Raw genomic sequence first — 139,146 nt, 5'->3', positions numbered from 1 at the left:
CTCTTCTTTGACAAATCTTTCGATCGATCTGCGATCGGTAATCATTGACTTTCATGGCTTTGTTTGTAAATATTGCAAGAATCAATAAATACATTCAATTAAGCGGTGTGTAATGCCCGAATCGGCTAAAACCACTAGTAGACTGGTTGCCTATGTGTAATTGTTAAGCATATTGCTGTTGGTTTTGGCTAAGTGCAACAAATAATGACGCCCCACCGTGAACTCAATAACAAAACCCTGCCAATTTTCAGCTAAAAAAACCATTAAAAACTTGATTTTCGGGTTAAAAAATTTATGGGCCTCTTATATTTAAAGTCAAATAAAGAATTTTCTAGCTTAAAAAGCATATTTATTTTTAATCGTTTGTAGTCGATAAGTAGTGGGAGTCTGGTATGGTATGTTGATCTCTAAAAACATAAGTCCAGTAATAAGTACTTATGCATCGTATGGCGTAAATGCTGGTTCCAAGACAGACGAAATTATCTAGGACTGTGGAACAGCGAAAAGGCGATGACTCTTTGTTTGATAACATTTTACTACATCTTGCCTTTCGTTCACTACCAGTCCCATTTGCACTCGCCTCCTTATCATCCATTCTGGGAGATAGCAGAACTAACGTCGCGGTTCTCGGAGCCAGCCCTGCAGCTCGTATTTATTTTCTTCAGCAGTATATTGAAGAGGTTGCAACAAAGCGGGAGCCGCCTTGTTCGAAACCTCGCTTGGCAGAGAACGGCTCGGCGTGTCCTTTTCCCGATCCTTACGAAGCTTTGCGTATTGCTCAACGTCAGTTGCCACGTTAGCCATATTAGTTTTGCGGGGATACCAAATTCAGACATAAGTGGTATGCCAAAGGCAGCTCCTTTTCGCCCTGCGCAAAAGCAGCCTTCAACCAATGAAGAGGTGGTGTGTAAATACGGTCTTCTCCAAGGTTTGACATACAGTGAATATCTGATGAGCTTTTGATTTTCCAAGTCTAAGACCACACTGATAAGGTCCAGAATTAGTTTGCTAGATGGTGGGCTTTAATCACACAATACACAATTTACGCTCGGATGCAAGACCTTATTTTCGATGTTGAGGAGGCTTATCCCAATGGGTAAGTTAGCGCAGATTGTGGGGTCTCCCTTTTGTGGGATTGTAGAGGATTAATTTAAATTGTAATGATCGAGCATGATTTCGTCCGACTAGTATTCCCTACAAAGAAACTGATGCATGGCTCCCGTATCAGTTCTTTCATATCGCTGTATCTGGAATTTGCTCGGATGGTACTACATCAGTCCTTCAAGCTTGTTTGTTGTTCAGATGGGGTACTGTTATTCGAAATTATTAATCAATTCTGGGTCGCAAGAGTATGTTGTTCCGGTCTTTGAAACCTTTCAGTTAGTCGTCACATATTTTCGTAGAGCTTTCTGAGCAGTACCCTCTTGGTCTCGCCAGCTTGTCAACGCGCTTTTCGTACTCGACGCATTTCGGCTCCTCTTTTGTCTGCGTAAAACCGTGCGTTTCGAGGACAAATGAGTGTGATGGTAAAGAATTCCTTTAACTTAATGTAATTGATTCTCAAAGCCTTTTTCAGAGTCGGTACGGAAGATTTCTCCCAAAATGATTAGACCAGCGACTTGAAATTTCCACACGACCTGGATATATTTATCGGGTTATTTTTCTTAATATACTCTACTCAACCCAACTCGAATGCAAATGTTTTTTTTTTACGAAAAATGAATTTTTTTGGTAAGAATTCATTTTTATAGTAAAAATTTTAGATATTCTCGTTCTTTACCGGGCGCCTCTAATTGTAGCTAATACACTGATTAAGACAAGTTATTCTAAGTTCAGTGTAGATAAGCTAAAGCAAGTAAGGACTCTGAGATCCCTCTACAATTACAAGACAAGTTTCGTGGCTTAGGTGGTGATTAATACAAAATTTGTTGCTCATCTTAAACCACCTAGCTCCACTGTTGCTTTCATTCGCTAGCAACATGTTGCTACTGCTAATCGCATTGTTGGCGGCATAAATATTGTATGAGCTTGTTGCCGACACACAACAACTGACACTTTCCTGACTTGATGCGCTGGCGATAATGTTTCTGTTTGCCGCTGATGCGTTTGCCTTTTTTGTCAGCGACTAGCAAATTATCGCCGACAGACTTGTTGACTACATGCTGCACAGCAAAAACGGTGGTTGGCGATTGCAAACCCATACATGCACACACATATGTATGTAATATGGGTTTTGAGGCAGTTTTGCCATTTAACATTTCTGTGTCAGTTCCAAACATACAAATATGAACACAGCCAGCGGCAGTGGCATCAACAACAACAGCAATACCGTTGGCAAAAAGAGTAGATGTAACGGATGCGAACCATTTGTGGCGAAGCAATTGTTGAAGTGGCAGCGAGTAACAAATGCACCAAAACCATACATTTGCTTAGGTGTGTGTGTGTGTGTGTGTTTGTGAAAAATCCGCTGGCAGAAACAATAAAATGCATTTGTACATAAATTTGTACAACTAAATCCACTATTTCGCTTATCTACGGTCGCCCTGCTGAATTGTCAATGAGCCTAACTTTAATGTGCCACAAATATATTATTTGTTGTTTTCGGAGTTGATACCCTAAACAGGTTTAGTTTGATACGAAATTTGTAACAACAAAAAGAAACATTGGAGACCCTATCAAAAATACAAAAATATTTGAAAATGATCAGCGTGACGTGCAGTGTTGATTTAGCCATATTCGTCTGTCCGTCTGTCTGTCTGTATATAAGGAATATAGTCTCTTAGTTTTTGAGTTAACTATCTGAAATTCTGCTCACGTTCTTTTTACCAAATAGCTGTTTATTTGCGGGAACCGACTACTGTAGCATATAATTGTCATACAAACTGACTGTCCTTCTAAGGAAAACTTTTTTATTTCACAAGATATCATCACGAAATTTGGCAATGATTATTCTCCATGGCAATATTAGAATTACCGAAGAAATTGTTCAGATCGGACCACTATAGCCTATAGCCGCCATACAAACCGAATGCTCAAAATTCTGTCCTTGTAAGAAAAACATTTTTTTTGACTCGATATCTTTACAAAATTTGGCTCGAATCGGCACTTTTGACACTAACGGTTTAATGTCTGAAGAAATTGCTTAAATCGGACCACTATAGCATATAGCTATCATACAAACTGACAGACACATTTTTAATTGTGAAAGGTATCAAAGCATTGGTACAGCAAAATTTAACGTTTTTTCTAGTTTTTTGTTGTTTGTCATTGTTTTTGTTTATATATTCTTTTTCTAGTTTCTTGTTGTTTTTGTTTTTCTAATTTCGTATGAGCCAAACAAAGGTGTAAACGCAATAACCGCCAGCGAGTAAGAGCTACGTCTGATCTTTATCGACAATTACCGAAATTCGGATGTTCTCTATGTACGCACATATACATATATACTGTTATGCGGGCATGCATGTGTGTATGAAATTAGAAAACATCTCGCTTCACCGCAACCGCAACACAATCAAATATTAATTTTGTATACCGATAGATGCTATCAGCATGAAAGGCGATAGACAAAGTCAATGGGACGTGCCTACCATTAAAAGATACCTTTGAGCGACAAACGCACACACATACACACATTTACGAAAACTATGCGCATGCGCGTACTTAAACCGTATTTAGGGGCGCACTCACGCATGGCGCTGACCAGGGCCACAGCAGAGCGCCATGAGGCAGCATTGTCAACACGCACACGCATTAGCCAGCACGTCACATTATACCCGCCGCATTGTAAAAATACCCATTTAGTGTACGCAGTTATAGCACTTTTATTCTTTTCTGGAATAATTCGTAGGCATTATTGTGCTCTAGGCGCATGCGGAAGTGACTAAGAGTGGCGAGTAAGGCAACTGCATAGAAGGTGAAAAGGTGTTAGAGGGGAAATGCAAAGCTGGAAAAGGCAGCGCCGAAATCGACAGCGCGGCAGATAGACGGTCAGTCGGCGTAACCAAGTCGTGAGCCGAGAACCCAGAGCTATGAATTGCCGCTGTCGGCGAGTGAACTCAAGGGTTTTTCGTTGTTGTTGTTGAAGTGAATACAACAAAGTGACATTGAATGTCAAGGAAATGCATAAAAGTGCATACTTACATACATACAAACATATGTCAGTACAAACAAAAATACATGTGAGTGCATGCAAACATGTGTTAGTGTAAGTAATGTTTTAGGCTTCCACTCAGAAACACCCGCAGCCTAAGTCAACATTTTCCAGTGGCACTTCTTAGCACACACACACGCCCATGAATGTCCACACATGCATACATATATGCGCTTTAGAGTTAATGTGTAGTGAAAAATTGCATTTCAATTCGAGTGTGTGTGTGTACGTGCCTTTTGCTTTGGGAAATTGTTGCGCGTCGTCTAAAACGCCTGTCAAACATATGGGCGTGAGTTGTGAATGAATGCACCGAATGCGCATGCGTATGTAAATGCCGCTACCTAGGTGCCTTTAGCGCATGCGCCCTAGCCGATTGTGCTCTCGTACAAGTCGTAAAATTTAATTATGTTTCACTTTTCGGCGCTTGTAGGCGCACACATACATATGTGTGCCTTAATTTCTTAGTGGTTTAGTTCCAACCATTTGACAGGCTGTTCGATTTCAGAGGGAGGCGCACGTGGTGTGCATAGTTAAATGCAATCGTATGCTTAAATAATCCACATGCTAAGTGTGAGTTGCCAGCACAAGGCCGACTTGGAGGCGTTACAGTATTCATTTACTCGCTATATAAGTCAGGCACTCAGTTGACAATGCTAGAGTTTTGCTGATTGCTTACAATCATATGTTCATATGCAAGTGAGTTCATTGTTGTTGTTTTTCTGATTGTTTTTGAAATAATATATACTAATAATACCTCAATGTTTTATACCAATTTTTATTTTAAGTTTAATTTTTTTGGGGAGTACTGTTTACAAAATTTCAATTGGTATATACATTTGGGTTGTTCTTAAATAATCAAATTAATTGTCACAGGCAAATAAAATATACTGTAGTTTCCATAATATGGTAGGAAACCAGTTTTATAATTATACTTTTTTAATTAAGTCTCACCCTAATGTAATTATAATATAAATAATATATATTTAAATGCCAAGAACAATAATTTTCCAGATAGCTCCCATAAAATGGTAAAAACTCTGTTTTATAATTTTAATTTTTTATTTAAGTGCCACCCTAATGTTCACAATATTATAAGAAATGGCAGAAACAATAACTTCCCAGAATAAGAAATATGTATGAGTCTAAAGTATTTTATTGCAGATTTTAAATATTTTAGAAGACACAGAGTTGCCATATTTGAAAAATAAATATTTTTTTTTTGGTTCTATAGAGATTATTCGAAACATTTACTCGTATGAACTAGAAAACATATTTTTTAATTGAAAAAAATTGTGGTTGCCACTTGTACATTTAAGCAAATGCTCGATTTCTTTTGCATGGCGAGCACGGCCTCGCTTGCAGAAGTCCAGACGCTGAACTCACTTTTCGACGGTTTTCAAGCATAAACCGTTTCACGTTCGATATTCGTACGAAGTTCATTAATCGTCACTGGCTTGTTGGCATAGACCATAGACTTAACGTAGCCCCATAGGAAGAGGTCTAACGGCGTCAAATCGCACTACCGAGGGTGCCAACTGACTGGGCCATTTCGTGCAACAACACGTTCACCAAACTTGGTTTTCAATAAATCTATTGTCACATTCGTTGTGTGGTTTGTAGCGCCCTCCTGTTGGAACCACATATTGTCCAAGCCCATATCATCCGATTCCCATTCACAGTAACGTGTTGGTCTTGATCATTATGGAAGAAGTACGACCCAATGACGCCGCCGGCCTATAAACCGCACCATACCGTAATTTTTTCGGGATGCAATGGTGACTCATGGAGTACATGTGGATTGCTGCTTGACCAATAATGCATATTTTGCTTATTGACGAGGTCATTCAGCTAGAATAAGCCTCATCGCTGCAGATGATTTTTCGATGAAAATCCGGATTATTTGCAAGTTGTTGCTCAGCCGAATTCCCGAACATACGACGATTCTAGTGGTCAATCGGCTTCAGTTCCTGCGTCAATTTGATCTTATAAGGAAGTAGGACAAGATATTTTCGCAAAATTCGCCACAACGACGTCACAGAGATGTCCAACGCTTGAGAAACTTATGTTGGTCATCTTCACTTAATGCGCCAGCGGCAGCAATATTCTCGACACTACAGGCACTTCTTTGTCTCACTGGCACGGGAAGATTTTGCACTGTGCTTGTGGCTACTAATGTTTCCACTAGACTCTCAATTGTTGATCTGACAGAACGAATATGACGACCGTAAACTGGACGTATCACTCTTAAAGTTGTAGCCACTGACTACGAATTTCGGTGATAAGTTTTAATAATTTCGACTCACTGTTGGATCGTATATATTTCCATGATGAAATGGAAAACCTACCTTGATAAAAGAGCGGGAAAAATATTGAGTCGTTTACTGTTCCCGTCGGTCTACTTTTGTAGCGTTCCTATTAAAAAACCCGATAGGTCTTCAACCAACTATTTACCAGTTTTTTGATCTGATCAAAAGTTGAATTTTTGCCTGTACTGGTGTAAATTGCGTTTCTATTGTAGCTTTGCTATCACTTCACTAACTTAGCGAGTATTCTTTTGTCACTCGCTTATAAGAAAACAAGTCTTATAGCTCTTATTTTAAATGTTATCGAACATTATACCACTATTTCATTATACATAATTAATATGCGTAGTACAAAGCGATAACTCGACCAAATAAGTGCGGATGTTTAAGAAATGTAGCCAATGAAGCCAAAGAGCCACAAATAAACACTTAAATACGTTTATATACGTTCCTATAATGTAGTTTCTTCCACGCAGATGCTCCTACTTTTATGTCCTTTTCCTCGTAAAATATTCTCAAAATTTAGTCAAAATTTATTCATAGCCATTTCTATTTAGTGACGTTCCTCTTTCTTCTATTAGTTTTTAGTTTTAAAATTTTTTGTTCTTTTTGTTTTTGTATGGTGTTTTCTTTTCGGCGCTGAGCTGTTCCATTCATGGCACATTTATGTACTACGAACGGATGTCGAGCACATGTAAGGGATCACTACACTGGAACAACTTGTGTCTGCCGCTCTAGCTGTCTGTCTGTCTGTCTGTTTGTGTGTGTCAGTCCGTGTCTGAGACCGTTGGGTACATTTAATATTTTAAATGTTCGGAGCGTCCCCCTCGTTCCGCTTGCTGAACAAGCGATATCACGAGAACACCACAATAAAATACCCATAACTACCGGAGCGGTGAGCGGATGGTGGTGCTAGAGTTGACGGTGGCAATGATAGTACTTTTATTCTTACATATGTACCTATGTTTTCATGCATATAGGGGTACATATGTACGTGCATGTGTTGCATGCTAAAGTAGCTATAATGAGAAGATAGCATAAGAATGGATATTGTGTATGGGAAATGACCCTGCAGGAATATTTGAAGGAAGGCGAATTAAATAGTTTGGAATAAACTTAAACAAGTATTGATTATTTAAACTTGAGACTTCCTTTCTATATTTTCCAAATTTTTAACTCCTCGGATTTATTTTCTTACACCGCATCTTTTGCTGAACTGTCACTTGGAATGCCAAAATCGCCTGCAATTCTTTAATACTGCTGTTCAGGCTCGTCTGTGTCTCTAATCTTTGATTTCAATTTGGAATCCACCTTCATAGTATCAACATTTCCTATAGGGTCTGCCAACTATGAGTATCCCAAACAATGCGTGAGCTCTACCTGATCAATTCTACAAATTTGTTTACTATTGTGCATTTTATTGATCGGTTTTGATCAATTCTGAATTGCGTCTGTGCAGGAAAATAATAGCGCCACATTTGTTGCATAATAAAGTAGGTGGTCACCGGTAGGCGTCGAATTTTACAACTTAATTATTTTTAAATCACACAAAGACAACAAAAAAATGTTTTCATTTAGCTGGTATTGATGAAAATAGAGAATAATGAAAATGAAATGAATGGAATACAAAGTGCGCGTGTTCTTTTTAATTATTTTTAGTGGACAGAAGCTAGAATTCATCATAAAAAAATAGAATTGAATGTGTTGAGAACTTAAAAAAAAACGTGTTAATTAAAGGTTTTGGAACATGTGTGGACTTTTTTGTTAATATTTTGAAAACAAAAGTAGCTGACACATTGTTTTTTCAAAAAGACTAAAGAACAACTTTTTATTGTCAGAGCTAAGGCTGTTTACTTAAGATGATTCAAATTTGAAATTTCCGAGAGAGATAAGAGGATTGAGTAATTTGAGTGATTGACAGTAATGTTTTTAGTCAGGGATAGAGAGCGATATGGAGGGAAAGACATAACTAGAACTTAGTCTTCCAATCCAAAAAATTATGTAGAATATTGAAATAGGGTTAAGAGCGAAAAAGGGATAAAGAGAGACACATTTTTTTAGGGTTTTATGACAAAAAAGTATCACAAAACATCTTCGCTTTCGAAACTACCAATTTTACATAGGTTTCTTATATTTTAAGAAAATAATAGCTTAAATTGTTTTTACTTATTAAAGAACAACATTAGAGCCCGATTTGATTAACATGTGGCCCATGGTAAGAAGCGAATTATTTACCTACCAAAAAGGGATATACACAAAAATGCATATAAAAGGTGATCCATTTCAAGGTTCCCTACTTTTTTTCTTAAGAAAAACACCGAAACTTGACATTTAATGGAAAATGTTTTTTTAGCATTCGAAGGCATTTTTTGGCATTTATTTTTTGAAGAGTATCTTTTTCAAATATTTGTCGTGGTTACGTCTCAGATGGTCTATCCGTTGAGCCCAATTTTCGATGACCCGTTTGAGAATTTCGACCGGTAACTGGCGAATGACAAGAGTGATATTTTGCTTCAAGGCCTGAATCGAAGCGGGATGATATCACACGATTTTGGTGGCCAATCGACCGGCATAAAACATGAGGAAGTATGGACTGATGATTCCAACGGCTCACAAACCACACCGAATCGTTGTTTGTTGGATGAAATGGCAGTTCTTGAATCTGTTCAGGTTGCTCTTCGTGCCAAATGCGGCAATTTTGCTGGTTAACATACCTATTGAACCAAAAATGGGAATAATCGCTGAACAAAATTTGGCTTGAAAACGTCGGATCTTCTTCAGAACTTTTCAAGAGCCCATAGAAACGAATAGTTTGTACGCTTTCAACTTAAGATCTCGACGTAAAATGCGCTAAGTCGTTCCATACGTCAGTCCTCTACTTGAATCACCCGTTACAAATATTTTCAAGCATATTAAAATCTCATATTTACTTATAATTTTAACGCATTTTAGTGACAGAGACATAATAAAAATTCCACAGTCGACTATATAACGTTTTCATTATGCTCTGTGAGTATTGACACCTTCAGAGACCGCTCTATGCAAATAATTGTGGTGTTAGTAATTTAAACAAATATTATATTTACTTTTTACCCATTCAAGTAGGGGAGATAATTTTACAAAAAAAGCAAATAATGAGGTGCAAAATATTAATAACTACTCAATAAGTTCATAAAGAAATTTTGACACTGATTTATCAGCAAACTGCAAATATATGACCAAAAAAGGAATTGCTCAAGAGTTCGATGCAAAAAATGACAACAAGAATTTGATTTTTCCATAAAGTGCGTAAACCGATAATGCCTGTTTTGAAATGTTATATTTTGCATAAAAATATTGAATATGCTGAATATTCGTTCAAACTAAATGGGTTTTCAAAGTTGACTCGCTGAAAATCTTAGTAGTGATTTTCACTAAGAGATGATTGATGATGATTTCTTAAACAGCATAAGTCAATTTCGAAAATATTGCACGTGAATTCTGCCAATTTTGTTCTGAATTGATAAACTAATTGTTAATAATGAAAGTAATTAAAGAAAGTTTTCTTCCGTTTTTCAATTTTCGAACAATTGAATAGTGGCAAATCGAACAATCAACTCGCATAAATTATACAGACTAGCAAAATCAAGGAAAAACAGAAAAGTAAGTGGCGTTGTGTTGACCGGTTTCAAATTACTTTCTGGCAAAAATTCTATATGAAATTTGCCTTATTCCCTTTAAAGGATTTTTTTTTTGAAGAGTGCCTAACTCAGATCAAGTGAGTAGTGTGCCTTAGATGTCATGGAGTTACACAGTTACATATATGTGAGAGCACTTGAAAGGTCGTTCAAAATATATGTATGTATATAACTCAAATTATAGCTACTGAAAGCGTGAACTGAAGTTAATTGCTTAAAAACAATTCTCCAAAAATTATTTTGGACAACCATAAATTTGACATACCTTTCATATTATAAAGATTATTGCCATTACAAAAACAAAACATTGTAAGCAATTTGCCGCTGTTAGCTAGCGATTTATAGTTAACACTTCATTTTGACTGATACCACTTTCAACGCTGTTTTTTATAATTTTAATTTTTTTCTGCATATTATTCATTTATTTTGTTTGCTCGTGGGCAGTTGTAATAATGACTTCATATATGCATATGAGATCATAAACAAATCATTGCTGACTACCAAGAAAACCAAATGAGAGTTTCGGGAAATGACGTAAAATTCGATGCACAAATAATTGGCTGATAAATTAAATGATTTTGCTATTCGACACCATCTGGCCATGACTAATATGCAAATTTATGTATATGAAAGTATAATTGTTTAAACAGCTGTTATTATAACATAAAACTACGGTGACTAAATGGCGTTTCAAACTTGTTTGCGATCTATCCATTTAAAGCCCTTAAGCTCCCTTAAGCAGGGCACCATGAATCATAAATAACCAATACTTTGTTTTAGTAAATATAATAAATAAAAAAATATAATGAAAGAAAAAAAAAAACAAATCAAAAAGAAAAAAGTTTTAACCATGAATTTTTACCGCAGAAAAGTAGTCTTCGGAAAAGAAAAACCGAAAAGAAACCATGAAATTGGCACTAAGTCAAAAATTGCGTCAAAGTTTTATTTACGTACATACATATATACTATATACTATATATGTATGTATACTAAAAAGAAGGCAAAGAGATTTAGAATCTCTGTATAATATGCTGTGTAGTATTTCCCAAGCACTTGTTGCCAAATGTCCGAATGATCTATATGTACATTATACGTTAATAAAAAAATAACAATAAAGTCAAAAGCAAAATATTATCGCTGCCAAATAAGTTTTTTGTCTCTTTTTCTTTCACACAAAAAACAGCAATTGATGACTCATTAGATGGCATCATGATGTGTGAACTCATGCTGCGATGATAAACAAACAAAAAATGATCAATCAATTAAATTTTTTATTTAACAAATTTAAAAGAGAAAAAGTTAAATTTTCGGGGAATGGAGATACATACATAGGTAATGTGGAACCACAAGGGAATAAAAATACAATTTATTATAATACAAATTATAACAGACATCAGAAAGTGCTAGGAAGTGTAAACTGACAAAAATATTTTGGAGATGAAAAACGATTTACTCAGCTCTAAAGTTACTAAAATAATATTTTTCTATTGAAAACAGTAAAAATCACACCGCAGCGTCACCTAGTGTAATCCTAAAGTTACAGACTTCACGACAAATGTATTTTCCACTCAGAAAACATTATTTCTAGAATAATACGAGCTTGCAATACTTGTAGTACTTTAACTGTATTGCCGTGGTTCCTGAACAGTATATATATTATATATATGTATATATTCATAGTATGTCTAAGTTGAAAATTAGTACAGAGAAATTATTTTTATAGCTTAAGGGATCGTCTCAGTGTGACCCTCCGAAAAATCACTGATTTTCGCGATTTTTTTGTTCTTGAAATTATCTAATCAGTACGGTTTTTATAAATAAATACATTCATGACGAATACCAAATTATTTTTTTTATTGTTATTTATTGGATGTATAATAGTTAACCATTTTGTACATATGTAAGTACATAAGTTCGTAAAACACTGCCTACATTTAGGGTCAAGTCGACTATTATCATATGTAAAGAGTTTAGGAGTCATATCCTTTTGCAAGTTAGAAAAAGTTGTTTTCGGATTTTTTTTTTTGGAGATGAATTTTATTTAGTTAATAACAAAAATTATGTATTTTTCAGAATATAATATACTATAAAAATCATCGATTGGTTTTGAAAAATTTTGGATTCTTTGATCCCGTAGCAGATTTTCAGAAAGACTACCGAAAAAGTGGTGGTAATGAAGATTTGTGTACTCTTGTAACATGTTGCTTTGGTTCATCTAGCGGTTGTATATATCACCTAAAACTAATCGAGATATAGGGTTATAAAAGTATATGTATATAAATTGTCAGGGTGAGGAGTTGAGATCCGAGTGAGTGTCAGTCCGTCCATGAATGCTGTATTTTGAGTGAAAATTGAGATATCTTGATGAAACTTGGTATGCGCGTTCCAAGGCAAAAAAAAGTTTAACTTCGGATATGGGCGTAATCGGACCACTGCCATGCACACAAATCACCATTAACCGAAAACGTATAAAGAACCACAACTAAGCAACATGGCAAGGGGTATCTGTGGGAAAAAAATTGTGAAAAAGTGGGCGTGGCCCTCCTTCTAATAAGTTTAATCATATTTCCGTATACTCTAAAGCTATATGAACCAAGTTCAACTAGCAAAAATATTATAAGAACTTCTATCAAAAGTGTAAAACTGGAGGATAACCCCGCCTACTTCCCATATACGGGACTGTTAAAAACTATTTAAATCAATAACTAAATACATCAGTGACATTAAATTTTATCCCCGAGATGGTATGGGAAGACTTTGTAGCAGTCAGGGTCAAAATTGGTCGATGTGTCCTTTTTAGGTGAAATCACATATCTCGGTACCCGCCCGACGGAGTTCAACCAATTTTAGTTCGTGCCATTTCATTGATATTCCTATGTTATAGTGTGAAAATGGGCGAATTCGGAAAACAGGCACGCCTACTTTCGATATAACAGAATTTGAAATTCCTTTTGAAACTTTCACTTTTCAGCATACAAATCAAGAATGAAATAATATATCACGAAAAAACTTTGCGCAAATAGTGCTTTTGAGATGTGCCATCTTATGACTAAAAACTGCGTAAATCCAACCAAAACTGTTGAAGCCCCTAGGTAATCAATATGTGGACCCAGTGCTTATAGTTAACTTTTTACCAAAATATCGGTCAATGTGTGAGCTATACTTGTATACTTGAAACTCAGAGAACATTCTTTCCTGATAGTAGAATGTCCGTTTTTCAAAAATGGGTTTAGTCGCGTTAATACTTTCTTTAGAAATCGTAGTGTAAAAATGGATCGAAAACTAAAGTCAAGATCGATGAGCAGTTACTATGAAAGACATTTTTATTTGTACGGAAAAGCAGAAATTACTCTGTCTTATAGCTTGATATGATTTTGTTTTGATAAACCTTTATAGTTTGCATGGAGAAATAGTAATCTAACCGAGAACACATAAAAATTATTGCATATTATTTCAATATAAAATAACATAAACTCCTTAAATAATATTTAATTGCCTGACGATGCAGAATTAGTCAACAAATCGGCAATAACAGCTGTAGCTTTCAACAGCTAAGGGGCATCACACACGTAGTCACTCAACTTTTTGAGGCCGACTGAAGCGAATCACAAAAATAAAAAAGAAAACGAAGCAGCGCTTACGCGTGCGCGCTGCCATAACCAACCAATTCAAAAAACCCCGAATTTTTCGTCTCATTACGAAAAGAGGTGCGGTCATCAGCAGACGCTCGCTTGCCAGCCAACTATACTGCATTTCGATTACATTGCCAGGGGTCAGTTAGTCAATGCCCTTGACATTGCAACTGAGTGCTGCGCTTGCCGGCTGGTTTTCATTTCAAATAATTTTATGCCGGATTAACATTATATTTATATGTGGTATATTGACTTATGGGTAAATAAATACCCAAAAGTCAGTGAAGTCAGCCCTTACGAATTTCGGCGGCACACATACACACATACATACATACACTTGTGTATAAGATTAAGCAATTGTTCATGTTGCCCCTCTGCCTTCCCATGGGATGCTGCAAACCAAACATTTCACATTTTTAATTGAAAGGGATTTATGCTACACTATGCTTTCATTCACATCGCTTAATCAGCCAGTCATTCACTCGCAGCAGTCACTCACTCATCTATTGACAGCGCTCAGGAGCGAAAGAGTGAGTGTGTGCCTGCGCCTGGCAGTCAAGTGAATGCGGAAGTGGATATCGGCAGCGAGCAGCATGCTGTGCTGTGAAAACAATACAATAACATAGTTTTTGTTGCTGTAATAAAGTACCAAGATGAGGGCGTTTGCAACTCTAAATGCGATTTCATGCAACCAGACACTAACATACATATATATGCGTACAAACATACATGCATAAACATGCCCCTTGTGTTAATCTCGGAATTATGCCCTTTTTGGCTTCCGCCGACTTTGTCAGCCCCTGTCATCTTGAGCTTTCTGCCCTGCCCGGGGCTTTTTGTTTGTCGGCGGCAACTGTTTGTGACAGCTGAGGAAGCATTTAAGTGCGTCTGATGAATTACTCCCGTCCAATTGAAAACGTCAACGCCAATTGTTTGTGCGTGGCTGTCCGGGGTGTCCAGTGTGACAATGCAAAAATTGCAAAAACCGCCTAGAACCAACATTGACTGCACTTTAGTGTATTGAAAGCAAAATTTGCCTTCGATCAGAGCTCTATTTTTGCATTATTTGATCGTGTGTGTATGTGTATGTGCATTTTTCACCATTCATACAGTCTGTGCGAAAATTAAGTTGTCATAACTTAATTCTGATAAATGATTTCCAATCGACAATTAATTTTCTGCAATCAAATAGAAATGGAAAGAAAATGTGTGCGTGGAACTAGGGGCTAGAGAATAGAGGCTTCATTGGCGGACACACTAAATTTAAAGAGGAGAGGAGTAGGTGTTGAGAATAAGAGCAGTCAACGATTACTCATTTTATATTGGTTTATGATTTTTTTTAAATTATTAAATCTTTGCTATAAATTTAATTTATTTTAAATGGTATTATGTAACAACACTATAAACAAGTTGAAATAAGTGGCAACTCTTGTAAAAAAAGATTTTCAACGGGAAGTTCGTTTAATCTTCTAAGTTTGAGAGTCATATATGTATGTATATTATAACCATCCAAACTCCATTTAATCCATATAAAAAAAAAAGATGGCAACTCTCAAAAAAATAATTTCAACTGTAAGATTTCGTAAATCCTTTTAGTTTGATATTCATATTTTTTTTCCAAAAACTATATTGAATTTATTTTTGAAGGGGTGGCAACCATACCAAAAAATTGGTCAAGCGAGAGCTTCTTTATTTTGATATACACATTGTAAAAATAATAGATTTATTTTATTAGTATCATTTAATTAAACTGTTTTTAAAGGTGGCAACCCTATTTATTTGAATTTAATTCATAAACTTCTTTAAAAACTTGAAATTAATACATTTATTTCAATAATAGGATTGGATTAATTTTGAATTATTTTAATAAAAAGGTGGTAACCTTTTTCAAAACTTAGTTTTTTAAATTTAGATGGCAGCTCTCAAAAAAATATTTTAAACTGTAAATTTTCATATTTTAATAATTCTTTCGTTTCAAAAAATATATTGAATTTATTTTTTAAGGGTTGGCAACCATACCCAAAAAATAGTTCAACCGAGAGCTACGAGTACTATATTTTGATATCCACATTATAAAAATAATAGATTTATCAAAATATAGTACTCATAGCTCTCGGTTTTTTATTAATATCATTGAACTAAGCTTTTTTAAAGGTGGCAACCCTGCGTTATTTAAATTTAATTGTAAATCTTCTTAAAAAATTTAAGTTTATTACAATTATTTTAATAATACGTTTGTATTAATTTTTTATCTAATTATTTTATTAAAAAGGTGGCAACACTGGATTATTTAAATTTAAATGTTAAGCTTCTTAAAAAATTTTAATTTAATACCTTTACTTTAAAATACGTTTGTACTTCCTTCTTATTTAATTATTTTATTAAAAAGGTGGCAACGCTGCATTATTTAAATTTAATTGTAAACCTTCTTAAAAAATTTAAGTTTATTACAATTATTTTAATAATACGTTTGTATTAATTTTTTATCTAACTTTTTAAAGGTGGCAACACTGATTTGTTTACATTTAACTGTTAACCTTCTTAAAAAATTTGAATTTAATACCTTTACTTTAAAATACGTTTGTATTAACTTTTTATTTAATTATTGTATTAAAAAGGTGGCAACGCTGCATTATTTAAATTTAATTGTTACCTTCTTAAAAACTTGAATTTAGTACTTTTAGTTTAATAATACGTTTGTATTAATTTTTTTTATTTAATTATTTTTTTAAATGTGGCAACCCTCTTCAAAAACAAGCTTCTTAAATTTAATGCATTAAATTTTTAAGTGGTACTTTTAATCAGACTAATTTGTAATTTTTGTAACTTAATACTATTCCGAAAATATATACTACAATATTTTTTCACTGCAAAATAATCAAATATAGTACGTCTTGTGCCATTAGAGACTTTGAAATGCACATTACTGCTTTTTTCAAACCACTGATTATGAATATATATTAATTTCATGCCCCCTCAGCTTTATACCAAGTACGCGCAAAACAATTGCCGAATAAACAACAATAACTATCTAACTATCAATTTATTATTAAGTAAGGTCAATAACTTTGAGGCCACGGCTACGGCTGTAATCAGCTGGAAGTAATGAGTATACTTTAAACTTGGCCAAGCCTAAATGAATGTAGGTGCCGTAATACATATTTGTCTATACACATATGTATAAAATCTCCAAGACTGCTGTACATTTGTATGTTATTTAATTCGACAAAAATTTTAATTTTCTTTTTCTTAATAATTTCTCGTTACAGTTTAATTGTTGGCGCTCCTAAATTCGATACCTCCTCATACCAACAGGGTGTGGTAGAGGCGGGTGCCGTCTTCAAGTGTGGCATGAGTGACGGTGATTGCAATTTGGTGAAATTTGACTCCTCAGGTAAGTGAATGACCGTTGAGAAGAGGCATTTCATTTTAAAACAGTTTGTGGTGAAAAAATAAGAGGGGTGAAGACGAAGACAAAAACAAAAAAAAGAATACTGAGAAGGAGCTACCGACATGAAAAGTGTAGAATTTCGAAAATATGGGAAATATTTATATTTTTTATATAATATTTTAAATTAATTAAGGAATGTGGAATATTATGGGGCATGCAGTAGTAAATTTTACTTCAGCGGAATTCCGGGCAAAAGAAACAGTTTTCTTATTATGAAAGTGTGAGGTGAAACGCAGAGGAAGCATGCAATCTAAATTTATATAAATATATAATACATTAGAAAAAATAAATAATAATGACTCAAGAGGAAGTTATAAACCGTAAACTTCAATAAACTTAAGTAATAATAATAAGTTTTATTTTTAATATATATTTGAAGACTATATATGTCTAAAGATATACATCATCATAGCCGTTCTAAGAGCACGACTAATATTATTGATTAAAAATTTGCGTTTTATAAAGCAAGTCCTATTTTCATTACCAAATTGGTAAAACCAAAACATAAATTTTTTAAAGTTAAATGCTTTCTAGCTTGTTCTTGACGCGAAATATTTCCAATAAGGTTTGTGAATACTTTTTTCAAAAGTATTATTGTAATCATATTTTTTTTATAAAACCAAGCCTCAGTTTCACAACTTCGAAAAGATAGCAATGCCTTCGCGCAGAAATATAGACAACATTTCGCTAAGTGTTCATTTCAGCACGGGATAAAAAAGAGCGTTACTATTTCAACATTTTAATACAACTCTCTCACTTTTAACCTAATATTTCTATGTATCATCTCCGGATAAATAACGTGTTTTTCAATAATAGTGGTTTGGCATATCAATGAAATTCTTTGTTCCTGTGAAAGAAATTCTATGCCATTATGTATGGAACTCGATTTCTTTTGCATGGCCACCACGGGCACCCTTGCAGAAGTCCAGACGATAAAACCCAATTTTCGTTGGTTTTCAAGCATAAATCGGCCGATAATGGTGCAATTTCACTTTCGATATCCGAACGAAGTTCATCAATAGGCGCTAGCTTTTTGGCATACACCATAGCCACACAGGAAATAGTCTAGCGCAAGTCAAATCGCACAACCATTCCATGAAATAACACGTTCACAAAACTTGGCTTTCAATAAATCAAAAATAAAAATAAAAAATTGCGACATTCGCAGTGAGGATTGTCGCCAACTTCTTGGAACCACATATTGTCCAAGTTTATATCATCCAATTCGGCTCAAAAATATTCGGCTATCATTGCATAGTAGCGATTCCTATTCACAGTAACGTGCTGGTCTATCGGGATGCAATGATGACTCATGGAGTACGTGTGAATTGCTGCCTGACCAATAATGCATTTTTTGCTTATTGGCGAAGCCATTCAGGCAGAAATGAGCCTCATCGCAGAAGATGATTTTTCGATGAAAATCCAGATCATTTTCAAATTGTTGTTCAGCCCAATTCACGAACATACGACGATTCAGGTAGTCAAGCGGCTTCAGTTTCAGGGCAAGATCTTTTTGCAAAATTCGCTACAACGACGTCAAAGAGATGCCCAATGCTTGAGGACGACGTGTGAGAGGCTAATTTTGGTCTTCCTCAATTGATGAGCTAGCGGCAGTAATATTCTCGACACAACGGGCACGTCTTTGTCTCACTGGCACGGGAACACTTTGTACTATGCCTGTGGATTCAAATTGTTTAACAAGACTGAATTGTTGAATGACAAGACGATTATGGCGACCATAAATTAGACGTAGCGTTTTTAAAGTTGAGACCACTGACTCCGAATTGCGTTAATAAACTTTAATAATTTCGACTCGTTGCTTGATCGTATATCTTTCCACGATGAAATGACAAACTTTACTGAAGAGAAATGTCAAAAGAGCGGGAAGAAATATGGCGTCGTTGCTGACCCTATCGATCTACTTTTGTACCGTCCCTATTGGTAAACTCGTTACATAACATACATATGAGCTTAGATTTGGTCGTTGTTGACACAAAAACTTTATTACGCTTCTGAAGGTGTTTACAAAACGAACTAAATGAAGAGAAATATAAAGCCAAAAGATAAGATCTTCTAAAATATTTTAACGAAATTTTCCGAATATACAAACGGTAGAGCCGACATTATACCACACGTGTATTTGTTCTTAGTATAATAATCCAACATCCCAGCAGGTATCCGGAAAGAAACAATTTACGCTAAATTAGTTGAGGAGCCATTCCTGGCTTAACACTAGATGAATTGAGAAAATATCGAAGGATCGAAAAAACGTTTTCCACAAAATGTTTCAAGAATTCAAATTTGCAAATAAAATTTAATGAATCTTTTAAAATATTTAAAACTGCTGGTTATAGCTGGTCGAAAAATAAAATTTATTTGATATAAAGAAATAAAAATAAATCAAACAAATTATATGGAATATATAATAAGGAATGTTTATAGTAAAAATAAAAAATTAGGTAGGCAGTTAGATTACGATACAGAACCTCGTGACGGAGACCTCGTGGAACCCACTTGGACTGTTGAAACATCAGTTTACTTTGATGCGAAAACTCCAAGATATGGTTTAAAAGATCATAAATATAAAAAAATTTCACTTCATTAAATCCGTTTAGTGTCGGATTTTCTAAATTAAAATACTAAAACTGAGTTATTTTGACTTACCGAAAAACTGCACAATTCGGCTGTTCTACAAAACAGAAAGTGTTTTTAAATATGTTCTTAATTGACATAACCTAATTACATACAAATGTAGCTATGAAAAATAATCAATTCATCTGCATATATGCAATAAAAATTTAATTTGATGCTAGAGTGGCATATAATCTAACTAATAGACACACTTAGCGCGTTGCTTCTAGGCACACTTGAAGAGCATTAGGTGTTGCCTTTGAAATTCTCCTGCCACCTTAAATATTGTTTTCTTTGCTCATTCTCTTTTGTTGAAGCATATAATTAGCTGGCTGCAACCACAAAGTGACCTGGTTGCATGCCACACACGCAACGGCACGGCAAAGAGCATGGAATTTGGCATAAAAGCGTTTTCTTTGAGCTATAACTTACTAAAACAAAAAATTAAGTTTGAAAAAACACGTAATAGATATCTGCTTACAATCTCTACGTGAATCATTAGCTGCGCGCGGCATAACGTCAGCGTTGGCTAAGAATAAAATCATATAATTTATATTTTCACGCCACCTTACGTGACGGCGACGGCAAAGACATTATCATCAGCGGCAGCAGCATCAACTGTTGCTGTTGTTGCCAGTGGGGCCGCAGCATGTCGAAGTGGCGACTCCATTTGTATCATTTGTAGGCGCGCGTGTGTTGCCGTTGATATATGAACGCTTTTGATTTGCTTTTTGGGCGATCGTAATAAATGCACGGCAACAAAGTAATTGTAACAGTTGGGTAACAAAGTGGGAAATATAAAAAACCCAAAACTAAGAGTTACAAACTGAAATTGAAAGCTTTCATCTTCATTTGACACGGCGCGCATTTGGGGCCACGACCGCTGCACTGGCAATAAGGCGCTTGGTGGTAGGGCGATAGACACACATACATATACATATACTATATGCGCGCATACCATCTGCTGTGGTGGCAAAGATTTATGTTATTTCTACAATCATAAAAAAATAATCAGAGAGCCGTCAAGTGAGACCCATAACAGCCCACACGGCATTAGAGCGGCGCGCACTGGTGCCGCGTGCCGTGTGCAGCAACGTTAGCCGAAGAGCCCACAAGCCCACGTCTCTCGTTGCCCACACAAACAAGCTGCTTACTTATCGACTTACACATTTCTTTCCGATATCCGAAAGGTAAAATGCCAATAAAACGTATCGCGGCAATCGCAACGCGTATCGACACATTTCACACATTTCATGGCTGCTGACGGCTGGTGGCCGGCGACCCTCATGCCTGGGCGTAGCGCGACTGGTTGCGGCTGCGTTGTGAGTAAACAGCTTCCACACGCCATTTGCAGCGGCCAGTGCGCAAAATGCTTGCATGCAGATAACTGTAAATGTAGAGGCACAAGCGTGCGCGCGTATGTGTGTGAGTGCATATAAATTATTCACTTGCAAATAACTTGCAAATCATAAATAAATTCGCGACGGAGTAGTCGGTGAAATGGCCATGTGCGCGCGCGCTGATTTGTTGCACATTACCATTAATGGCCTGCTGGTGGCACAGCACGGCAACAGTAACAGCCGCCGACAGGCCGCGCCGCAATAACAAATGGCTGCAAATGTTTGCTACTTGATTTCGGTCTGCTGGAGTAGCTACTTAACGCCCGCTTCGCCTGCGCCGCTGTTGCTACACGCGCTACATCCCTATAAATGCAGGCACTGTCGCCCGCCTTCTTTCACCGCCACTAACCGCAGCGCTACCGCAAATTTGCGGCTGCGGTCGAAGCGCGGTTGCTGCCGTCGCGCGAACAGCCGTCAAAATTGCACAGCGGATGCGCAAATAAAATTATACGCTTTGTGGCAATGCGGCAATTGTTGGTTGCCGCCACGAACGATCGAAAATAAGTGCAACAACAAAAACTAAAACTGAACATAAATAGAAACTGGTAAAAATAAAAATTGCACTCGCGCGCTTAAGTTACTGGCCGCGTTGAGTGGAGCGTGTGCACGCATTTGCATAGTTTTCGCATAAAGTGCGTGGAAAATTTATGCAGAACATCTTGTCGATACACGTCCGCGGCACGTCGCGATGCTTGCCATATTTTATTATGGGCGTTGGGGATGCGCGCTGCGGTGCGGTGCTGCAAGCATCGGCGCACCACAATGCTGACACAATGCCAACGGAAGAGGCAAAATAGAATTTAATTTCAACACTTTGTAGTCGTGCGGACGGACACGCGAGGCAGACGCGCAAATATACAGACGGAAGCTTCGGCTGCAGTGGAACGTGCGCGTTGGGAAGATGTCTGGCTGCATTGCAAATCACGGCATTACATACGGAGGAAGCGACAGTTATTGGGAGCGTATGTGTGTTATACAGTGTACTGCTATCGGATTTATTGAAGATGTTTTAAAAATGATTTCGGAAATATGTAAGGCGTTTAATAGTGGGCGAAAGCACGAATTTCATTCCATCCAATGGCACATTACTCAACGCATACACGAAAATTACAGTCACTTGCTGGTGTCGTGAGTTTAAGATTTAGTCTAAACTTTCCAATTTGTTTATGGCTAAAGAAAATTTAAGAAATTAAATTTCAATGATTTCTGAGCGGAGTTCGAAATAAGGTGTAATGGAAATTTTATCGATTATCGGAATTATGTTAGTATGTTTATCAATCCTTCGTTATCGATGATATTTAAATATTCTAGTTGTTGTGTGAGGACGAAGAGCCTGACAAACTGGGGGAATGCTCGAAATTCCTAAGAAAAGATGCGATGACTAACAGAAGGTTTCAAGACCGGAACATACATACTCTTGTATAACCCCCAGAGGTGATCTAGTGACCGATGCCCAGAGCAAACTGAAATTATGGAGGGAACACTTCTCCAGCTTGATAAATGGCAGTGAAAGCTTAAGACCAGGAGATGGTGAATCCGATTCCCCCATCGATGACGATGGAGCAGACGTTCCATTGCCCGACCATGAAGAGATTTGAATAGTAATTACCCGCATAAAGAATAACAAAGCGGCGGGGGTCGATGGATAGACGGCCAAGCTATTCAATTGCGGCGGTGAAGAACTGATAAGAAGCATGCATCAGCTTCATTGTAGATAATGGTCGGACGAAAGTTTGCCCGACGATTGCAATTTAAGTGTGCTCTGACCAAACCACAAAAATGGAGGCCCCACAATCGACGCCAACTACCGTTGGATAAGCCTCCTCAATATCGCATATAAGATTCAATCGAGCGTATTGTGTGAAATATTAAAGTCCACCGTCAACAAACTGATTGGACCTTATCAGTGTGGCTTTAGACCTAGCAAATCAACTGACCAGATGTTTACCACGCGTCAAAGTCTTGGAAAAGACTCGTGAAAAGAGGATCGACACACACCACCTCTTCATCGATTTCAGAGCTGCTTTTGACAGCACGAAAAGGAGCTGCCTGTATGTACGACGCTATGTCTGATAGCGGCCCAAAACTAATAAGGCTGTGTAAACTGAACCTTGTGAACGAGGGTAAGACGAAATATCTCCTGTCATCAAACAAAAAGTCCTTGTACTCGCGACTTGGCTGCCACGTCACAGTTGACAGTCATAACTTCGAATATCTTGTACCCAGTGTACCTTTCGCCTATCTTTTAACCAGTGTAACCACCGACAACAATGTCAGCCTAGAAATCCAATGCAGAATAACTCTTGCCAACTGGTGCTACTTCGGACTGAGTAGGCAATTGAGAAGTAAAGGCCTTTCTCGACGAACAAAAACCAAACTCTATAAGTCACTCGTTATTCATGGAGAAGATCTGATAAGTTGACGCTATGAGTTTTCGAGAGAAAGGTTCTGCGGAAGATTTATGTCCATCTGCGTATTGGCAAACAGCGAATATCGCAATCGATGGGACGATGAACTGTACCAGATATACGATGACATTGACATACATAGTTCAGCGTATTAAGGGACGGCAGCTAGGACATGTAGTCCGAATGGAAGAACATGCTCCTGCTCTGAAAGTATTACACGCAATACTCACCGGGGGAAGCATAGGAAGAGGAAGATCTCCAATCCATTGGAAATATCAGCTGAAGAAAAACCTGAATCCACTTGGAATCTCCAATTGTCTACACCAATTAAGAAGAAAAACCCGATCTGATCAGCAGATGAATTAAGCTACGTTGACGAGCATCTTTTTTGCGACCTTTGTTCGAAGTTGTTTTTGCAAAGGATTCGGGGCTTTTGGTAAGACTGACTGTGTTGAGATTATTAACAATTTTTTTTTGCAATTTGAAAGAGAAAAGAATTCAATTTGAAGTTTGAGGCAGTGAGCTTCATATAAAAAGTTATTCTTGAGTGCTGAGTATAATTTTATCACGGTGTTGAGTACAAGCTCTCAAGCTATAATATTTGAGAAGATCAAATCCACTTATGAGGTCTATTACTTGATACGAAACTTAAATTTCCAGTGAGGCACCCAATTAAAATTTCTTTTTTCTTCAGCTCATATTCAAATCTAATTGTCGGCTATAAATCTTGATCTGTATATAACACATTAATGATTCAATATTCTATGACAACCCTGGTTGTTAACTGTAAGTACGAACGATATTTCTCAATTTAGCGAATATAAAAGGGCACTCTGGTAGAATAACACAACTAAATCCATTTCTGAATACGACATACCGAGGCCGCTTCATATAAACTAAAACTAGAAAAATGACATTTCAACACTACAAGTAGCGGAATCACACCACTGTGCAGCGTGTGCATGCAAATGTGGACGCTGTCGTTTGCAAATGTCTCGCATATTTACAATGTTCGTTCCCATCGTTAATCGCCATCGAATGGCGTGCAGTGCATTCATCTGCGGATTGCAGCGCGTCTCCTCACAGGCGAACGCCAAGCAGTTGTTACTATTTCGCTGCTTTCTTTTATTATTGGCTATTTTTATTTGTGGCGGATATTTGTATTTGTTGTTGTTGTTTTGTTCAAAGTTTGCGGTTCATTACTATAACTTTGTGCCGCAATCAGCGTATAATCGGCGCGAGGCAGCAAGTCAATTCGCCAAAGTACAACTAAAAGCGCCATAAAAATGCAAATTCATGTTTATTACCCGCAGCGGCGCACTCAGCGCGCAAGCAACTAACATGTGCGGGACGACCCCTACAAGCGCACCTTCAGCCGCCACAGCTTCCAGACGGAGAGTCAGCAGGAGAACTGCCTTCAAGTGCAATGCGTAGCGCAAGCAAGTGAAGTGTGGAGTGCGCGGCTGGTGCATGAGCCCGCGGCAAATGGTGAACGCGGCAGGCGAACGAAGACGCGGATAAGTATATGTGAGTTAGCGTCTCGACAGATGTTCACAACTAGCGCGTTTGATGCCGCGTTCATATATACAGTATATATATTCACCAGTAGTTGACTGTTGAGCTGACGAAGTGTTAATGAAATTCTTGAGTGCGCAACGGCTTTGGCGGTCTGCCGCGCGTCCGCCGATTACTTGCGGCTTTCGACTTAAGTAGCGGCTGTTGTTGCATTGGCACTTAATGTTGTGCGCTAATTCACTTTCAGTTGCATCTGCATTAGCGGCACAGTATAGAGTGCTTGGGTTGTTGATGTTGTTGCACTTAAGTGCTTAATATGCAATATGCGGCCGCGCAATGTCAGCACTTGTGTATATATAGCGAGAATTAATGCATAATTACATACGTACGAGCATAAATATTTACCGTAACTTATAAATATTATGCAAATGTGCCACAACATCAATATTTGCCACATTGCGAACACACACACACACCTACAAACGTGCTTTAAAGACAAGATCGGGCGACACGCCAAGGTTGGGCGTTTGGTCGTTGCAGCGCTTCGCTTGATGAATGGGCGAGCGCCTGCGTTAACGTCATTTGATCGGGCGTCGCATTGCCGCCGCCAAGCGGTCATTGGCGGACAGACCGGTATGAGCGCTGCCGGCACCCAAATATAAAACACTGTGATATAGTGCTACTTGGGATGCATTTGAGCGCTAGGTGTGCGCACCGTGTTGACAGCGGTGACGTAAACTACGTGCTACGCATCGCAAATCGTCTGCGTCAATTGGCGGATTGTTGATCGCGAGGCAAGAATAACGCAAAGCGTGGCGACGCGCAGCCCCAGCAGCGATGACTATGACAGTTGGCAGCACTTGCAACTGTTTTATTTTGCAGCAAAATTTTTTCTTTGTTTTTCTCAATTTAATTTTCGCAGTGTCACCAAATTGGAAAGGAAATGCGCAAGCGCATGCGCACAGTCATATTCCCTAAGTGTTAAAAAATGATCAAAAACATCAAATGAAGCGTAAATAACTTTATTACATGCATATTTTTTCTTTGTTTCATTGTGCATATTGACGGCTGATAAATTTTTCTCTTCCTTCCTGTCTACACATACACATTTACATATATATATTAATTGATTGCAATTTGTATAGAAGGATTAAGTAAATGCTTCATACGCTTGAAAGGTAATATTGCTAGTGATAGCTTGTGGCTTCTTGTGAAATTGCGTAGTTATTTATATGCACTACTGCACCTGAAACGCATTTGCACCGATTTATTAGCAAACTATGTGTTCGTATGCACCATATAATATTTTAATTCTGAATGTATCCGAGTTGTGATATATTGCCATATAAATTCTATTTATCTATTTATTACTTTTTTCCATTTGTGAAGGTCTCTGTTTATGTGTATGAGTTAGCAAACCAAGGTTAAGCATTTTCTAGACAAAACCACTTAAGTTGACTTAAGACTTGACGCAGTGATTGTTGCAGATATTATTAAACCACTTGGTTTCACTACCTGTACAATAATTAATAAATAATAAACTAATATTAGGTAGTCGAAGAAGTATTTTCGTATTTTGGAAAAGATTGATGGTCACATAAGCAGTCATGACATCGCTAAGGAACTTAACATTAATCACCAAACGGTTTGAAACATTTAAAAAAGGCTGATTATAAAAAGAAGCTCGATGTTTGGGTTCCAAATGAATTGTCTGTGAAAAATTTTATGGACCGAATGAACATCTGCGATTCTTTGCTGAAACGAAATGATACCAAACAATTTCTGAAGCGAATGGTAACAGGAGACGAAAAGTGGATCAAATACGACAGTAATGTGCGAAAAAGATCGTGGTTCAACCGTGGTGAAGCTCAACAAATGGTAGCAAAGCCAGGATTGACGCCTCGAAAGGTTATGCTGAGTGTTTGGTGGGATTGGAAAGGAATCATCAACTATCAGCTGCCCCAGCCTAATCGAACGATTGATTCTACATTTTACTGCCAACAACTGATGAGATTGAAGCAAACAATCGAAAAAACGGCCAGAACTGATCAACAGAAAGGGCTTCGTATTCCATCAGGACAACGCTAGAACACACATATCTTTGATGACTCGGCAATAACTGTGAGAGCTTGTCTGGGAAGTTTTGATGCATCCACCATATAGCCTTGACATTGCATCATCGGACTACCATCAGTTTCGAACAATACAGAACTCCCTAAACGGAGTAAAGTTGGTTTCAAGAGAAGCCCGTGAAAATTACGTGTCGCAGTTTTTCGGAAAAGAAATACGAAAATACTCTTTCGACTACCCCTATTCGCATTTGATGCGTCGAAATCTCTACTCGAAGCCTTTTTTTAGATTTTTGATAAAAGGAGTAATTAATAGTTTTTTTGTTAAAAAAAGTGAAATATTTTCTGAAACAAGAGGCAATTAGGATTGATTTCCTGAGTTTTCAGTATAGTTTGAGTATGTATTTTGTGTTAGAAGCTATAAACATGTGAGCAAAATATATAAAAATAACTCACGAAAAAAATTCAGCGAAATATGTTCCATATTATACAAAAAATATAAAACCTCAATTGTTAGTTTTTTTTATTATCGAATAAATATTCTCAAATCATAACCAAATGTACCTATTACTGAGGTTTCAATATCAAGGCTTGTAACTACAATGATTTGACTGTATCCACGTTTGATTCTTATTACAATCTGAATAGGGTATCCTAAGTCTGTCACGAAGCTTGTAACATCCAGAAAGAAACAACACTCGTTGTGATTTACTTGAGTACCTGATGTCGACCCCCTAACCTCATGGTGTTTAAAAGCACATACAAGAAGATCAAGACAATGCGTTGATCAGCACCTAAAATAATACGTGCTTTTTGCAAGCACTATTTGATTCCAATTAATCGGGTGGAAGGGAAACCTTTTCCACCTTGATCGGGTTCAAAGCCGATCTAAGACATCTGGCGTGCTGTGGGTCCGCCTGCAGTGCGACTACAAACTGAATAGAAATTTCGATTATACAAGTACATGCTTTTAGGTTTAACCCATAGCCATCACGAAACTGCCCAAAGGACCAAACCCAATAAGCAGATTGGAGCGAATTCCAAGGGCTAACTGCTCCCCTGGTACCAGATTTAAGTCTTCGCTCAGAACTTGGAGCTCTTGCTACTACCAGTAGAACTTAATGTTCAAACTCAATGACTGGTGACATTTGTCGCATTGTTCAAATGTCTTTTTATTAGAAGGAATCTTATTCAAAGTCTATAATATCAGTTCAATCTGAGTATTAAAGCACTATTTCTGACAAGAATGTGCTGAAATTTCATGGCAAGCCAACAGACATAGTGCATATCCAAAAGGAAACGCCAGATATCTTATAAAGTATGTTTTTACGTGATAATCGTGATAAGTTGAGTAGATTGTGCGATTGTCTGCAAATACATGAACTAGTCACTCAGTTTTTGAGATACCGATCTAACCACTATTCCAACCACTATAGTATATAGCTGCCAAACAAACTGATCTTTCAAAATCAAACCCTCGTATGAAGAGCTTTTTAATTGGACGAGATATCTTCACAGTATTTGCCATGGATTATTCTTGGCAGGAACCTTTTATAAAGGTAATAGGACTGATTTTCTTCCGCCGCGAAAATGCAGCGTGCGTGTTGAAGTATGCCATGAAAATTTAAACATTTGTGAAATTGTCATGGATCTTTGAGTATGATGCAGAAACAAAGAGGCAATCTTCCGAGTGGCACACGCCCAGAAAAGGGAAAAATGAGCGAATCCAAAGCGAATTTGCGCTTTGTCTTTTTTGCCATCAAAGGCATTGCCACCATGAATTTGCATCTCCTGGACAAACCGTTAACGACAAGTTTTACGTGGAATTCCTCAAGAGACTCAACCGAAGGATCAATTGGGTCCGACAAGACATCGTAGCCGATTGGAAGTTGCACCACGTCTTTCTTGTGAACAACTACTTAACTAAGGCCGACATCCCAATGCTTCCCCAGTCGCCTTAAAGCCCAGATGTGGCCCCCCGACCTTTTTTTTTTGCCTCCTTGCATGAAAAGACCGATGAAAAGTAAACATTTTAAGGCGAAATAGGGGATGCAAGCAGCACGCACCTCGGCTCTCAACTCTATTTTGGAGAATGGCTTCCGTGACGCCTTCAAAGCTTGGAAATCGCGCTGGCAGCGCTGCATCGACGCAGAAGGAGCCAATATTGAAAGTTTTTAAAGAATTGTCACGATTAGTTCAATACATTTTTTTAAATCAACTCAGTGTATTATTTTCCGGACAAACCCTGCATTAGCTGCGGCCAAAGTTGACGTTTTTTCTTGTTAGTATATATTTTTAAAATAATTTTAAGGATTCATTTAATTTTAATATTTAAGTATATATATTTGAAGGAGAAAACATTGATCGGGTTAACTATATTTTTGCTACTTTTATTTTACTTTCGCTTTTTTTATTATATTAATGTTTTCGATGCTGCAAACCTTTGGGTGTGGCGAATCGAACAAGCAACTGGCATAACCAAATTAAGAAGAAAGAAAAGTGAACTGTTATGCCACTTAAGTGAGAAATCTAACTGGATTCTTATATAAAATTGAACTATATAACTTTACAGTTACTTTCTCAAACTATTTTTGGACATGAGAGCCTAGCTCAAACCTCCCGAGCAATAAAACACGCATAATATACACCGTTTGAAAGATTTATATTATTTGCGCTCACCATGCAAATTACAATATTTTAAGTTTAATTGTGCTTATGCTTTCAATGTAAACTGGAGTGTAATTAAGCAAAATATGTTAAAATTTTATCTCTAACGGCATTTGCATATCTTGCAGGAAATCATCGCAACACTTACGGCGACGTTATCGAACGAAAATCCTATCAGTGGCTCGGCGCCACGGTCTCCACCAGTCGAGACAACGATTTGATTGTGGTAAGTAGTGAAAATAGTGGAAATCGAAAGGCAACTATATATAGTATATATAAATAAAAGTGTATTACAAAAGTGAATTATTTGTGAAATTAAAATGCGAAGCGTGAAAGTACCGTTTAGTGCGTCTAAATTGTGGGCAGTTTAGAGCTCAAGCGCCATTGCACGATTTAACTTTAATTTAAATGATTTTGTTTTTGTTGGTCATTCGCATGCGACGCTTCATGAAAACCTTGTACGCAAGCGAAAATTGGGTTTACGACATTGACAAATAAAGGCGACGACGACGAAGATTTAACAACGCCGCAATGTTTACTTTATTTTACCTGCAATGAGCACTTTCATTTTCAATACAACAACAATGTGGCTAAAACGCGGGAGCATTGCTTAACACGAGCAGCAGCGTAAGCGTTTTGGGGCAGACAAAAGCGCTGACAGATACGCTCTTTGTGTGTGTGTGTGTGAGTTTGTGTATGGGCGAAGATTAGTCATGCCGACGTACTTTTTTATGCCATAAACGAGCTAAGCCGAATTCATATATGCTATTGAGTGTGTGTGTGTGCGTGTGTCTCCGACCGCAGTCTACCGGGCCGACAAAAAACTGCTGAACTAGTTTCGACAAATTGTGGTCGCGGTGTGACATGTGTGCTAATGCAGTTATTTACCGTTCCTCACTCTATGGCTATATAGTAGATCGATTGTGACTGGCGTAAATGTTGGCCATTATCAGCGCTGTCAATAAACCCCGAAAACACTGTTATGTCTGCATCGGTGACAGCTTGAGCGAAATCTATGAAACTGAAGCACGAAAATCACGTCGTGTACGAAGTTGGCCAACGTAGGGGCACAAGTGGGCGACGCAAAGCCAATCAACCTGTAACAAGTGGGTGGGCGGCTAATAAACATACATACATACAAACATGCATATGAAAGTATTTTTATGTATATTCGTTTTTGTGTTGTAAGTGAGCGTGAGTAGACCGCGGAAGCCACTTAGCGCGGGCGGGCGACATGATATGTCTGTGTGTTTGTATGAATGTATGTTTCTTGGTATTACTTCTGCATTTACATATCTATAGATTGCTTTTCATGTTTGTTTACAGGTAGTATTAGTAAGCTTCGCGGGTGGGCGGATGTTGGAATAAAATGTGAGTTTTCGAAAATTCAGCAGAAATCGGTAGAACAAGCAAAGGTGGGCCATAAATAGAATATTGACATAAAAAATATGTGTAATTATGATATTATTAACAAAATAAGAAAAAAAAACAAAATAAAATTTAATATAATATGGACGAATAAAATCAAGACAAATAAATTTAAAAAAAAATATATAGTAATTAAAAAAAATGTATTAAAACAAGTAAAAACTTAAATTCGACAGCGCCGAAGCAATAATACCCTTCATAGGTGCATTTCTAATAGTATAAAAGGATATATAAATAATTTTATCTTTCTGATCGGCTACTTTGTATAGCAGCTATAAGCTATAGTATTTCGGTACGATTAATTTCTTCGAAGATTCTTCTCTTACCTTTCCTAATAATCTATGTCAATTTTCGTAAAGATATCTTGTCCAGTAAAAAGTTTTCATACAAGGACTGGATTTCGAGCGATTTCTTTGTATGGAAACTATTTGCTATAGTGGTCCGATCTGAACAATTCCTTCAGAGAATGTAGAACAATCCGTTCGTTAAGTTTTGTGAAGATATTCCGTCAAAAAGAAATGTTTTCTATATAAGGACAAAATTTTAGATCGTTATCTCAAAAACTGAGTGTCTAGTTTGTGTATACACAGACAGAAGGACGGAGGGACAGACAGACGGACATGGCTAAATCGACTCAACTTGTCAAAATAAAATACTATCATAGGCTTTATGCGCTTTGTCGATTTGTGAATGTCTTATGATCTAAGGTATAGGAGTTTATAGGACGGATGCTATCCAAATAAGATCTCAGTTAGAATCGACTTCGTAACCTAACCTTAACAATAATACCTCTATAAGTTTCAATATATGGATCTGTATGTTTACCTCTGTCCTGATCTATTTATTTGCCTTTATATATTTCTATTTCCAGCTATAGTTCTATCTTTATACCGATTTTAATTTTTATTCCTTTACTATTTCAATTATATGTAATTTATTTCAATTTCTTCCTCTATTTTCATCACTGTCTCTAATTCTATGTTTATATTTACTTCCATATCTGCGCCCTATACGGATATAGATATAGACATACCTTCATTAAAATTTCTTCTATCTTTATCTCTAACTCCGCCTCCATCTCCGCCTTCTCCTTCATATCTATCTTTATTTCCATAGCTTTTTTTCTCTCGTCATTGACCTCAACTGAATAAGGAAGCGAAGCAAATGGTTCTGGTTGTGAACCAGGACAAGACGAAATACCTCCTGTTATCAAACAAACACTTATCGCATTCGCGACTTGGCTCCCACGTCACTGTTGATTATCATAACTTCGAAGTCGTATATAATTTCGTCTATCTTCGAACCTGCATTAACACCAACAACAACGTCAGCCTCGAAATCCAGCGCAGAATAACTATTGGCTACAAGTGCTACTTCGGACTGAGTAGGTAATTGATTGGGAAGTAAAGTTCTCTCTCGACGAATACAGACCAGACTGCACTCTCATCACTTCTATCCTGTCATATGGTGAAAAGGCCTGGCCAATCACATCATCTGATGAGTCGGTCTTAGGAGTTTTCGAGAGAAAAGTTTTGTGGAAGATGTATGGGTCTTTCCGCATGGATAACGGCGAACACCGCAGTCGCTGTACGAGATTTATGGCGATAAACAAGAGACAGTAGCTGCGCTGGCTAGGTCAAGTTGTCCGGATGGAAGAGAACACTCCAGCTTTAAAGGTTTTCGATTCAGTACCCGCCGGTGGAAGCAGAGGAAGAGGAACACTTCTATTTCGTTGGAGAGATCAGGTGGAGAGCACCTGGCTGTATTTGGTATCTCGAATTGACACCAAATCGCGAAAAAATGAACGACTGGCGCGCTGTTGTTAACTGGGCTATAACCTCTACGCGAGTAAAGAAGAAGAAAACTTCTCTCCCTCTATGCCTCTATTTTTCTATCTGTGCCTCTATCTCTACCACGAAATCAGCCTATATTTTTTCTTATTTTCCTTTCTTGATCCATATTTCCCCTGTATCCTTTTAACCATCTCCAATTATCTCATCTCTCTTGCATCTATGTATGTATATACTGATCTCTCAATAGTGTCAAAATTTGCTTTTGAAAATTGAAAACAAAAATGTTCGGTGTAATCCATTGCCACAGCAAGACACTGATTGCCCAATCAACGCTTACCTACCACAGTTGCAACATTCACCTTGTTGCAACTTCTCACTGTGTAGATATTCGATTTCAATATTCTCAATGCGGTTCGCTGCGTTGCATTATAAATTCTATAGTACAGTTTTCCACATGCCACACAGTTGATTATGTTTTTGTTGGTTTTTCTACTTTTATTGTTGTTGGGCTTTTTGTTTGGCTTGGCGTAATCTTAATGCCCGCCTCGGTCGGAAAAGCCACAAATTAAGGCACACAATTGACGTTTAGTAGATGCCTCGTGTCAGATTAAGGTGTGCCAACTGCCGCATTGATTTCTTGATTACTTGATTTCTCAACTACTTACACACACACTCACACTTGCAACATTTTTGCCCTCAACTCAATTTACAGTATGGTAGAGAGCTTAAACGCTTTTTAATTGTACAGTCATCAACGAGGGAGTAGTTTATGTGCGAGCCGAAAATTTATTGGCGCCTTGTAGTGAGTTGACCTGCTTTGACCGAAGACAGTGTGTGTGTGTGTGCTTGTCTATTGAAATTCTGTTTTTATTTGTGCTCTGTGTAATCACCAATTAACTTTGATTTTTGTGGCATTTTTTTTTATCCGTTGGCCGAGTTGATCGCCTCCGCACTAACGGTATGGCGAGAACTTGCAACGCGTGTTTATGCTTCCGCCTCACGCTATGTGGCCGGAGGAAGCACCTTGCTGTGTCAGGTGATGATGATGACCTACCGCGTTGCATGCTTTTATTGCCACCGATGCTTAACCATTAATGGTGGCTTTAAATGGCCAAAGGTGTGTTCCGAGATGCGTGGCCTTCAAAATTTTATTGACAGCGCGAAATCGATTCAATTTCGTTAAGGTTTATAGGTTGGCAGTCAATTTCAATATACGTACGGTAAATGTATGTATGAGAGGGTGGTGGTTAGCGCCTTCACACACACTCACTTTACGGGAACGCCTAATAATATTTGCTCATTTAGTCATTTGATGGCTCTAGGTCAGTTTCGCTGAGTTGCAACATTTTTGAAGCAGGGTCACTAGTGCAATTCTATAGCCTGAAAGTCAATGTGGATGTCTTATTTGGGTCAGGCGCACCATATTCTACTTTTATGTACCTCTGTGTTTGTTACTATGGTTGAAGGTAAATAGATAGTCAGGTGGTGCATCGTAAACAGCTTTGATGTGGTTCAATTAAATATTAATTAGAAAATTTAAAGGCATTGGTTTTAAGATTTGAGACGACTGTATTTCGCAAGTGTTATTTAATACTAGAAGAATGTTATTTTTGGTAATTTTAATATTTTTAGTGAACACATTTAAGATGTGCGCTAAGTTGTTAAACATCATGAAGAAAATTTTATCTGAGTTGATCGGGCCTTTGCCAAGTGGTTTAAGAAACATGAAAAAGACGTTAGCTTCGGTGGTCATTATATATAATACCCTTCACAAATAAACAAGTTCTCCGTATAAGAGCTTGCTTTTGACCGTTCAGTTTGTATTGCAGCTATAAGTAATCTGATCTGAACACTTTTTTTCGGAGATAATATCGTTGTTTAAGGCAATAATCCTGGCCAAATTTCGTGAACATATCTCGAAATTTAAAAACTCCTGAAGAACTTTGATATTTATGTACAGTTGAAAATGATTAAGTCTGTTTAAATAGATAGGTAGATAGGAAAATTGAGGCTTTGCACTGCGGTCTATGATCTATTGTCCCCACCCATATAACACATTTGGTCACAAAGGTTTAGCATCCTGAACAATTCCAGAAGCCTGCTGAGAGCGACTGAGGTGATGTGATCCCTGTTCACGTAGGGATTTGAGCCTGCTTCTGCAAATTGCTGGGCAATACAGAATCAGGTCTTCAGGAGTTTCCTGTTCCATGGCGCCGAACCGGTAATTTGCGCCAGAGACTATGCCTATGTTGGACAAGTGCTTCCTGAGCCTGAAGAGCCCTTTATAGAGCGCGACAGGGGGTGAAATTTGTTTCGAGGAAGGTTGATAATTTCCTTAAACCTTGCAAGGTTGTCCCTCCTAGAAGTAGCTTAGCATGGCACATTCTTGTTACCTGTTGCCAATGCTGTTCTCTCCCCACTCCCTCCTCAGTGCGGATCACTGGGACCCCACTGCAATCCGTGATACTGGCTCCAACATCCTGGATCTCTGCTCACTGACTTATAGCGAAGACGTCTGCTTGAAAGATGCTCGGAAAATGTCCCATTGGTATGGATATGTTGGCATGTGGTCCTGCAATGCCTGCTCCAATGACTTCCGTTGTTTCCAAGCCGTCAGTGTACCACTGGATAGTGCTGCCCCTCAGTAGTAGGTCGACCGTGAATCGTTCCATTCCGCCGGGAGTAACTCTGAACTTCTTTGTAAAGTTAAGCCTCTTCGTAATGCCGTCTCTTGGAAGAAGGGCTAGTGGTATGTCTACCCCTAGGGCCTTAATTTGTTGAGATGATGTTATCTTGCATTTGCCGAAATCCTCTGCTGCCAAGAGCAGCATGTTTGATTACTAGATACAGCAGTGTGAGTTAGAGCATGACTTCAAGTGCTGCGATTGGGCAAGTGCGCATTGCCACTGACGCGCAGACACAGGCGAGCCTGTGCAGCTTCGGTAGTTGAAAGCCTCCCGAAGACTTAGATGTTTAAGCAGCCGCTGAATAAGTGACAATAGGTCTTACGATCAAGGTATACAGCCACCTAATGATACCTGGCTTGCAGCCCTAGGCGTCTGCATATCATGAATGCCTGGGTGGTTTTGTACACATAAAATTAGAAATCTATATTATTCTAACTGAGTGGATTTTTTATGATACATAGTAAGAGAAGTTCATTCTTTGAAAGTTCTAATAAAAAATATGTAATTTTCCACAGTTCAATAGACCATGAAATCTTTATCAGATGATCTACATAGATTCTTTATCCCGAAAGGTTTATTTTGCCTTTTTGGTAACCGGTGTAGGTAAACACATTTTTTTGAAAGCAGAATTCAGGCCATAATTTTTAGCTCAGTCGTTTATGAGAAATCATATTTTTTGGTTGGCAGAAAGCTTTTCCTTAGACATCAATATATGATGGATCGTTTTTGTTTAAGTATTCATGCAAAAATATCTTCGTTAAAGTTGAAAGAAATCGCAACCATTATTGAAGATCCGGCTATGCATTTGGTGGGATTAGAAGGAAATCTTCTAAATCTAATCCCTCCTCCAAAACTTATAATTCGGACCTATACTGTTAACAATTGGATCATTTGAAGAAGCAATCGCACGAAAGTGATCAGCTTTGGCCAATATGAGAGACCCGAAGCTTTGGTTAGAAGCTTATTAGGTATCCGATATCGATATTAATGCTAACAGCGGTCTGCATTTTGCTCAAGTTACCAATTAAAATAGTGATTTTGGAATCAACGGCGTGGTAAAACAAAACTATAAAATAATTATTGCGTTGCAAGAAAACCTTTTTATTTATTTTAATTCCAAACAATGGAAATTTGTACGATTTTGTGAGTTGATATTTTTTTCAATGAAAACCAAGGCATATGATATCATTTTAATCTTCATAATCCTTACTAAAAATACCATTTTCAACACCTAAGACAACACATATTACTATCCCCCCGTGTATAAAGACAAATCTTCAACTAAATGTAATACAACAACTAAAAGTGTATTTTATGCGCTCCAACTATTTTTAATACGCTCAATATTGTCCATTGTTCCCTTGAATAGTCAGAAAATCACGATTTCCACTGTTGACGTTTCATAGTATTTAATATCGTTTAGCAAAGCATAAAAGGAAGAAGAAGCACAATACGAGCAAACTAAATAAATAAATAATTCAGAACGAAATCAAAAACGATCGCACAACAACAGCAACACAATCGCTGACATCGCCAACGAATTATGCTGATTTTTTATTGCGATTGTCTCCACTGTTATTATTATTATTGCTGTTATTATTTTATTGTTTTATTTGCTTTCGCAGTATTTTGATTTATCTGCGACATACATACATACATACATATTTAATCCATTGGTCAAATCGGTACAATATATCTTCCACTCGACTTGCCTTGCCATGCCTTTTCTGGGGACTGTGCAGTTGATGGCCGCCTGCGCTGTTGTGCTATTATGCGCGCATGCGCACATTTAAAAGGTACATATTATACCCATGCTCGTGTTCTTTTACGGCTGCGCGGCTGTCCACATTGTTATGGACTCGTAAGTCTTCATCTTTAGCACTGCGGACGTTTTTTTGCACGCTGACAATAGCCTTAGCTGCCAAGCGACAACTGCACAGATATAATATATAAATATATATGTATATATCACGGTGCATAAAGTTTGCGGCATTTATGCAACAGCACATGTAAGTGTGTGTGCTTGTATGTGTGTACAATTATGCCCTACTGCCTTAACCTTTTCATGCCGCAAATGGTCAATATGACTTAAGCTTCTTGGTTATAAAAAAGATGTCGAAAGGACAGAAGACGGTTTAGCAAAGCGCAAATAACTTTAGCTATCTTTTGTGCTCTTAAATACGTTTTTGTTGTTTTTGTTTTATTTTCATATGCATTTTTGTTCATAGCGCGTGTGTGTGGTGGTGTCTTGCAAACAACTTATTCTCATAGTTTGGCGATCTACTATAAAAAGCGCATAAACACATACATACATGTGTCCATGCGTATATAAGCTCATATTTGAGGGTCAAGAGCACAGTGTTTTAATTTGCAAATAGTATACACAAAATTGTTGCAATAGTAGAAGTATCTAAAGAACTCACAATTTGCTATCTTTAGCTCACTGCATACTTTTAGGCAAAATTTCAAGCCTTAGTTTAATACAAGCTCTAGTATGAAAATGTATAATAGAAGTTTTAGATAAACCTTTAAGCTATTCAAATACCATTTTGATTATATTAGCTTAACAATTTGCTAATTTACAAAATGAAGGAGCTGTATGAATACATAGCCCTCACAATTAAATCTCGTTAACCGGACCAAGCTCGCATTCACAAGAGTTAATTGCATCGTTGGGTTTACGGGTTTCAAAAAATCGAACTCTTTTATTGCCTTTTTAAATTCTACAACACCTCTAGAATATTTTCCTATATTTTCAGGTTGATCCGAGTATTAGTTTTGGAGACACAGCCTTGAGAACTTGTGCGCTCGCTCCTCTTTAAACGCGTTTTTCTCGAAATCGTATTTTTGATTTCTCGAGAACTATCTAACCGATCTTCATGAAATTTTACACAGGTTTTTGGGATACAATTCTTAAAGACGTGGACACAGGATTTATTTTTTCGTTACAACTATTTGCAAAATAAAATTCGCGAAATTTTCATCGAAATTGTAATTTTTTTTTTTCAAAAAATGTCTGCCAAAAGTGCAGTTTTCATTTTTTTCCTTCATCCATGTTCTAAGTTAAGGTTTTAACTAAAACACGCATTATTTCACTTAATTTCAGAATTTCTTTGTTAATAGTGTATGTTTGTAACAATAAAAATTATTATAAAATATTTCAATTTTTACAAGAAAAAAAAATGTTTGAAAAAGATTGTTTCTACCCAAGGAAGCCAATGTAATCCCTTTATGAAATGTCAAAAATTGCTAAAATATACTAGAAAACAAGTAAGGAAGGGCTAAGTTCGGGTGTCACCGAACATTTTATACTCTCGCATGATAAGGTGATCGAGATTTCATTATCCGTCATTTACATATTTTTCAAATACCGTATTTGTGTAAAGTTTTATTCCGCTATCATCATTGGTTCCTAATGTATTTAGACAGAGAAGGCATCAGATGGAATTCAAAATAGCGTTATATTGGAAGAAGGCGTGGTTGTGAACCGATTTCACCCATATTTCGTACATGTCATCAGGGTGTTAAGAAAATATTATATACCGAATTTCATTGAAATCGGTATAGTAGTCCCTGAGATATGGTTTTTGGTCCATAAGTGGGCAACGCCACGCCCATTTTCTATTAAAAAAAAGCCTGGGTGCAGCTTCCTTCTGCAGTTCGTTCCGTAAAATTTAGGGTTTCTGACGTATTCTGTTAGTCGGTTAACGCAATTTTAGTGATTTTCAACATAACCTTTGTATGGGAGGTGGGCGTGGTTATTATCCGATTTCTTCCATTTTTTAACTGTATATGAAAATGCCTGAAGAAAACGACTCTGTAGAGTTTGGTTAACATAGCTGTGGTAGTTTCCGAGATACGTACAAAAAACTTAGTAGGGGGCGGGGCCACGCCCATTTTTCCAAAAAAATTACGTCCAAAAATGCCCCTCCCTAATGCGATCCCTTGTGCCAAATTTCATTTTAATATCTTTATTTATGGCTTAGTTATGACACTTTATAGTTTTTCGGTTTCGCCATTTTGTGGGCGTGGCAGTGGGCCGATTTTGGCCATCTTCGAACTTAACCTTCTTATGGAGCCAAGAAATACGTGTACCAAGTTTCATAATGATATCTCAATTTTTACTCAAGTTACAGCTTGCACGGACGGACGGACGGACAGACAGACATCCGGATTTCAACTCTATTTGTCACCCTAAACACTTTGGTATATATGTTTAACTCTATATCTGACTCTTTTAGTTTTAGGACTTACAAATAACCGTTATGTGAACAAAACTATAATACTCTCCTTAGCAACTTTGTTAAATAGTTCGTTTTTTCACTTCGAAAGTTTCTATGAGATAGCTCCCCAATTACCCCGATTTATGAAATTATAATATACATATGAACGAAGAAAGATGGTTATAGTGAGAAAATTTAAGAAGATAGTGAAAATGATGTACTCACCTCATAAATACACAAATTTGAAGATATTTTGCAGAGTCTTTAATTTACAGTAACACACTTCATTTTGATAACACTTTTCTAGAAAAGAAAGAAAATAAAAATATTTATTAATGGGAATAAATTTGTGATTTTTCAATAAAAATTTATAAAAATAAAAACACGTTTGTGCTTATATACTTAATATAATAATATATACATTAAGAGTTTTTGATGTTGGATTGAATTGAACAAAACGGACACACCAAGTGTGATAAAGGCGATTTTTTGAAGTTAGAAAACAAACTACTGCATCAATTCTTTCAAAATTTTTAGAGAACATTTTGAAAATGCACATTAAAATTTTTGCAGAAAAAAGTCAAATTTTTTCCAGTTAGACAAGATCTTCGATGAAATCTAAAAACATCTCTTCTAAAAGATACTGTTCAAAGGCCTAAAGTCTCTAAAAAAAAAAAAAAACAAAACAAAAAAATTAAAAGTTATTATTTTTAACAAAAAAAAACTTCAATTTTAAGCAAAATATTCGTAAAGTTTATAACCCTTATTCGTTGATCCAGAAGTGGGTCAAACATCTTATAAAACAAACTGGTTAATACTGAGTAGAAAATAAATGCAGGAAGAAATATTGATGAACGAATAAGAGAACGATGTAATAACTAACGCTGCTGTCTTAGTAACACCAAACAATAACTATAAGCTTGGTCAGTAATAGAGAAATAGAAAAGCTTGTAAATCAAAAAAGGCGTTCAAGACGAGAATGGCAGACAAATGGCCTCCCTTCCACTTAGAAAAGAAAAACTTTAAGCTGCAAATCTTACCCAACACAAGTTGTTCGACTCATAAAAGAACTCAATCCAAAAAGTCGCCAAGACATGATAATATTACCCCAAAAATGCTAATGGAATTACCAAATATTGCTGTAGAGGTGTTCTCTTTGTTCTTCAATGCAATTCTTAGTTTTGGATACTATCCATGGATCAATGGATCCACTATCGATTTCATGGAAAAAGCCGCAGATTGTTCTGATAGATAAACCTCGGAAAGACCTAACGCAGACCAATCAGTCTTTCTAAAATATTTGAAAAATGGTTACTGTCAAAGATGTCACATTTCCTCAGACTTAGCTCAGCTTTGATAAGGTGTGGCACGAAGGCTTTTTATTAAAAATTTAAAAAATTATACCTTTCGAATTGTATAAAACATTGGAGTCTTATTTAAATAGTAAACAATTTATGGTTAAATTAGGAGTTTTCATTTCTGATGAACGAAAGATGAGAGATGGTGTACCACAGGGCAGTGTATATATACAGCAGATTTTCCACGAGCTTATAATGTATTGACTTCAACCTTTGCGGAGGACATAGCTTTAATGGGCCGTAGCAAATGCGATATTATAGCTTCAAGAATATTAGCGGAGCATTTAAGTTCTTTCGAAGAGTGGCTAGCCAACTGGCGTATAAATGTGAATGAACAAAAGTGTGGGCATGTTACCATTTCGCTAAGACCAAAAATATGACCGAAGAAACTTATCTTGGTATTCACCTAGATAGAGGACTCAAAAAGTAGAGGACAGCAGAATGAAACATATAGTATATCTAAACTTCGAAATCAGCCAAACCCATTGGCTAATGCTTTAGTACATTTCTGGGTGTATGTTCTCATTATATAACTTCGTGGGAAAGAGTATGTTATGTTACAAGCTATGTATAGGTTGAGATTCGCCGGTGGTTTATTTTGACGGTTTGAAATGACTTTCTGCTCTCTACTTTATATTATCTCTATATAATCGAATTGACAGGCAAAACTTTTGAACCCTCTCTAGGCGTTTAAACTGCCCCACAAAATCTGCAGTCCGCAATCAATCTTCGTCGCAAAACCTCCACCACAGCACCACCGTGCACTGCCCATCAACGCTTTTGTCCAGCGATCAAAGTCTTTTCAATGCACTGAACGGACTGTTCTATTTCAGTTATTGTTGTTGTTCTTTTGTTTTTTTTTCGCAAATAAAAAATTCTGTTTGCGCTTTAATGCATTCAACGTGTGCGCGCAACACGACGGCGATGTCCACCAACACTTTAGCGTCTAACAAACAACAGGAGCAGCAAAAAGGAAAAAAATGTTAAGCTACAAAATTTCAGACGGACAACTGTAAGGCATAGCACAGCATGGAATATATGCATATATGCTTTGCCAAATATTTTCAGACATGAAGTGCTTAAAATTCAGCTACAAGCCAGCACAAAGCCGGCGGTGAAATGCAGCGGATAGACACCACTCAACCGCCAGCCGCCAGCCGCCAAGGTAATAGTCAGGAGACAAGCTCACCGGCAGCTCGAGCTAGCATGCCGCGCCGCGCACATAAGTGAGCAGTGTGGGCAAACAATAAAAGCGCAAATGCTTCTCACGTGTGTGCCGCGACCGTGAGGCCGAAAACCCTGCTCCACTCGAGTATGCGCGCCGCAGCAGATGAGGCGCATAGGTAATCCCCCGCCACTGGTCACATATCCACGTTCATATATGTATGTATGTGGCTATGTTTGCATGCTTAAATGTGCGCATGTGTGCACGCATAAGTGCTTAAGCTTTGCCTCGGGCCTTTTGTGCAAATATGCTGCAGCGTTTTGCTTTTATATGCGCCCATTTTTTCGCCTGTGGCCCATATAAGGCGCGGATGCGTACGCCGCGTAAGCCAAGCATTTGTGCATTTCAACTCTTTTTGGTATAAGTACTCCGACGCGTATTGTATAAATTTGTAAAAGTAATTGCATTCACCCAATATGCACATAAGTAAACAAATGCGCAAACAATTTAATGCGCAGACGCAAACAAATAGTGACGTTTTAGTGGGAATCTCTCAAAAAATAAAAAAAATCATTTCAATGCGGACCAGCAGCGCCTTGAGTGCGTTAGATGTTGGTGTTGAGGTTGCTGTCTGGGCTAAAGTGAGGTTTCCCACTTTTCCTCTAATATTTTCACCGTTATTTATTTGAATTGCATCGACGTTTATTTATGTATGGAAATTAAATTTAACTCGCGCATTCATTTTTTACTTTTTATTTTATTTATATCATATCCCCTTGCATATTTTTTAACTGCTCGTTATTTTTTACTTTTTTCTTTTAAGGCCTGTGCTCCACGCTACGTCTTCCATACAATGACACCGAATAAGTCACTGCGTTATGACCCAGTCGGTACGTGCTTTACATCCAGGAATTTGACGCATTTCAACGAAGTCTCACCCTGTCGCACAAGTGAGTATGAGAAATATTATTATTATATGGGCATAAATATTGGATGGAAGTTTATTTCAGCCCGACTTACATATACAAATATAGGCATATATGTACTACATATAGTATACTTCATAATTTAATTTTATTTGTTACGCTGAATAAGAATTGAATTATGTGCACACAGTTGATAGAATTTGGCAGCCGAAATCGAGAGCTAAAACTGTGACGCATTCCAATAATTGAGGAGTGTTCAGAAGAAAATTTTAAAAATTTTAATTGCGCAGGTTTAGTAGGTTCAATTGTGACATTCGTTACTCCTTTATGAATGCTTGACCAAAAACAAAACTTTGACGATGTCCCAGCCCCCACATTTGTCAGCCATGCCACGGTGCTACTTTCTCCTATTTTCAAAAATAAGTCGTATTTTTACAAGATAGATGAAACTCGCTCAAGGAGCTAAAGGCTATCCCAAAAATCGAGTCTGAAAAGTTTTTCCACGATTGGAACAAGCTTTGGCATAGGTGCACAATATCGAACGGTGTAAAAAAAGGCGAATTCCGGTGCTTTCTGCACACTTCGCATAAGCCAATTTGAAACGTGGTATTAGAAAAGTGGTCTCGAGTTATCTTCGCGTCTATTGATATTTTGCTTCTTTGTTTCATATATTTGAAAATTGAAAGAAATGTTATGAAGACTGAAAAGTAGTCCATTAGCCATGCACATTGTTGATGTTTAGTAAGTACAATCTACTAAGCTGACAATTCTATTAACTGGACAGAAAGGCTGGTAAACAGATATTGAGAAAGCAGCCTTAAATTCGTTATTTTTGCCAATGACATTTATTTGTATGAACATATTCAAAATTAGTCGTTTGGATTCTTATACCGACAAAAACGTTTTCACCTTTATTCGTTAAAAATGGTCACTGTATTGAATAATTTATTATATGATTAACAGTATAAAGTGGACCCACTAGTAATTTAATAAAACTAAGTAATCAAAGCATAAGTGAATGTAAGCTTGATTTTCAACAGCAATAACGACTATTGCCTAAAGCCTATTTCCTCTTTAGATTTTCATAAACCTCAGGCATTTAATATATACTATCTTACTTCTTATTAAAAAATGGATGAAAGCAAAAATTTGTAACATTGACTCTAGTTATTATGAAAAAAAAGCCCCAAACCCCTAACATGGGTCTCCTCGGTTAAAAAACAGCCTTTTTTCAACAATTTTTTTCTCACATATAAAATTAAACATTTTATTAGAATTTTTATGGTTTTAAACATACACTATTAACAAAGGAATTCTGAATTTTTTTTTAAACAAATTAGTTTGAACTCGGCCTTTGCAATGCGATTGTCGGTGACCCCTCGGAAAAAGGATCGTCCCCCGTTGGCAGAATAACTACTTATAGTTCCATAATGATGCAAATCATCTAAAGTGAAAAAAATACATGTTTTAGTTAAAACTTTAACTTAGAACTTGGAAGAAAGAAAAATAACTGAAAATTGGGTTTTTGGCAGAAATTTTTACAAAAAAGGTTCGTTGAGTAGTTCTCGAGAAATCTTGCCAACCGACTTCAAAAACAAAGTTTTCAAGGCTGTATCTCCAAAAATATTACTCGGATAAACTTGAAAATTCAGGACAATATTCTAGCGGTGTTGTGCTATTTAACAAGACAATAAAAAATCGATTTTTGGAAACCCGTAAACCCCTGTAACCCCTTAATAACTACTTGAGATAAGTGACTGCGTTTCCTGGCGAAACTTGAAGGTACCTTTACTCTTAGTCTGAGTTCTGAATAGAAAACTATGAACAGATGATTGTAGTCTGAGGAAGAATAGTTCAGTTAAACCCAAGAGCTATTATAATACTGCCCAATTTAATGTTAAACTTATGAAATATTGATTATTAACCACACGTTACTTAAAGCTCTGCAAAAATTCAACACACTTGATTATCGTGAGTATGACATTGACTACTTATTATAAAATGCAAAAAAAGGATTGTATTTCAATAAACTATAGCAACGAGTTTTTAGAGTATTTCATATAATTCTTGGTATTTCGTGACTTCTAGATATCTAAGACGAGTTCTAGATAAGTCTGAAGAGAAGCAGAGGAGGTGTTACGGCCTTTCTCTCATGTCTATTTCCTAGAAGTTTCAATTCAGCCAGAAATGAGCCTCATCGTTGAAGATAATTTTTCGATGAAAACACTTTTTCAAGTTTTAATGATATAGGCCAAGATCTTTTCGCAAAAATCGTCAAAAGCACGTCACAGAGATGCCAGACGCTTGAGAACGACGTGTGAGAGACTGATATTTGTCTTCCTCAATTAATGCGCTAGCGGCAGCAGTACTCTCGACGCTATGGACATCTCCTTGTCTCATTGGCCCGGGAACATTTTGTACTGTGCATGTGAAATCAAATTTTTCCCCGAGACGCTCAATTGTTGAACTGACAGGACGGTTATGACGACCATAAATTGGCTGTAGCGCTCTTAAAGTTGAGGCCACTGACTGCGAATTTTGGTAGTAAATTTTAATAATTTCGACTCGTTGTTGGATAGTATATCTTTCCATGATGAAATGGCAAACCTTATTGAAAAGAAATGTCAAAAAAGCGGGAAAAATATGGCGTCGTTTGCTGTCACTATCGGCCTGCTTTTGCAGCATCCCTATGAAAATACCCGTTATATGCAGCCGCTTTCCGTGAACCGCCACATCTATTGCCTCCCTGCTTAAGAGCATTTAAAAGCAAATCTTTAATTTCATAAACTCAGCTTTTATGAGTAGTGTTTAAGCTAAACACCGAATTTTTCATTAAATTCGAGTTTGTTTCATTAAGTTGATTTTAAAGCACATTTTTATGTGGTAAATTCGTATTAGTGAGTAGTATGGTTTTAGGGTAAACACCGCAATGATCGCTAAACTTGAGTCTTGTAGGGCATGTTAAAGGTGCTGTAAGTATTTAGTATATAAAAAATATGTGGCAAGTGCAAATTTATATACAAATATGTACTTATATGTACTGCAGCATAATATTTTCCAGCTTAAAACATACATTTACTTTCTAATGACTTTTCGTAAATTTCTTCATTTTAAGAAGACCATAAAAGTGCAGGCAATTACCATTAGCATTTCGTTGTGGTTTGTCAACGGCAATTTTGTGGAAATTTCATTTAGCAAATAAGCCAAAGTCAAACAGTCCGCATGCCACTCTTCAAACCAAGTGCCCGAACAAATTATTTTTCTTAGAAAGGAGCATTCAAAAGATGTATGTACATATTTATATTGAGATCTTTGCATTTACTAAATCATATGCCAGCTAATGCTTTTTTAGTGAAATTTTAGACAAGTATTCGAGGAAATCAATTAGGAGCGAAAAAGAGAAAGGCTGTTTTTTTACAAATATTAAATATTAGAACTATTTAATTACTACTGCAGTAAAGGGATCTTATGCATTGATACATATTCCTATCTAACTTTTACTTGCTTCTCTCGGGGAAACCGAGATTTTCAAATAGTTTAAAAATTTTTTTCGATTTTTGGAAGATGAATCCTGTATAGAGAAAGTATATGGTAGTATTAATATTATTATAATGCTACAATATCATTCATGTTAGCCTTGGACTACCAACAAAAAAATATATACTATTTTATAATATTTATAATAGGACTCAATATTTTGACTAATATACACATATGGTTATCCTCAGCTCGCATACTTCTATACTCTACATGAGTGCAAGGCATGTAAATCTACATCTATTTTTAAAATAATCCCACAAGCCCTCACGCGCTAGACGTTCCACAGCTGTCAAGTGCAATGTCGTTGTCTGCAACAACCAAAAACAACAACTTTTTGTAATTTCCGTTTCACGCACGTCTCAGTAATTTAGTCTTTTATTTATGAGCACTGCCTAGATTTCTAAAAATATGCGCTTAAATCCGAAAAGTATTTTTTTTATCAATGACACGCGGCTTTCCGCGGCACTTATAGGGTTAAATACACATACACTCTTAGTATAACCCTGTGATTTGAGTATTTCGGTAGCAGTCGATTTGTTAAATATTTTTAGAATGCCGTTACTTGACACTTACAAGGTATTTGATTACACAGTTTTTATAGCATTTAATTGTGGTAATATTCACCCTGAATGCAGCGGCAATTTGAAGGGATTCCCAAACAATTTGTGTCTTCATGGGTATATGGAAGGGTATGTACACATATGTCCATATGTATGGTATATACAAAACAATATGTACAAAGTGGCAAAAGTGTACACATTATCATCAGTACTACTCAACAAGGTACGTTAAACAAATGTGGTGAATTCGGCGAGAAGAAGCCTGCAAGTGTATCGAATTTACTTTCTCAAGTATTTTTTACAGCAATTTGACTTTTTTGAGCTGGTTGCGAGGATTTCCTTTTTGCTGTCACTTTTTGACGGGTTAAATGTGTGGCTTTCGCTGGTTAAACATATTTTAAATCGATTTTTATTTTGTGGTTAAGGGAGTAATTTGATATCGAATAACTGAGAGGAGTTGGCATGATATAGTTTTCTCTATATATTTATCAATATAAATATAATTACGAATACAAATGTAAATTGTTCTTCAAAATTCTATGTCAAAGAAATTTCAAGTTAAGCATAAGAATAAAAACACATAGAACTCCTTATTGACCTACTGTCCCTTCGCAATAAATTCATGATATACCCAACTACGACTATCGAAAAAAAAAACAATGAGCATCACCTTGACTTTTGAGCGGCTTTGTCGTGGTTTTTTTGGTTTCGTCACGTTGTTTTCCCTCCCTTCCGATGATTGTTGACTTGTTTGCAAACTCATGTCTCATCGGAAGTTATAACGCCCTCCATGAATCTAGGATCGGAATTCGCACGCTCAAGCACAGAGACCTGTTCACGATTCTCCTTTTTGAAAAACATGCAGCTTTATCGGAACGAGTCGAACAAGAACGCTTTTCGTACTTAAAATATCCACCAAAATCATTCGAGCGGACTAGCTAGAGATGCCGAGCTCTCTTGGCATCTCCCTAACAATTGTCTAACAATTTTCAAGCACCATATCCTTCCCTTCAACATTTAATATTTTTCAAATGGTTAGAACTACGATGAACTCGTAAGGATAATAAGAAACAAATAGTAAACCGGAAGGCGGATGACCTTCCCATTACCTTGAGACCTCATATGTACTTGGAAAGACCTTCTTAGAGGTGTCTATGAATCTATTTTTCAGAGTACAATGATATGTAATATGTAATATATACAATTCATGATAAAACAAGAAAAAACGTTAACTTCCTTTGCACCGAAGCTAAATACCCTTCACAGGTGCATTTCTGTTAGTAACTATGTGTTCAGTTTGTATGGAAGCTATATGCTATAGCTAACCGATCTGAACAATTTCTTCGGAGATTACATTGTTGCCTTAGAAAATAATATATACCAAATTTCGTGAATATATCTTGTCAAATGTAACAGTTGTCCATACAAGCATTTGATTCCGATCGTTCAGTTTGTATGGCAGCTATATGTTATAGTGGTCCGACATCGGCCGTTCCGACAAATGAGCAGCTTCTTGAAAAGAAAATGATGTTTTCAATTTAAAAACGATATCTTAAAAACTGAGGGACTAGTTCGTATAAATACTGACAGACAGACGGACGGACAGACAGACGGACATGGCTAAATCGACTCAGCTCGACATACTGATCATTTATATATATACTCTATAGGGTCTCCGACGATTCCTTCTGGGTGTTACAAACTTCGTGACAAACTTAATATACCCTGTTCAGGGTATAAAAGTGAAACCCATTAAATTACGAGTAGACTTTCAGCAGACCTAAAAGAGACGTTAAAGTACTAGACTTACATTTAAATAAGCCTCTCTTTAAGAAAATTGCATAGAATTTAACACATTTAAAACTAAATTACTTCAATGGTAATAAGAAGTCAATTCAAACAGCATTACGCATATCTGATACACTGCGAAAAATATGGTGACTGTCTGAAATTTTAGGTCGCAAGATCTTTTAATCGTGAGCTAGAAGTTTAATACTGTCAAATCGTATATATCTTGGTGTAAGCAGAAAAAAATATATATTTTGTACAATTTGATTAGACAATTCAAGCTTCCAGCAGTTCATACCACTTCAAAACGCGTGATAAATTTCATGAAAAGCTTTTTCCATAAGAAAACATGCTGTAAATAATTGTTTTATCAAAATGTTACCAAGGGCCGACGTTTATAGCCGAACTTTAATTTTATATTTTCATACCTACTAGAATTTGAAACTATGAGCCTCTAGGTATTAGGCACAAACTTCAAACATTAAGCTTACAGTGGTCAATAAAATTTGATAAAAAAAAGAAATATCCGTTGGTATTTGTTTTATGCTTTCAGTCTAAGGTTTCAACAAAGTCTTCTAGTGTTAGGTGCTTTCGATTCACCACTTTCACTCGTTAAAATATATTTCAGTTGTGGTCTCTACTAAAAAAATATTTTTGAAGCATATTATGCAGTTCAATCAAATAGGGAAAAGTACGCGGCTATTCCATTAAGTAGTTTGTTATGTTATCCGATCAATTATGCCAGTTTTCCTTACTTATACTGGTTCTTTGTTCGATTCGCTATCCAAAGCGTGTCGAATTCAGACAACTATTGTGACTGATAAATTTAAGAGAACAATCTTTAGCTTTTTCATGCCAATGGAAAAGGTAAGATACTCACATATTTTTGAAATGAAATGCTGAAAATCTATTAGAGATCTAATGGTGGACTGAGAAATTTTACAAGGCGTGCCCAAAAATAATATATAAGGAGTTACCTATTGAAAATTTCCAGCATTAAAAATATAATTTTTTTTCGTACAAAATAAAAATGAAAAACACTAAAAATTATAGTTAACAGAGGTCATTTGAAAGTATCAACCCTTGTAAAAATCGGATCGATGGAAAGTTTTTTGCCAGATTTAGTACAAAAAACAAAAAACACCAGAATATGTTCCCATAAATGAAGAAGTTTTACGAAAATTTTGACGAGAAAGATTTGTTGTTATTTTAAGACGTAAAATTTTAGAGTTGAAAATTTCTCCGTGATCTTCTAATACATACGAGTAATACTGAAATGTATTGTCACAATTACATGCATCAAGAGCCAAGAGCATCCACTAACTGCCGCAATGGACCTGGTGAACATTCCGAAGTTTCTCAGAGCAATAAATACCAACTTAACGCACCAAATGCCATACTAATAGTTACAAAGAATCTTTGAAGGCAAGGCTAGCGAAAAAAGTTAGCACGAAAAAAAAAATCACAAAAACAACAGCAATGGCAACAATCAACAAAGTACTACAACACAGTGACAACAACTTGGTGACTTGAAATGTTGCCACGATGTGGAGGAAAAAAGTGAAACAAAATGCTCGACAACAAAGCTAATTGAAATTCTACACGGGGGCGATTTTATTATGAGAATTACTTGAATTACCTTCTTGAATGGTGGAAAGTTATATGCGACTGCAGCACAAGGTACGGCAATAAGAACAACAAACAACAGTAAAACTATAATAACACAAATAATGTGTGAGCGCACTGAACGCACACAACCATACATACATACATACGTATACGCCAAGCAGTGTAGCATTGCCTGGAAGACAGGGAATGAGAATGCTTACGCGTCCAGGTTACGCTAGTTCGCAACGTGTACCACGTGCACAAACGTCCGACCGCGTTGCATGCACACAAAGCGCGCTACACAAAGCTAAAACAGCAACAACAATAACAATAAACACTTAAAAGCAGTAGCCACAAGCCACCATAGCGGTCGCTCAACACAAAGCTTCAAGGCGGCGAGGAAAGCCAGCAAAGTCAAGCACAAACAACACGAGGCGAGAGTGAGGCATGAAAGTTGGTGGAGTGCGGGGCGGAGCACAGAAGGTCTGCTCCTTAAATAGGCACTCCTTCGCATTCAAACAAAAACTTGTGATTTTTTATTACACACACCGTCTTCGGTGCCGCTCTGTGCCTTTGGTTCTGGCTGGCGAACGTTTAAATTGAAACACTTCGGCGACAAATTGTTATCGTTTAATTTGATCTTTCGCGCAGGCGCGCGCACGCGGTGTGGCACAATAGCGCGCACAATGTTGTGCAAACATTCTGACGGGCCAAACACAACGCGTGCAACAATAGCAACAAAGCGCACTGTGAAATCGCGTAAATAAAAGGCGACGCACGATCATTGCCACTGCCGCCGCGACTGCAAATGCTGTGCCAATACCGCTATTGTTGCTGCTTGCCGCATTTTGTCAACTTTGTTGTGTTGTTGCTTTTGCCACTGTTTTACTTGTTCGGTTTTTCTCTGTTTGAGTCTCTTACTTAGAATGTTGCTGCAATCGGCGCAAAGGTGTTGGCAAACTTTTGCAATCGCAATCGTTGCATTCACCTTCACCTCAAGCGCCTCGCTCACTTTCGCGTAGATTTGTGCCCTGTAGGGTAGTTGAGGCATTAAAATTACCCGAAACTAGCCAAACTAAAACGTGACAGCCTAAATGTATGCTACGAATGCTTTAAATCGCTTACATTTCTCTTTAAATTTCCCACAAGTCTGATAATTTTTATTATCGCTACTTTTATTATCGCAGTATGTTAGGTTAGATTAGATGGCTGATCAAAGATCGCACGTGAACTATATGTAGTCCTTTGTGATGCCATAGAAAGAATAACTACTGTTCGTTTTGGAACGCCAGCTCGGTGGCATGTCTGAAAGTATGCGCTCCCAAGTGTTTAAGTCTTGACTTCTTAAACGCGAGACAGTCAAGAAAGAAATGTTGTGTAGTTTCCATCTCTATTTCTTCCATGCAGCTTCTGCAGTTAACGTCTGGTAGGATCCTCAGCCTTACTGCGTGGTCACCAATAGGGCAATGGTCCGTTAAATGCTTCAAAACTAAGTAGAGGCTAGCCTTACTGAGGGCAAAGAGATCACTAAATCTATTCAGCTATTTAGTAGTAGAATACAAGAGGATACGGGAGCACCGATTCGCTCTCATTCTACCGATAGCGGTTCTAAGGAACCTCGAAGTAACTCGTTATGCTTTTTGAATGTTTCATATTAGTCTTCTTCGAGGTTTCGATTGAAATTACCTCTACAAATGAAGAGAGTCGTTTTATAATCGCTGCGATTTTACGTATTTTGGCTTTTGGTACGTCCTCTTGTTTTGCTTTGTGATATTTCTGTTAAAACTATTTGATTCTCTCCTTATCCAATTGATTTAAATATGATTTCGGAAATTTTATTACCAAACGCGGATTTTTCGCATTATTGTTTTACTAAATACAGATTCATTTAATCTCATACCGCTGGTGTATTTTCGGATAAAAACGAAAATGGTTGTCTCGAAAAGTGAAAATTTTTGAGGATCGAAAAATATCATCTTTTTGCAAGTATTTTTTTTTTTGGTTTCGGTTTGTTACTTAAATTTTTTCTACCCCTGATTCGACTTAAATTCGCTTTTCTGATTTGATAATAACTGTTTTATTTTAAAAGTTACGGTAGGTTAATCTGGTAGGCCAATAGGCCATGCTTAGACCAGTTTCGGTCGGTTGCAATAACAGATGGAGTTCAGTTGCTTGGTTCAAGAGGAGTAGTCATCCTTTAGGATGCCTGCACTTGACTCGAATTTCAACGGACTCTGCGGCCTCGCTATCGATACCTTCTCTAGTGTATCATACCGTGGGGATGCCAGTTGCTTACAGCGTGATGCCAATGCCGCACAAGTGTACAAGAGATGCTCTATTGTTTCCCTGGTGCTCTGTTTTAGACATTTCCTGCAGTCTTCTCGGTTTGTCATCTGTCTGTTTATTTTAAAACCATAACAGCAACTATTTTTGGGCTTTGAAAATTGTAGTCCCAAGAACTCGAGACCTATTGGGAATATGTCTTAACTTCGTAAAACAAACTTTTTGTATTAAGCACCATTTTATACAAAATTTACCATACTGGCACGGTCTTAAGATAATACTTTTGTGTAAATAAAGTTCCTTAGTATTTGTTTGCCCAGTCTGAGCTAAAAAATCATGAATATCTTCTTCATGTTATTCGAAAAAGTTTTAGTTTCCCAACAGGGCGTTTTCTACATAAGCTTCTCAATATAAACTGAGTCCTTATATATAAATATATATAGTTATATGTCTGTATGTGGGCACATATGTATATCTGTGCAAAAACATTTTATTGCAACGCAGTCGGTCTTCCTATTGCCTGTGTCAGCTTGTCAGCTTTCAATTCCGTCAGGAATAATTATCCTTATTTGGTTATTTGGCATTTCAAGCAACTCTTTTATGCATTTCCTGCGCTTTTGGTTCATGACAAATATTTTCGTTATTTCTCGGACATACAAAAGTACAAGTGTACATACGACTACATCTCAAGTCCATTTAACAGCGTGTAAGAAGATATGTGCAAGAATGTCATTGCTTTGCATTGGGTTAGGATGAGAAATTGCCATTGGATTGACCGCTTGAAACTCTAAAGAAGATTAGTATTAGAATTATTATTTACTACCTATGTCTTAATTTTAAGATTCAAATTAATAATATAATATTAACATCAGCGTATACTGTGCATATAAAAATTATTGCATTGTCATTTTTTTACAGACAACTGGGGTTACCATCGTCAAGGCTCCTGTCAGGCTGGCTTTAGTGCGGCAGCAAGCACTGTGAGTATTCAACTGCTTCTCAATAAATATTTATATCCATTTTATGATTATAAGTTTTATAAGTTGCAGTAAGAAAATGTTTCAAGAATCAAAAATTGATCTTTGCAGAGTAAATGCAGTGTCCATCCGTAGTAGTAAGACCTTTTACGTTCCTCTTGATGAGATATATTTTCGTTTTAACTATTGTAAAGTAATTTAGTAGGAGCGATCAGAGGAGCTAGAGATTATTTTCATACTGTGAATCTCTAAAATGGTAACTTTTTTAGTCTTAAAAATTATTTTTATGCCTTGCGTTTTTTTCGGGAAATTTTGCAATGCATGTAGGAAACTTTCGCCTCTCTCGATTGGTGTAAACCAGAGGCGGATCTAGGGGGAAAACTGCGGTAGAGTTTCCCCCAACCAAAAGTTAGTTACACAATATTGATCAAAAATAAAATAATAGTCTACAGTTACACACTTCTCATATTAAGTACAAAATTATATAGTTCCCCCTACAATTTTAGGGGTTATATGGGTTTCCTTGGGTAAAAACAGCCTTTTTCAACAGTTTTTTTCTCATATAAAAAATTAAATATTTTATTAGAGTTTTTTATTGTTACAAACATAAGCTATTGACAAAGAAATTCTGAAATTTTTGGAAAAAATATTTTAAGCTCGCCCAATGCGACGCCATTCCCGGTGATCCCTCGAAAAAGGACGCGCCCGCCTTGGCAGGATAAGTGAAATTTTTAGTGAAAACTTCGCGACATTTTTTTTTTCAAAAAATGGTAATCGAAAAAATACTTTGCCAAGTTTTTAAGAATTGAATCTCAAAGACCCGTCTAAAATTTCATTAAGATCGGTTGAGTAGTTCTCGTAAAATCTTGTCAACCGACTTCAAAAACACAGTTTTGAGAAAAACATGTTTAAAGACCGAGCGCATAAGTTCTTAAGGCTGCATCTCAAAAACTATTACTCGGATCAACTTGAAAATGTAGGACAATATTCTAGAGGTATTGTAGAATTTAATACGAGTCAGTCATTAACAAGAATAGAATTTTTTAAACCCGTAAACCTAAATAACGCCTAATAATGCTTTCATTAAAAAAAAACAAATGAAGTGTATATGGGACATAAAAAGACAGGTCTGCACCGAATTTCGTGGATTTTTTTCGTCATGATATTTATGTGTAAATATAAGAATTGTTTACATAAATTTTGAGGTTATGTGAAAAAGATGTTTATACAAAGTTTATAGATCTTTTCATTACCTACAACTTTGTCATACAATTTCTTTCTCATAGTTTTGCCGCGAATTGACTTAAACCATTTTTAAAACTTAAAAATTCGATCACACTCCTACTGTTTGTTTTCCAGACCACAGATCGCCTGTAAATTATTTTTGCTTTACTTTTTGATATTTTATCATTAATTTTTCTATGATGTTTTTTACTTTTTACCATTTTCACAGGCTTGTGCACTGGTATAAATCCTATGTTTTGAAAAATGTTTTCGAGAAATTACTATTTTTTCATAAAAAATATTGATCAATCTTTTACATTTTCATTTAAATAATAATAAGCGCATTTTATTGACAATTCTAGCGCGGTGATCGTTTGTACATTGGTGCGCCCGGCAGTTGGTACTGGCAAGGTAAGAAGTTTGTTAAAAATAGCTGCTGAAGTATTTTATTAATATGTTTTTCAAGTAGTTAATTTGAATACTTAAAGCTATTGAATATTATTTATGTATGACTAGTAAGTAAATATCAAGTGGAATGCGCAAAATTGTTCTATAAGAAAATTTATTTTACAAAAAAAAAAAAATCGTTACATAAAAAAGTTGTTTAGCTTATCGAATAATTTAGAAACCATATATTTCGTATCAGCTTAATATTTTACCTTAGAAAACCAACTCCAACAAAATTATACCTAAATACAAATCCAAAACTGCAGACCCACACAAAATTAAACTGACAAACAAATAGAAATATTTAGTAGATGAGTACATATACACCAAACGTAAAAACGTAGTCTAAGTCATATAACGGGTTATTCTAAACATACCATATAGAAACTCATAAATATTCTATAATATTACTGTTAAAACTAAATGTTCGGTAGTTGTTACTTAAATATTCGTAAAATATTTTGTGGTTAGAATTGATTTTAAGTATTTCTTGTGATTGCTTGTGACAACTAAACGCAACCAGGTATTGCCTACGTATCTACGTATCTGTTGGTGTAAACTTTGTAAATGTATGCATTTATGTATGTATTTGTATGCCTCAAAGCGGTCTTAGAAGCTAAGCGCGCATGCGTCCGCTGGGGGAAATAAATAGCAACAAACGAAAATATCCAACACTGGAAATTGAATTTATTTTTGTTGTAGTTCGATTTTTCCTTCTGCCCATATTTGTACGAGCATTTATACGAATATGTTATATGCGGCATCGCATCACGTGAGCGCATAATTTGTGGCATAAAACGCGATTATCGTGATCCTGCTGTTTTAGTAATGCATGTGTATTTATTGCTGTTATTGTTGTTTTCTTCTTATAATCGTCGTACTGTCGTGCAACAACAGGGACAAAATATCGACAAGTAAAACATAGTTTCAAAAATCCATGTAACTAAGTATAAGTAAAAATATACACTGAGAAAAACGATTTTATAAATATATGAGTTTTCTAAAAATCAAAAAAAAAACTTGCATGCATAAGTGATTTTATGGCCTCATTTTATGGTCTAATTTTAATTTTAAACTAATTATATGTTACAAATAAGTTTAAAACTAAGCATAAATATTAAAATGAAAGTTTCGTGGCGCGAGCTTTCACGAAAAATAAGCACTTTTAGAATTACAACGTAATAATATTTAAATGAAAGCAGGGAATTGAGTCATGTATATTGTGCATTAAGAGCATATAATTTAAAACACATTTATCGCGTAATTAGGTACTAAAAAGCTATGTGAAAGCTTTGACTGCATAATGCCAGCTGACATGTGAAATTTTTATCTAAAACATGCCAAAGCCTCTGGCAAAGCAAAATGTAGAAATAAAAATATTTTACCGTGCTTGAACTGGTTATGCACGAGTATGAGCTTTCACATTTAAAAGCTTCGAAGAAACTGTAAAAATTAGCGAATTGAGCCATGTACTGTGCATTAAAAGCATATAATTGTATTCACGTTTATCGCGCGAGCAGGTGTTAAAAAGCTACGTGAAACTTTGACAGCATAATGCCAGGAAACATGTGAAATTTGTATTTAAATCATGCCAGAGTCTCAGGAAAAGCAAAATATTGAAAAAAATAATTTTTTTGGGAAGTGATTATGCACGAGTATGAGCTTTCATATTTAAAAGCTTCGAAGAAACTGAAAACAATTTAGTTTTTCGCACATTGATTTAAATATTTTGTTGCATAAAACTTACTATTTCACCAATAAAAAATCAATTATATGAACTCAAATCGAAAATTAAATTTCACATGAAATGGTGTAAAAGACGTGAAAAACTATTTTATTAACTTTCTCGAATTCACTCATAACAAAATAAGGGCATCCAAAGAATATTCATGACAAATTTTTAGTAAATCGACTGATTGGAACTAGAGATATTGTGACGACTACGTCGAAGAAAGTAGTGTCGAGAAAATCGCGTTGAAAATTTAGGTTTAGTCTAAGCCAGCTAAATTTTCACGACACTAAAAGGAATAAATCTTTGAAAATATTTAAAGTGTACAAAAATATGTAATTTTTTAGGGAGATATTTTGTAGTGTTTAATCTATTTTTTTTGTTTTGTATATTTCTGGACTAGAATACACTTTTGAAGTAGAGCAATAAAAAAATCATTGCACCAAAGAGCATAGAACTTAATCAAGCTTTAATATAAGTGTGTTTCTACAGAACTAGAAATAATAGAAAACGCTTTCACTTTACATTAAAGCTGATGGGAATAGGATAGCTTTCACAGAACTTGAAACAATAGAAAAGCTTTCACTTTACATTAAAGCTGATAGGAATAGGATAGCTTTCACAGAACTTGAAACAATAGAAAAAGCTTTCACTTTACATAATAGCTGATAGGAATAGGATAGCTTTCACAGGACTTGAAACAATAGAAAAAGCTTTCACTTTACATAAAAGCTGATAGAAAATTGTATGTTTTTGTCAAATTCTATGAAAGTTTTTAACAGCTTTTATGAAAAGTGCAAGCTTTTTGAAACGAGATATATTAATGTGTAATTTTTAGTATAAATTATTTAAATAATTTTATGAAACTTACGTCTAATTTGTATTTATCGAAAAGTAGGGTTTATTCGAATATGGATTCTTATCACTACAAAGCTCTAATAATTATAATTATGTTGTATATTTTTAAAAATATATATATTTAGATGTATGTATATAATTTCTATGATTAACGACTGAAAATTTTTTTAACAACACAAATTTTAAAAATATTCTCAATGTTATATTGGCTTCACTCTAAATAATTTATGTGTATTTAAACTAAAATTAAAAATATTTTGCCACAAATATTTGCAAAGGATAAAATTAAGGCAAAAACTGCTATAAAATCTTTTAGCATATCTTTCCAATAATTTCATCCAAAGTAAATAGTGAATAAGTTGCTTAGCTTCAACATTTAAAAAATAAAATTTCAACTCCCTAGTATCGTCAAATTTGCTTTGCCAAAATATTCCTTGCAAATATTTGCTACTAAATTATTTGCTGTTAAATGTATCTACCTTTTTATCAAATTTTGTACACTATTAATTAATTTATTTTATTGCCGTTATTTATTTTCTTCTCGTTTACCGCCCGATTCTGCACCCTTTCCTACAAAAATATGAAATAAAAAACACAAAACTATGCAAAAAAAAAAACAAAAAAAAATCAACAAACCCAACTTAAATCTGTAACTCTATAACAATCTTGTGTTGCGAATTGTTGTTGTTTCGTTGTTGTGCTATTCTCAACCAACCAATCGACCAAATAAAACAACCAACTAAAAAAAATTTTTAATAAAAAATTAATTAAAAAAAATAATAATATTACCAAATATGTATAAAACGAAAACTAACACAAAAAAAAATATAAAACGAAACCATAAAAAATATAAAATAAATAAACAAAAACAATTCAAAAACAGGACAAGCCTACTCAATATCACCAGATGCAACCTTTCCATATAAGCCGCCATTTTATCAGCCCTTCGGCACCGGAGGTAAAGAAACTATGCATAAAGCAAGCGCTAAAACTCAGAATAAATCCTATAAGGAAAACCATAATCGAAACACTAAAATAAATTAAATGCAAAAAAGAACAAAAAAACTCATAATCTTACTTAACAACAAAAATAATATTTGGTTAATTAAGTGGCCTTTGCTTCTTCTAAATTCTGTTTATCGCTTTTCTTATAAACAAATGAGTTTTTCATCATTTAACTTCATACATAGTATGTAAAGACTTCAGAGTATATTATATAAAGAGACACCCTGTATAAAGGCGGTAAAAGTGTAACTGTATATGTAAATGGGCTTATGTAATTGCAATAAAAAACGCTGCGTAATATTGCTCACTGCTTTTTTGTTGTTGTCATTGCTGTTGCTGTTGCTGTAATTGTCTTCTCGTCTGCCTTGTAACCACACATACATACAAATGTATATCTCTAATACATAGAACAAACCACCCTGTATACATATTAATGACTTGAACGCAAGGGTTCTGTGGCTCCATATTAGCATTGTTGTTGGTTGTCGGTATCGATACTAACTCAAAATTCTAAATTTCATACCTTCCCTTCACATATAATTTTGGTTTAAGTGCTTTAGAAAAAATATTTAAAAAAATAATTTAAATTTTTTAAGCTAAATTTTTAACTTCAATTTTACATATTTACTGGTTTGGCATTTGGTGTTTTTAATTTAAGAGTTGGCAGAACTTTTGTGTAAGACTCAGGGTTGCAATTATGCACGCTGCGCCAAAAAGCTTGCAATAAATCATTAATCACTTCATTTTTGCGTCGTTTCTTGTTTGAGAACACCTACATATATCACGTCCTAGTGGATCATCATCGTCGTGTGCACCGTTTTCTTTCATTTGAGGTTTACTGATTATTATAGGGAAAACCCATAAAGTTATGTTTAAAAAAATTTTTTTTTTTTTCATATTATACAGTTTAAAAGTGTTCCGAATTTATTTAATACATTGATTATATTTCACATTAATTTTCTCAGAACTTTTGTCTTGATCTTGGACATACTCGCTGTGCTAAATTATAAATACATACAGTTTGTTAAAGTGCTATTGAGTTCTTATATATACATGGGACTTCAAAAAATCGTGAATATATGTACATATATACATATACATATATGCATATATATTTAATGCATATAGTGGGAAACATTCTCCGCAAATTTGAAATTGATCCGGTAACTATTTTCTGAGTTATGACCGTATTAATCGAAGTTTTTAACTTAGTTGAGCCGATTATCCAAAATCTTAGAAGCGTTTTGCTCTGTACGCTATTTTCAGAGTCGGTGAAGAAATTTTCTTCGAAACATCTGGATCGACCGACATTTAACACGACCCTTTTGGCTATATTTTTCAGGTATCGTTTGTAAGAATAAGATTTTTATTATAATAATTTCGATTCAGCCGCTCTGAAAGGTACATTTTTTCACAAAACAAATATTTTGTTGGAAGCCGCCGGTTTGTCAAATATTAAAATTTTGACTTCGAACATAACCTGTATTCATCTATATGAACACGATCTCTTAAAACTCAATCGCAATATTTATAATAGCACTTTTGAGTTATGGTCCTTCCGAAATACCCAAGTTGATTGTATTTTAAGAATAAATCTAACTACAAATATGACTTAGGATACGATTTTAAGAAGTCCGATCAATACTAAGAAGTTAAACATATACTCTGAACACTGTTGGAATCAAAGGAGGAATATTTCTCAGTATATTTCAGAAGCAACACAGTTAGATTGCTGAGAAATATCAATAAAATATCATATTACAAAAATTCAGAGAAGAGAGAAATTGAAATTCAGATTCCTTACTCCCATTTAAATTGAAAGCCAATTTTTGAGCGATCCTCAAATTTAGCGAAGATCTGATTTACTTTAAAAGATAGTTTCGAACGGGTTTTTCAATAAGAGCGCTACAAAATTTATTTTTTTTTTCAATAAAAGGAAAACGGTTTGGGATATCAAAGAAAATCTTTATTCCCGTGAAATTCGATGCTATTATAATGTATGTATATGATGCTCAATTTCTTTCGCATGGCCACCACGGCCACGCTTGCAGAAGTCTAGGCTTAACACAATTTTCCGACGGTTTTCAAGCTTAAATCGGCCGATACTGCTGCAATTTCACTTTCGATATTAGTACGTAGTTCATCAATCGTCGCTGTCTTGTTGAAATAGATCATAGACTTCACGTAACCCCACAGGAAATAGTCTAACGGTGTCAAATCACACGAAAGAGGCGGCCAATTTACTGGACCATTTCGTGAGATAACACGTTCACCAAACTTCGTTTTAAATAAATCCATTGTGACATTCGCTGTGTGGCTTGTAGTGCCGTCCTGTTGGAATCACATATTGTCTGAGTCCACATCAATCATCATCATTCAATTCGGGTCAAAATTATTCGGTTATCATTGAGCGGTAGCGACTGTCATTCACACTAACGTGTTGGTCTTCATCATCACGGAAGAAGCACGGCCCAATGACGTCGCCGGCCCATAAACCGCAACAAACGGTAATATTTTTGGGATGCAATGGTGACTCATGGAGTATGTGTGGATTGCTGCCTGATCAACATCGCATATTTTGCGTATTGACGAAGCCATTCAGCCAGAAATGACCCGCATGGCTGAAGACGATTTTTCGATGAAAATTCGGATCATTTTCAATTTGTTGGTCAGCCCAATTCACGATCATACGACGATTTTGGTGATCAAGCGGCTTCAGTTCTTGCGTAAATTTGATCTTTGATATATAGGCTAAGATCTTATCGGAAAGTTCCACACATCGACGTCACAGAGATGCCCAACGCTTGAGAGAGATTGATTTGGGTCTTCCTCAATTGATGCGCTAGCGCCAACAATATTCTCAACACTACAGAGACTTCTTTGTCTCACTGGTACGGAAAAATTTTGTACTGTGCCTGTGGATTCAAGTTTTTCCACTAGAGGCTCAATTGTGGATATGACAGGAAGATTGTGACGACCATAAATTGGCTGTAGCGCTCTTAAAGTTGAGGACACTGACTCGGAATTTCGGTAGTAAATTTAATAATTTCGACACGTTGTTGGATCGTATATCTTTCCATGATGAAATGCCCAACCTTACTGAAAAGAATTGTCACGCTTTTGTTGCGTTTCTATGGAAAACACTTTATTTTTCAATTAAACTACAATGATGTTGAGTTGTTGAGGGAACAAGGAAACAATCTTCCACTTTCTCTGCGAATGCCCAGCTCTAGCACAGATCCGACACAAAACACTTGGAATCCATCAAGCACCGAACCTTAAATGGATTTCCACTAAAAGCATATCGGACGTAAGTAGTTTCATCGAAACCTCAAAATGGTTTGAGAGAAATGGTGAAAAGTAATAGCAGATACAGGAGGTTCTACGAATAGTGTATCAAAATGGCACATCAAGTGCTAATTGAGCCCGATAGGGCTGCACTCCTACCTACCTATCTACAACGATGTTCAGAAATTATTTAAGAACACATCAAATCGTCATTATCAGAAACATTTTTCGGAGCCGAGAGAACTACTATGAATTGAGATGAACCATTTGAAAAAAACAGACGAAATAAACTCGTTTCCTTATTTTGGATCGAGTCTTAATATTACCCGTTCTTTCTCCTATGCGACCAATTGTTCAACATATTCAAATATTAATTTATGATTATAAAAATTAATATATTCGACGGCTTTGAAACGCTCATAATTATTTATAATATTTAAAGGAAGAGAAAGTGAAAAAAATATATTTTTTATTTTATAAAAGAATCACAAATGAAATTAAATTAATCATTTTTATACTTTTTACGTAGAAATATAATATAATATACCATAAATACTAGTCTATTTCATTCATAACATATCTAGCGAATAAAAACTCATCTAAGCATAGTTAAAATCAACATTTGTGGACACATAAACTAAAACTCATCAAATAATTTATAACCAAGTACATTATCATAATTAAAATAAATTAGTAACTTCATAATTTATACGTAAATACTGTTAGTTTGGTGACTATGACCTAACTTTTCTACTTAACTACCAATTTCGGCCGACTAACCAAAGTAGCAGAGCTACAAACACACACATCGAAGCACATCATAACGGTATATTTAATCTACACAAATTTCACCAGCAACTGAACGCTTTTACTAAACGCTTTGAGAACTTACAAAGAAATATATGATACTTTGTAAATAAATTAGTTAATTATATAAAACGAAGAACACAAGAAAAAAAATGTACTAAATAACCGTTATTTAATAGGTCAAACATATTCGTATGACGTAACACGTCCGGAAAATCAAGTGTACTCAACGGCCGAGAGTAGCTCACAAGACGATGACTCCTACTTGGGCTACTCAATGACCACTGGCAATTTCAATGACGATCGGTTTGAGGACATAGCGATCGGTATGCCACGTGGTGCCGGTTTGCTCGGCAAAGTTGTGGTGAATCATTGGAATATGACGAATATATTCAATTTCACTGGACATCAGATTGGCGAATACTTCGGTTATGCGCTTGCTGCGTGCGATGTTGATGGCAATGGTTTGGACGATTTGATTATCGGTGCGCCGATGTATAGCGAACCGGGAAATGTGGAGGGTAAATACGATGTGGGACGCGTGTACGTCTTCTTGCAGATGGAGAGTGTGAGTATTGATAGTTGAAAGAGCAAGTGATGAAGTGGAAGCAGAAACTAACTGTATGTATAAATTTGCCTACTCTTCCAGGGTCCACGTTGGCCAATCGAGCATATACGCGAAGGTTACAATACGAAAGGGCGTTTCGGCTTGTCGCTCACCACGCTTGGTGATATCAATCGTGATGGTTATGGTGATTTTGCTGTGGGTGCACCCTATGATGGCCCCGAAGGTCGTGGCGTCGTTTACATCTTCCATGGTTCACCGAATGGTCCATTGTTGAAACCATCGCAGATTATCAAATCGGAGGATATTGTTGAGGGCGCACCATATCCACACACATTTGGTTTTTCACTTTCCGGTGGACTTGATATGGATGGCAATACATATCCCGATTTGGCGGTGGGTGCTTACGCCTCCGACAAAGTGTTCATTTTCAAGTCACGTCCTGTGGCGGCGGTCAATGCGATGACCTCATTTGTCAACCAATCGAAATTGATCAGTTTGGATGATCGTAAATGTCAGACGGTGCGTGATGGTAAACGTGTGCCATGTACGGAAATTATGACCTGTTGGAGTTATACGGGCGAATATTTGCCGCGTAACTTAGACTTTGATGTGTCCTGGGTGTTGGACGCCAAGAAACCGAAGAAGCCGCGTATGTTCTTCCTGCTCGATGAAGGCAAGAATATACGTAACTTGTCGATTAGTTTACAATATGGCAGAACTTATTGTCGGAATGAGACTGTTTATCTAGTGGATAATGTGCAGGACAAGCTAACACCCCTCGAAGTTGAGATGCGCTATGATCTGCGTAGCCGACGTCCTTTGGCTCCCGTAATTAGGCGTAAACGTGATTTGCTCGAACCCGTTATTGATCAGAATCGCGAGATCATTTTGCGTGATGCCATCAATATACAAAAGAATTGCGGTTTGGATAATATCTGTATACCCGATCTACAGTTGGATATTGTGTAAGTATTTCCATGCGTATCTTCGAAAATACAGAGTATGTCTTAAGTCTGTGTTCCGTAATGAAGGGGAAAACACTTTGAAAAGATGTAATTATCGGCAGACATCGTGAAACACAATTTGAAAACATCATACATCGGCTTTACCACTTTTAATAACAATATCTCTTTTACTATAGGACCGTCGACAAATACCTACATGGCTCACACAAGCCTCTAATTGTCGAAGTAACAGTCACGAATCGTAATGAAGATGCTTTCGAGGCTGCTTTCTACATGGTCATGCCAAAGGATTTGGACTTTATCAAGATTGAAAATTTGGTCGAGAAGGGTGATACGCCCATTACGTGTTCGGCACCTTCCGAAACGAACAACTACACGCTAAAATGTGATCTTGGCAATCCATTGCAGGAGAAGAAATTTGTGAGTAAACCTTTAGGACCGTCAACCAAATATTCAGTTTCTAACTACATTATTGTCCTCACTATAGGCGAAATTCAATGTGATCATGTTGCCATCGCAGACTTTCGGCATGTCTCCCAGCTATCACTTCTACATGGAAGCCAATTCGACCAATGCCGAAATCGATGGAAATCAACGCGACAATGTTGTAATTAAAAATATTGACATTTGGGTGGAAACCGATTTGGATATTGAAGGGTAAGTCATAGATATTATTATCGCTGATCAGTGCATAAGGATAAGTTTAAATTCATTGCTATTGCTGACTTTAGCGCCTCACTGCCCGATTTTCAACTCTACAAAGCGTCCGACTATTTGGCCATTGAAAATGCTACCAAAGAGGAGGATTTGGGTCCACAAGTTGTACATCTGTATAATATACGCAATAATGGACCCTCTTACATCGAGGAAGCTGTTATACTCATACATTATCCCAATGAAACTGTGGGCGGTGATCTCTTGATGTACATGTTGAATCAACCGGAAACACACGGCAATATTGTATGTGACCCACATTTGGGTGTCAATCCGCTTCGCTTGAAATTGGATAATAACTTGATGTACAAATCGTATCTGCGAGAGCGTGGCGTTATTTTCTCCACAGAGACGAGCAGCAGTAGCGCATCCAGCTCTGCGTCTGGTTCTGGCTCAACAATTTACAGTGGTGTCGAGACGGCTGAAGGTGCAAGCGCTGCTGGTACAGCTGTAACTATAGGGCGCGGCACCAAGGTACTAACCGCAGAGGAGAGAAGACGTCTTGAGAAGGAGGACGAACAGGAGGGTACTGGCGATGCTTCAGCTACACATATACAACGTGCGCACGAAGCCGCGGTGTCGAGCTCGCAATCGAGTTTCGGTGGTGCAGGCGCTGGTTATGGTGGCGGTGCTGGTACTGGCACCGGTAGCTCATACCAATGGTCCACATCGTCATCATCCTCTGGTGGTGGCAGTGGTGCTGGTGCGCATGGTCCCACTGTTATTGTACGCACAAAGAACACGACAACAAGTTATGATGCTAGCGGACGTCCGTATGTTGTGGAGAGTAGCACCGAATACTCAACTAGTTTGGATCGTGCTGGGCAATACTATGCGCAACCTTTGAATCAGGGACAACAACAGCATTCAGCAAACTACCAGCAAGCGGGCGGTTTTGCTGCTGACAATATCCATGGCAGTTATGGGGGTGCGCAGAGCACACAAGGTCACATACAAATGGCTGGACCGGGTGGTAGTAGTCAACCAGAGCAATCAATGTACGCCAACTACCAAGGCTCATCGGGTGGCGCTTACCGACCAAATCAGCTGAGACAGCAACAACAACAGCAGCAGTATCAACAAAAAGCATATCAGCCTTATGATGCGCGCCGCGGCTCAGTCTCATCATCCGCCACATACAATAGCAACAACAACAATTATAACAACTTTGGAGGCGCCGTTGGTGGCGGCAACTACGACAAAGTCAACACAAACGGTCAGGGCTTCCAAGCGGGTGTTTTGGATTTGGGCACAATGCATCGTGACAATGTGGACAACGAACTGCGTCAACACGATGGACAATTCGGTGATAACGGCGGCACCTCTTACGGCTATCAACAAACCTACACACGTCGCGTACGTTCACCAGCTGGCAATAAACCTTACTATGGCATGGAGAATGAAGACTATTATGATGAAGAAGCTATCCAGCAATCAGCGGGCCAACACCAAATAAATGCGCGAAATTCTCCTGCAACGCAGGGGCAACAACAACAACAGCGTAGTGCCGCCTATCAACAGTCGCAGTCGTCGAGCTCATACTCCTCCACCGGTGGTAGCCACAAGGAATCATCTTCGTCGTCATCGTCATCGTCCTCGTCGTCGTCATCTTCATCAGCTTCGCAGTCATCTTTCTCATCGGGTTCACAACTACGTCAAGACGCAGCCGCCGAGGCCGACGAATTGACGCAAATCGATTGGGTATCACCTTGCAAGGCGGCAAAATGTCAGACGCTACGTTGCGTAGCCAAGAATCTGGCCAAGGATGAGGGCGTATGGGTGTCTATACGCATGCGTACGGTGGCAAAGACAATGGAGAAATTAGCCGGTAATTTGCCGTTGAATGTTTCCACTATGGCCGCGGCGAATGTGACACGTTTGCCATACATTGGCGAGCCAAAGGTGCCGATCATAAAGACGCATGAAATATTTTACAAAGCCGAGCCGGAACCCATACCAGTGCCGGATGTGGTGCCACTGTGGGTAGTGGTGTTGGCGGCGTGCGCCGGTGCGCTCATTCTGTTATTGTTGATCTATTTACTGTATAAGGTTAGTAGTGCTGTCATGATTAGTTTGTTGTTAGTTTACAGAAACCTCTTTTTACGATTTTTATTTAATTTTAATTTCTTTGAATTTTTTGTGCAGTGCGGCTTCTTCAATCGCAATCGGCCACGTGATCACTCTATGGAGCGACAGCCACTACGTAACGGTTACCATGGTGACGAACATCTGTGAGCGCTACCGAGTCCATAAAATGGGCCGAATCCCCAACAAATTTAAACACCTAAAATTGCATATCACTCTTGACCTTTATCCGACATTTCAGGGCGGTTTTGCATTGAGATTAATTGTTGTTGTGCGCGTGAACTCTTACGCGTTTGTTTGCGGCGAAAACGACGGTGCTTGCTCAGCCGCATTGTGTGCGTTGTGTGCGATCTTTCGCAGTAACTAACCAAAACGAAGCCAAACGAAAGCGAAACATGTGGCTTCCACTTCTACTCGGCTCCGTGTAAAATTATTTGCTATTTAACCCTTTTTTATAATTAATTTTTAAATATATTTTTTTTTAAAAAGCTACCATACTATCTTTGCTAGTCACGAAATTTATTGTTGCATTTTCTACTCGTCGGCGCGTAAGCGAAAGCTAATAACTAAGCTTGCGGCCAGGCGAGTTGAAGAGAGCGCAAGCGCGACAAAAATGTGCTTTTAACATTTTTATCGGAGATTTTAATATTTAAATTGTAAAAATATACATACATTTAATATTAATTAAACAAAAGAAATTGAAAATACTGTTAATACATAAGTAATACTCTAATGTTGCCTTGTATATGATAAAAAACAGAGAGCGTACTAAACGAAAACTAGTTATTTCATGTTGTTGTAAAGCGAAAAGTGCTAATATTAATTTTAATAAGGGCCAAGGCCAATAATTAAAACAAAAACAAGAAAAAAACTATTAATCATAATTAAATGTGTGTTTGAGTGTGCGTGTGTGTGGAACTATAAGTGTGTTAGTGTGCGTATGGTACTGTTAAAAGCTAAGGCAAAAAGAAATATGAAAAACGAAAACACGAAATGCGAACTTGAAGCAAATAATTTAACTAAGTATGTTAAAAATTAATTATTTTTTTAATATTTAATTAATTTTTTTTAATGTCTACTAACCATAAATGTTATTTGTAAATACAATGTGAAACTGTAAGCATAATTTTATTGGGCTTAAATTGAAAGCACTGCCTTTTCTACAAGAAAATCACAACAACAATATAAATTTATGTACAATACAAGCTGAAAAAGTGTATAAAATAAATGTATTTATAATAAAAAAGTTTAAATATTGTTAGTTCTACTGAATCTCTTGCTCTATTTAGCATTACCGACAACCAATAGGCCTATCAAGTAATGCTTCGGCTTCGGCTGAAGAGCGCAGGTTTACTATTAGGCAGCATTAAGAAATTTAATGAAAAAGCTGATTTTGATACTAAGCATTATTATTTATATAATTTAAAACTAATATATTTGCTTACATTTTATTTTAAGTTTTCTGTTTATTAGCTGGCTTAATTAATTTATTAACTGTACTTATCAATTGCAGATTTATATTTTTTTAAGTTTATAAATAAACGCAACGTAAGAATAATTTAAATTAATAATAAAAAAAATATTTTTGTGTAAAAAACTGCATTTTAGTTTGAAATATTTTATATTCAAATATTCACAGAAAAAAGTTAGATATTCAGTTGAATTTATACTAGGTGTTGCAGCTGACTAAGAACGCGCTTGTCAGCTGTAATCTTGCTACTTCAGTGAAACATCCTTTGCTTAATGTGTCCAATTATCTATTTATTGCAAATAATTGGAGTGGTTAATAACACTGGGAACACTGTTTTTGTCACACGAAAATTTTCATGATTTTAGCTTATGTCGATGCAACCTCATTAACAATATATATTGTGACCAAAAAGCAATTGTAATTGAATTACCCGGGTAAATGCTATTTCAAAAAAATGTATGTTGCTGTGTTGGCAGCTCTGCCCTTAATAATCACGCCAAATATTAGCGTGATCTGTCAACCAGTTTATTTACAGCAGCTGCTTTGGTCAGTACACCTTAGTTGTGCGTTGCGACTTTTACAATGGATGAAAATATCGAACAAATTTTGTATTTCTAATCAAATTTCGTGTGAGGAATCGCTGCGAATATTGGAAGAGGCTAACGGTGATTAAGTTTTATCAAAAAACATAAACTTTCGAGTAGTACGAAACTTTCACAAACGACCGAGAGGTCGTTGAAGACATACCTCGTTCTGAACGACTTTCGACCTCTTCAATTTAAGGAAATGTTAAAAAAGTGAAGGATAAGGTGCTTGAAAATCGTTTTAGAGAGTTGGCGACAGAACTCAACATCACTCGCGAGTCCACTCGAATAATTTTTTTTATTGAATATTTTGGGTATGCAAAGCGTTATAACTGCCGACGAGACATGGGTTTATGGGTTTGACAAACAAACAAGTCAACAATCATCGGAATGGAGGCAAAAAACGAGCTGAAACCAAAAGAACAACGCCAAAGCCGCTCAAAAATCAAGCTGATGCTCATTGCTTTCTTTGATATTCATGGTTTGGTGCATCATGACTTTGTTCCGGAAGGACAATAGGGAGTTTTATTTGGCTGTATTGAGGCGTTTGTGTGAGAACATCCGTCGAAAACGGCCAGAATTGTGGAAAAACAATTAATGGATTTAACAAGATGATATGCACCATAGTATCGAGCCACGATTGTGTTCGAATTTAAAGCCAAAAGCGCAATGAGTACCATCGGTCAACATTTGTATTCACCAGATTTGGCTCCGTGTGATTTTTTCTTATTCCCCAAACTGAAATTGACGCCCCGTGGAACCAGTTTTCAGTAGTACGAAACTTTCACAAACGACCGAGAGGTCGTTGAAGACATACCTCGTTCTGAACGACTTTCGACCTCTTCAATTTAAGGTAATTTCCCGTCATTAAGAGAATAATGTTATTTAGACCATTCAATCAAGATTAGTCCTGGGTTTAACAAAAATGTTGTGTAACGGGTGTGAGACTGCTTTTAGGTTAAGCTAAACAAGGACCAAGACATTCGCCATATGCTATAACAATGATTTGGACCGAACCAAAGGATCATGTAAGTGATTGGTATTTTTGTTTGACTTAAACTAAAGACATTACAACCAAATCCAAACACACTACCGAGTATACAGACATGTCTTCAGCCATCAGACTCATCCTTTATAGAGCCAAACTGCCTGCACCAAAGCCTCAGAAAGTAAGGATTATACTCTGGAACTTGTTCTACTATAGAAAGTCAGCACGATGAAGTATTTGAAGATAGTAACCCAAATTATGAACCGTCAACTTCGGAAGGAAAATTAATGACACAAAATGATTTAAACGATTTAATAGTTTGTCGATTAGATTAAAGACTGGAATTTACTTACTACTCATATAAATATGTATATCTTATAACGACATCGTGACGATAGAATAAAACCTTAAATTTCTAAAGCTGATGTTTTAGTCTATTGTAAAAAGTTCCTGTTTCGATATTTGAATATGATCATTGGCGATTGTTCAAAAACTAGTTTGAAAAGAGTGGCGCTGCGTAAAGGAAATAAGCTTCCTTCAATGCCGGTTCAGGACTGAAAGACTTTCAAAAATATTCGATTTCTTCTTCAAAAAGTTGAATACAATAAACACGCTTGGAAAATTTGTGGTGATTTTAAAGGCATTGCACTTTTGCTTGGACCACAACTTGGTTACACAAAATTTTTCTGTTTCATATGCGAATATATAAAGAAAGTGTAGCCCAAGCATAAAACCCTACTACAGGCCACACAAATTAAAAAAAAAATATCTTTTAGTGGGCCCTGATGACATTAATTTACCACCATTGCACATTAAGTGCGGCCTGCTAAAAAATGTTTAAAAGCTATGCCTAAAGATGACAGTGGCTTTGTATATCTAAAAGAGAAATTCCTCAAACTCAGCTGGAAAAAATTGAAGAGGGACTTTTTGTACATAGGTCCACAAATACGACAAATGATAAAAGTTAAAAGGTAAAAAAAAGTCCAAATGATCGGGAAAACTCGCCTAGAAATGTTTTGTGAACGCTGTAGGTTTAAAAAAGAAGCTTGATGCATGGATGTAGAATGAATTGAGATAAAAAAAATCGATATATTTCTGAAAAGGATGTGTGCCGATGATAGTGTCAAGAGTAAATTGACGTCGTCGACCGTGTGAAGACTGCAATCTTTGGTCATTAAGGGGTTAGGTGGGTTTGAAAATTTCAAAAAATCTTTTCTTTTGTCTTATTACATAATACAATATGTTTAAAATATTCTCCCAAAATTTTTAATCGAGTAAAATTCTAAAAGAGACACCCATCGGAATTTCCTCCCATCAGGCCATGCCAGTGTTGCGCAAAACTTTAAATGTGTTTTTTCTCAAAATTCCATTTTTGAAGTCGGTGGACACGATTTTCCGAAAAGCTATGGACCGATTTGGTTCGAATTGTAGACACATCTTTAAAATAACATTATCTAGTTATTGAACGAAGAGTTTTTTTCATTACAACTTATTGTTTTAAGCCAATAAATGGCGAAAATTTTACCAACAAATGAGATTTTTTGTTCAAATTTTATTCTTCGTTCAAACACGAGATTCATATACATATGTTTTAACGGAATATGTTTGGTTTTTTTAATTTTAGATGAACCAATAATAAATTATGCTGGCCACGGCGAAAGCATTTTTTTGTGAGAGCCCCAGGGATATGAGGTCTCAGCGGCTCAATTTTCAACAATTTTATAGCAAAATTTCAGGAGACATTGTGCAAATATATACCATTGGTATGTCATATTATATGTTAAAACTATATGATTTTTTCATATCAAAAAAAATTGTAAAAATAACTTTTTTTGTACCTTTGAAACACTCCTAACCCCTTAAGATAATATTCGAATTCCACGAAGACAATGCCACATACACATATTCATAGTAATTAAGCTTTGTTTAGAAAGATTTAATGCATTCACCTTCTAGTCAGGACCTTGCGCCTAATGGTTGTTACCATTTCCTGTCTATGCCGCAAAGAGAAACTTGTGAAAATCGACTGTTCCAGTTTTTGCGAATACGGATGAGAGTTTTTATCGAATGCCATTCTGAAATTGGCTTCGAAATATCAAGAAGATAATATAGAAAAGCTGCATATTAGGTCCAAATCATCCAATTCGGGCCAAACGTACACGGTTATCATTGAGCGGTAAAGATTCCCATTCACAGTAAAATGCCTGTCTTGATCATCGCGGAAGTAAGGTCCAATGACCCCGCCGGCCCATAAACCGCATCAAACCGTAATTTTTTCGGAATGCAATTATGACAAAAGTACTTTCAGGGGAATAAAAAATTACATGAACATCCCAAACCGACCCTATTGGAAACCCCTTTATTATAAATCATACTAAAAAGTCAAATTTCGCGATTTTTTCAGCTAATTTGGTTTTAAAGAGTAGTACGAATTATTTCAGGGTATATAGGCCTCTCAAAACTAGAATGATAATACTCCCCAAAGGATATCATAAGAAATGCATTCAACAGGTTAACAAGACATCGAATTCTTCCCACTGAGCTCAAGTCAATATTTAAATTAAAAACAAAAGAATATAAAGAATTTGTACATACATATGTATATGCATACCATATAAAAGTATGTACTATATATATTTATGCTTCCTAAAAGCCAACAATATACATGCAAGTATATACATATGTATGTACATATTTGTATTTGTTGTAAATAGCAACATGTTTCCTGCAATCATTTGTTTACAAATGCCCCACACCACCTTGCCAACCGAGAGCCCTACCAACGTACAGTCCAACGCTAACCGGCACATTGTGCAAATCCACACAGCTTGTCACTCTCCGGTCTCACGAGCGCTCACACTATTATTGCTGAGTACTTGTGCTCCCCATTGGCGTTTGTTTAGAGAAGTGACCAAATTGGTTGTCTATTTACATTTGTGATGAGATCCAATCGGTCCAAATGGGTTCCACCCGAATTCGTGTGGCTCTATCACCAACGAATACGAATGTTCCCGGCAAGAGATGCGAAATGAGCTGAACGTGCGCCACTGGAGCGCCAGCCGAGCGTTTGCTTTTTGTTGCAGCGCCGAGCAAACACAGTTTGCGTGCGGAGCTCGCCAAGGGCGGTTGAAAAAGAAATTGTGTGCAGAAACGCTTCCCAAGTGCGCGACGCTTAATTATTGCAAAAGCGGGAGCGCTGGAAATATACTATAAAATACATACTTACACACAAGTGTATGTCAAATAAATAGAATTAAATTGTTCGTTGCGTGTGGTTGGTGTAATCGCAACTTTGTTGCATTTAGTTTTGCAGTTGCAGCAACAACGGTAATAACTAGCAGTCAAGGCGCTTAAATCTAATTAAGTCTGTGCGAAGGTCTGCGTGTGCCCTGCGTTATTCAATGCAAATTTTCGCTTTTGTAATATTATTTATTAGTCTCTCACTCTTTGCACTGCAAAGTCAAAGCGTTTGACTACCGTTATGTGATTATGTCGAGCTAATATTTATCTTTTAAGTGGACGTTTTATTAGTGAAGAAAATTTTCCGACGTGTGCGCCTACTTGTCCCTGCAAATTTGGCCTGGGCATACCGAGTTGGTAGCAGCTGCTGTTGTTGCCATTGTGTCGGTGACTGTGTATCTGTTGCTGCCATTTGTGTGTGTGTGTATGAAGCTGCTGTGAATCGATTATTCGCACGATGTAAACGGTGTACTGCATTATTTTGCGCTCAAGTGTGAAACAACTGAGATGATTTATTAAAGAAAGTTTCATGTTTTCACTATAAAATGGTCTGAAATCAGAGTTGTGTGTAAAAGTTTGTGAAAAAAGTGAGAAATACGAAAAAAGAAAATGATAAAAAATTTACGCTCCGCCAACTCGCAGATATGTTTTATGGTCGGAATTTTTTTGTTGTTTGGAGAGCAGTGTCTCAGCTGTGCGTAAGTGCTAAATTAAGGTGACCAGATGTGTGCGTTGCCGTTGAAAGTGCAGAAAGGTTCTAAAAGTGTAGTTTTTGTGCATAAAAATTAAAAAAAAATCGAAACAATGTTTTCTTAATATTGGTTAAAGAAAATTCACGTAAGTTTTTCTATGCTCAAGCAAAAAAAAAAAAAATTAAATAAAGCCGAGCTTTAATTTAATGTTTAGTTGGTGGTTAAGAAAGAAAAAACTCTATAAAGCTTTGCGTAAGTTAAAAAAAGTGTTAATAATTTATAAGAGATTAAACTATATAAAACAAGAACAAAAAGTGAACTTCGACTGCACATAACCTATAAGAGGTTTATGTTGTTTGACATAACCAATCTTTAAGTCAAGTTAATGTTACTTAACAAAGCAAAAAAATCTTTATCTTGATTTTGGCCGGTAATTTTGTGTGCCAGCTAGATTGTGGGTTGGCCATCGATAATAATCTTTGCCAAATTTCCAGTTTCGGTTGGCAGCTTTATTTTATAGTGATTCTATCCAAAGACTTTGTTCAGAGTTACCTGCGCTTCTTTAGAAAATAATCTGTACGAAGTACCAAGAAAAAAATGTGTGAAATATAAAGAATGGTCAGTTGGTATATCCGCTATATGAAATAGTGGTTCGATATTAGCGGATCCGATAAATGAGCAGCTTCTTAGAAAGAAAAAGTTGTGTGCAGAATATCAGATCGACTTCTCAAAAATTTAGGAACAATATACCAGACATACAGACATATTTTTATAGGGTCTTCCACGTCTAAGTATTATAAACTTTGAGGCAAACTTCATATATCCTGTAAAGGGTATAAACAGATATGCAAATAACTATTTTTTCAGACAAATTCGTTTCAGAAAAAAAAAATATCATTTAAAAATAACTCATGTGAATTTAACACTGTCCAAAGCCACCAAGGCAGTCATGATATGCACACGCCTAGCCAGCAGATCCTGTGGCTGCAAGCCAGTTATCACAAGATGGCTGTATACCATGATCGTAAGGTCTTTGTATTGTCACTTATGAAGCGGTCGCTTGGGCATCTAAGGTAACGCAGTCTTTGGTAGGCCTTCAACTATCAAAGCCGCAACGGCTCGCCTGTGTCTGTGCTTCAGGGGCAATGCGCACTTATCCAACCGCAGCGCTTGAAGTCATTTTAGAGCTCACACCGCTACATTTAGTGATCAAACAAGTAGCGAAGCATACCATGCTGCTAATGGCAGCAGAGTATTTCGGCAAAGGGAAGATGTGGTTTCAACAAATGAAGGCTCTAAGAGAAGACACACCACTGGCGGTATCCAAGCGACGGCGTTACGATGAGGGTTGACTTTACAAAGAAGTAGGAGATTTGCTCTCGTCAGTAAGGCGGAATGGAGCGATTCCACGCTCGACATACTACTGAGGGGCAGCACTATCCAGTGGTACACTGACGGCTTGAAAACACCAGAAGTCTTTGGAGCAGTCATTGCGGGACCGCATGCCAAACTATCCATACCAATGGGACGTTTTTCGAGCATCTTTCATGCAGAAGTCTTTGCTATAAGTCGGTGTGCCGAAATCAATCTCCACCAAAACTGTCGAAAACAGCCTATCACTTTACTTAGCAATAGTCAAGCGGCACTAAAGGCGATCTCAGCATATGTGGTTGAATCCCTTTTAATGGAGGCGTATGTAGGAAAGCTGAATCGCACAGCAGGCTCCTGGAATGGTTCAGGATGCTGAACCTTTGTGACCATATGTGATATTTGGAAGGGCATAATAGACCATAGGTCGCAGTGCAAAGCCTCAATTATACTATTTATCTATGTATGGAATAGAATAGCTAAGTATTGCTAACTTTAAGGATCTTAAAAAAGAATTTTTATTGTTAAAAATTCAATGAAATCTATATTTTTCATTACATTTCCCTACTTTTCACCATTTTCGCTGAATTTCCATATATGCTATTATATGTTAGCATTGTTTTCCAGACAGATCTATAACCTAGCAAACTATCAGCAGGTATTAGGAAACAATACCAATTAGTTATGGTATTGTCAATTACATATCAGTACATAACAATGTTCGGAAAAAAATCATAAGCTTTTTAATAGTTTATCAGAACTTATCGGCTATTTACCGCTTCTTATCACAAAACCATAATCTTTGATAAACATCAATAATTTACAATGCGAAACAATTTGAGCAATTTCTTTTGTAGACGCTCGGTATGTTTGTAATTATTTTGGAAACGTAAAAAGCACAATGAACTTTTTCACGGGAACCATAATTTGCGATAGTAAAATCAATTTAATAAACAAAAAAAACATATACTTGTATTTGTGGACAAAGGAAGGCAAGGGGTGATAAGCGCGAGCTAGGCAAACTCTTCGCCATGCTATCTCGCAGATTTTTTATTGGCCACATGCCTGAGATATCATTAAGTGAATGTGCTATATATGTATGTATTTTTAGAAGCGCATAAACAAAGAAAACACAAAAGTTATAAATAATTGCAAACATGAATAGCTTTTAACAAATTGTGTGCGGTAAACAAAGGATTGCAAAAATTAAATGAATTAAGAAGAGGAACAAATAACTTATTAGCATATATTTATGTGCATATTGATAAATACTTGTATGTATGTAAATACACTCACACATGTGTTATTATTTATATTTGCGTTAAAAATTTACGACTTTCGTTTTGTTTGCTTATAATTGAAATTTATTTTGTTTGCTGACGTCTGGTTACCTGTGGCGCACAATTAAGTCAAATTCTTCAATGTAAGAGAGAAAGAGAGGGAGAGTCTCGCAAGCGCTCAACAGCTGGCGCGTGGCGCACTATTAAAGCGGCGCTCTCTTATGTTCCAAATTTTTTGCATTTATGGCTTACATCAAATAAAGTGGAGCAGTAGTGGAGCTGATAAATAAATACATATACATACATACATATGAACATATATAAAAATGTATGTACATACATATGTATATAGGGAGAAACGCACAAAATATACACACACCATCTGCAAATCGCACTGTTGAATTGCGCGTGGAGCGCAAGGTCATTTCGATGTTGCAACCGTGATCTTCGACCAACTCAACAACTACCAGAAAAGCAACTCGTTAACAAGACCGCACTCAGCTTGTAAAAATTAAAATGTTTACTTTACAAATAAAAAATATTCGATTAAGTAACTGTTTGCTGTGTGAGAACACGGCAAATAAAAATTTAATTCTCACACACACACATACATACATATACATATGTATGTATGTAAATAATCATATTTGCATACATATTTATTTATACCCTGAACAGAGTACATTGAGTTTGTCCCGAGGAAATCGTTGGACACGCTATAAAAATATATACATACATACTATGTACATTAGGGTGCTTCAAACAACATTTTGAATTTTTTTTTTGAACTTTCTGAATATGTGATGGTTATTTTTGAGAAACGAAAATTAGTTGGTGAAGTTTTAGTTTGAATGAAAAAACGAAAGTTCGTATGTAAAATGTATGGGAACCTAAAAAAAATAGCGACCCCTTAAAGTTAAGCTACAGCGCCTGGCTTGAGGAAGGATTTTTTGTTTGTCATTTGGGGTAAGAGTTGAAAAAAAAAATTCAAAATTTTTTTTTGAAGCACCCTAATGTACATATGTATATAAATACATGTATAAATGATCAGCGCGACGAGCTGACTCAATTTAGCCATGTCCGTGTGTCTGCCTAAACATACAATAATTAGTCCGCCAGTTTTTGAGATATCGATGTGAAATTTCACACACATCCACTTCTCTTCACGGAGCTGCTTTTTAGTTGTCAACGCCTATATGGAACTCCTATAGCATATATGTATGTATGTATGTACATACAAAGCTCTCATATGAACTGGTCGATTAAAACCAAGTTCTTATATAGGAAACTTTTTTATTCAGCAAGATATTTTCACTAAATTTGGTATAGATAAAATCCCCGTAAAAAATTGGTCAGATTGGATCACTACGTCATAAAGCTGTCATACAAAATGAAAAATATTAAGCTAAAATATAAGAAATGCCTCTGTGAAGGGTATTGTAGCTGGAAGGCAGTCGCACTTGATGTTTCTTTGTTATCATGCGGTTCCCTATAATTCTGCTTAGATAATCCACTTGTTTGCAATTCTCAAACGTCAGCTGAGTTGACGCTTTTTTGTCGTCAGCGCAAATATGTTTCACATCATTTTTGAGTTTCACACAAAGCACTAAAGTGTCGTTGACATGCTTATGTAAAGAGTTCATCATTACGGAAGAAGTACGGCCCAATGACGCCGCCGGTCCATAATTCGCGCCAAACCGTAATTTCTTCAGAAAGCAATGGTGACTTATGGAGTAGCGGGGAAAAATATGGCGTCCTTTGCTGTCCCTATCGGTCTACTTTTGTAGCGTCCCTATTGAAAACCCCGTTATATCTGCAAAATCTCGCGATTCCACTGATCAAGCAGTTCACTGAAAAAATTTGAATTTGAAAAAAAGAATTTGCCTTGCTCTTATAATTATGATACCCATAAAATAATTCACACTTTGGCTATGAACGCCAATGGTTTCAGAAAAGACCAGGTTTAACTATTAGGCGGCTGTACATACATACGTATGTACATATATCCACTTGCAAGTCAGTTAAAACGCGCTTTTCGTGATGTTTTATTTTTTGAAGAGGCATTTTGAAATTTTTCATTGCATTTAATCAATACAGTTAATGATCGAAGGACTAGTCAAATTTTTGAAAAAGTCGTTTTTGTGAAAAAATTTACAGCTATATTTAGAACAGCTTGAAAAAACATGGTTCTTCTCTTCACTAAATCCTATACATTTGATAATTAAAGTCACCAAACAGTACAAAATTACTTCCATCGCTCACTAAAATTAACTTCTTAATGAAAAGGCTATATTCAATGTAAAAAGTTAGTATTTCGGGCTATTATTCTGCTGTGCACCGACTTCTTGTTAGTGTCGTACTAAATTGATGTTTCCACGGTTAACCAACTAAATTGATTGGTTATTGTCAAAACAGGCATATAAAAAATATTGTAACCCACTACTCTCTCAGTTAGAAAGTCTATGACTACCCAAGGTTAGTTGTTCCCGGGAGGATATTGTTACGGCGACAAATACTCATTGTGACTGATGTTGACTACTGGTGCTGGAATTTTAGTACTTCCATGTAGATTTTCAGTCGCTTATCAATGGTGTATAACATTTTGTTTTACTAAGTGGGGCAAATTTCTGCGTTTGAGGGAAAACTTATGGTGGTTTTGCTTATGAGAATATTTCAGCTTTAGTTGTTGTAATCGCCTTTGCTTTCATTAAAATCAGTGCCTCAGATTAAGTGAAGCGTACCATACATTATAACCTTGTTCGAGCTTTATTTTGATTTAGAGTGTTGTTTTGTTGAACAAGACTTCTTGAGTTCTGCGTAGTCTTTCCATTGGGGAAATTTAGAATACTTACTGTTGCTCTCTTATTTAAACATTTTGACAAATTTTATTACAAATTAAAATACACAACAGAACCGACGGGTCTCTGGAAAATGTTTGTAACAATAAAAAATTCTAAAAATATATTTAATTTTTTATATGAGAAAAATTTGAAAAAAACTGTTGGGTTTTACCCGAGAAAACCCATCTTCCCAACTTCTTAACGCTTGATATCTATTTTATGTTATTTTGTTCTCCTTCACTAGATGGTAACTGTATTAGAATTTTTGCATCCTGAACAGGGTATATAATATTAAGTTTGCCACCAAGTTTGTAACACCCAGAAGAAAGCGTCGGAGACCCTCTAAAGTATATAGTAGTATGTTGAGCTGAGTCGAATTAGCCGTGTCCGTCTGCCTGTCTGTCTATATATATACGAACTAGTCCCTCAGTTTTTAAGATATGGTTTTGAAGTTTTGCAAACGTCATTTTCTCTTCAAGGAGCTGCTATCGGACCACTTTAACATATAGCTGCCATACAAACTGAACGATCGGAATCAAGTTCTTGTATGGAAAACTTTCACATTTGACAATGTATCTTCACAAAAGTTGGCACAGGTTATTTTCTAAGAGAATAATGTAATCTCCGAAAAAATTGTTCAGATCGGATTACTATAGCATATAGCTTCCATACAAACTAAATGATCGAAATCAAATGCTTGCATGGAAAACTTTCTCTTTTGACGATATATCTTCACGAAATTTGGTATATGTTAACATAAAGTTACTAAAGGAAATTCTCCTGTGAAGGGTATATTAGCTTCGGTGTAGCCGAAGTTAACGTCTTTTCTTGTTTTGTTTTAATTAAGCAGTTTTTAAATATTTTCCTGAAGAAATAATCAACACCTTTGTCTTGTCTCAAAGTAAGCTTAAGTCCTTACTAAATTTCGTAAATGTGTACAATGAAGACTGCGAGTTCAGTGAAGGTTTTAAAGATGTTGCTAGGCGCTAAAATATCAAAAATCCACTTGCTGGAAAGAAAAGGAAAAAATCGCCACTTCTGAGTAATTTTTCCAGGCGCAGGGCACAAGACATTCTGCTGTAAAGTTTTCAACAATCCCTGCGATGGCGACTATAGTGAATCATAAAATTCAATTTTACAAAAAAAAAATTGTATTTCTTTAAAGAAAATTAAGTTTTAAGCCTGTCTACACATTTATTTTATTAGTTTTGTGTGGCAGCACACTTGATATCCTTGAGAGTGCTTCAGAAGTTATTTTAGTGGATAACATTATACTTCCTGTCGCACCGATAAACTTTAAAAACTATCCTTCAACAGATTAAATTAAAACCCAAGGCACAAACAATTTTTTTATATGTATTCAGGGATGCTAATTGCATAGTGCATTTTTCTAATTAATAAGAAAACTTTAAATTTAAAATTTAAATTCTTGCAATTTCATTTGACTTTAACACTTTGCTCTAACTTTAATCGCACGACAAACGCTTTGATTGCAGCAATATTGTTTTTGTATCGTAAAGATAGATAAAGTAAAACTTGCGCACTGCAAATGCTAAAGTTCAAATCCATTTCCTCGCTGAACAAAGTTCGCGTGCACTTTATATCCATTGAATGGAACTGTAAAATGATTGTCTCTGCCAGCTAAGCTCTTTTGTTTTGGCGTTTTTTTTTCCTTGGATTTTCCCATTGGCGCCTTTCATACTGGCACGGAAAATGAAAATGACTTTTTTTGTCTTTATGTTTGTATGTGTGCACATTTCCTGTTGCATTAAATCGATTGCGATTGACCAAGGTCTCAGCTTAGTACAGTATTAAATGTTTTGTTTTTCCTTGCAGATAATAATAATATGTACAATACGAATAAAAAACAAAAACTAAAACTACAACAAATAAAATAATAATAGTAAAGTGGAGTATTCGCTTTGCGATCAAAATTTGAGATAGTGTGTAGAAAACATTACCTATAGCAAGAGGGTATATAAGAGCGAGTGTCACTTAACGCTATTTACAGTTCGAACGGTAGCCAACAATTCGAAAATGTTTACCGATAAATAATGATTACTATTTAATTGCTCGTTCATAATGATATTGAATGGACTTCGTTCATTGTTTTACAACTATAACAAATCAAAAGCGCTTTCTTTAGTTACTCAGCTGTAAATTAGATTGGAATTTCTTATGACATTTATATTTGAATTGTGCTGGGTCAAGACCAATTCTTCAGTATACACAAAAATTAACTGATTTTCTTTTAAGTCAATACGAGTATGTTTTACCGGTCCAAAAAATGCTAACATTTATTTCATTCTGTTCTCTAAGGGCATAAACAAAGTAAGGGATTTCTAACGACTTGCTGAATGTAACTGCATATTTTGAACAAATTGTTCATAAATTAGAAAACAAAGCACCCGTAAATTGTAATTGAATTCCACAGGTGTGAGATGATGACAAAAAATGCTAAGTTGGTAGGATTGTCCTTAGTTACTATACCAAATATGAGCGCGATCTGTTAACCAGTTTTTTAACCAGCAGTTGCTGAAGTCGATACATTTCAGTAGTGTCTTTCGATTTTTACAATGGATAAAAATATCGAACAAAAAATTTCTCTCAAATTTTGTACTTCTAAACAAATTACGTGTACGGAATAGTTGTGTATGTTGGAAAAAGCTTAGGAGACGATCGAGAGATGGTTGAGAACATGCCTCGTTCTGGACGACCTTCGACCTCTTCAACTGATGAAAATATTAAAGAAGTTAAGAATATGGTGCTCAAAAATCGTCAGGAAAGTGTTAGAGAGATGGCAAAAGAGCTTGACTTCTCTCGCGAGTCCGTTCGAATAATTTTGATGGATATTTTGGGTATGAAACGCGTTCTTGCTCGACTCGTCCCATCAAAGCTGCATTTTTTTTCAAAAAGAGTTCCGTAAACAGATCTTTATGAGATTTATAAGTTTGAAAAAAATCAAGGTGATGCTCATTGTTTTTTCGAAATTCTTCGTTTGGTGCATCATGAATTTGTTTCGGAGTGACACCATCGCATTAAGCCACTATTGTGACGAATTTAATCACCTAAACGCAGAATATAGCGAATTGTCGAAAAAGAGCGTTCAGAGCTCGTATTCGTCACAGGAAGGTGTGCAAAATATGCGAAGAAAACTATGAATTATATAGGTTTACATCGTAATTCCCCAACGGTTCCAAAGCAGTAGTCGGTAATTCGTTGTCTTTTGACTTTTGCCTTTGCCACCAATGGCACTGCCAATGATCAAGTTCGCCTTTGAGCTTCAAACATAGTACGACGTTGTCATTATCCAAAAGGCCTTTGTATCTATCAAGCAGTCAATAAGTTTGAAATGCCCCCCACTTCCCCTTCTGAATGCGCCACTGGTAAAACTCTACTCAGAGAGAAAAATAAGCTGTAAAATCTTATTAAAGATATCAAAATAATTTTTTTAAATCACACCAAATTATGCATATCTGAATGCGCTCAAGCACCCGTGACTCTTAACAAAATCCTCAACTTCGGCATTTACAAGAATTTTTTCCATAATTAACCATTATTAGCGGCCTTCCCTATTCCAAACTAAGCGCTAAAAATGACTCCAAAAAATTCCAATTTTGAGTGTAAATTACGTTTCAAAAATGTTGGCTTATCATTTCTAAAGACTATTGAACTTTAAATCAGATAAACATATTTCATACCACGAACAGGTTTGCTGCAAAGTTTATGTAACAGGTCAATTGAAAAGTCACCAATCTGACACATACATAGATGACGCTATCATATGATTTTTAGTTAGTCAAAACCTTTAAAATGCGAGTATAAATTTGACAAGTGTCAGATCACTAGCTTGGGAATTACATCATTTTGAGTGAAGCAAATTTTTCTATTGTGAAAAAATCAATAAAAAGTAATCTCGCGTGTTGATAAATATTTCTTTTTAAAAGAAAAAACACAGTTGGAGCATAAACTTGGTTTGTTGACGAGTTTTCGGACACTGCTCCAGGAAAGGCAACCATTAAGGATTGGTATGCTAAGCTTAGACGTGGTGAAATAAACACCGAAGACGAAATAATTATTTTTAATGACCGTAAATTAAAGTTGTTCGAGATAGTGGGCACTCTAGAGATGTCAACTCAACGTGTCACGAATATGTAGGTATGAGAAAGCTCTTTGTAAAGTAGTTGTCGCGCTCACTTTTGACCAAAAAACAACGAGCAGTATATGGATAAGTTCAAACGCAATAAGCCGTAATGACATTGTATGAAACATGGCTTTACCATTTCACTCGGAAGTCCAATCGACGAACATGCGAATGGGCTGCACACGATGAACCGCACCAAAAAACGGAAAAACGCAACAGTCTGCTGGCAAGATTATATGGTAGCGTCTGTATTTTGGAATGTGAAAGGAATAATTTTTATTGACTATTTAAACAAGGAAGAACTATCAACACTGAGTATTATTGGATCGTTTGAAGGACGAAATTGCCGAAAAACGGCCGCATTTGAAGAAAAAGAATGTGCCGCTTTACCAAGAACAATGCAGTCTGTTTTTTCGAATTGGACTTTGAAATGTTTCCGCATCTACCGTATTCTCCAGATGTGGCCAACAGCGACTATTTCCTGTCCTCAGATCTTAAAACAATGCTTGTTGGCTAGAAATTCTCGTCAAATGTAGAAGTTATAGCCGAAATTGAGACCTACTTTGAAGCAAAGGAGAAACCGTGCTACAAAATGATATTGAAAAGTTGAAGTGTCGCTGTAATCAGTGTATCACCCTAGAAGAGAACTATGTACATACATATGTTGAATAGAAAAAAAATAATTTTCCTAAAAAAATGTGTTTTACAATGGTAGACCGGGAACTTTTCAATTGACCTAGCGAACTAATCCTTCTGTTTTCGTTTTGAACACACTTTTCCTCGGACGCTGTTCATTTTTCGAAAGGGCCGATATTGAACCACTATAGCTATGTATATAGTTACTAAGCTGTTATATAAACTGATCGATCAAAAACATGTCCTTATATGGAACATTTTTTAGTGGAAGAGATATATTTTCGAAAATTGACTTATTATTTAGTAATATTGGAAGAAAAGTTTCGAAAATTGATTATTTAGTAATATTGGAAGAAAAGTTTCCAATCGGACCACTATAAAATATAGCTATCAATTTGACCGCACAAAATCAATGTCTTCTAAAGAATCTTGGAATTTGTGAATAACCGAAGTTGTTTTAATGAACTTTCTATATAAAGCTATGTTATTTCATCTCAAATTTCATAACTGAGCTTACTTTCACTAACAAAGGAGTGTCTTAAAACTGCAAAATTCATTTCACCATTTCAGTTTTTGTAATTAAACGCAAATCTTTCTCCCTTACTCACTTTCTCCCAAGCTGGAATGCAATTAGCGGAATTACAATTTCGAAATTACTTTTCTACGCGCCGCCGAGGGGCTTAAAATTGAATAAAAATTTAAAAACACATATCCACATACATATGTATATTTATCACGTAGGTTGTCCACACATTTGGTTCACAGTTGACGTTTCCGTGCTGCCTGTCATCATTTTCTGCTGACTTTTTCTTTCAACACTTGCTTGCGATTCTTGAAAGCGTAAATTGGCGCACATTTTGTTGAGTTTTTCATTTCACGGCCAAACGAGTGCAAACGGCTAAAGTGCTGCACAGCTTCCCCTCCTACCGCCATATTCCTACATACATATGTATGTACATATGTATGTACATATGTATGTATATACTAAAATTGTTAAACAGCATCATCTCCAACAAAAAACACCAGCTAACACAATTACAGCAAGAGCGCACGTAGGTACTCGAATGCCGTGACGTCATTGATTAAGTCTAAGGACGTTCGTTAGTTCATTCGTGTTCGTGACGTCATAGCTGTGCTCAGTTCTCGCCTTTGTTATTTAGCAAACGAGTGCAAGCAGTGTAAACGACAATCAGTGACGTAGCCGCCAATTATGTTTACTATCAGTGAAACGGAAAGCGTGGAAACTACAAAGAACGCCAACAATGAGAGTGGAAATGAGAAAAAACGTAAAGTTTTGTAGAGGAGGTGTGAGAGAGCTGACACAGCTGTGAAAGAAAAAATATGAAAAGCTTTCCTGAATACGCTTATATGCATGAGTTTAGGACGCTCTCTGCTAATTGTTTGCTCCTGCGCAGGTGACGCGCTTGTGGATAGGGTTGCCTCACTTGTAAGCATTTTCGTGTTTATGTAGCTTTGATAGGATATTTGTATTATTCACCATTTTTTTTAATGCGCGTACTTTTACTTAAATTAGCGCTGTTTATTTTCCAGTGAAAAATTTACTCAAAGGCTTTCGAATTAATATATTTTGATTTCATGGATCAGCATATATGTATATGTACTTTACGGTTGCCAGATAGTTACGTAATCATATAACTTTTTAGTAGATGTAAAAAGTCTTTAGTTTCGGGATTGCAATAAATTTTATCTCAAATTCAATGTCTCGTTGAGTCGATTCAGACTGGGTTAGTCTGTTTGTATATACGCGAACTATATTCTCAGTTTTTGGGATTTCAGTCTGAACTTTTGCACATAATCTATTTTTCCCAAAAGGTCGCTTATTTGTCGAAACTGCCTCTATCGTACTATAATATCACAAATCTATCGTACAAACTGAAAAATCAAACTCAAGTCCTTGTTTGAAAAAATTTCTTATTTGAAAAGATATCTTCACGAAATTTGGCATGGACTATTATACAAGGCACCATTACAATCTTCGAACAAACTGTTCAATTCGGACTACTGTACCATATAGTTGCCATACAGACTGAACGATCAGAATAAAGTGTTTGTATAGAAAACTTTTTTTATTTTAAAATATATTTTCAAGAAGTTTTTTATTGATTATTATACAAGCCAACACCATAATTTTCGAAGAAATTGTTTAAATCGGACCACTATTGCACATAGCTGCCCTACAAACTGACCTATCAGACTCAAGTCTTGAAAAATATTCTTATTTTCCAAGATATCTTTACGAAATTTGGCATGAATTATAATTCAAGAAAACGGTAAAATCGCATGAATTATAATTCAAGAAAACGGTAAATTGTTCACATCGGAACATTATAGCATATACATAGCTGCCTTACAAGCTGACTGATCATGCTCAAGTCCTTTCTGAGAAAACTTTTTTATAGGCCACATTACTTTCTTCAAATTTGGAATGTGTTATTATCCAAGGCATTGGTTCAATCTTCGAACAAATAGTTCAGATCGGACCAAAATATTTTGTAAGTCGTTTTTTTATCATTTTACATTAGGAATATCAAAAAATATCAAATAATATAAAAAAATATAAATTAGAAATATCAAAAAATATACAAATATCCTTCGCCCACAACACTGTGCCGCTAACGCTTGGCAACCCTTGCCACATTGCCTGCGAAAAGCTTTTACCGCCAATGTCGTGAAGATTAAAAGCAAACAACACTCGGCCAGAAGCAAGCAGTCGCCAGCAGAAACGGTCCGTGCCCAGTCGTTGAAAGTAACAGTTACAAGCAGATCAACAGCAGCAGCCATAGAAGAACAGTTATTGTGGCTAATAGAACGGTTGCTGCCGAGACGCGTTTGCAAAGTACGCACACGCATACAAACAAATGTTGCGTACGTGCGTTTGAAGGAGTGTGTGTGTTTGTGACTTACACTGTGTGTGTAGAGGTGCGTGCGTGCTGCATATATGAATCCAGTGAAATGCCAAGCTGTTAGACAACGCTTTGGGTCATTTGTGTCACTTTTGTGAAACGGAATAGAGACGAAAATTGCAGTAGAAGTGGCAGTGAAATATGAAAAAATAGCAAATTATATTAAAAAGTAAAAAAAAAATAAGGAAAAATAAAATTTGGTGAAGAAAAGCGGAAAAACTGCCGCCAGTGGTTATAAAGAGTTTATATAGTATATGAAAAGTTAGAAATATTACAATTATACACATTTGCAAGCGCACGCAATTGTTATTGGTGGAAAAAAGTACGTGTTTTCCATAAAAAGTGTATATGAAATTATTTGAAAAAATTAATACAATAAAGAACATAAATAAAGTGTAATAAAAGTGTTTGAAGCTGATTAATATAAAGTGAGTGCTGCCACATTATTTAAATACAAATTGTCAATAAACAAACTGAAAGTGTATACGCAAAATGTCCTTCAGATTTCTGCAGCCGAGCAGGAGCTGAAGAAAGGTGCCTGCGCCCACGCACAACAGCAAAAAAGGCATCAGCAACAGCAACAGCAGCAGTGGCTGTCGAGAAAGTCAAGGAATTCAAAGACGTAATTCGAGAGCAATTTTACTGTTAAGAATGTTTGTGGGTTGGAATTTGAGCAATTTGTATTTTTGGTTGTAAATTGCAGCCATTATTTTACTAGCAATATTTTGTGAAAGCGCGCTGGTGCTCATAAATCGTTTTTTTCTTATTTAAATATTTTGAAATTTTCTCAAAAATATTTTTTTAATTTAAATATTGTCCAATATTTCTCAAGAGCCAAAACAAATCGAAAAACGCCAATAAATTTACTTTTCATTTAAAACACAAAAAGCAGCAATAAAGCTGAGTGTTGACATATGTTTGCAAAATGAGAATGAGCAAAAACACTGGTGCATATGTACCTACGCACACATACATATACGCACATACACGCTCTTAACAGCCGAAAATTTCAGATTTACTACGCGCCTATCGGGAATACCGATACAAAGTTATGTTGAGCAGCAATTCATACCTGTCACACTCACACACACATACACACTCATACAGAAATTCAGCAATAGACGTGTATTCCCTTAAGTTCCGTTAGCGTTTGTGTTGTGACAATTTTATTTTTAGTTGTTGCGTGTGTAGAAATATCCTGCAGCGCAGCAAAATATGAAAATAAATTTATTAAACAAACAAAAACAAGTACAACAGCAATAACATCGAGGCAAATATTTGCGGTGGCATTGCCATGGCGAACCAGAGAGGGCGCCTTTGTAGGTGTATATCCTGCAAATAACGGAGGTGTATTCATAAGTCCACGGCATGTGTTTACATACTTAGATACTCTTACAGTTATTTTAGTTGCTGTGTTGCCATAAATGAGTCTGTGTGTGTAGGCATTTCATTTACTAGTTGGAATTTGGCAAGCCAACTTTGCTGAATGAATTTAATTTTAATTTTTTTTTTATTTTTACGATTAGCAAAAAACCTGCCGACATTTAAATAATAAAAACGCAATTTACAGTACATGCTAATAATATTCAAGTGAGAACTTGAATGCAAAAGTAGAACAAAATGCACGTAAAGTACAATTTCTGTCATAAAAAATATAAATGAAGCAGCGTATAAGCGACTATTAACGCAAGAGCCAACAAATTATGTCGTCGCATTAGGGTTGTTTGAAAATATGAAATATTACTCCACGCAGTTTTCGATAGAGTTAACTTTTCAGTAGTTGCTGATCTTAGATTGATATATCTGTCTTCTCTTCGAATTCTTGAAAAACATTGAACACAACTAGGGGGTCCCATATGTGCGTTAGAACCCGTATTGCTGCTCACAAATGTAATATGTAAGGTCAGGCACTTAACCAGATTATATATAATGATTCTAAATGGAAATTGTCCGCTGAACACCTAAAGGTCACGATAGATTCGTCAAATGCTATTGCTGGAATTGTCTAGTTGACAGGGTCCTACCACTTCACTACTTTTCCCAGTTTTTTTAGAGATTAAGGTTAAGTGAACTTGACTCTAGGGAAATTATCTGGTATCGAAATTAAGCGCCTTCAAAGAGAATGATATCAGAACTTTCCTCACCATGTGACTATTTATTTCGCTTCTTTGAATGTTTTAATATCACAAAGAATATCACTATAATTGTCCAAGTGCGATATTTCGATTGCAACAAATATGCCACAAAAGCTAACGTTAACTTTAAGTTTAATATGTATATCTTTCTACTAAAACACTAATATTAATATGTTTAATAATAATGGGTGATCCATTTCCAGGTTCTCAAAAAACACAGAAACTTCAAATTTAATGGCGAATATTTTTTAGCATTCGAAAGAACATTCTCCGACATTTATTTTTTTTAAGATTATATCCTTCAAATGTTGGCCGCGGCTACGTCTCAGATGATCCATTCGTTGAGTACAATTTTCGATTTCTCGTTCGAAGATTTCGACTGGTTACTGGCAAACGATACACGGAATGTTTTGCTCCAAGGCCTGAATCGAAGCAGGATTGTCCCTATATTTAAACTTTACCTTCTCTCTGGAAAAAGTCTAACATTGCGATAATATCCAATATTGATTGTCAATTGGCCGGCTCAAAATATGAAATTATCTGCTCACAGAAGTGTTCTCTCAATAAATCTATTAATTGATGCGAAGTTCGGGAAGTGGGGCCGTCTTGTTGAAACCAAATATCTCCGAGATCACGTGCTTCAGGTATCAATTAGTCGGTTATCATGGCGCGATAATGGTCGCCATTGACGGTTACGTTCTCACCACACAAAACTGTTATTTTTACTAGATAAAAGGGCAGCTTTTGAATCTCTTCAGTTTGTTCTTCATCCCAAATGCGGAACTTCTGCTTGTTTACATACCCTCGTCGCTGTACAAAATTTAGCTTGAAAACGTCGGATCTTTTTGGAACTTTTCAAGAGCTGCTATATTTTCTTCACTGCGTTCTGGGTGTGATCTATTCGGTAGAATATTCTATAATAATGAAGGTAGGGTCTTAAGATTGGTGATGGTGTTGGGAATAGTACACTCAGTAAGCCGATTATGTTGACCATAAATTTTCGTAATAATGTTGTACGATTTGTAAACTTTGTTCAAGCCTAAGTTTTTCCACAATGAAATGCCAAGCATTACTGAGCGAAAAAACATGACACCTTGACACGACTCACGCGTGATATGTCAAAAAAAGGCTACTGAAAAAAGTACCTCTAATTAGATCATCCGTTAGTTCTATCATATAAACATATATAAATGTACAGCTATTTGTACAATAGTATTAAGTATTCACAGAATCTCTAAATGCAAAAAGAGTCAGATTAGAATCCCGGTGGAAGAGATTTTTAGACATTTTTTTGAGTAGCTCGAGAGGCATTGTAAAACCTTTGAGTGATTTTTTTTACCTAAAACTGCTCTACAGAAAATACTCTATTCTTTCGAAGGCAATCATTAACTTTTAGAACAATTTATTTGTCGTATAAAATTATTAGGCAACCGTAGTACATTTTTCAACGTGAAACATAGCAATCCAATATTTTGAACTTAAATCTCTTTTCTTATTTTTATTTGTTTGCTCAATAAACGTTCACTCTCTCGTTGATCACGTATTACAGGGTTGCATGAAGACTTCATTATGAATTTGGAAATTAACTAAAAACTATAATGTTAAAAAACTGAACAGTTGGAGGTTAAATTCCTACAACTTGAGGTAAATTATGCTGTAAATTTCCGTTTTTAAAAAGGGTAGGACCACAATTCTCTGCGCTCTTCCATTAAGGGGGTATTCTCATGTAATCACTTCGAGAAATCGATTTTTTTTTGTATTTTGACAGTAAAACCTATAGAAAACATGCTGTGAAAAATTCAGACCGAAATTCATAGTATTTGATAAGTTACAGCTCATAGTCGCCGACGTGTCGTAAGCGACTGTCTACCAGGCGCCATGACAAGTCTCGTATTTTTCTCGAATCATCATTTTCTGAAACTGTCATGGTCCTAAAAAAAAAGTATTCAACCGATTGCTTTAAAATTTACATATGTTTTTCTACTCATTATAGTTATCGTCCCTACCAAGAATTGTTTATTTTCGAAAATATTTTCATATTTTTTTATACGATTTTTAACGAAAAAAACACGCGACTTTTTTTGAAGTTCGACATTTTTTTTAATGAAATTGATTATAATTTGTTGTCAAAAAAGTCTTGCGGTATTTTCATTGAATTTTTTTTTATTGAAATTTAAATGAATTTTTGATGACTCATACCCAGCTCTTAACCGATGCTACGGCTGCTACTATGCCGGTCTCTTTCGACCAATTCAGCGATTTTATCGCAATTTTCGACGACAGGCCTTCCGGAGCGTGGCGCCTCTTCGACCACCTCTACACCAGAACGAAAACGTTGAAACCATCGTTGTGCGGTGGAAATGGAAACTGTATCGGGTCCATAAACTGCAGAAATTTTATTGTCTGCTTGAGATGCATTTTTGCCTTTATCGTAGTAGTACTGTAAAATATGCCGTATTTTCACTTTATTTAGCTCCATGTTTGCGACGCTATAACTCACGAACGACTTAAAAAAAACAATCAATCAAACATGTATTAGCGCGTGAAATGAGCTTTCCAAAAAGGTAAAGCATGACCCGATGCGACGAATAAAACTAGAACTTCGCGCTTTCAGCTCCAACTAGCGAAAATACCGCAAAACTTTTTTGACAACCTATATTTGGTAGGGACGATAGCCGCATACTGAATAATAATCCATTCGATTTTTTTATTTCAGACAACATGAACAGCCGCTATCCCCATGATCAGTGAACTACTTTTTTTTGTTGGGGACTACTTTGATTTAAAAAATATACATACATATATTAAAAATGTAAAAAGCGAAATTTTTTTTTTGTACATTTCAAAATCCAAATTAAAAGATATTAAAAAATTAAAATGACTGAATTTTGTTGTCGCATAAAAAAAAATTTCCTAAAACGTGGTAAAATGTATGCGTTCTCATTAGAGTACCCCCTTAACTTTGAGAACGTTGAAATTAATTTTGCTCTCAATATTGCCACTACTCTTATATTGTTATATTATTGTGCCTAAATGTAGGCTACAATAATAACACTTACTTGTATATTACTTAACAGTACGCCGAAATGTAGGCAACATTTTTTAATTATTTTAGATTGATATGTGCTTAGGCTCTACTGAAATTATCTGAAACTATATACATACAATTATTTAAATCAGTGAGACGACCTGAGCTAATTTAGCCATTTCCATACTCGAAATAGTCTCCCGGTTTGTGAATTATTGATCTGAAATTCCATTTCTCCCAAAGGAGCTGCTTATTTGTGCCGCTATTGATATCGAACGACTTTAGTATTTAGCAGCCATACAAAATGATCGATCAAAATCAAGTTAATGTATATACAACTTTTTTATTATACAAGATATCTTCACGGAAACAGTAGGCAGAAACAACTCTTTATCGTAAATGTAATATCCATTTATGTTTCAATACTTTTATTATGCATGTAACATGTCCAAAACAATATCTCTATAAATTTGCTCATATATTTCAGTTATTAAACTGTGAGCAGCATAGTGCCACCCTAATGCACTTACATTTCATAACAATACTCATTAAGCTTTACGTTCACACATATTTATAAACGCAAAAACCGTAGAATACGACAAGTTAGTGGCAGCAGGTGGCAGCCACATTGTTATAGTTCTTGCCGACGAGTGCGCTTAGATGTTCATGAACTCAAAAGTTACATACGCGTATACACACATATGTACAAGCATACGAACATAGATAATGTGCACTTGTGAATGAGTATTAATGAAGGGATGTTACTAAATATGAAACAATGCGCCACCGTCTCATGTCCACGCCTACTTGCGCTTATTGTTCTAAAACAAAAGGCAGTAGAGCAGAGCAACGACAGCACCGCCATGGCCCGCAATGCACCGCGCCGCTCCCCGGAAAGTTCATGCTGCAAAAGTGAGCAATTGTCTGCAGGCGTTCATTTAATGCTGAGCATTGTGTGTGTTGGCGCCTCACTAGCGCACAGGAAAATAAGCACTGAAGGCACACTAGCACACTGACACACACACACACATGCGCAGAGACAGTGAAGCAAGCAGCAGCTCACACCTTTTCTGTCCGTCAGGCAACAGCCTGTTAAGCACTTATTGCATTTAATTTGTTTATGGTCTTGCGACCTCATTAAATATTGATTTCCCCACAAGAGGCACACCAACATGCATACATATATATTTGTATGTATATGAATGCGTATATATAGAGTAATGCTGTCAGTGGCTGACACACAATGTGCATGGCAGAAATGCACGAACTTCCGAAAAAACGGCATAAACCTGCAACGCAGCCCTTGGTGGCACTCACCTCTTTCGCCCTTAAATGGAAAACAAAGCAACAACAATAAGAAAGTGATACGTGTGGTTTTTGCGGTTGACATTTTGTAGCATATTTGACACACTTGTGCATTATAACTAACAACAACAACGACAACTTGTCACATAAGCTCACGCTACTAACTACCTTCTTGCCACTGCCGCATATATTCGTATATTTCTTGCTGAACTTATGTAATTGTGCACTCGCATGTCGGCCAAAATGGATAGTGCCATGAAAGTAACACAAACTTACATCCAAACATATACATACGTATACATATGCAGACACATGCGTATCTATGCGCACACATGCAGGTTGTACACTGAGAGCCAATATAAGTGGATTAAAACAATGCCTCAAAAGTTGTGGCATATTCTTAGTCAATAGCAGGGCACATGCCAATTTGCTTATTTCAAAATTTACGCACACACATATGTACGCACACATTCCAACGCATGTATGTGTTGGTAAACGCGCGTGTCAACCAGCATACTAGTTATCTTGCTGATCCTGTGATGAGTGACTAATATCTGCAGGCGCACTCAAGCTTATACATACACATTGATCCATAAATTTTATATTATATGTACGTATGTATGTAAATAGGCTTAGCCTTCTCCTGCTGCATGTATGTTAGCTAAATCTCATATAAATTTTTGGCACAGCATTTAGAATTTAGCTCTTATTTTTATTGCAAATATTTATTCATTTATTTTATATAGTCTAGCTGAGAGAAATTTAGTAAAATAGTTAGAATCTGTGTTGGCTACAAAGGTTGTCCAAAAATTACTTAACCTATCAAAGACAAATATTAATACCTTTACATATTTGAAATTAAAGGAGCAAGTTGAATATATGATTGAATTAATGAAGCAAAGGCAAATCAAGCCTATATGAACTCTTCATAAAATTACTTATTGTTAACTCAAAAAAAAAAATCAACAATTTGTTTAGGAATCCTTCGCAAAAACTAGCTGAGTTAAGGGGGGGAGTAAGGTTTGACAACTTTTTTTTTTCATTTTATTTAATTTTTTTTTCTGAACCATCAACATCTCAAGAATATTGTGTGAAAGTTTTAGGTCATTCGGAGGTTCGCAGGTTGAACAACGGTACCTCCAGCTACCTGCGCTGAGTGTACAAAATTTTAAATCGATTTTCCCAAATATGTCATTTTTAAAGTCGGTAACCAGCCTACAGAAAAAACTACTGCATTCCAAAAATTTTAATTTCTAAGAATTTTACAATAACAAATAAGTCGATTTTTTCGTCTAAAATCGTCATTTTGGCTTGAAAAGGGTATAAAAAATTGAAAAATTGAAAAATTAAAAAAAAAAAACTCGACGTCAGTTGAAAGATAAACTATTAAACTAAAGAAAGCATTTTGATTTTTTGGTTTCGGATGATCCAGTGATGCTGTAGGCTGGTCACCGCACAACAATTTTTTTTCGAGGTGCCTGCAGAGATCGACTATAAATCCGTTATTCCTCGCTGTTTTTCGATAAAACTTTTTTAAATATCCTTCAAATGTTGTACTTTCATATAATAATAAGTAAAATAAACCTACAGCAATAATTTTTTCTAAAAAAATTCACGAAAAAAGGTCTCTCAAAGACCTTACTGGTACACTTTTGACACAGTTCTAATCCCTTTTTCACAGAAGTGAAGTGGTGTAACGTCTTTATAGCAGACTATCCACAAACCATTGCAGCAGCTGGTTAGTGATCCCATTGAACGCTTTGAATAACATTTATTGCGTCTTTAGAAGTTTTTGCGTAGATTTTATCATTTTGTTTAAAAACTTCTGCCGCAGCAAACAGTTTTGTCACTGTCAACAGGATACTTTCATTGTCATTGACCGAAACTTTAGATGCTGACAGCGTCTGTTAAGTCTAATTTACTTCAAGCTCGTTATTAGATGAATACGAATTGATCGACTGTAGGCTTTCATGTCGATATCAACTGGTATAAGTTTTAACATTTATCTTTTCGATATAACCATTTCCCTCGACATAATTTTCTGTTGTCTTAGAAGACTTCTGCGAACGCGTTCGCAAACAATTTTTAAGGCTGAATTGGTTCCCTTTATAGGCATTTGGGAATAAGAAGGAACTAATATATTTCACTTAAGCTTTTTTACACCAATGAAAAGCAGTCAGCGCAATTCGATGGTCTTTAGTTTCCTATTTAATTGTCAGTTAGTGTAAGCTAACAATGAACAGATCATAATATGAGGATAGACACTGCATACAAATTAGAAAAAAACAAGTAAGGAAGGGATAAGTTTGGGTGCAATCGAACTTTTATACTCTTGCAACTTGCCAGAATCAAAGCCAGGCCAATACCCTAAGGTGCAAAACGTCAACCAATTGATCGGAAACGAATTAACTCTCTATATATATTTTACACCTTAAGGCAACTCATACTCTGACCGGCATATTCGACATAAAGTTTGTTAGAAAAACGAGACTCATCATCAACATACCAAGTCATAAGGTACCAGGTATGAATGCTCAGCATATTATATGTAATATACGATTATAATCAATACTGTAGTTTTAACAATGCAAAAGAACAGAAAATTCCATGTTAAATACAGAGGAAAAGTAACGATTTAAGTTGTAAATAAATAGCTCGTTTACGTTGGATAATTTTTATTTTGGGGACGAACTCAATTTAAGAGGCATTTGCAAACACAAAAAAGATAGAAATTAATTTTGGAAACAAAGAACACCCCAATGTTTAAAAATGTATCCAATTGCATTTTTGAGAGTCAGTTGAACAGGTTCATTAGACGACTGCATGTTGTGGCCTCAGAAGAGCTTATATATTACTAGTAATTTGCTAGATCCTGTGTACTAATTATTACCAGTAATGTGACTATGAGAATAAAATGTGATAACTGAATTTCAAGGCTGGTAATATGAGAAGTATGTACATATATCGTTGTGGTTATTCGGTGATTTCGGTGGAATTTCAATGGTTCGCAATGAGGAAGATATTCATTATACAAATTGTAGTTTTAAATTATGAATATATTCGGATGAAATGCAAATAGTTGCAATTTATAGAAAATGTGTTAATTTTGACTCACAATTCCTTGAAAGTCTGTATTTGAAATTTTACACACGGTATTTTCAAACTCGAGCAAGAGTTATTAAAATAATAGTTTTTAATAAATTTTTAAGATCCGATTTGTCCTCTTAAAGCATACGACAGATGAACTCTCTTTTTATTTTTTTTTTTTTCGAAAATCCGATTTGTCCTCTTAAAGCATATGACAGATGAACTTAGTAAGATATTAGAAAAATATTTCAAAGTTCGAAGTTAACTTCGAAAAACTGAAATATTGCTTTTTACTTATGACTCAATCTCTCTTATTATTTTTTTTTCGAAGATCCGATTTGACTTCTTAGAGCATTTTGCCAATGAACTTAGTAATATATTTTATAACTATGTTATTAATAGGCTCAATTTCGAAATTCGAAGCAAAATATTTCGAATTTCGAATTTAACTTCGAAAAACTGAAAGATTACTTTTTACTTATGCCTGGCAAAATGCTTTGGTTAATAAATAGGCTCAATTTCGAAATTCGAAGTAAAATATTTCGACTTTCGAATTTAACTTCGAAAAACTGAAAGATTACTTTTTACTTATGCCTGGCAAAATGCTTTGGCTTAATATCCTGGAAAAAAAATTGACTTTATAGATGTGTATTATTATTAAGTGCTGTTAAAGTGAACTATGGACAGTACGGAATTTGTAATATTTATTTGTTAATCGAGAAAAGTTCATATTTACCCTCTCCACTTTAATTTCTAAAACAATATTCAAAACAAATAATATTAATTTTAATGATATACACACATAGGTGTGTGTACGTTTTACAGCTATTAGCAAACACAAATGAATTGTGAATATTACTCATACGCAGCGTGGCACACACTGACGAAGTTATAGTGAGCGAACACTTATGCAAACAACTATTTTAATTTTATTAGAGGTGAAGTTAATTTTCTGTAATTTCAATTAAATTCTAAGTGATGTTAAAATAAATATGTTAATAAAAAATAAATTTTATATTTATAAGCAAGTTGGCTTGAGGGACATACATAAAAAAGTTTCTGCTAAGAAATAAAATTTTTTCACTGATTTTCTGATAAAATGTAAGAAAAAAAAAATAAAATTAATTTAAATCTCATTCGCATGACGTAACATATGAATAAAACACTGTCTCTAAAATATTACTTTTTACTAATCCTGCACAGAGACCAGCAGCGCTCAGTTACCTAAATAATACTATTATTTGGAACTAAAGTCGGTTATTATCTGCGATTATCAGTGGCATTTTTTCTTACATTTTATACTTATAACGTTCAGATTTGCCATGACACAAAAATAAATATTTGTACCCACAATGCATTAGAATTAAGTGGACTTTATCCCTGCAGTATTACCTTAACCAAGTGTGGCATTATATGCCTAATACATACATACATTAATGCAACAACTAGGCCGAGCAATTATCCCATAAAGCGCTTGATGGTCAAAGCGAGTGCTAAAGTGGATAAGCTCATTGCCGAGTGGGCCCCCACTGAAATGTGATATTGAGTTTAAAACAAAGCACTACACAAGATTGCCTACATACACGTGTGTAATTCGGTCTATGTAAATATGCTGGTATATAAATATTAAATGGGCGACATGTATAGGAAGACATTCCAAGTGGCAATGTCTTAATAGGCAATAGTCAATAGCGGTTGCTTGGAATATACATAGGTATAGTTTTATACGGGCGTTGGGCAAATACATGCTCTGTTATGTGTTTGAAACATATGTGTGGGGGGTACATATAAATTCTTGTGTGTAAATAAATGTCGTGTCATGTCAACACCCACTTATTTGCTTCCGTCTTTGCTGATTTTCCACTTTCTTGCTGCTTTGCTGCAACGCACACTGTGAAAAATGTAATTGTCGCGAAACTAGTGTAGAACTAATATCATTAGGTACAGTACTAGTTAGCTTGAGTGCAAAATATGAAATCATATAAAGAATGTATATTTTTCGATATTCGAAAAGTAAAATTAAATCAATATTTTCATGAAACTAGTGTAGAACTAGTTCACTTTGGTACAGTACTAGTTAGCGTGAATGCAATATTTGAAATTATATAAAAAAATGATATTCTTCGATATGCGAAAGGTTACTAGTTCACTTTGGTACAGTACTTGTTAGCGTGAGTGCAAAATATGCAATTATATAAAGAATTTATATTTTTGGATATTCGAAAAGTTAAATGAAATTAATATTTCGCGAAACTAGTGTAGAACTAGTTCACTTTGGTATAGTACTAGTTAGCGTGAGTGCAAAATATGAAAATATATGTATAATAAATTCATATTTTTCGATATTCGAAAAGTAAAATTAAATCAATATTTTCATGAAACTAGTGTAGAACTAGTTCACTTTGGTACAGTACTAGTTATCTTGAGTGCAAAATATGAAATTATATAAAGAATGTACATTTTTCGATATTCGAAAAGTTAAATGAAAGCAATATTTACGCGAAACTAGTGTAGAACTAGTTCACTTTGGTACAGTACTAGTTATCTTGAGTGCAAAATATGAAATTATATAAAGAATGTATATTTTTCCATATTCGAAAACTTAAATGAAAGCAATATTTTCGCGAAACTAGTATAGAACTAGTTCACTTTGGTACAGTACTAGTTACCGTGAGTGCAAAATATGAAAATATATAATAAATTCATATTTTTTGATATTCGAAAAGTTAAATGAAATTAATATTTTCGCGAAACTAGTATAGAACTAGTTCACTTTGGTACAGTACTAGTTAGCGTGAGTGCAAAATATGCAATTATATAAAGAATTTATATATTTCGGTATTTGAAAAGTTAAATGAAATCAACTGTTCGCAGAGAAGGTTTCTGGTACGAAATTTCCGTACTTTTTATACAATTTGGCGACAATTGGCTGAAAAAAGTACCAGTCTTCTCTATTGTGTTATACCTTTTAGGTATGTATACTCGTAAAAAAATATTTAGATATACATATGTATATATATATTACATCACACTTTGTCATTGTTATTACGATTTGTAGCCTCTAGCTTGTAGCGTGTGATTTTATAATATCGTAAAGGTATTCTCTTTACACACTAATCTAATTAATTAATTATTCAAGTGCTAACCACAAGCGATTTCTTGTGAATTGCATGGCACTGAATTTTTATAGACGCACTTATGTATCTATGTATGCAAATGTGAAAATCAGATATCCCACCCGATGAAATCAAATGAAGAAAAAAAGCGAATTTTCAAGGAAGGAAAAAGCAGTTTAAATTAACAAAAAATTTCCTATGTTTAATTTTATAAACACCAGTTTTTTTTTAGATTGAGAAAAATTTAATAGTTTTTCTTCAATGAAAAGCAGAAGCGTTCGAGCAGAAAGCAATTAAAATGTGGAAAAAAAATATCTGCACAGAAGGTATGTTAATGGATGTTGTTGCTGTTTATGTTTTTTGTCGAAAAAATTTGTATTAATTTATAAGGCGTGTTTTACAGTCTTATATAGATTACAATTGCTTTTATATACAAATACTCATAAATGTATTTTCCTCCATATATATAGTACATATCGTGACTTAAAATTCAAAACAACGTAACATCACTTTTCTAAGTTTATAGGCGAAGGAAAGCCGATAAAATGAAACCACTCATATTGAATGAAAATTTGGCTTTTGGTTATAAAATGGTTATATATTGGATAGATATTGGTTATAACTGAGAATTCAAACTTGAAAGTTTACGATATTACATATGTATATAATATGATATAGTGAATCGTAAGCGATAAAAAACTCAATTTCTACTTTTTGCATGATAAGTTGTTTTGCATTTAAGGCCTAAACTAGAAAACATAAACAAACACATCATAGAAAAATTCAAAATTGAGTGCTTTGTTTGATTACGGTTCACCACATCATATTTTATATATGTAGATACAAAATTATAGCTTTTGCTATCATATGCAACAAGTTATAACCGAAAAACAAATTTCGTTTCTATACGAACAGTTTTTTTAATCGTTTTTTTAATTTTTTGCAAACTTATAAAAACTGATGTTACATTATTTTGTATTTCAGTTGACGATGTGTATGTTTTTATCTGTGCTTATTTTGTATTATTTGCTCCATTGAGTGCGAAATTATAAAAACAGTAATAATCTTTCTCGTTTTGCCGTTTTTTCTGTGTTCGCCGTTGATTAATTGACAGTTTTGCCAACAAATTTTGGCAACACAATACTGCTCTTAAGCAAGAGTAATATTTCATACAAATATCTTTTTTTTTTTGCTTTTTACTTGATGTGCGCTATTACTACTACTTAAATGTTTGTTTATTAATATTGTTTTGTTGTGCAAATGCTTTTAGTGTAATGTGTGTGAGGTTATAGGAATAAACTCTTTAAAAAAGCAATGCATATCAATTTATAGACAAAAAGTGAATAGTGTTCCAGCACGCGTTCGATGACTTTTTTATATGTTTGAATTATTTAATTGTTTAAGTTTTTTGCCCGTTTTTTGGCAAAGATCAAAATTTTTTAATAATCCTAGTTCCAACCATAGAGAGGATAAAGAAGGTCCACACCAAATTTCAAGTTAATCGCTTTATTAGAACTTTCGAGAAAAACGCGATTGAAGATTTGAGTCTAACTGCAGGCAGTCTATACGCTGCGTCACTAAAATAGCTATAAGTCGGTAAATAATAGGAATTTTAAAAATTCCTTTGGGGAATATATTCTTAAAGGTCCAGTCTTTAAGAATATGCAAAAAAATTGATTTTTTTCAAAATTCTAGAATACCCCCTTAAGAAAATAATATTTACATTATTTTGAAATTACCATTGGTTCGAAAAAAATCGGTATACTACTATGAGAAAAAAATAGTAAGACTTAGTTCATAATTTTAAAATGCTTAATTTATTCTTCATAATCTATGCCCCCTCAAACTAATCCCCCTTGTTCTTAATACACTTTGTGCCAACGTTTTTTAAAATCATCGAAACAGTTTCCGGAATAGCTTTCAATGCGCGTAGCGATTCACGTCTAATGGCTTCAATTTACTCAAAAAAGTTTCCCCGAAGCGATTGTTTGAGTTTGATGAATAGCCAGAAGTCACACGGAGCTAAATCAGGTGAATACGGTGGTTGCGGCACGATATTCCTTAAAAATTTGGTGAAAAGCTCACGAACAATCAATGCAGTATGCGACGGTGTATTATCATAGTGCAAAAACCAAGAGTTGTCGGCCCATAATTCCGGTCTCTTTACACGAATAGCTTCGCGCAAACGACGCATAATACACAAATAGTGTTTCTTGTTTACAGTTTGGTCAGACGGAAGGAATCCGGAATGCACCACTCTTCAGTAATCGAAGAGATCTGTCAACATAATTATATAAACAACATAAATTTTTAACCTGCATTGACGTGGCTTCGGCTGATCTTTGCGACGATATTCGGCCGATTGATCGTTTGTTTCCAGTTAATAAGCATAGATTCTTGATTCATGGCCAGTAATAAAACGTTTTACTATATTTTGCTAGTTGGGAAAGCATTGTTTCACAGATTTTAAAGCGACGCTGCTTTTCGAAAATATCTAACGATTTTATAACCAATCGTGCTTTCACTTAATTAGGCTCAAGATCTATAGATCTTTCAAAATGGTTTTTACTGATCCTTCCCATATTCCAACGCTGCCAGTAAGATCTCTGACTGTTAATCGTCGATTATCAAGAACTAATTTCTTTATTTTATTGAAGAAAATTGATGTTGATCATCAGTTGATGTTGATGGCCGTTCTGGACGTTGTTCATCGTCAACGCGTTTTCGACCCTTTCTGAATAATTTTAAAAACACTTGCTCGTGACAAACAGTTATCACAGAAGAATATTTCTGAATATTTCGGCCTCAGAATTGCGATTCCGCACAGAAAATTTATTGGAGATACTTGTTGAATGTTTCACTCATCGTAAAAATCGTCGAATGAACCTTATATACTTCAGAAAGACAAGCGTATACTAAACACGAATGGTTATTTCGATGTGACATTTGGCACAGATGTCACTGACAGTCATACCAAGGAAAAAAAATGGCTTTTCGCGCGCAATTTACATTAAAAAGTCTTACCATTTTTTGCCCATAGAAGTAAGTGTTGTTTCTAAGCATCTAAAATGGCAAATACAAAAATTCCTAAGATGAACTTGATTTTGATCAGTTTGTATAATAGCTATATGCTATAATAGCTAGATTTAAAAGTTTTCTGAGGAGATTGTTTCATTGCTTTAAGCAAGAAACCATGCTAAATTTCGTGAAGATATTATACAAGCACTTGTTTACGACCGTTCCGTATAGCACCTACATATATGCCATAGTGATCTGATCTGACCAATTTCTTCAGAGTTTGTACCGTTTACTACGGTAATATTCCATGCAAAATTTTTTGAAAATATTTTGTCAGATTAAATTCCATACAAGCAGTTAATTCCGGTAGTTCAGTTTGTAAGGCAGCTACATGCTATTATGGTTCGATGTTGGCGGTTCCAACAGATGAGCAGATTCTAGGATTGAAAAGGTGTGTGCTAAATTTTAGATCGATAGTTGGCGTATATACAGACAGACAGACAGGCAAACCGACAGAGAGACGGGCATGACCAAGTCGACTCAGCTCGTCACGCTGATTATTTATATATAGACTGGACCCAAGGTACACATTCAGTTAAGGAAGAATTTACTTTTAATTTTTTTGCTTATGATGAAGGCAATGAGTGCTTCATAAAACATTTATAAGACAAAAGTTGTCTGTGAAACTCTTAAGAGAGCTTTCCTAAATTAAAAATAATTTTTTCAGGATCTTAAAAATGTTTTCAAATCACAAAATATAGAACTCACTATGCGCCAAAACTGATTTGCGTCACAAATATATATGGCTTCAACACATAATATATAATTAAAAATAATATTTATTTTTAAGCCATCAAAAAATTCTGTTTTTCTTGTTTATGTGCATCCTCAAATTTGTATATATTTGCCATAAATTGCTATAAAATTTGTAGTCTGCCATTAAATGGATACATATGTACTTCCTCAAATAAAAGTGATGTGAATCCAAACAAATATTTCACTTTGAGTTACGTACATACACACACACATACATACATACGTATACATAATACTAAATATGAAATAGTCATTACTCAGAAACGTTTCTGTTTTAATTCACCGAATATTTACTTCACACCATTGCAGCAAATAATGCAAATTTATAGACAAACTGAAAATGTGCTCGTAAATGCTCGTCAAACTGATTGGTTGTTTTTCGCCTTGCGCTCCGAACATGCACCGTTGACCTTCACTTTGGTCTATGATGCGTAAACTTTTTTTTTTTATGGGAAAACTGCCTGCTTAGTTAATGTCTATATGGCAAATATTTCTTGAGTCTATTGGCTTGTTGAATAAACTTTGATTGGTTCGCCAGTGTACACTTGTTATAATTCGACACTTGCCCGTCTTCTCCAAAATTCAGTCCCTTCAAAATAGATAACACGTTTAAGATCTCATAGACTTCAGCTTCCATATGTCTTACAGAGAAAAATCATGAGTTCAGTTTTGAAAGCAAAAGAATAAACTAGAGTTAATCAAAATTTAGAGAGCTAATTCTTTCCTTTATTATCACTATTTTTATTTTTCTTTATTTCTGGAAATAAAGACTTCCGGAAACGACATTTGTATTGGCATCAGTACTGAATTGTATTTCATTTTGCTTTTCAGTGATTTTTCTTTGTGATTGCTTACATTAAAGTTGTTTATATTTTCTATGTTAATGTGTGGCATTTGTGCAACAAACAAATTTCTTGGAAAATGGAAATTTTGACACATGCATATGTAAATGTTTTCCCGAAATTAATAATGTTTAAAAGTTTATTTACTCTGAAACAAATCTTAGAACTACATACATATGTATGTATCTTTTACAAGATTTTGAAATGTTTGAAAATTTGTATTTTGAAATCGCAGTGCGAATATTAATTTCCGTAATAATATCAATACCCAACGACGATTACCCGCCAACCGACGCGAGGGGCCCAACCCGCAAACGAGCATAATTAGCCGAGACATAAAAAAAGAGAGTTTTTAAGCGTTGCGATCTTAAGCTGCTTAGCTATAGAAAGAAAAATTTTAACAGTCAAAATTAAGAATTAGGTTAAAGTAAGCTTTGTATTTTTAAAAGTTACTTGTTAAGAGTAGATAAAAAACCTTTTTAATCGTAAAGAGTGAATATTATGTTAGATCAAATGTGTTGGAATGAGATTTGAAATCGTCACATATACGGCGGAACGGCTCTAAAAAGTAAAGGTCTAAACAGTCTGGTTGAGCGAACGGGAACGTTAAAATTAATATCGACAGAGATGGACTCTAGACTGACCAAATCAAAAGTTTTACTAGAAATATACGAGGGCTGCTATATATATTTTGGCCTAGGGCAACACTAAGTGTTGCCAGGTGCAATCTGACATTTCCTTTGGAAAGTTTGACGTTTTTAGCATAACATCACTCAGAACGTTTTGTCATTTAATCGTGAATTGTTTTATTTACAGGGAATTAAAAAATTCATCTCGGCCAAAAAATGGAATTAACTCGTGAACATTTTCGTGCGATCATTTTTCACAACTTTCGACGTGGATTATCACGACAAGAGTGCATCGATGAACTAAAATCTTTGTATGGCTATAAAGCACCATCCTATAGCACTGTGATAAACTGGTACAACGAATTCAATCGTGGCCGACGCTCGCTCAAAGACGAATTCCATGAAGGTCGTCCAAAAACTGCCGTTGTGCCAGAAAACATCGATGCCGTACGTGAACTGATAATGCAAGACCGTCATGTAACATACCTTCAGATAGAGGCATGCCTATGCATTTCTACCACCAGCATACATTCGATATTGCATGAGCACCTGGCCGTAAAAAAGGTTTGTTCTCGTTGGATCCCGCACAATTTGGCAATCGTTCAAAAAAAGGCTCGTATGGATTGGTGTAAAGAAATGCTGAAAAAATACGATCGCGGTGCTTCAAAAGACGTTTATAAGATCGTCACAGGTAACGAATCATGGATCTATGCGTATGAGCCCGAAACAAAACAGCAATCGACAAAAAAAAAATAAAAATAAAAAAAACATTTTCGTTGATAAATATGTAATATTACACCAAGCATTTTCCCACTGACTAGCAAGAGTATGTAGATTTATAAGTTGCAAAGAATAGTATATGGGGGTGGACTTAACCTGTAATCTCACTGTAAATGATTTAAGGCAAAAAGTAATAAAGTCTTTTTACTAACATATCTCCTGTTTGAACGGGCTTTAACTTTTCCGAATGGACTTGATAACTAGGGGTTCCACATCACAGAAGCATACTCCTGTATAGGCCTCACCAAAGATGTAAAAATAATTTTCGTAATAAGCGGATATCCAATCATAATACCTTAGAAATCTATTTTATGAATAAGAAATATTAGATTAGGGTGGATATTTTCTGAAAGACCAACAAATCATGGAATGGCAAAACCCATAGAAAAGTTAAGATGAAATAACAAAAATGAAGGAAAACTAATTTAAAGGCGTTCTGAATTTGAAAGACTAAAATGAATTCACTCGAGTTTCGGCAAAGCTACGAGACGTTCAGAAAAATGTTATATGACATTGTTGTAGATAATAAAAAATTTTTAAACTTTTGTGTTCACACCCTTTTCACATAACCACAAAATTTATGAGTAAAATAACCAAGTTTTATTTCGTAAAAAAAATTAACTTTCTCGGAATTCTTTTTAATTTCGTTCTTATGTCCAAATGCACTTAAGTTTTTGTATTTAAGATATGAAGGAAAAAACTCTCACGTCAAAATATAATATTTTTTGAAATATCTTTTTAACGTTATAAAAAATATATACATACATTACTATCGCAGAAAACGCAAAAAAAAACCACAATAGTAATTCATAAATATCCAAAATAATTCCATGCTTTGATCCCAAAAATCAGCTTTTGCCTAACAACTGATAACTCTTTAGAAGGAAAGTTATAAAAACATAGATTTATTATCTTTATCTCCTTAATGAAGTAAATACAGGCGAATAAAGATTAATTTGCATCCAAACCAGCCCTTTATCTATATATCTAGCTGATAAGCACAAACTATCTGTACATTTATCTACATATCTGACTGATTTACAAGGTAATAACTAACCTAACGAAATAATAATCAAACTTTCTTCCATTTTTTACAGAGGTCTACGTCAGCCCCTTGAAAAGCAACAAATAGAAAGCGGAAAGCATGGCTCTACTTTTAGGCGCAACAGCTCGCAAATAATGTCTGCAAACACATTGCGTTGGCAATAAAACCCAACCAAGTCAATTAAAAGCTATATTTAGACCGACATCCAAAAGGACGTCCCAAAATATTGCCTGTTATATGAGTTCACCCTTTGAGGCGCGTCGAGCCGAAGCAGCAAAACAAAATGTTAATAAAAGAATACCGCATACCCTTGCCGTTAACGGTGGAGGAATATCGCATCGCACAGCTGTATATGATAGCGGTAAGTGAGCGAGCGGTGTGCGCGTGTTGTGCGGCTGTAACGACCGCTAACAGCGGTGAAGCCAATCAAAACACTAAAGCAGCGATTATAAATCATTTTATCTCATTCAATTATACATTCTGCCATGGCATATTTCTTATTGCACACTTTGCTTTGTACCTATAGAAAAAAAGTCGTGAGGAGAGTCATGGTGAGGGCAGCGGTGTTGAAATTATCATTAATGAACCCTACAAAGACGGTCCCGGCGGCAATGGACAGTATACGAAGAAAATCTATCATGTTGGCAGTCATCTACCCGGTTGGATAAAAAGTGAGTTAAATGGCAATTAAGTGAACTATTCAATTAAATGTAATGAGTGCCAACACTAATTACCCATTTACTCGGGCGCTTTTCTTGTATGCATGGTGAATAATGGAACGATTGCTTTCGTCGTACAGGTTTATTGCCGAAGAGCGCTTTGACGGTGGAGGAGGAGGCGTGGAATGCCTATCCATATACTCGCACGCGCTACACCTGCCCGTTTGTGGAGAAATTCTCGCTCGATATTGAAACTTATTATTTTCCGGATAACGGTTATCAGGATAATGTGTTCAAATTGAGCGGCAGTGATTTGCGAAATCGTATTGTGGGTAAGTGATGATAAAATTAAATATCGAAATACTATATATGAATTTGCACCTAATTAAGAATGGGGTTCAAGATTTGTGGGGTTAGGGTTAGGGGAAGTGTTGTAAAGCCTACAAACGATTATGAATAGTTAGTCAGCTTCAAACATAAATCAGCATTTAATTTTTAACTTTTGTCAAAAGAAGTGAATTAATTCGAATGGAGACACTAGTGAACTTGAAAAATAGATGAATGATTGGGTTCTGCGATAGGTGCAGACAGGCGTTTCTCATTATTTATACGTATGTATGTAGGTTGCCTTTTATATTTCGGGATTTATCAACTCTAATGTTGCAATCTAGCACCTCAGAACCTTATCGTAAAGTTTGACATGTTTGATGTTATATATACTCATAACGTTTTGACATATGAGCGCTACTTGTGTTGTTAACAGTAACTTTAAATATTCATCTCAGTCAAAATATGGAATTAATTTTCTGCAAACGTGCATCAGGGAGCTTAATTAAATGTTTGGCGGTGAAGCTTCATCAAAGGCAGGTTCAATTGACACTATCGTATCCCGAGAAGACGAGCAATACAAAGCAGAAAAAAGGATTTGAATTACACCATCGATGATAGCAAAAAGAAAAAATGGGAGGAATTACGCGAGGATATTAGTAAAAACCCCTAAGGAAACACGGTGCTCGAGCAAAGCACCTGACTTAACCGCTGCCAAAGTAAACCACATCGTAAACACACTCTTCACCACACACGGAAAATGGGCTAGTGATCCAGAACACACTCTAAGATCTCCGTAAATTCCTCAGTTTACCCTGGAAGAGCTGCAAGCAGCCCTAGTTGCAGCTCTTCCTAAACTCAAGCTCATGACACACAAATCATATGGACTGAACAGGATCCCAGCAGAAATCCTGAAAATAAGCGATGCAGAGCGAAGGAAAATTCCCTGAGCCCTGGAAAAAGCAACGGTAATCAGTAGGGGAAAAGGAGATCCCAACTAGCCATCAGCATACCGTCCACGATGCATGCTTGACACATCGGGAAAGCTCTATGAACGGCTACCTATACACGAAAGGGCTATTAAGGAAGCTATTAAGGAGCTATAAAATGCGACATTGAAAGTGGAGAAGCATAGCGAAGATGGCATAAATACAAAATAATAGTGTTGCTGGCGAGTTTAGATGTCCGAAACGTCAACAGCGCTAAATAAGTGGATATGATTCGAAGCTCTCGGAAAAAGCTTTAAAATACCCGACTACCTCAGAGCTGTGATGCGATGGCAACGAGAAAGCACCGCCATAGAAGGCCTGATTGGCCTAATAAACGCGGATAATTTAATCAGCATCATGCTGGAAAGTGAAGCAAACTGGAGGATTATCCAGAATTTCGCAACAATCTTGCTGCGCAGCAAAAATTGGGACCTGGACGCTGGTGCACAGATGTAAATGTCTCAACGCCACCCTGAAATAATGAAAATGTGGTCCCCGGGGTGGGCGTCGGGTCATCGGGTTTTTAGTGTGTGGCACATACCGTTGCTGTGACGCAGCACTGGTGATGCGGAAGACATTTTCCACCTCATCACACACAAAACAAAAAAAAAAAACTTGTGAATCCAATCGTTATCGTAGATCACCTCGAGATGGATTTCGTGAAGGTCATCCGAAATCAGTTGTTTTTCCAGAAACTATTGATACTGTTTGCGCACATAACAACATAGCGAGATCATGTGACCTATCGTAAGATAGAAGCAACTATGGGCATAAGTGGGACATAAAAACAGTTGTTCACTTCGAACCCCACAAAATTTGTCGATCGCTTAAAAGAATACGAAAGTAGTGCTTCGAAATACGTCTTTGAAATCATAGGAGATGATGAAACGTGAATTACTCAATCAACAGCACTGTCAAGAAATTAGAAAAACCAGCTGCCGAAGACGGAACACTCTTCACCTCATTGGGAGCTCTCCAACATCGATTGAATCCACTGCATTTTTGAGCACTCAAAATATCGATTTGCGAGTCATTATCCATATAGTTCAGACTTGGCACCGAATGTCTTTTACGTTTTTAAAACAAGACACTAAGAGATCAACGTGTTTCGACACCAAGAGGTGTTTGATGCGTTCAGAACGCATGTTTTGGAGATACCTTATGGTAATGATGAATGTATAGATCTTAATGGAGAATATTTTGAAAAACAATAAAGCGATTTTCGATGATTTCAATTTAGTTTAGTTGAAGGCAATTTACGTAAGACGAAAGCAGCTTTGTAGTAGTAGCGCTTAATGAAAGAATAGATTATTTCTTAATAAATGTAAATGATCTTTTAGTAAGAATAGTTTTGAAAATTTGGAGAAGTCTATAATGGTCCTATATATCAAAAAATTTGATACCTATAGACGATTCTAAACATATTTTTCATGATATATAGATTCCAACCCAATGAACTATAATATTCGGAATGAGTTAGAATTATGATTAACACCTGTCAGTTGAAGAAATAAGTCAAATAACTTAAGTGCAGTTTAAGATTCCTGAGTACCGCCGAAGTACTTGGAATTGATAATGTTTGTATTCAAGGTTAACTAGGGAGCGATTCAAACCTGGTGGCAGAACAAAGATACCGAATCTTAAAAAAATAAATTTTATGGTATTTATAGAGCCTTTTCGTAAATTCTTTGACTCAAGTTATTCAATACCAAGAGAAATGTTCGGAACATTATTCTCATCAATAAAACATCGACTTTAATTCTGAATGAAACGTATTATGATTATGTTTTATTGCTTCATATGACTCGAAAGTCTCCTAATTTAGACAAAGTACATCTGGATAATACCGAATATTTTGTAATACTTTATATCGAATTAAGAAAAATGGTTAGAAAAAATATAAAAAGGCATTTTTTTTATTCGGATATATTCTAAGAGAATTGGATATAATAAGATCAAAATCAAAGCAATGGATGGATCTTCGGAGCTCAGTAACCAATCAGCAAAATAATAGACTTTTTTCTCATGATATCATTGAGTTCAGCTACTAATAACACTAACCATATTCTGTACCTCCCAAACCTTTTTGGTAAAAGCTCGATTACTTCCATAAGATGTTATTAATAATCATCAATAGTTATATTGCGCTACACAAATCTTTCTTTGAGATAGCTCCACTATATAACCTCTACCACAGTACTGACACAACTGACCACAAACAATTTAACTTGCTTTCAGATCTCTACATATGTACTATATATATTCTTCTTTCTACCTCCACAGACGTAATCGATATAGTGAAGGATCAACTATATGGCGGTGATTATGTAAAGGAGGAGGATCCTAAGCTCTTTGTATCTGATAAGACAGGACGTGGTCCGTTGAGCGAGGAATGGCTAGAGGAGTATTGGCGCGAAGTCAAGGGCAAAAAGCAACCCACCGCACGCAATATGTCGCTTATGTGCGCCTACAAAATTTGCCGCGTGGAATTTCGTTATTGGGGTATGCAAACCAAGTTAGAGAAATTCATACACGATGTGGCATTGCGAAAAACAATGCTGCGTGCACATCGCCAAGCGTGGGCCTGGCAAGATGAATGGTACGGCCTGACAATTGAGGATATACGTGAGATCGAGCGCCAAACACAATTGGCGCTGGCGAAGAAAATGGGTGGTGGCGAAGATAGCGAAAGTGATGTGGAAGATGGTAAGCGCGTGAAGAAGTTGAATAAGTTTTTAATATAAGTAAGAGTACTAAACTTTGTCTCGTTTACTTTTAGCTGACAGCGTGGCGGACTTGCATGGCCGACCGATTACTGGCAGTACGGGCAGTGAGCGTCGAAAGTCTAGTGGCGCGCCACCACCAATTGTTACCCAAGAGCCGCCAAGCGCTGAAGGGACCTCGGATGAGGATGAAGAGGAGGCGGCTCAGGAAGTCAGCGCGCGCTCACGCTCGCAGAGTATACAAATGACAAAATCGAAATTCGGTTCGAAGGGCGCGCTACACTCACCGGTTGGTTCTGCACATAGCTTTGATTTGCAGGTGTGTTGTCTTTCTTTCAGGAAATTTCCGTTTCTTCCTGTGCTTTCTGTGCTCTTCAATATTTGCAATGCGTATGTCTAAATGTCTAAATGTGCTTTATGTCATCAAGTTTTTATATCGTGCTTTCAACTGTGCGCATGGTGATTTGAAAATCTTGAAAGTTGCGGAAAATTTTCCAAAAATTAAAAATTCTTCGAGGTTGCAAGATAGATATTTTTTTCTTTTTGTAGATTAACGAAATATTTAGTCGTGTTAATAAATAGTCTCCAAAATCTATACTATAGCCCCATAAAACTTCGCAGTTGGTACAGTCGAGCCCAGAAAGTTCATATTTTTAGTTAAATAGTTAATCGTTTTTTCTAAGGGCTTATGAGAATGTCTGTTCACTGTTCACCCTCTAAAGACCTCCTATAGTACAACTACCATAGAAATTCAATGGATTTGGATACTCTCCATTGTCCGTTGCCATAAACACGATGCACTAGGTAGCCAGTATCTTTTAACTCCCTGCAATCACCTGCTTTTAGCGGAACAGCCTCATAGGAACATCAAAAGGTCCTTCCTCAACTGCGTTGACGATATGAAAAATACACAGACCAAACTTTCATTTCATTCACAGTGGAGCCATTAACGGCTTCAACAACTCTCTCTCAGTGAACGGCGCACTTGGAGTTAAACCACCACCCATTGCAGACGAAATCCTCGAGTTGCCACGAGAATCGGGAGTCACACTTGCTCAGCTTCGTTCTGGATATTGTAGCCGGTTAAGCTCCTACTTATCCAGAATCAACCCGGACATATCAAACATATGTCCAACGTACAATGAGTCCCCGCTTGACTCTAACTATCTCATTGTATGCCCTGCTAACCCTACACATCTGACACTCCTCTCTATATGATCCGTCGAAACAGCAAGTTTTCTGGGCCTACCGTTGTATGACCTCAATGACAACTTTTCTAATCCTTCCTATCCTAACGAAGATAAGGTAACCGTTACATTAATAACAACACTTATAGTAGCTTAAATGAGATATCTGTTAGTTTGATACACAGCGATCAATACTCGTATATATAGTACAATAAGTTCAAAATAATAGTTACAGTAAATCAAGCAAGACATAATTCTCCAGGAAAGTCTTCGCTTTCTCTCTTCTTTAGTAATGAACAAAGTTTTTGGCTCTCCCAACTCCTAGAACGCTTTGATATATTAAGCTAACTGGACCGATTCTATGAATACAGAGACAATGATAATGGAATAACTCAAATATCTAGAACACTCGATTTTATTGCGCCGACCAAGCCATTTTCAAGATCTTCAAACACCAAATCGCGCTTGCTTTAATTTTGAAATTTTTTCTTACTATTTACTTTACAGTTATTTATTTAAATTGTTTTATTTAATATTTTACAAAAATCAAATCTTCTTAAAGCCGCATGCTAAGAATGTTCTACACAAAAACGTAAGTTTCGTATGACAATTTATTTGATTAGGGTGTTCACTAAAAGTTTATTTTGAAATTGCTAGTTCCAAATAAAACTAAGTCATGATTTGAAAAAAACTGTAAATGTATATTTATTCATCAATAAACACCACTTACAGGTTGCAAATTGGCGTATGGAACGACTGGAAGTGGACACCAAGTCCAATTCTGATGAAGAGTTCTTTGATTGTGTTGGTATGTATTACGAAAAGCTCCACAAACTCGTTCCCAATCTAAGTGCTGCTTCCGTTTTCCTTTTTTCAGATACCAACGAGACCAACTCGCTCGCCAAGTGGAGCTCACTTGAATTGCTCGGTGAGGGTGACGACAGCCCGCCGCCAAGTAGTGGCATTGTATATAAAGACAGTCAAGAAGACAGTATTTTCAATCAAGACTTCCTAATGCGCGTCGCCTCGGAGCGTGGCAATAAGCGACAGCTGCGCTCCTCGGCTAGCATAGATCGTAGTCATGACGCATCGCCGCCAGGTTCGCCAGGCACACCTTCCTGTTCCACCACCATACTAATACTTGTAGTGCACGCGGGCAGCGTTTTGGGTGAGTAAATTTATTTTTGCAAATGATCACACTTTTAAATTAATTTGTTGTTGTCCTTAATGGTTTTAGACGCCACCAGCGAGCTGACCGGCAAGAAGTCAGACATTACCACATTTCGTGGCGCATTCGAGGGCGTTATGCGTCAACATTATCCTAGTCTGCTGAGTCATGTTACCATCAAAATGGTACCATGCCCTTCCATCTGCACCGATGCATTGGGCATACTTTCTAGTCTTAGTCCATACTCGTTCGATGCCTCACCGTCGGCTGTTGATATACCAAATATAGCTGATGTACCGATTGGCGCCATACCATTGCTTTCTGTGGCCTCGCCAGAATTCCAAGATACCGTTAATAAGACAGTGACTGCAGCCAATATAGTCTATCATGAATTCATCAAGTCTGAGGAGGGTCACGGTTTCGCCGGTCAAGTGGTAATGCTGGGTGATTCGATGGGTTCGCTGTTGGCGTATGAGGCGCTTTGCCGCAGCAATGGTTCGGATGGTGGTGGTAGCCGCTCATCGCGTACCGATGACGATGAACGTTTCAACGATTCCGATTTGGATGCCAAGCGGCTGCTGGTTGCACCTTCACCGCGACGTCGTCGCTCCTCTTCGAGCGATTCGCGTGGCAACAAATTGGATTTCGAAGTTGGTGATTTCTTTATGTTCGGTTCACCGCTCTCCATTGTATTGGCCGCGCGTAAGCTGCATGATGCCAAGGCAGGTATGTGACGTAAAGTCTTACAAAATTAAACTCTCTTGTGAGCGTCCTATTTTCCACAGCACTGGCACGGCCGAACTGTAATCAAGTGTACAATCTATTCCATCCTACCGATCCGATTGCTTCCCGTTTGGAACCATTGCTCAGCGCTAGGTTTTCCATGTTGGCGCCAGTGAATGTGCCGCGTTATGCCAAGTATCCCCTGGGAAATGGGCAGCCGTACCATTTATGTGAGTTTCAAATAAATTATAAGTCATTTCAAGTTTAACTTTTCGAACTTTTCTTACAATCAGTGGAGGTCATCCAATCCCATCCACAACATTTCAGTGAAGCCAATAATATTTTGGGCAATAGACGTCTGTCGGATGCCTCAATGCAAAGTACTATTTCTGGTCTCATTGAAAATGTATCGCTAAGTACAATCCACTCACGTAAGTTGCTTGCGTAAACCAGTAAAGAAACCTCGTAAACATCTTTAAAAACTTGTTTTTGTAATATTAGTATAATTCCTTATCTTATTTATTGCTCTACTGAAAGGCTTATTTGGTATCTTCACATCAAAAATGTGTCATAATTGTTTCGCATTCAGCCATAATTATCAATTTTATTTGCAGTTCAAATGAAATGGTGGGGAACAAAACGTTTAGACTACGCCTTGTATTGCCCAGAAGGTTTGAGTAATTTCCCCGCTCATGCCTTGCCACATCTATTTCACGCGAGTTATTGGGAGAGCGCAGATGTAATTGCGTTCGTTTTACGTCAGGTGAGTTTGAATTTTTTTCTCACAATTTTACAAGTAATCATCGTTGAGCGAAAGATAAATTGCTTCATCTAACTCCGAGCACCTCTACCTTTTGTTGAGCAAGAAATGTTGTAATGATCGTTGACCTAGTCTAAGTCAATGATACCGATCTAGTCTCTCTATGACGACGATATCCGTCATATCATAATCCACTATTATCCTTTCCAGATTGGTAAATTTGATGGCATTCCATTTGTCGGCTCTGCAGACGACAAAGACACAGTCACCTTCCATCCCAGTCAGCCACGAGAGAAATGGATGAAGAAACGCACTTCGGTCAAACTGAAAAATGTAGCGGCCAATCATCGTGCTAACGATGTTATTGTATTGGAGGGACGCGAACAACGTCTCAATGCACGTTTCATGTATGGACCGCTGGATATGATCACACTGCATGGCGAAAAAGTCGATATTCATTTAATGAAAGATCCACCAGCCGGCGAATGGACATTCCTTGCCACCGAGTTGACCGATAAGAATGGTCGCATCTCATATACCATACCCGAACAAGTATCGCTAGGCTATGGCATATATCCGGTGAAAATGATCGTACGTGGCGATCATACATCGGTGGACTGTTATGTCGCCATAGTGCCACCAATGACCGAATGTGTGGTCTTTAGTATTGATGGTTCCTTTACGGCGTCCATGTCGGTGACGGGGCGTGATCCGAAGGTACGCGCTGGCGCGGTTGATGTCTGTCGTCATTGGCAAGAGTTGGGCTATTTGTTGATCTACATTACGGGCCGCCCAGACATGCAACAACAACGTGTAGTATCCTGGTTGAGCCAGCATAATTTCCCGCATGGTCTGATCTCCTTCGCCGACGGTTTACTCACCGATCCGCTGGGTCACAAGACAACTTACTTGAATAATTTAGTGCAAAATCACGGAATCTCAATTGTGGCTGCGTACGGTAGCAGCAAAGACATAACAGTGTATGCGAATGTGGGCTTGCGTTCCGAGCAGATTTTCATTGTGGGCAAAGTATGTGTAAATTACGAGCATTTTGTGTGGAACATAATTTTATTTGTTGGGTATTTGCAGGTTAGCAAAAAATTGCAATCGAATGCCACGGTCTTGAGCGATGGTTACGCAGCTCATTTAGCCGGTCTGCAAGTGGTGGGCGGCTCGCGTCCCGCCAAAGGTAATGCACGCATGGTAATTCCACGCGGTTGCTTCAATTTGCCCGGACAGGCCTCAAATCCACGGCGTAGAAGGTATGTTTATGTGAATGTATATCGGTTTATGTTATGTGTCGTATTGTCATAGTGAATATTCGTATTGTGACACAAAATAGTTGTATATATGTACGTATATTCATAAAGATATCGGTAGATTAATTATTGTGAATCAGTTCAGCTTTCATTAATGGTGGGCATTCGCGTGGTCACAACGAACTTGCTTTTGATTTTTAAAAGTTGAAGTTCCGGTTATTGAAATATAATTTCTGTATATTTTATTGCAGATCCAGAGACTGTATATTTAAGGTATTTGAAGCTTTTCCAATACTAAGGTTACTCGACGCTATGTTGTCTAACGTTTTCTTTCGCTGGAATCTGTCAACTTTAAATAGTTACACAAAATTATTTTGAGAATGTTTTCTACCCTTGCAATAATTACAACCATAATTTTTTCAACTTAAATCAGCAATGCCTCAAATGGGAGACACCCGTCAGCAACTGGCGGATACAGTGAAATATCTCGGGTTCATCCTAAATAGGAAGTTTTCATGCATCGGAATCGATTGCCTTATGCTGCTCTAGAGCAGCCATTGGTAAAAGGTGGGGTCTCTCACTGAAAGTGATCCTCTGGCTCTGCGTCACCATAGTCAAACCCATTATGTTCTATGGAGTTTTTATCTGGTGGAAAATTCTAGAAAAGACAACACTTGCAAAGAAACTTGAGAGCGTTCAACGGGCGGCGCTCATCAGCATGTGTGGTGCATTAAGGTCCACCCCAACAATAGCACTTAACGCCATATTGCGCATAGTACCCTTAGATATTGTGGGAAGGTATATGGCTGCGAAAGTTGCTATCTGGCTCAGAGAATCTAGGTGCCTAATAGGAAACGTATCTGAACACTATGAAATCCTCACACACCTTGAGTTCTTACCGGCTCACTGGGATGATTTGGTTGCCAAACCGAACTCTGGCGGCACCTTCTCTGCCCATATATAGGCGAGGGAGTTGCGGGTGGGAAAAAGCCGTTGGAGGAGAGTGGCTTTTTTGTCGATGGTCCAAAGCTTGGAGGGAAAGCTGGTGGAGGGATTTACTGTCAGGACTTGACTATTGTAGTGTTTTTTAAGCCGCGGAGTGCCTCCTACAGAGAAGTGACCATCCACTGAGATACAGGGCGTCGATAATAGTCTTGAAGTTCAACATATTCTACCACGGACTGATAAAAAAATTTAATTTCATGTATTTTAATCCTTGTTATCGACTTCCAAATAGGCTACTGCACGACTAAAAGCATGCCATATACGGGTGGGTTTTTCGAACTCGGTTCATTTTTGGAGCGCCATTCGCTAGATTGTCCGATATTCTAAACCTTTGTCTCGTCAACAATAATGATGAGTTTGATCAATGTAGAGTCCTCAGCTTGTTGTCAAGTATTTCATTTGCGATCTTTACTTCACGTCCAGATCGAGAAGACACCAGAGAAACAATAGAGCATATCTTGTGCACTTGTACCGTATTGGCAAGACTACGCTGTAAGCATCTGCGGTCCCCACAGTATGATATACTGGAGGAGATATCGACAGTGAGGCCGCAGAGTCTGCCAAAATTCGGGACAAACGCAGGCATTCCAAACCATGCCTACCCCTCTTGGACTCGGAAAGCAATAAACTGGTCTATGCGTGGCTTATTGGCCTACCACATTAACCTAACCTAACCTAATCTTTACTTCACGTAATTTTTTGCGAAAGATTCGGGTCGTTTGGTATGAGCATTGACAATCTTCATACCAAAAACATTAACAGAAATGTATTGAATCGATCCATAAGAGATGTTAAGATTCTCTGCTATTACTCTGACGCCAATACCACAAGCACAAAACGGCTCACATGAGGCACGTTTTCGATGACTTAACGGTATTCACAGAGCGCTTTGTGCCACTCAAGTGCTTGTATTTCTGATAATGTGGAGCCCCCAAAACACATCGACGATTCCGAATTTCCTTATTTTAGTCGCGCAAAATGTTATATGGCTGGCAGATATTTCTTTGAAAATTGTTTTATTAAAAAATTTGGTTTTCAATTTTCTTTGTGTTGAAATTGAAATACTGGTATCCACAGTCAGCAGTCAATTTAAATGTTGCTCATACGCACCGTGGCGCCAACTTAACTTTTATTGAACGAATTAGAGCTTAAATTTTCTTGTGACCATGCCGAATTCTACACACAAATCACATCGCTAGTTGTACCGTTAATACGCGCACAGGTGTATGCATTGAAATATGTGGATGTATGTATATGTGTATTAGTAAATTTGCCTGCGAGTAAGTATGCAAAATGTATAATTTGTCTGTTGGTTGAATTGCGTTTTGTTTTCGTTTGAACTTTTTCATTCCTTCTGTGTTTTATTAATGAAAACAAACTGAATTAATGCCTAAGTTTTTAATTTATTTAGTTTGGTTGCATTTTGACAAAGCAAAACTGCAAATTAACACAAATTAATTTAATTTCTCTTTTTATTTTTAATGTTTACATTCGGTTGAACAGCATCCCTTATGAGCAAATCGCAGACGAATGAAACTAAAACATAAGAGTTTAAGCTACTAACCTGCATACATACATATATACATATGTGCATTGATGTCTGAATTTGCGCGCTGTGCTGATAATATCGTTGTAACCGTATTGTACATACACACACATATGCAAATTACTAACCCAGCGAGTTTGATGAATTTATTTGCTTTATTTTGAAAAATATTATAACTAAAAATATTTATTAATAAAAATGTGCAGTTATTGTATGGAATAATATAAACCTTTAGTATCAATAATACACCAAAACATATCTAGATTTACTGTTATATATGTAGTAATTAATTACATGTATGTATATATATTTATGATGTATTTACTAATGATTAACCCATGCAAATGAAAACTATTATCGAATTTGAATTTATGAAATGTTTCTTTTTTATATTGTTTCTCTTTGGATTTCATTTCTGATCATTGACTTTCGTTTGCCTGATACAAAATGTGTTTGAAATGGACACTGCAAACGCTTTCACCACCAAAAATCCATAAACAAACAAAATTGATAATAAAAACCGAATACAAATAACCACCGCCAACATAATTATCACCAAAACTATTATGAAATTCACTTGATTTAAAATTGTTTATATTGAAACTTTTTTTCTTTTGAAAATTCACAATTTCTCACTTTGCTTTTATTTGCTTCCACCCACAATCACCTCTTAAACCACACCATATCCATCCTAACCTCAAACTATTCGTGTGCTGTTTCTTGTGTATTTAGGCTGCATGAGCAAGCGGATGCTTTAATGTAAACTGCGTATGACACACTTCAATCACGCATTCACCAACAAACAATAGTTTGCGAAATGGAATTTCCAAAGTACTAACAAAACAAATTAACAAAAAACCAAACAAAGCAACAGCAAATTAATCAAAACACAATAAAATGGTAATTGTTGGCTTTTTTGTGCTTGAAAAAAGTTTTTAGTTCGATAGCAGGCATTAAAAGAAAAATTAAACAAAATTAAAAAATTATCAAACTAATTAACAAAAATTATAGAAAAATTAATAATTAAAAAAAAATAGTATGAAAGCATGTATTCAAAAAATAAAAATAATATAATAATTGAATTAATAAATCATATAAAAGAAAATTACACTAATTAAATTTAAATATATTTTTTTTTAATTTAGAGCTTTTAGTTTGAAGGCATGTATTCAAGAAATACATAAAACAAATTAAAATAAAAAAGTACACATAAAATAATTAAGCTAATTAACAAAAATTATTTAAGAAATTAAAGTTTTTAGATTTAAAGCACGAATTCAAGAAATAAAACAAACTTTTAACAATTAAATTTAAAATCATATAAAGAAAAATTAAGCTAATTAAAAATATTAAAAAAAAATTTAGAGGTTTTATTTTGAAAGCATGTATTCAAGAAATATTTTTAACAATTAAATTTAGCAATTCAATTTAAAATTATATAATGGAAAATTAAGCTAATTAAAAATATTTAAAAAAAATTTAGAGGTTTTAGTTTGAAAGCATGTATTCAAGAAATATATGAAATAGAAAAAAATTATGCATAAAAAAATTAAACTAATTATTATAAATTAAAAAATAATAATTATTAAAAAAACACTATAGTGTTTATTTGAAATCACGAATTTAAGAAATAAAACAATATTATAATAATTAAATTTAAAATCAAATAAAAGAAAATTAAACTATTATTTAATAATTATTTAAAGAATTTAGAGGTTTTGGTTCAATAACATAGGTATATTCAAAAACTATAACACAAAAAAAAACACTAATTAACAAAAATTAAAAAGAAACAAACTATTATTAATTAAAAAAATTAAAAGTTTTAGTTTGAAAGCACGAACTCAAGAAATAAAAAAAAATAAAAAAAATTAAATTAATTATTATAAATTAAAAAATAATAATTATTATTTAAAAAAAAACACTATAGTGTTTATTTGAAATCACGAATTTAAGAAATAAAACAATATTATAATAATTGAATTTAAAATCAAATAAAAGAAAATTAAACTAATTTAAATTATTTAAAGAATTTAGAGGTTAATAATTAACAAAAATTAGAAAGAAAAAAATTATAATTAATTAAAAAAATTAAAAGTTTTATTAAAAAAAATAAAAGTTTTAGTTTGGAAGCACGAACTCAAGAAATAAAAAACAATTAAAAATATTAATTTTAAAAATTAAACTGATTAACAGAAATTAAACAAAAATTAATAATTATTTAAAATATAGTACTAAAGCATATATTGAAAAAATATACCAACATTAAAAAGATTATACATGAAAAAATGAACAAATTATCAAAAATTAAAAAAAAAATAATAGTTAATTAAAAAAGTTAAAGTTTTTAATTTGAAAGCACGAACTCAAGGAATAAAATAATAAAAATATTAAAGAAATAATTTTAAAAATTAAATTAATTAACGAAAAGCAAACAAGAAAAAATTTGAGTTCAATTTAGTACATACATAGGTATGTACATAAAACAAAAGTAAAAAATTTTAAATTTAAAAAATTCCAAGTTTAATAATTACTTAGAAAGATGAACAGCTTGCATGTATTTAACAAATACATAAAAAACCATTAAAAAAAATTGAATTATTTAAAAAACTAAAAATGGATAATTTTTTAAAAAGTCAAAAATTTAACACAAAAATAAAAAAAAAAATTCATAAAAATTAATAAAATTATAAATAGAATATAAATGCCAATATAATTTAAAATAAAACTAAATTTAAAAAACACTGCATAGTCTAAACTATTAACTAAAATATAAAATTACATTTGCAATAATGAAAATTAAAAACTTAAACACTTACATTATTATAATAAAAATCAATTACAAGTTGGCAGACTAATTTCAAAAATTAAACAAAATGTTAATATAAAAAATCATTCACAAATTATCAGTTTTAAATTAGCAAAATTGTTGTTGTGCAAGAAAAAATATTTTTTTCCAAACCGAAACTTTACTACCTTAAGTTTAATTGGCAAAATCTAGATTTATATATATTTTATCTATAGCTCTATAATCCACCACTAAATGCCATTTAAGCTTTTATATTCAATGGATTCTTGTTTTTTTTTAAATTTATCTTTTGTGCTATCTTCCTATTCATCACTCTGCATATGCATAACCAATTTGTAACTACCCCATCGCCTGCATAAATCATCAAAATCAATGCAACACTGTGTTTTTACCAACTATAATAACAATAATAACAAATTACAACAACAATAGCAACGAAACCGGACTATCGTCACCCATACGCAGTGGCTACCTTAAGCGGAAAACCTATTTGAATCTACACTAAAAGAAAGCATGAAAGCAAAAAAACGAAAAAAGAATAAAGCGAGCTTCAAAAGACTTCCAATATTGCGCATGTACAAGGCGAAATTGTATACTAAAATAACTGAAATTGCATAGAATAACGTCCAACATTCCTGGCTGCCAAGTGAAAGCAAAAGAAAACAATAACGACAAGAGAAGAAATGAAATGTTAGAAAACTCGCGCGCTCGCGCTTTCCTACAAGGACGCCTCTATATTTCCGCCCGCACTCATGTCATACGTCTAACCAGAAACGCTTTAGCGGCATTTAGCTTAGACATAATGAAACTAGTACGAGTATTTCCTCCCCTCCACAAACGCGAAGAGCATAGAGCTTAGGCTTAGTCAACGCTCCAGTTTAGTGCTCATTTAGTACTCACCACTATACATGCCTACAATTATCTATGGAGAGCAAAAGGATGTAAAAGAATCATCAGCAAAAATAAAATAAAGCTTAACTATCTACTATTCATACCTATACAACTACAACATACATATATACAAATATATATACTAATATATGTACCAAAAATATAGTATATATATGAAAAGAAAGGCATCACTTAGTGTGCAGAAGTTTAGAGTTAAATTGTGATGAAGCGTAAGGGAATACAGCACTGTACACTAACCCACCCACTCATTTGCGATTAGTTAGTAGAGCATTGCTACTAGAACTAAAAGCGTAACGAATGCAAATAATGCAAAGAAATGTTTAGAAAATATTTAGGAAATCACGCCTAATGTGTCACGAGGTAAGTAGACTATATTTTTAGTTATTATTTTATGAACAAAAACTTTTTATATTTACCTTATAATTTTAAACTCGGATCGCTATCTTATTTTCAAAACGTAAGTAAAGTGTGAAAAGTCGATGAAGACGATTATTAGAAGGGTTAGCTTAGATAGTCATCATAACACCGTGAATGTCAATATATACGATAAAAACATCGAAAAACCCGTGTTTCTGTTCAAGTCTTCACCTGACATACAAGTATCAGGCGACTTTCATGGCATTGAAACACTCTTTCTGGAAGTGTTTTATGTGTTTATATAATATAAACTTAAAAATATATTAAATCTACTTATATTAAAGAATATTATCCAAAATTTTTAAATTGACACGGAAATTAGTTTCGAAGTTACGAGTATATTTATAAGATTTCTTTTAACTTGGTATAATCGGATCGGCTGTTTTCACAGGCGGTAAGAAAAAAGATTTTCGAAACGGCTTGAGTTACTTGAAATTTTCACGCAACTTTCTTAGTTGTATTTTACAATGATCATGGGAATAAAATTTTCATTATATCGATTTTTTTGGAAGCCGGCATTATTACCTGTATTTATCAATAATAATATTTTTTTATGGATATGTGATAATTTAGATAGAAAAAGTGGTTAGCTGGGTTTAATCTCGATTTCAAATTTTCTTACACTTTTTTCCATTTTCCAAAATATTGATGGATTTTCGAGTTCAGTTGTAGGATTTTCGAGTTCAGTTGAAAACTTAAGAACTGGAACCCAAACTGGATGAACTTAACTAGACATTCGACAGATTAATTAATATTCTAAGAGTTTTGGAAAAAAATATAGTGTGTAGGGGTTCTATTGCAATATGCAAGGTTCCTACGAACTGCTGCATATACATCGGCAGCTAACGCCCTATTTTTAGACGGTTGATTATTAAAACCAAAATTATAACAATATGAAATTAGTCCATAGTCCATTATAGCACTGTATTTCTCGGGTCTATTCAGCTATATGTTTAAACAACATTTTGAATGAATATGGTGTATTTATATCAGCACTTACCTTAAGAATAATCTGAAAAAGAAAAAAAGTTTAGAATTAATAATTTTGAAAATTAAATATTTTGTTTTAATATTTTCGAATATTTAATAATTTAGAATCTTTATAAATAGGTAGGTAGGTAGGTAGGAGTGCAGCCTTATCGTGCTCAATTAGCACTTGATGTGCCATTTTGATACACTATTCGTAGAACCACCTGTATCTGCTATTACGTTTCACCTTCTCTCTCAAACCATTTTGAGGTTTCGATGAAACTACTTATGTCCGATATGCTTTTGGTGGAAATCCATTCAAGATTTGGTGCTTGGTGGATTCCGAGTGTTTTGTGTCGGTCTGGGCATTCGCAGAGAAAGTGGAAGATTGTTTCCTTGTTCCCTGCTACTTCGCAGCCACGGCAGATATAGTTGTAGGGCAATCCCATTTTGGACGCATGTTCCCCAAATGGCCAGTGCCCTGTTGTGGTAGCTGTTATTCTGTAAATACTTTTTCTTGACCTATTTAATAAATCATTTGTTCTTTTCCTGTCATATGTTGGCCATAATTGTTTAGTTATGACGCATTTTGTAATGTTTTTCCACCTGTTATTTGCAATTTGCTGAAATTGTCTATTGATCTCTCCTTTTATCGATCCTAGCGGGCTTGGTATTAGCTCCGCCTCGGATTCATTGATTCATAAAATTTTTAAAAACTTTTTTTTCTTCTATTATAATAAACGAAAAAGTGATAATAAACGAAATACATTCGTTATTCGGCAAAAGCTGTTAAAATACACAATAAAACCAGGTTCTTAGACATTCATTGTTATGTCCGCTTGAAAAAACTTTTTGTCATTTTTAAAGGAATAATCACTCCAGAAAGGAATAATCACTCCAGAAATTTCAAAAAATAAATGTTTTGCTTGCTTAAAAGCGAATTTAATATCCTAGAAATAAGAAACATTATAGATCTTCAAATGGCAAAGTTATCGAAACTTTTGTATTTCAATCCCGATAAAAAAGATTGTTTATTTTTAAAGAGAATTTCTGGCACAACTTCAAATATTACTCACAAACTAATGTTTTCTATTATTTTTCAAAAATTTATTTAAAATGTTAGCCTTACGATTTTCGAGAATGAAATGAGTAAGATTCTAAACGATCTTGTAGTAAAGGGTGATCCATTTCGAGGTGCCCTACTTAGAAAAAAAAAGAAAACAAATAAACTTCAAGTTCAATGGGGTCAAAAGTTGGTCGAGGCTGCGTCTTCAAAGGTCTATCCGTTGAGTGCAATTTTCGATGACTCGTTCGACAATTTCGACTGGTAATTTTCGTATGACACGCTGGATGCTTTGCTCCAAGGCCTGAATCGAAGCGGAATTATCAGCATAGACTTTAGACTTAACATATCCCCGCAAGAAAAAGTCAAATGGTGTGATATCACACGATCTTGATGGCTAATCTACCGGTCCAAAACATGAAATTATCTGCTCACCGAAGTGTTCTTTCAATAAATACGTTGAGTGAAGCGATGTGTGCGAAAACGTTGGATCATCTTGGATAGTTTGTCGCTTGAGAATGTTGAGCGGCTTCAGCTCTTGCGCAAGCTATTTTTTGACATGCGCAAAGTCGTTCCATACGTCCATCTGAGTTGCTGCGAACAGCGCCGATTCGACTCTCCACGGTATTCGTGTACACTGTCAACTACGACTGCTATATTTTCTTCACTGCATGCTGGATGTGGTCAAATATTATCCAATAATGAATGCTGGGCCTCAAGATGGGTGATGGTGTTGCGAATAGTATGCTCAGTAGGCCGATTATATTGACCATAAGTTTAGCGAACCACGCAAAAAACATTCTTTTCAGATGGTGAATTTCCATAACAACGTTAAACTATATGTAAATGTTTTTCAGGCGTAAGTTTTTCCATGATGAAACGCCAAACAATACTGAACAAACGTGGCATGACAGCTTGACACGACTGACGCGTGATCTGTCAAAAAAAGGTGATTGAAAAAACTACCTCTAATGAATCACCCGTTATATGATAAAAAAAACAGCTGTGGCTAATACAACTGGTTTTCCGAAGAATGAGAGTAAAGCAAAAGATACTTCAAGTTCCAAAAAAGAGCGAAGTTTTAGACAGCTCTAATTCTAAATTTTATTATATGTATATATATATAATGTATTTGTTTTTTGACAATGAAGTTCTCGTAAACGCTTAAGGGGGGAGCCTGCTTTAAACGCTTCAAAAACACGATTTTCTTGAGGATTTTTTAGGGAAGGAAAGAACTAATTGATTAAAGTGAAACATCAGTCGCAAATTTTTTGGAAACGAAAATTTTTATATCATGCCTTTGGGTAGCAATTGTCCGATGCATCTCGCATGTGCCCTTGCCGGACGGAGGGAAGGACGCAGGTTGCAATTTCTATCTGAAATAAAAATTTCAAAAACGTTCATATTTGTTAATAATCAAAGATAATACACTTTGCCCCAATTCCATACGACGTTTTTTGTTTTTTTTTTTCTATCCTGCCCGCCAATTAAGAAAAATCGTTAAACTGAAAAACCGAGAAATCGCGTGTCAAAGTTTTCACTTTCTGCCCAAAAGCGCTCATATGCCTGCTAGACGCTCAACCACTATTTCCCCTCTTCGATTTCGACAATATTTCGAATTTCCAGCTATAACTTTGGAGACATATGCTTAGATAATTTTTAAAGAGAGTTAAGCAAAAAGTAGAGTTTTTGAAGTTTCTAAAGTCAGTCCCGCCTTAAGTTGATCGAAAAAGTAGCAAACATTATTTTGCAGTATTTAATTTTCAAGTAGTTGGAAGTGAGATATGCACTTTTTTATCTGATTATAAGAAAAAATAGAAAACTGTAGAATTATTATAGAAAAATGTAGATTTTGGTACAGATGTTTACGAGTTTATCTTTCGGATATATGTCTATAACCTTAAGGAAGTACGAGGTTATGTTTTTTTGAGTTTGAGTTAATAAAAAACCAATGCAGGTCATGCAGGGTGTAAGGATTTTTTTGCAATACTATGAGAAGCCTTTTTTTATTTTTAATTTAAACAATTTTAAGTTATAGCTCTATATAAGCACTAATACCATCGTAAAAAGGTACTAGTGATTCCAAGACGTCGTTGTATTGCATTACTTCTATGAAAATATATTTCAGTTATTAAAAAAAGACATGTCTATTGCACTATCAGATTTATTTTATGCGATCTTATTCCTCAAACACAATATTATAACTGAGTTGTTTTATTTCAGAAAATGCATTGAAAGACTACTTTGTATTTGCATCTTATAGGTACCTGGCTAGAAAGACTGTTTCCTCCTGTTGTATGATGGTGTTTCAATCTACCTAAATAATAAATGTATGTATGTTAAATGGATTTAAGCAAACAACAAAATAAATAAAATTTTGAACAAATTATTCAAGCATAAAGAACAAAAAGAAGAAGAACAATGATAGCAACTAAATATGTATGTATAATGCTTCAGAAAGTATTTTTGAGAAATTAAAGTTATTAATTTTAATGAAAAATAAGAAAAAACAACAAATATGCATAAAAGAGAACATATTTACATAAACTCATACATATATGTAACTGAAATGTAGTATTAGTAAGAAAACACATACATACTCGTACATACTCACATACCTTCATGTAGTTTACATACATACACATAAACATATGACAAAGAACAAAGTTCAAATTGTATTTATTAGACTATATATAAATAAAGTCACTCAAATTAACTAAGTACATACTTAAATCTAAATTTAATTGGATATTTCTAAAGAAAACATAAAACAAAAACTAAGAACAAATACAAAAACATATAAATTTATATGCGAAAACTAAACTGTGAAACAAATTACGCTAAAAAATATCTAAAAAAATAAAAAAAAGCATAAACAATCCAAAAGCGATTTAAGCGCTAAATTTTATTATACACACATACTTACATACATACATATATAATTTGTTGCAAACTAAAAAACGAAATGAAATATGTAAACTAAACAATTTCATTATAAAAAAAGCTACAAAGAAATGCTTGAAATGTCTTTGAAAACTTCCATTTATCGAAAACGTACAGCTCATATGTATTTAATCAAAAACTAAAGAAAAAGTATATAAAAATAAATTAAAAATAAAACAGGCTGTTTTGCTAGATTTGTGAAATTGCCGCTCTTTAAAGCAAAGTACACAATTAAAATTCACAAAAAAGCAAAGAAAATATTTTTTTCAAAAACCAATACAAGCATACATAATTCAATTGAAATTTAGCGAAAAATTTCTTTATGACTTAAAAGCATGTTACTATTAGATCTCTCTTTCATCGTGATAGCGTTTGAAAAGCATTTTGCATTTACATATGTGTGTGTTTCAACAAGAATAAAATATTAGAAATATGGTGACAAATTTGTTGTACGTAGATTTTTAGCGGTAAGTGTTAGTCAAACGTACTAAAGAAATCCACTTCACACATTTTGAAAGCGAAAATTGCGAAAAGTTCTCGCGTTTCTTGTTTATTTTCATGCGCATAGCTCTTGAATCGTTACGATATTAGTTCTCAGGTGAATTTTTAAGCTGCCTAAATGTAGACTATGCCGAATTGAAATGAGCAGAAATATTTCACTCAACACAGCAACAAACACATGCCCATATATTTACAGTTTTTGATTTTAAGCACTTTATCTGAGCTTATTAAAGGTTTCTAATAAAAGAGCAAGTGGGTACATAATATGTGCGAAAAGAGTTTGTAATGGTTGCTAGTAATATCTACTATATATCAGTATAAATAGAAAGTGACACTTTTCGTTTAAAACACAGTTAGCGTTACGTTTTAGCCAATTGGTTTGGAAACTTTGCGTTTTTGTTTGTTTAGCATTTTTTTCTAGTTTTTGTTTTTAATTTTTTATTTCTGCGCGCGCAAATGTAGGCCACGTTTTATTAGCAACTTTTATTGGGTTGATTTAAACCATTCTACTTGTATATTCAAGTATTTGGTCGGTATTTTTAAACTGATATCAATAAACTAGTTAAATGATCAAAAAAAATATAGTTTTTATATAAAAATCTAAGCTTTGAATTACTTTGCATTTTAAAATTTTTCACGAAGATCAAAAATTTGTGTTGAAAATCGGGGTTAGGGCTCAAAACAGAACCATATAAGTAAATTAAAAGCATTACCTTAAAAAAATGTTTTTTGGTTTAATTTAAAATAATATATGCATAAATAATGTTTATTAGATTGATAAATGAGGAATGCACCGCGACCTTAGGTCTATTGTGTCTAATGTTTATTATCTTAATTAAATGTATTTTTCATATAAATTATGATATTAGCCTGGCATAAGTTTTATTTTTAATGAAAAATTATAAATCATTATAGCATTTATCGCATATTCTTTTCAAAGTGTTGAATGGGATCTTAAAGGAAACTGAACAAACCATAAAATCATAAACATTCCTTTGAAAACCTGAAACAACTCTTGATTTCAAGATTTTTTATTTTGAAAATGGTTTGGTGAGATAACATACTCAAAACAAAACAAGAAAAAAATTACTCCAGTATAAAAAAAATGTCTTGAAAAAATGTTCTCTTCCCGTTTTTGTTTAACTTCCACATCTCGTAACATCCACAATCACCAGAGGGAATTTTTATCACCTCGTACGCTGATGATTCCACGATAATGGAATCTATGGCATGTGCTCAAAAGTAAATGGCTATCTCTCCGACCTTCTCCCTTCATCTCCATCACAGCGACCATTTCCACAAACTGAACGAAGTAGTACAGACTTGACCATTGATTGCAGTCGATAGTATTAAGATTCGGACTGTTAACCTTAAAATTTTGGGAGTGACTTTCGACAGTCTGTGCTCCTTAATTTCTCATATGACCGCGATTATCGCCAAAGTACAGAGACGCAACAAAATCCTGAAGTCGCTAGCCGGCAGCACATGTGGAAAGGACAAAGAAACGTTGTTGGCAACTTACAAGGCAATGGGGCGGCCGGTCCTTAACTACCGGTCCGCACCAATATGGACGCCTGCATGCAGTGAAACACTAACGAGAAATTTCCAAACTTGTCAGAAAACTGCATTCCGAACTATGACAGAATGCCTCTTGAAGTCTTCCATAGAACACCTTAAATAATGAACTACTCTGCAAGCAGTTTCTGCTATGGGCTTTCGCAGAAATCGTCCTTCCAGTCAACTGCTTGGAGCGGAACCGCTCCCTAAGAGCATCAAGAAGTCAATCCTCAACAACGTACGACATCAAACAATACGCAGACCAGACTTCAGATACAATTAACTTCCTTCAAGCAATGACCGCCATTCACAGTGGAGCCATTAACACATTCACCGACTCTCTTTCAGTGAATGGCGTACTTGGTGTCAAACCACCACCCATTGCAGACGAAGAGCTCGAGTTGCCGCGAGAAATGAGACTGACCCTTGCGCAGCTTCGCTTTAGATACTGTTGGAGATTACACTCCTTCTTATCCTGAACAGACCCAGACATATTTATAATATATTTCCAGCGTGCAAAGACACTGGCCACCTCTTCGCATACCCTGCTAACCCTACTCATCTGACACCCTTCTCCCTTTGGTCCAAACCCGTCGAAACAGCACGTTTCCTGCGCCTACCGTTGGATGACGTCGTCGACAACAACTTATCCAATCCTTACCATCATAACGGTGATTAGATATCCGTTACAACAACAAAAACATCAACATCTAACTGGGAAAAGTAGAGGATGTATCAATTTTGAAAGTTAAAAATAGTTAATCTCAATTTTCAGCAAAAGTACGAGTTCCATGCAAAACAGTTAAACGAAAAACCTCAAAATTTGTGTAAAAATTTCAAATAATTTATTTTTGGGGTTTTCTAATGTTAAAAAAATAGGCATTAATATGGTAAGTTTTCTCAGAAACCGCAAAAAATATCCCACTAAACGACTCAGTATCATACATTGGTATGAAATAAAGCACAGATATGCTGGAACTCCAAGAAAAATCATCAAAATGAAAATTTAAATGGTGGAAATAAACAATTATATATGTATATTACATACATATTTCTTCCTGTTTCTTCCGCAATGAGCATAAGGTCTCAACATAATGCTTGGTTAAACTGTTCCCTCAACTCAATAAAGTTCACGTGAGGTAACCGGTAATTAATTTTAATGGAGGATAATTTCAAGATTTTTTGTTTTCAAATGTTGGCAGGCTAATGTAGTGAAAACAGATCATTTGTTGTCAAGAATTAGATTGTTTCAAAAGTACAAGCTAAATGTTAAAAATTCAACAAGCAGCTGAGAAACCAGATGCTTAAGTGACCAGATTGACTCAAATTTAGCAAACAAAAAAATTAAAATAGCCAAAGTGACCAGATGCAAACCACATTAAAAAATGCATAATATATGATTTTCATTAAACCAAAAAACAAAAAGTTTAATTAATAATTATTTGTATGTATGTATGTACATTGCTTATTTTGCAAAGCACATTTGACAGTTGTTGTTGTTAGCTAATTGAGGCTAGCGCAGCTTTCAGTTTCTAAAGACGCGCTAATAGCGATTCACATGAATTTGCAAAGGCATATAAAAACAAGAACAAAAACAAAAACAAATACACAAGTGACTATGAAATAGAGAGTTGTTAAGTTTAAGAAAAGCTGTTGAAGTATATTTACAAAAATTCTACAAAATTGAATATTTACAAGCATACAAAGTACATACTTACAAAAATAAATGATATTTGGAAGACAAAGTAGCAAAAAATAGATGTACATATATTTATTCACAAGCATAACCAGCAAACATACACACAAACATATATTTTCGTGGAAATATACTCAAAGCAAAGTGAGAAGCAAAAAAGCAACAACAAACTAGTAAAAATAGAAAGATTCAAAGCATATTTTGCAATAAGCCGAAGCATACAAAAACACTCACATACATATACACACATATAAGCAAACATATATACATACATACATATATAAACAAATCAATAAAAAGACGGCTGCAGAAAACCAAAAATACAAGTGCTAAACAAAAAACAAAAATAACAATAAATAATTAAATTAAGAAAATTAAATGAGATTCAAGCAAAAACCAAAAATTCATGCAATCTAGAATATTTGTATGAGCTGCATAGCTATCAAAATAGTACATAAAACGGTTAACTGTTACAGTTTCCAAACAAACACTGAGCTGTTAATTTACATATGTTAATTACATTTGTATGTACATAGCTGTATTCGAATTTGTGGCCATTGCTGCCCGAGCAACTTTCGGTTTGAAATCCCAAGAACAAAGCATACTGCGCCCCGCGTAAATTTGCTACTAGAATTACCATTATTATATACAAACAAACATACACACATAACTACATAGATGAAAAAAGCTGTACTTGTGTGTAAAATTTAAAAAAATGCTACTATGTTTATCTTTTTGTTAACTATTGTGTATTGTAAAATTTACATTGTAAACGGATATTTGTGGTGAAAAGAATACAATAAATCAAAATAAAAGGAAATGTGAAGAAACGTGGTGATCTCTTTGAATTCTTATGATTAAAGGATATTTTCATAGTGGCGGCTAATATCAATTATAGCTAATGGGAGAATGTCCCGGCCAGTTTAAGGCCTGCCAGGAATAGATGCATACCTCCCGAAAAGGAACCTCACTTCTGATAAATACCGGGATAGGATTTTTAATATGTCATGATTTCTATTTTTTTATTGCTTTCAATAATATTTATAATTTCATCATAGAAACGTTTACAAATTCTTCAATTTTGATATCAAAATAATCGTTTTCCAATTGCAACTTTTCTTGCGCTTTTAACATTTTATGTTCATATTAATCGTCCACCTGTGCTCGCTATTTGGCGAATTGTTGCAAATTTCGAGCGTAAATTTTATTTATGTAATGTTCAAGTGCTAATAAGGTAAAGAACAACTCGAAGTAATGAAAATATTGCTGCCGTTCAGGCAAGTGTTGCTGAAGACTGCAATTTGTCGATTCCAAGATGTTCTTTTTGGGAATGTCTCAAACCACAAGCTGGGGGATTTTGATAAAGGATTTGGGCTTACACCCGTACAAAATTACTCTCTCTAAAGAACGAAAGCTCTTGGATCATCGTAAATGTCGTGAATTTGCTGATTTTGTCTTCGAACAACGATTTTTGAAGAAACTGATCTTCTCGGATGAGGCTCACTTTCATCTGGATGGTGCGGTAAATAAACAAAACTGTCGATTCTGATACGAATAGAATTCACAGAGTACCCATGAATAGCCATTACATTTAGCTAAATTGAGAGTTTGGTGTGGTTTTTGGTCTGGTGGAGTCATCGGTCCGTACTTTTGTCGAAGTGAAGTTGTTGACACCGTTACTCTTAATGGAGAGCGGTATAGATCGATTATAACGAACTTTTTATGGCCGCAATTGGAAGCAATTGGTCTTGACAACATCTGGTTTCAACAAAAGGGGCCTACCTGTCATACAGCACGTTCAACAACAGAATTATTGCGAGAAAATTTTGGAGATTCGTTTATTTCAAGAAATTGCGACATTGAATGACCTCCAAGAAGTTGTGATTTACACCATTAGACTACTTTTTGAGGGGTTATTTGAAATCACTGGTATTTAGCAATAAACCAGACTCCCTTCAAGCTTGAGAAGTCAATATGCAACGTGATATACAATTTGATTTAGTGGAAAAAGTACTGAAAACTCATGGAGGCTATTTGGATCATGTTGTATTCAGAACTTAATTGTATCGACTGTACTTCACACTAACATTACTTTAAAAATAAATTATACCACTTCCACCTTAATATTTACTTCTACTTGAAAAACACTGCAGTGGTCTGGTAGTATGAAACAAGAGTTGATTGATTGGGCTCCCAACAGAAGATTACCTCTCCAACCTTCCCCTTGAGACATTCATCATGTGCGCGGAGGAGATGCCGCTAGGAATAGGTTCCGCAGCGCAGTGATTCAAGTTATCAGGTATGTAGTTGAAGTGAGACAGAATTTTGGAATGCCCTTCTCTAGAATCTTTATGTCCGGTTTCACAGTCCATACTTAAGTTGTGCCCAAATAAAATCTTAGCTAAGTATTGTTGCAGACTGAGTAGACGTTTGCGTTTCACAGTCAATGCTTAATTTCTATAAAATTTCAATATGATATATGTATGGCAACGTTATGGGCAACATACATATGTTTTACGAAATGTCATCCATAAAAATATGTTTGAAATATTTAAATTATAACAGACAATACATAAATTTGCGAGGAAGGTTATATCGAAAATGGATGAAAACAACAAAAGAACGCCGAGTTTCACCGCTAGCGATTCGGAGCACCTAATGGAACTGGGGGAAATCCCAATCCGATTCCATATTTTTTCACAAAAGATTATTTCTTATTTCTTATTATTCTTATTTTGATAAATAACTGAAAATTCAAAACAAAAATCAACTGTTAATTAAGCACTGCTTAAGTCTCCCATTTTCAATATTTAAGCATAATGTAAATATGAACTGTAAAACACTACTTTCCTGTTTTATCTTAAGCACTACTTAAGTATAGACTGTGAACCGTGGGCATCAATGTATCCAGTGCAATGCATGTACCGGCTACGTCCACGGCTGTTACATTTTATTTTCCTTATTTAAACATAACATAGCAGAATTTGCAAAATATGTGTACAATGACATAGTTTCGTCAGAGAATGTTAATAAACAGAGAAAGCGCAAATGTTAGCTCTGCTAATATGTAAATTATTGTGAGGATATTCTCAGCTCTGGTTGGTTGTATGTTCTCTGCTATTATATTCTAGAGCAACATGTTGCGAGGGTATAAAAATGTTGCATAAAAATTCAATATGCATTATTCGAAGAAACTGAATGGATTACAATCAAATTTGTTGTCTTATTAACTTATGTTAGATTATAGCTTATAGACTCACTAAGTTTCATTATTATATTCTGTTTCGTGCTTTCCAAATACTTATTTTAATAAAATTGAATGTACATATATGACATAAACTCAACCAAAGAATTTAGTATATTGGATACATGAGGAAAAAGGCAAACAAATAATCGGAAGCTGTTTATAACGAATATATGTAAGGTTCAGGGGTTATGTTTAAGATATCCACCTAATTTCGTTAAAATATCACAAATTTTGAATAAAAAAAGAGTTTGAAATCAGATTGATTAATTTTCAACATCCAAAACAAATCTTCTTTTATTAGCTGTTTTCCACCCTTAATTTGATAATTCGTACAATAAGTGCAACATACACCCATGAATCAATCAATTACCTGCGTGACTAATTAATACTAATATTATATTGTTTTAGTGACACACCTATTACCGAATATGGAGAGGCAAATCATATAAAGCAATGTACTCTCAATCAATGCTAAGCATAGTTAATTGTAAGCTGTGGTATAGCTTGAACAATGCCAAACGAGTCAATTTATGTCGATGTATTTGAAATGACATGATTGCCCCTTTGATGCCATAGCTGCAACATGTCGTTGACTTCGGAAACTTCTCGTATAACTATATAAACCTACTCGCGTGTGCTCATGAATAATAATTTTCAATTATCTGAAAGAGTATCTTTCTAATATGGCTTACTACCTCAACTAGAAGATACAATTTATGGGGGAACAGTTACCACCATTTCCCTTTAATATAGCAATTACTAAATATTTGGAAATAAAATATTAATGTATTTTTATAATGTGTTAAAGAATTTCATTATTTTCGATACATAATAACAAGTAAGGAAAGGCTAAGTTCGGGTGTCACCGAACATTTTATACTCTCGCATGATAAAGTGATAATCGAAATTTCATTATACGTCATTTACAAATACCGTATTTGTGTAAAGTTTTATTCCGCTATCATCATTGGTTCCTAATGGATATATTATACAGAGAAGGCATCAGATGGAATTCAAAATAGCGTTATATTGGAAGAAAGCGTGGGTGTGAACCGATTTCACCCATATTTCGTACATGTCATCAGGGTGTTAAGAAAACATTATACACCGAATTTCATTGAAATCGGTTGAGTAGTCCCTGAGATATGGTTTTTGGTTCATAAGTGGGCGACGTCACTCCCATTTTCAATTTTTAAAAAAGCCTGGGCGCAGCTTCCTTCTGCCATTTCTTCCGTAAAATGCAGTGTTTCTGACGTTTTTTGTTAGTCGGTTAACGCACTTTTACTGATTTTCAACATAACCTTTGTAAGGGAGGTGGGCGTGGTTATTATCCGATTATTTTTTTTTTGAACTGTATATGTGGTGGTTATTGGTTATTATTTTTTGAACTGTATATGTAAATGCCTGAAGGAAACGACTCTATAGAGTTTGGTTGACATAGCTATAGTACTTTCCGAGATCTGTACAAAAAACTTAGTAGGGGGCGGGGCCACGCCCACTTTTCCAAACAAATTACGTCCAAATATGCCCCTCCTAATGCGATCCTTTGTGCCAAATTTCACTTTAATATCTTTATTTATGGCTTAGTTATGACACTTTATAGGTTTTCGGTTTTCGCCATTTTGTGGGCGTGGCAGTTGGCCGATTTTGCCCATCTTCGAACTTAACCTTCTTATGGAGCCAAGAAATACGTGTACCAAGTTTCATCATGATATCTCAATATTTACTCAAGTTACAGCTTGCACGGACGGACGGGCGGACGGACAGACATCCGGATTTCAGCTCTACTCGTCACCCTGATCACTTTGGTATACATAACCCTATATCTCACTCTTTTAGTTTTAGGACTTACAAACAACCGTTATGTGAACAAAACTATAATACTCTCCTTAGCAACTTTGTTGCGAGAGTATAAAAATTATAATATGTAGGTATGCATGGCGTATGAGTAATATTATCTACATTTGTAATTAATTGTTTCGGTATAATTTTACAGCAAAACTTTGGAATTATCCAATTAACCGTCAGCCTAGAACGTGCAAAGTTCTTACCGATCGAGGAGAGAAATTAAGTGAGCGTTAGTTTCCAAAACTAGATCTTCTAAGATTGCACGTACTAAATATTCTATATTGCTTTCACTTGCTTTCTGATCTAGGGTGTCAGTGATTAGTCAGGAATAATAGAACCTGGTTCTTTCAAACTAAATATTTTTTGTTTCAGGATTTGTTGCATCTTTCACTTAACCAAGAATGAAGCAACAAGTTACACAAATAAATATTTAATTGTCTTAATAAGGTGATTTGATTGCATTCGGTGCTAGGTATTAAATACCATCAAGTGCCGTAGAAAGCCGTGCGCATGCTTGCACTTGAGCTATTGAAAATAGTTGAAAATACCATATTAATTTAAAAATGACATTTAAATTTCTTCCAAGTCTTCTTACTTTATTTTCCATAATATTTGTTTGATGTGAAATTAAAGTGCATTAAGATAACTCAAATATTGGCCAATATCTTCTTCTTCTCTTCTTTATTGGCGTAGACACCGCTTACGCGATTATAGCCGAGTTAACAACAGCGCGCCAGTCTTTTCTTCTTTCGCAGAACCTTTCTCTCGAAAACTCGCGACATCGACTCATTAGTTGTTGTCATCGTCCAAGCCTCTGCACCGTATAGCAGGACTGGAATAATGATAATGATAAATACTATCAGTCCGAAGTAGCACCTGTTGGCAAGAGTTATTCTGCGTTGGATTTCCAAGCTGACATTATGGATATGGGATTATGTACA

General features: G+C 35.6%; 2 protein-coding genes across 9 annotated transcripts; both read left to right on the top strand.

Moving 5' to 3' along the window:
* The first annotated feature begins 1,052 nt into the window (after positions 1–1,052).
* LOC120773833 (integrin alpha-PS2) lies at positions 1,053–69,143 on the top strand. The gene is made up of 13 exons (XM_040102954.1): positions 1,053–1,096; positions 17,032–17,156; positions 30,032–30,129; positions 43,381–43,507; positions 54,181–54,242; positions 55,826–55,874; positions 59,381–59,455; positions 63,777–64,165; positions 64,247–65,130; positions 65,307–65,550; positions 65,618–65,787; positions 65,862–67,893; positions 67,990–69,143. Exons 1-13 carry the CDS (start codon positions 1,053–1,055, stop codon positions 68,077–68,079), a joined length of 4,389 nt encoding a protein of 1,462 aa, XP_039958888.1. The 3' UTR covers positions 68,080–69,143.
* Positions 69,144–74,092: 4,949 nt separating this feature from the next.
* LOC120774445 (protein retinal degeneration B) lies at positions 74,093–128,810 on the top strand. Of its 8 annotated transcripts, none has more exons than XM_040104088.1 (17): positions 74,093–74,299; positions 107,950–108,258; positions 108,424–108,568; positions 108,697–108,888; positions 112,156–112,578; positions 112,652–112,914; positions 114,345–114,374; positions 114,515–114,590; positions 114,660–114,950; positions 115,020–115,676; positions 115,736–115,903; positions 115,967–116,104; positions 116,288–116,436; positions 116,644–117,462; positions 117,523–117,695; positions 123,485–124,324; positions 128,637–128,810. In XM_040104088.1, the coding sequence occupies exons 2-16, from the start codon at positions 108,181–108,183 to the stop codon at positions 123,555–123,557; spliced, it is 3,675 nt and encodes a 1,224-aa protein (XP_039960022.1). In that variant the 5' UTR covers positions 74,093–74,299; positions 107,950–108,180; the 3' UTR covers positions 123,558–124,324; positions 128,637–128,810. The 8 variants fall into 8 exon arrangements, with proteins under 8 accessions (XP_039960022.1, XP_039960027.1, XP_039960026.1 ...); XM_040104093.1 differs by lacking the exon at positions 74,093–74,299 and adding an exon at positions 87,853–88,718 and having other exon boundaries at positions 115,967–116,053; XM_040104092.1 differs by lacking the exons at positions 74,093–74,299; positions 128,637–128,810 and adding exons at positions 87,854–88,718; positions 120,976–121,143 and having other exon boundaries at positions 123,485–123,558.
* Positions 128,811–139,146: the final 10,336 nt, after the last annotated feature.

The sequence above is a fragment of the Bactrocera tryoni genome, chromosome 4, assembly GCF_016617805.1.
Source record: "Bactrocera tryoni isolate S06 chromosome 4, CSIRO_BtryS06_freeze2, whole genome shotgun sequence".
Lineage (NCBI taxonomy): Eukaryota > Metazoa > Arthropoda > Insecta > Diptera > Tephritidae > Bactrocera > Bactrocera tryoni.
The sequence above is the reverse complement of the archived record's forward strand: the minus strand, read 5'-3'. Positions and strand labels throughout refer to the sequence as shown.

Coding starts and splice junctions, on each gene's coding strand:
- LOC120773833 (XM_040102954.1), top strand. CDS start 1,053: ATGCAAGACCTTATTTTCGATGTTGAGGAGGCTTATCCCAATGG. Junction 1,097..17,031: donor GAGGAGGCTTATCCCAATGG/GTAAGTTAGCGC, acceptor TTCTCGTTACAG/TTTAATTGTTGGCGCTCCTA. Junction 65,551..65,617: donor CATTGCAGGAGAAGAAATTT/GTGAGTAAACCT, acceptor TCCTCACTATAG/GCGAAATTCAATGTGATCAT.
- LOC120774445 (XM_040104088.1), top strand. CDS start 108,181: ATGTTAATAAAAGAATACCGCATACCCTTGCCGTTAACGGTGGAGGAA. Junction 114,951..115,019: donor GCACGCGGGCAGCGTTTTGG/GTGAGTAAATTT, acceptor TAATGGTTTTAG/ACGCCACCAGCGAGCTGACC. Junction 116,105..116,287: donor GCTAAGTACAATCCACTCAC/GTAAGTTGCTTG, acceptor TTTTATTTGCAG/TTCAAATGAAATGGTGGGGA.